Source organism: Lonchura striata, chromosome 17 (genome assembly GCF_046129695.1).
Source record: "Lonchura striata isolate bLonStr1 chromosome 17, bLonStr1.mat, whole genome shotgun sequence".
Taxonomy (NCBI): Eukaryota; Metazoa; Chordata; class Aves; order Passeriformes; family Estrildidae; genus Lonchura; species Lonchura striata.
This window is the reverse complement of record NC_134619.1, coordinates 6127840-6252194: the sequence shown is the minus strand read 5'-3', so window position 1 is coordinate 6252194 and position 124355 is coordinate 6127840. Positions and strand designations below refer to the sequence as shown.

Below are 124355 nucleotides of genomic sequence, written 5' to 3'. Positions count from 1 at the left end.
CAATAGCACAAAAGAAGAACTACTGAAACTACTGACAGAGTTAGAGATACAGCCTGACACTTGCTGGCTGGGAAGGTGGTAGCAGACATGTCCAAGCAGTGCTCCTGCAGACTGATGGAGTTTTCTTCTGGAGGTCCAGTGCAGAGAAGGTCTCACTGTTCCTCTTGGAAGATGGGATCTCCTTGCTGTCTGCACAACCCCGCTCATATCCTTGATGGCATCATTTGGCTCCTCCCTCTGGGCGGAGCATCTCACAATAGAGTGCTGTGATCTTATCAGTCATGTGGCTAAAAGAACATCTCCTCCTGGAGGGATTTATCTCTGAGTCACGAGATAAGGGAAGAAAGGGGTTGCAGCTCGAGGTGGTGATGGAATACACCCCAATATTATAACCTAGGGCAGGCGTTCTTCTGGTCATGGAGAGTGAGAGAAGGCAATGCCAGCCTGGGCTGAGCAGCTGGAGAAAAGCCAAGGGGGTCCTGTTCAGGTTCTTTCAGGTTTTGGTTGAGTTTTACCCTCTCCACATCTCTCATTATATTGATTTCTTTCTGTCCAAAGGAAGAGTGACATTTGTTTTCAAGAGTGCTGTTCCAGCAAAGCCCATGCTGGTTTGTGGCTTCAGGGTGAGAGCCCAAAAATGGAAACCTCAACTGCATTTCCAGCTCAAACAGCACCTTGCTCTCCTTCCCTATTTTGTTTGCCCTTGGTCAAAGTCAAGTCTTTGTTAAGAGCTGGTGTGAGTGTCTGGGAGCCACAACAACTTTTGTTTTTCACGGCGAAAAATGGTAAGTAATTAATATTTGACCAGGGGACAATTTGCTTTGCAATATGAAGGTTTTTTAAGCTGTCAGTCAAAAAGCATATTTGTAATGGGCTTAAACTTCCTTACTCTGCAATTCCAGGAGGGAAACCCTGGATAAATGTGCACTGTTACGTCTAAAAAAGTGACACAAGAGTGGATATGAAAAAAAGGAGCCAGCAATCCGCTGGGTGTGTGAGGAATCCTAATGTTGCTGTGCAGGAAAAGGGTTCCCCTCCCACTGTTCCCTGACACCTGCAAATGCTCAGGGGAACATGGGGGAACATCAGGGATCAACACATTGAGATGAAGAGTGGATTTTGGGTTGCTTCCCCATTCTCCATACACTCCCTCCTCTTCTCCATGCCTCACCCAAGTGACCCCTTAAGCCTGCAGGATCTTGCTATTTCCTGTTATAAAGATTTGGAAATAGATAACCCTTTGCACTCCCTCCTCCCTCCGTCCCCTCTCGTGCATCTTGAAAGACAGCACGGCACAAATTGCCAGCAAAAGTAGCTGCAGAGCAGGGAAGCCACATCTAATGACACCACTCAGCCCCTAAATGGTTGTCACTCCCATTATGGAATTAGTCCTGACAAGGAGTCATTCTCCCTGCAGTGAACACACGCAGGGAGTGCAGCAGGCTGCTCCCTACCCTACTTCGTTCCTTTGCTGGTGCTGCTGAAGCTGATGTTCGGCACCTCCATGAAATTTTCCATACGTGTTAACAACCCCCAGTGCTCACCTCCTGCTGAGCCACAAGAACAGGGGTCCAGACTGCTCTTTCCTGCCACAGAAAGAATGGCATTCACCCATTTCTTTAAAATCCACACCAAAAAATAATTTATTATATTGGTTCACCCATCTTTTTCTCACGCATTCCTTCAAACCTCAGTGCTTTCTTCTGCTTCACCTCTGAGGCTTCATGTTGTACTGACCCACCAAAACAGAGGCACCTGCATCTCTGTGAATCAGCTTCCTCTTCTTTCATTTGTAGCAAACAACAAACATTTGAAAATACAAGTTTTAGGGGGGAAAAAAAGCTTGCAGAAAAGAAAAGTGAGAAGCCTCTGACTAGGCACTATCAATGAGAAACTTGGAATATGGAATCCACAGTGTTAGGGTTTGTCTTTGCAGCTTTTTCGTGTCTTCGCTTCATGACCTTAAAACTGTTGTTCCCCATGAAATTTCCATTTTCAAGTCTTTTCCTTTCTCTCTTTTTATTTTTTTTTGTGGTTTTTTTTTTTGGTTTTGCTTGTTTGTTTGTTTGTTTGTTTTGTTTTGTTTTGTCTGTTAACTGAGAAGTGAAGAGAAAGAGGATAGAGCTAGGTTTATCAGGAAGCTCTTAGCTCAATCTTCTGCCTGACTCCTAACATGCTGAGAGGCGAGGAAAGGGTGGGAGCAGCTCATTGCTATGCTGTTGTTGCATGCCAAGGAATGGCTGATGAATTCATAAAATGGCCCATCCCTGCAGGGCAAGGTTATCTCCCTGCTGCTGACCCTCAGCGAATTCCTCTGCTGAAGCCAACCAACTGCTCCACTGAGCAGGAGGAGGAATTAGGAATCCTCTTCTGCTCAGCCTGAGCAAACAGCTCAAATCCGAGGGTGGTCCTCTCTCTGAAATGCCCCAGGCTTTGCAAACAAATGCAACGTACAGAAATCACATTTCTGTGCTGCATGGCAATCCCAGCCAACAAGGTATGAGGGTTAATAACCCTAGAAAACCCCTCTCCATGCGCATCTCTCTATGCTAACAAAGATTTGTTAACCCTATTAATCACAATTTGCACAGACTCAGTGAATTCCTTCTTGTTAAAGCCTTTCTTGTCTCCTGCTTCCCCTTTTTTGAGGTGGAGAGATACCCTTGACTCTGTTCTGCAGCAGATCCTGTGCAGAGGAAAGTCCCACATTTCTCAAGACTTTAAATCCACTCCAGACTAAGTGTGAATGTGGGTTTGTCCAGGCATTGTTTCCATTACTTCTTAAGAATTTAGTATTTCTTTATTGTTTCCATTATTTCTTAAGAATTTCATATTTCTTTGTGCTGCAAAATTCAGGTGAGTTGGTGACAGGGCTGTGAAGTGAGAAACCACCCATGGCTGGGTCCTTGTGCACATCCCACCATCCCTGCCCTATCTGAGCACTTCTGGCTCCCAGCACATTGTATTTAAAAGTACCAAGATAAAAGATTTTTTTTCCTCTACTATGTGGAGAGAACTGATGATCTCTGTTGAAAGCTGGAAAATGCTCTTTTTGGAGTCTTTTCCTGGTCATTTGCAGCTTTAAATGTCATGAGGAAGCAAGCAGATGAACCAGTTTCCATCCATCATTTGCCAGGAATGTGTAACCAGCACCAAATAGGAATCATTCATCTGATGTACAAGAACCCAATTTAACAGAGCTCTGGAAGACCTCATGGCATTGATTTCTTCTGGTCTGGGATGGTCCAAATCTGCTATTGACAGACTGGCTTTGCAAAGCTGAGCCACACAAACAAAACAAGGGATTGTATTGGCTTCTTGAGCTCCTCTGGGAGAATGAGACATGGCTCTGAAGTTTGGTTACACTTTGTTTGTCCCCAATCATATTTGGTACCTTTTGAAGTTTCTTCTCATTGTTCCTCATTGATCGGCAATTGACTATAAAACAGCAATATGTAAAAATACAAAATTATACATGAGGGGTTTATATTAACTTATTTATTTATCTATATATTTGTATATAAAATATATTTTGCATATAAATATATGGGTACTTTAAGTGAGGCTTTAAAGAGTTCCTACTGCCTGCCTGAAAATCAAAAGATGTTTAGGAAAAATGCAACATTATAATTTCTTGTGACAATAAAGTTATGTTTATTTAACCTATTTCCTGTGCTGGCTTTCAAGTCTTATCCTGAAGAAAATGTTTTGCCAATGCTTTATCATATTTTCACAACTTGGACTTTAAAGAAAATTATCATCCCTGAGCTATTTTTTTCCCAGATCTTCAGAAACTTTAAATAGAATTTTCTGCCTTCATCACAAAACCAGTTAAGCACTATCTGACTAAATGCGTGAGCAGAAATATCATTTTGTTCAAGCTTTTAAACTTTCCTTGTCAACAAATTATTTGAGCATTTCTGCAGAGTGTACTGTCACTTCTCTGCCATCTGTCATCCATCACTTTTTCTCTCTTTTTCCTCAAGGAGAAATGTCAGTCGCTGATTTATATTTCATGTTTTCCTTTACAAAAGTAAAATCCTGTTAGGATACAAATAAATTTTGTAGCTCTTACTCAACTTCTCAGAGGCTATTAATTGTTCTCTTCCAGGCACTGTGTAATTCCTTCCTGCTGACTGAAAACCTATTCTGGTTTTCTCCCTTTTTTATAATTTTATTTTAGGAAGCCAAACCTTCTGTTCACTTGAAAGTAAGGAAAGCATAAACAAGTTTCAGCAAAAATACTAATTGTTTGTTGGTACTGCTGGGAAGATGTGGAATCAAAGGTCTGTGGATTATTCTAAATTAGAGGAGACAAACGTTATTATAATTTCTCATGTCTAGGAGAGCCTCAGACTCACAAGATTTGCATTAGGAAAAAATATTTTAAATCATCCGTGGCAAACCTTTTCCAATCATCTCTCACACACTCTGGGATAAGGGATGGCACATGGGCAGACCAGAGACAGAATTAAGATTCACTTTTGATTTTAAATCTAAGAAAGAAGGGAGGGAAGAGATGGTTTTACTGCTGTATATTTAAATTGATCCATTTACATCCATTTAAATCCACTGTCTGTCCAGTCTCTTAGTATAAGAGTAAGTAGGAAAATGCTGATTTTCTACACATTAAAAACCATTGTTAATTTTGAACCAGAGGACCTGTTCATCAGTTTTTGGCTCAAAAAGTGTGGTGATGGTGTTTGACCTTCCCTTCCCCTTGGATGTTCCTGATGATCTTCCCCTTCTCTGGCTCAGAGCCTTGTGGGACAAGCAGTGACCAAGGAAAAGACACCGTGGTGCCCGAGGGAAGGACCACAGGGGGTTGTACTGGAGAGGCAGAGAGAGGCCAGATTCAGAGGAAGGGTTGGAAACCTCTCGGAAGCTCTCCGTGATTTTACTGCCCTGGAATTGTGTGGGAACTGGAGGAATCTCAGATGTAGGCTGTGGGAGTCCAGGGCTTCCCTCTGGCTGCCCTGGCAGGTCTGGGACCCTGGCAGGGTCAGGAACCCCCCTGGACAGAGCCCCCAGAGACACTGTCTGTGATCTCTGCCCATGGAAAAGAGTTTTCAACATTACAGGATGAATTACCAGCTCTGAGTGTTTGATATAAGTAATAATTAAGTGTGGCATGGGTGCAAAAGTAAAATTTTAGGTTTCTAGATTAGGGGTCCAAAGGGGACAAGATGGAGGAAATTGGGTGTGCCTTGTCCTTTTTCTCCTTCTTCATGCCCTCCATGTCTCACTGTGGTGTTGGCATTTTTCTGTTGGTTCAGGCTGGGGACACACTGTCCAACGTAGGTGACAGATATTGGCACGTTATTGTAAATCCAGCCCAGGGAGTTTCTGGTATTTAATGTTTGTCACATCCCACTGAGGGCAGAGCCCCACACGCTGCCCTGCAGGACAGAGCTGGGCAGGGCAGCAGAACATGTGAGAGATAAACAGAATAAACAACCTGGAAACCAGCACAGACCAATTATGGCTTCTGCTTTGGCAGCGGGGCAGAGAGACAGAGAATTTCTACAATCTTGGAATCATCAATATCTCAGATTCCAACAGCAGGCAATGCTTTTCCAGCAAGGGCACCCCACTGCAGTGACCATGGAGAAGGAAAGCTGCTGGTGGCCTGTGGTGGATCTTTCCCTTTTTGGGGTGTAGGGCAGAGTTTGGAAGCTGCCAGAAATTTTGGTCCTGTTTTATACTACACTGAAAAGGAGATTTACGCTTCTGAGAAAAGAAAGTTTTGGACACAGCTGGTAAAGAACCCAATTTGAAGATTGTAATAATTGCTATGTGTTTATTTCTTCTCCATCTGCTTTTGATCACTTCTCTCTGGCTCTGGAGAGTTTTCAGCTAATGGGTAGGATTTTCACTTTAGCTTAGAAAAGCTGGTGGTTTCTAGATTTAATTAAAAGTAGCACTTGTAATGATTTAAGAAGTGCCCACTGTTGCACAGGGAAGTACCCACTGTACCCACTGCTGTAGGGGAAATGGTGCTGCTCCAGCTTTGGGAAGAGCCCTGGCTTGGATCAGCAGCTCTGGTTGTGGCTACAGGGTGAAATGGACACTCAGGGGTGATTATTTACAGCCCCTCTCCCCTACCTCACATTTCTACCTTTCTTGAAAAACACTGGTTTATCTTCTATTTAAGCACCATGAAGACAAGCTCAGTCCCTGGGAAGCTCTGGTAAGCTCCAGTTGGATCCCCATGGTGGAATTCACCAGGAAAGGGTCACTCAAGGCCCCGTGCCCCTCTCAGCCCTTCCATGAGCATTTTCCCATTAAACCAGGATTACTGTGGTGAATTGTGCAATTGGATTTTTGAGCCGAGCGTCTTCGGTAGAAACAGGCACAGTGCGAAGCTAAATAACAGATGAATAATTTCCACAGAAAAATGTAACACATTGCCCAGGGGAGCCTGGTGATGTCATTTACCTAATTTCCCCCATGCCTGAGATGATGTGCTGCTTCCAGCAAAAGGTGAAAGTCTGCTCACCCCTCCACATCCCCGTGCACTACAAATTAGATCCAGATGAAGCTGACTTTGATTTAAACACCCTTGCAGGAGGAACATCGGCAAGCTAATTAAACTTGCAGCAGTTCACCTTTGTGAGAGCTTAATTAGCTGAGATACTGCCTTCTCTATATTTATCTTGTGTGTCTTGCAGAGATGGGTGTTGAGGGGGGGGTTGATTTGTGGGTTGTGTAACCACGAGGGTGCATAGGCTCTTCAGTTCATCCCCCTGGAATGCTGGGAGTGGGATGGTATAGGATCAATGGTTAATTCCTTTTTTTTTACATGGAGCCAGAATATTCAAGCTGCCCGAGTGTTTTCAGACACGAGTGCCATCATTTTAAGCTGAGTTGCACCATGAGTTGTGTCAATCACTCCCAGTGCTTCCATTGCAGGTTCATGTCCAGAGCCTTGTGTGTGACCCCTGCTGGTGTTTGGGTCAGGACCACAAACTCCCACTTGGACAAATGGTCTTTGCTTCCAAAGCACGTCCACTTTACTCAAAATAAAGTACAAAAGCCACTGAAATCCCACCTCAGCCCTCTGCACAGCGCGTGCCTTGGAGCAACTTTCCTTCTTGGATTTCTCAGGTTGTTAAACTTCTTCTCTCCTTCTCTCTCTCTCTTTCCTCTGTTCTTTCTCACATGGGGATGTGGTTGCTGATTTTCAGTGCAGATGGGGTAGGTGCTGCCTTTACTGGGGATAACGTGTGATGCTGTGTGGGAGAAGGGAAAATTGTTTCTGCATAGCACCTTTTCCCCAAACCAATGCCTCAGTTCACTGAAAATCTCAAGAAAAAGCTTAAAATCATGATGTTTTAAAGATTGTTTGTTTTAATGTTTGATTTGTTTGTGAATTAATAATTTCCTTTTTTACTTCAGCAACAAATATAAGATTTACAAATACACATATAAATTAATATAAAATATAGGATGTTTAATGGCTACACAGTTTGTAGTTTTAAAGGAAAGGCATTTCACAAGCCAGCTTTGTGAGGGTTGGGTTTAGTGGCTTTTATTCACGTGTAAAATTTTTTCAGGCCTCCAAAATCCCTCCTTGGTAGCTCATGCTAAACCCAGCAACTCAGCCTTCTCTCCTTGTATGGTTTGAGGGTTCACATCCCAAACATCTGAACATCACTAAATCTGCAGCTGCTGTGACTGCAGCACAGATTTAGTGATGTTTTGTAAAAGTCTTTTTTAATCTCTGGACACAGAAACTTTCTCCTCCTCCTGAAAGCCTGGTGTGACCAGCGGCTCCATTGACAATGGCTCACATAGCCCAGGGTGCAAATATAATAATTCATCAGTGTAACTCCAAATAGTGCAGAAATAATAGATTTATATTAATGTCAGGTCACCTTTCATACATATCCTGAGAAAAGTCATTTTGCTTCCCTGTAATATTTCAAAAAGTATGTAAAAGTCATGTAAGTTGCACAGACTACTGCAATTCTGGAAAAGAATTGCTATCAAAGTACTTATAAAAAGTACTTATATCACTGCCTTCCCCTAAAAATTCCAATGCTCTTGGAGAATACCTGGGAGCAGTCCATAATAGTGCAATAAATATTCATCAGGGCTTTGGTGGATGGCTTTGGAGGACTTCTAATTACCTCTAATTAGGCTTACAAAGCCTCCCTTGTGCACACTTAACTAGTTCAGACTTTTCTGGTTGTCAGTTCTTTCTTGCCCTGAAGGGCAGCTCTGGGCTCTGCTCACACCTGGCATTGTCACACACAGCCAGGAGGAGAGACCCAGGCAAAGGAGATGGGAAATTAAAATGGGAGACTTCGAGAAAGGGACTGGGCTGCAGGGCCACTGCCAAACCTGGGAAATGCAGGGAAATGCACTTTCTTCAAAATCTACCAAATACTGGAAATGCAGGGAAACCCAGCTTCTTCCAAATCTGTCAAACCTGGGAAATCCAGCTACTTCAAAATCTGCCAAACCTGGGAAATGCAGGTAAATCCAACTTCTTACAAATAAGTCAAAACTGGGAAATTCCAGCTTCTTCCCAGCAGTGGGGAGAGTGTGGCTGGCACCTTCTGGGTGCAGAGCACAGCTGAAAACATGGATCCTTGTGGAAATCACTGCCCTTCTTGGGAGAACATCGTGTTTTCCCAGGAATTAAATGTCCCAGGATGGTGGTGGCCACTATTTGATTGATTGGTGATTTGGTGGCAGCAGCAGCCCAGCTCCCCAGGAGGAGCTGCCAGCCCAACTTTCCCAAGGGTCCTGCTCTCATCCACCCTGCAAGGGATGCCCGTGGCTAGTCAAGGGCCAGTTCTAGTCTTTGCTGCCTTAAACACTCTGCATCTTCATGGGAGATGGGGGGTATACATTTAAATTTAAATTTTTGGTGCTGTGTTTTCCTAAATGTGGCACATGAGGGGCAAGGTGAGCCTGGGCAAGGTGATGTGGATAAAGGAAAGGATGTGCATGACTCTGAGCTCCCACTTTGGGACCAGCACTGCTGACCCCCTTAAATTCCACCTACACAGAAATCCTTGCAGGGACCATTTTGCAGACATCCACTTTCCCATTTATTCGATTTTCATGGCTGACAGCTGGATTATTTGGGTAAAGATGTTTACATCTTGGATAATCACCAAGAAATTGAACTGCTGACTAGAGTGAACCATCTCCTCAAACGTCTGGGGAATTGCTTGTAGTCAGTTGTTGCTATGACTCTGGACACATTTCCCTGCATCCTAGCAATGATTGTGTCTGACTGAAGCTTTGGGATCCTGATGGAAATATTCCAACTCTCAGCTCCCTGCCTTCACTTGTGCCATCTCCTTCATGTCTGACCTCCTGCCCTGCTCCACAAAGCTGGTAACTTGCCTCAGGACACATCATTCCTTGCAACACAGCAATTTACACCTTGCTGAGATGGGGTGTTAGAATAACATCACTTCTCTGTGGGACCTGACTGGATTTTTAATAAAATCATTGTGTTGTGATCGGAGCTTACCGGCCACAACTCGCTGCTTCTAAAACACTGTCAATGAATTCCCCCTCAAAAGCCTCACTGATTTCTGCCTGCTTAATTTATACATTCGTGTTTTGCTTCTGTGAATAGAGGACTAAACAATGGCAAATATCCCTCAGTGAAGCACTTTCATGACTTCCAAAGCACGTTTACTTGCAGGAGGAAAAAATAACAAACCCCAGCAATAAAAAGATTTGTGGGTTGTGTGGGTTGTCAAATCTAGAAAGTTTTCCGCACTTATAAAACCAGCAAATTCCAGAGGAGAACAGGCCATGATGAGATGGGGGTTTGGCTTTCTCAGCTTGTTTCCCCCTGGAATTCTGCAGCAGAGTCACTGGCAGAGGCTGAACGCTGATGCTTGGGGAAGGGCTGAGGTTCAGGGCTGCCAGGTCTTGGGGTTACACTGCAGGGCTTGTGATGTCTCACCAACAGCCTCAGACACTGAAGGGAAATACGTATTTAACCACCTCTGGGTTTTTTTCCCTTCTTATAGCCATAAAAAAATCTCAGTCAGGAAATGAAGTGTATGGTCTCTGTAGTATTGGGGTAGTAAGGATTACAAAGAACCTCATACACACGTTTAATCCTATGATTTTAAAGAAAAACTTCTTCTCTTTGGGCTATGACTCATGTTTGTGGGAGCTTTTTTATGTTAAGTGATCAGCACTTTCTTCCCTGAACAAAGCAAGGCTCTGCTCAATGATTTGAGTGTTCATTAAGGACTGAGATGAGAAATCTCTCTCCATCAGAAAAGAGATGCCTCACAGGAGCCTCTTCTGCTGCAGGTGTTTGAATACATGCAGCAAAATGGCTCTTCAGCCCTGCAGCACAGCCTTTGTATTTGCTATTATAGTTGATTGATTTTTCACTCTGTGCTGTGTGGAGCTGTCTGCCTGATTTCCATTTACAATCTCCAGTGCTCAAGGAATTTATGGGTTACAGGACATATGCTGTATGTTATATGATATATATCCTCAGCCATAGGATCAAACTCAACTGCTGCCACACAGGAACAGCTCTTGATCCACCAAAATTTTCATCCCACAAAATGGAAATAATCAATGATTTTAGTGTTGTCCTGCTCCAAGAACCTGGATTGATTCCTCTGCCAGGCACAGGATCATGACTAAGAATATTTGAGGATTGCAAATATTCTATTATAAGCGCTTTCTGGATAGGCAGAGGGAATAATTTTTCCATGCCCATCCTTTCTTTCTTTACATGAATTTAACTTCTTTCTGCAACCCACAAATTAGTCAGCTCCTCTCTGACTGCAGTAAAATGCTTTCATCGGGTTTGCTAGAAAATAATGTTACCACCAGCCTTGCTCTAATAGGGGGTTTTGTTATTTTCTGCTCATTTATCCACTCCTGTTTTTGTGTAAAATAGTCTGGGGAGACCAGACTGTTTCAAAATTAAAATTAAATTTTAAAATTTTAATTAATTACCAAAGTTAATTTAAAACTAATACGTTTTTAATATCTCTCCTATGCCATAATGGCAAAATTTGAAAGAACAAATAACTTTTACTCCTGATGGTGTGGATAGACCAGAGGACTTCAAAGAAAGTAAGTCAAGACACACTGTGGTTTGGGAGATGGGTTACAAAATTAAATATCCCAGTGTCCATGTCTCCAAACTTCTATCCCCAGGTCATTCTCTAAGGTTTGGTAGCATTTCCTTCCTCACAGGTGAAAGGAGGTGGTTGATCTTGTTCTCTGGGTTTACCTTGGGTGTGGGCAATCCCATGTGAGAGTTTCAAACCTGTGGAGCAGGAGATTGCTCAGGCCAAGAGTTGTGTTCCCCATGGGAAGGAGCCATTCGACTTCTCAACCCAGAGGCCAGAGCTGGGAATGGATTTTTATTCCTCCAAGTTCCATTCAGAACTGAATGTGTGATCTGAAACCCATTTCCAGTTGGAAACATGTTACAGGAGATTAAAATAAGAATAATTCATCCCCTCAGAGAATAAATTTTATATGTATTGCTCAGTGTATTAAATGTCTTCTTCCTGTTGAACAGTGAAGTAAAAATTACATGACTGTTTCCATTTGCCAAGAGCATTTTCAGCCTGAGCCAGCCCAAAGGCACAACTTGGTATTTTCAAGTGTCAATCAAAGATGCTTTTCCTTCAGCTGGTGCAGGGTCCAACAATGGGCCATATGGGACACCAGTCTGTGCCAAAAGGAGAAGAATAGAATCAGGAATAAAATATGTCAAAGGATCTTCATGTTAATTCCAAGCTCTACAGTCATCATGATGGGAGTTGCTGTAGCCATGCCAGCCCAATCATCTTGCTTGGCAAAATTAGAAGCAGTCCAGGTATAAATATCCCTGAACTTTTGGATGTTTAGAGTGGCAGGATGAGGCCTAAAGACATAATGATAAATTGTTTTTGTAGAAAAGTGCAAAAAATAACTGAGTTCCTGAATAGCATGAGACTGCTGTGGTTTTCTGACAATACTTTGGTGGGTATGGTCCAGATTCCAAAGATATCCAGGCACTTGAAATCAAGTGTTTGTGCTCCTCTACCCTGCCTGAGCAGTGAGTAGTGCTGTAAATAACTGCTGAGCAAAAACAAGCCTTGTACATGGATCTGAAGGAAAGGCCAGTGTGTTGTTAGCACGCAGGACAAGAAGCTGTAATTTTAGATGAAGACACTATATTTTTGGGGAAATCAGTGGGAAATGGATGCCTTTTGGAAAAACTTCCTCCTTAATCAACAACACTCTTGTGATCCAGAAAACTGTGGGAGTAACAGATGGCTGGTGTTTCTTTTTGCGTGGGCCAGTCAGCAGGAAAATAATAGAAACCCGTGTGTTAATGAGCAGAGAGAAGGTGGGAGCCTGAAGGTACCAGAAACGTGGGAAGAGGATGCAGACAAATCAGGCTCTGCCTTCCTGGTTATCCAAAAGCTTTCTCTTCTGTTGCAGATGAGAAAGCTTTTGGATAACCAAAAAGGGGAAGCTGAAAAGGATCTTGGGCCCTAATCCAGACTAAGGACATTTTTTCTGGAACTCTTGGATTGTCCCCTCTCCACTTCCCCAGGTTCACACTAAGGAGAGGCAGCACTCCCAGCATGTACCAATATGGGGAGTGTGGCCACAGCTGCTCTGAAGCCATAAAAGATGATGCTCTGAATCCTCTTTATTATATTTTTTAACTTTGAACATAGACTTTATAGTAGGTATGAAAGGTATCTCAACTGGCTTGATCACAGCTAAACTACCAGGCAGGATGGTAGCATCTCAGCAAATTTCAGTTCCAAAAATTCTCTAAGAAACACCACCTTTCCTTTCCTGCTTGTGCAACACTTCTGAAGATTCACATCCTAAGACCATCTGTGAGCTATATATGAATGAATCCAGTAAATAAAGAAACTGGTGGAAAAATGAAAAAGCTGGGAAAGAGCTGCCACTACAACATCTACTGCAGGAAGCTTTTGGACAGTGCTTAAAGAAGTCTAAACACGAGGGTTTTTTCATCCCAGCTCTTTCTAAATTAAGAAAGAAAACAAATGCTGTTGAACTCTGGAAATCAGAAATCAGAGTTTCAGGGTTGCTTCCAAAGCTGTGGGAAAGCTGCCCTTATTTGCCACACAAGCAAGGCAGGACCCTGGTGCCAATGAGTGTGAGCCAGTTACTACTCAACTATAATTGAGATTTAAGAGCTATCATTTCCTATTGGTTAACCAAGGAAATATTTATGGCCAAAGCTTTGTGCCAAGCACAATATTTATGACCAAGTTTTTACCACTGGCTGCATTTTTTAATGCTGAATTTTGCACAGGGGACACAGATCACATTCACACTGATGTGGGCATGAAAATGAAGGCTGAAGTCATCAAGACAGAGCCTGGAGTAGCATCTATCTCTAGCAAAGCTCATCTCTGTCTTCACAGCAGCTTGGTGAGGGCACTTGTATTTCAGGCTCAGATCACTCTCCTCTCCATGCCTGGCTAAAATATCCTCTGGTCAGGGGGCAGAGCCTGGCATGGGAGCTGTTCTAGGTCATGTTGGTGCAGTGGCATCAAGAGCTTCGAGTCAGGGACCTCCTGAGCTCCACTGATGCAAACGGGGGGGCTGGAGAAGCTCCAGCTCCTGCTCCCCAGATGGGTGGGCAGGTCCTGCACCTGCCCTTCACAGCCTGGGCTGTTCTGCAGGTTTATGACACTTCCCATCACCAGGCCAGGAGCTCAGGGGAGGGTGTAACTTGCTCAGTCACTTCATCTAGCTAATTAGCCTGTTCTCATGAGCCTGGCTTTGCCTGTAGCCTGCAGCACCCCCAGACAGGTTTGCCCTGGCTGGGAAGGTGTGATCTGTTGCTGGAGCTGACTGGGGAGAGGAAAGGATTTGTCAGTCACTCAGCTCCAGATTTCTACAGTGAGTAAATTTGGCAGTGTTTGCCCTCTGGTGAGGAAGGACAAGAGCCTAATTTAGATCCACAAAGCTGAGCAGTGAAACCAAAGCTATCCTTGGAGAACAAACTTGTCTGGAGAAACATGCTTCTGTTCTCTAATTTAAAAATCCATTTTTGTGGATCTTAAGAGAAGTGAAAGCTGTCTCCTTGCTCTTTATGGGCTCTTTACAATGGAGTCTGGCATTTACAAATAAGATGTAGAGGTTCATCTGATCTGTAACATGAGCCCTTTAATAGTTGTAGAGCTGAAAGTCTTAATGAGGCCATGACTTTCTGCTTTGCTTCATTTCCTCTTTCAATGCTTGGCTCACTTTGTTTGTTGCTTTGTTTAAGCACAGCCAGAACCACAAATCCTCCTGTTGCTTCATTAATAAGGAGCCTTATTCAGAAATTCCCAGGATATGCCTGAGTGAGCAACAGGAAGAAGAGAAATCCAGAGAGGAAGAAATGTGTGGATTATTGTGTTTTCTTGGCATGATGAGTCATTGGTCAGACAAAAAGAGAATCAATGTGCTGCTGTGGAGGACAGAGGTGGGAACAAGTCTGGAGATAGAAGGATTGAGAGAATTCCCCCTGCTCTCCATCAGCACAGGCTGTTCAAAGGTAAATACAGCTGGATTCTCCCCAGAGCTTCGTTATGGAGTTAATCCTGCAAAGTTCTGAGCTCCCTTAGCTCCCAGCCTGGCTGTGTGTGAGAATTCCAAGGCAACACAAAAGATTAATGCATGAGGGCTCTTGTGCTGGGATTCAAACCCTAAGGAGCACACAGAGAGGAGGGGGAGATGCTGCACTGGCCCCACTGCCCTGCCGGGGGGGTGCAGGTCTGTGCTCCAGCCCCACTGAGCATCTCCTCATGGATGGGCTGCACTGGCTCGGCACTGTGGGGTCTTGGAGTGGCTGTCTAGAACAGAGGCTAGACAAGATTAGAGAGCAAAAGCAGGTTTTTATTGAAGGCCTTCAATAGGTACACCTTGGGCAGCCAAAAGCCTCCCAGAGGGGCTACACCCAATGGACAGTGGTCCACGAGTTTTTCACACAATTATAAGTTTGAGCCATTTCCATATCAGGGGTTAATCCTCCAATTACAGCTTCAGGTAATGAAGTTATATACCCCCAGTTTCCTCCTCTCCCAACTTACATTTTGTTTATACTTTTCAGAACCTGAAACAGTAGGGTGTCCTTGAGTTTCAGGCCCAGACAGGAATTGTTTCACCTGAATAAAATGGGAAGGCAGTAACTATCAGGCTGTGCAGCTTTAGAGTTATTCCCTGAAAAATATAAAAGCTAGAATCCTAAGGCATCACCCTGACTGGACAATGTGTGCCTGTGGTGTCCCAAGTACCCAGGGCTGGCTGCCAGGTGGGTGCTCATTGCTCTGGAGGGGACTCTCGTGGGAAGTGCAGCTTTGGAGCATCTCAGACGTGTTGGCACACCTGGGTTCTCACTGGGGTGAGGTTTAGCAAAGCCCTGGCACTGCCTTTCTCTGCAGGTTAGTGCCACATGGGTGCTCCAGGTAATAATAAGAGAATATGGTAGAATTCTGTGACTGAAACAAATCCACTCCATAGCAAACTTCCAAGAAGATGAGAAGCCTTGGAAAATCCTGGGCTCCAAAATTACATCTACTGCCTTAGAAATAATCATTCCTACATTCACAGCCAGCATCCCTCCCCTCTGTGTGCTCATTAGGATTTGAATCCTTTTACATTCCAACAGTGTTGTTTTACTGCTGTTCTCAATCCCATGCAGGTGTCTCAGCTCCCCTGCATGGCCAGAAGTCTCTTACACAGTAGAAAAACCTTTGATTTAGTTGAAAATGTCTTTCAAAGCAATCTTTGACTTCAGAAACAAACAGAAATGAATATGAATCAATCAGAGTGACTCTTGAGAGGCCAGCAGTACCTCGCAGGTTTCCCCAGAGGCAGGTGGAGCCTGCTCTGCTCAGAAACAACCCTGCAAGTCCCTCTGCTCTGCTCATTGCAGGGCACATGTCACTGAAAGGACAGCTCTCCCCTTTCACTGCTGGTTCTCTTCCTTCTGCTGGTGCTCCACCTGGAGCCTCTGTTGATGACAAAGCAGTAAGGAACAGGAGAGGGAAATCTTTTTCACAGGAATGAAGAGACAAGGAAAAAAAATCCCCTTTGAATGCAAAGCTGGTGTTTCTCAAGCATTCCATTAACCTGCGCTGTCCCTCGTGCCAAGCTCAAATGGGCAACGGGTAAGGAGATATTATCATTATAATGTCTCACTCTGGTAGATGTAAACATCCCAGTGACATTTTACAAAATAAACAGAGGTCAAGGGCTTGCCCTGGAGAGCTGGCTGTGACATCCAAGACAAGATCATGGAGAGAGAGCAAATTCAAGGGAAATGTGCAGTCCTGGATTCTCTGGTGGTGCAGCAGCTTCTGCCTCCTCGAGCTGAGTTTTTCAGTATTGAATGAGGCAGGAGAGGGGGCTTAGGCACAGTTTATGTGCAGGCACCCCCCTCTCAGGGACCTTCAATCCACTTCTGCCAATGACTTCTATAGAATAAAAAAATATTTGAGAAAGGTTTAAAGCAGACAAGAGATTTACGGGAGTGCAGAATGCAAGAAGGCACAATCAAGACTTACCAGATCCTTGCAAAATCACGGAATTCCACTAAATGGCTTAAAACTGATCTTGTTACTGGCTTGCCCTTTTTCCAAGGACAAGTCTGAGATTTCACTGGAAATCTTAGGGAAACACTGCCTTGTTTCTGTTTTGCTCAGTCTAGAATCTTCAATGGCTGGGATGTTTGAATCAGCTTTTGTGAACATCTGGATCACCCAAATTATCCACATCTTTTTTGGACAAAGGAAGAAAATAATAATGAGGAGACTCAGAGCTGGGTCCCTGGAAATCAAGCTGGAGTTGCAGCTTTCTGCCACAATAAAAAAAATAATTAAAACCTTTAAATGGCGTCTTTTGTTCCAGTCAGAGTCCCTTGCACATGTACCAGTGGAAGTCATCGCCTTCCAAATTCACATAGGAGCTGATGGAAATTTTGTTATGGCCCAATGATGCAGAAAGAAACTGGCAGTGAGATTTAACAAGGTCACTTCAAGGCACAGAAACCACTGTAAAATATGCTCATTCCACACATGGCCAGCGAGGTGAGGGATAAACGTTTCACTCATAGGAAATAGTGATTTACGATTAATTTCCAAAAGAAGGAAATCCTTTTCAAATCAAAATAATTTATAGGGTTAATCTAACAGCAGTGCTCACTTGCCAGCATGGAAAGCCAGGCAAGGTGAAGATGGATGGGGTTTGTCCATGGGATTTGAATCAGCTCTGCACAGGAGGGCCTGTAGTCAAGGATACCTGTATTATTTATGGCCAAGGTTTTCAGAAGGGAATAGTTGATCTTGCATCCCTTGGGTTTGGCTGCTCGGGGTGTGACCTGTGCACAGCACCAGCCTCACTGAAAAATGGCCTTTAGAAATCTATTCCCCACTATTTGTTGTGTTTGGTGCTCACGGCTGGCTGTAGATGGACAGAAACCCAGGATTCCCTCATTTAATGCTGCTGGGTCAGAACTGAGCAAGGCTGGACATAACAAGGGGTACAAGAACCTGCAGACTTCAGATTCCACAGAGAAAAGTCGTTTAAAGAAATGCTAGGAGTTTTTTTAGCAGTTGTTTTTGGGAAAGTGCCTGCAGTAGGAGACAGGATGATGCTGTTTTAACCCTGGTGAGGAGTGATTGCCCCTCTGCTCCCCTCTTGCTGGAGGTGCTCAGAGCTGCACAGGACCTGCCTCTCAGGATGTGTCCCACGCTTCAGCTCCCAGTTAATTTGATCTCACATCTGCTGCTCATTAAATTAATGCTGTATGGTTCCCTGGAATGAGCACTACAGATTTTTATACCATGTCACTGGTGCTCAGGTGCTGCAGTGAGGGTCAGGACTCCGAAAGCAAAGCAGGAAATTGTACAGGAATCCATAAGGTGAGAAAATAGGGTGTGATTTGTCACGGGAAATGCTGATAATTGTTGAGGAAGAGATAAGAAAACAAGACAAGTTGAGTTTGGTACTACAGTGATATTATTTATAATCTCACTACAGACCTATTTTCTCTTGTGACTTTAATCCTCCCCATTTGCAGTGAGCAATCTATTATATTGGAAGATATTTGAGATGCTTTGGAAGTAGGAAAAGTATTATACATAAAATATGTGCCTAATATTATTAGAACAGACTCTGATTAATTTTGCAGCTGGCAACATTGCCCTTGCCTGAAAATTAAATCCATTTGCTATCCGTGTGGAAGTAATTGTGTTAATATCAAAGCTAGTTTTGAAATGAAATGGGGAGAGTTCCACTCCATGTCTCCCATGCAAGGAATCAGGGATATGAGATGAAGGGCTGGAGTAATAGTTTCTTGCTAACATAAGGAGTCATCCTTTCCTCCACCAAATTTGAAAGACTTTAGTAGAATTTTTTTTGTGATGTATTTAAGGTACATTCAAATATAGATAAATCCAAGTGACCTTGTCTCAGTCTCCCCCCTGGTTTGCAATATTGCCCGTGGGAAGACAATAATATTTGTATTTGTACTACATATTTGCACAGCAGAGCCCTGTTCTCCTGGGCAGGTTCATCACCCCAGTAATTATTGACAGCAAAGATACGTGCCCACGCCAGAAATATCTCAGTCTAATTACACTGGAGTGATTTTGAAAAGCATTTGGACGAGATTAAAGAGACAGCTTTCGTTAATTAAGAACTGTTTGGGCTTCCGGTGCTGTAAAGATCCCAGCTGGCCCCATATGCACCTCTGGCTGCAGCTGGGCTCTGGATCTCCCCCTTTATTTCTCCTGCAAAAGTTTTCCTCCCTGCAGCCTGTTTGCTGAAGCGCAGGGATTCTCTCCTCCTCCTCCTCCTCCTCCTCCTCCTGGAGGCAGGAGGCGGGCAGGTCTGACTACATTAAATATACAAACACGCTGCGCTCACTCTGCTCCGGAGGCATCATCGGTGCCCATCAGCTGCAAAACCCGAGCAAAGGCTGCCCAAGGGCTGGGGGGAGGCTGAAAGCAGCAGCAGCAGCAGCAAACAAACCAGCAGGGAAGAGAAGGGAAGGGAAGGAGCAGCAGGAGAGCCCAGGAGGGCTGGGCACCCCGGGCTCTCGCAGCAGCTCCCCGCAGCCCTGGCACATCACCTGTGAGTAAACGAGCAGCACGTCCCGGCAAGCAGCATCCTTCAAGGAGGAAGAGCTGGAGATCGCTCGGAAGAGAGAAGGAAAAAAAAAAAAAAAAAAACAACAAAAAACAAACGAAACAGAACCAAAGCACCAGCTTTGCATCCCTTTTGCAAAAGCAAAGCATCCCCTTCCCAGAGGGAGAGAGCGAAAGGAGTTCGGGGGAATGAACCTGGAGGATCCAGAGACTCAGAGCAGAAAAGTTGCCCCGACGGGAGACTCTGCACACTGAAGCTCTGCTCCACGATGGGATTTCCCGTGCCTAAGGGAAACCTCCTCCTCCTGCTGTGTGCCAGCATTTTCCCCGGTAAGTTTGAGAAAGCTCTTCTCCCGTTGCTCTGCCCTTTGGCTCTTTCCTCCCTTATCCCTCTCAAAGACACGCTGCAGAAAGCAGCAGGGAATTTCCCTGACTCCTCCACTCTTCTACCCCAGCATTTCTGGTCCCCCGAGCATCAGCCTCTGCTGAGCAGCGCTTTGCCTTTATCTTCTGCTCCCTGTCTGATTTGATGGAGAAAGGGTTAAAGCCACTGTGGGAAGGGGACAGGAGGGAGAATCCAGACGGGGGCTCAGCATCCTGCTTCTTTTCTTCCCTGGGTAAAGTGTGTTAATGTGTCTCGGGGCTACAGCTCCGGCTGGGGAGAGCGCAGCCAGCGCTCAGCTAATGCTTCCCTTTGTATAATCCAGGGCAGCTAAAGACTAAGTAGAAGCCATATTCCACGAGGGACGTGGGGACAGCCCCCGGCTCCCTCTCCCCTCTGTCTGGTACCGCCGGCACAGGAGCACAGCTCCTCCGACAGCCTCTGGATGAAACGTGGCTTTAATTTTTAACAGCAACCAGGCACCTCTGACAGCTCCCAGAGCCTACGTGCGGGGTCAGGGCTGCTCCTTGCAGCCTCCAACTTTTAAAGTTATGCCCGAGCAAAACTGGGATCTTGTTATCCAGCTTGTGCTCTCCACCTTCTCCATCCTCTTCCTTCTCCCGTTGTTTTTGTGAAATATCCACTAAGCAGGTTAAAGAGTTGAATTTCAATCTGCTTTTTTCTGCTATCAGAAATGCCAGTTTTTTAATATGTAAATCTGATCCACAATCCCTAGCTCTCGCTGGAGGTTGCTTTTTCATTTTTGGCTTGCCCTTCTAGCATCCTTCTTTCCTGCTTGCAGACTCCAACTTGCCACAAAGTGGCCATAAAAATTAGACCAGATTCAGGGAAGAATGGCTCATGAAGTGTTTTCTATAGGTATCACTGGGGCTGCCACTTCCTTCAGACCAACCCTGCTCTGTAATAGTGGGTGAATAGAGCGAGGAATGCCTGGCAATGTTGGGGATAGAGGGGAGATAAATCACCTGAGTAGCATCACCCTCCTGTGCATCCCCAAGCTGTGGTGTGCCAGCCCTTGGATCTACAAGTGTTTCATTCCTTCCCCACAGCCTTTGGCCACGTGGAGACCCGAGCCCACGCTGAGGAGAGGCTCCTGAAGAAACTCTTCTCTGGTTATAACAAGTGGTCCCGTCCCGTGGCCAACATCTCGGACGTGGTCCTCGTGCGCTTCGGCCTGTCCATCGCCCAGCTCATTGATGTGGTACGTGCAGCCTCTTTGTGCAAAAAAAGGCCAAAATTAACCAGGCTGGGCCCTGGGAGAGGCTCCTGGTGTGTGGGTTTCACTGGTTTGGGTTGGGCAGGCTCTGCCCTCAGCAGAGAACAGCAATCATGCACACAGACCTGGTGGAACACGGCGGGGACTCCTGAGAGTAGCTGGCCATCAAAGTGGATCCTTTACTCTTCATTTACTACAGGCAAAATCCCAAATTCCCTGTCAAAACCCATGGGACTGATCACAGCAGGGCAGTGGAGCCCTGGGACCGGAGCTGTGCTTCTCTGGCATTTAGAATTCTGGCAAAATAATAAATCAAATACCTAATTTGGAATTTGAGCCACGATCATTAACGCTAATTTACACAAGCTAATAGGGACAGTGCTTTGCACACCCTGGGAAGAGAGATTGCCTGAAGAGGCTTCTGCAAATGAAAGTTTTGAGGGTTTTTAGCTAATCTGGCAGATATTAACAAGAAAATTCTGAGTGTTTATTCAGACAGAAGTCACACATGCAAACTGCATATGCCCTGTACAAGATTGCACTGAAACAGTATTTATGGGATTATTCTGGCACAGTGTGTTGGGGTCAAGTGTTGGACAAAGGAGGTCCCTGCAGGGCTGCAGATGCCAGACACACTCACAGGCTTTAGAGTTTGTGCAGATCTTGCTCCTGCATTTCTCTCCTTCCTGTCCCAATTTGCATGTGGCACTCCCATGACAGTGTGTGTGCAGCTGCACATACTTTGAGCAGATATTGGGCCAGCTTTCATGAAATGGTTGGGGTTGGAAGGGACCTTTAAAGACCATCTTGTCCAAACCCCTTATTTTTCAGAAGAGGGGACTCCCTGTCATTTTTTTACTGCAGTTATGTGGCAGAATGAAAGGAGTGGTGATGCCCCAGCCCTGAAAGTGTTCAAGGCCAGGCTGGATGAAGCTTTGATCAGCCTGTTTTAGTGGAAGGTATTGGAGAGGGTTGGGACTGGATGAGCTTTGAAGCCTCTTCTAATACAAACCATTCTGTGGTTCCTGTGAAAATGGAAAGAATAATGCAACCTAAAGACATTACTGGTGTGGGACAATCCTAGCAGATGACTCTCCACAGTTTTATATTTTGAAATCAGATTTTTGAGATTAAAAGGAAGCAGCTGAGATGGTTCAGGAGGTGAGGAATCCAAGACACCAGTTGCTGGAGAAGCCATCCACTTCCAGCTTTGCAGCACAGCAATGGTCTCCCCCTCCCCTCCTCACTCTTATGTCAGCCTGAGGGATCCAGGGCTGTTTGCAGTTGCTAATGTTGAAGATGCATGGTTCTCATCTGAATAATTGATAAGACTAAAGATAAGACATTAGTGACTGTGGAGGCATGAGAAAGACTCTCCATTATGAAGCTGCAGAATTGTGGAAGACGGGGAATCGATACACCTGCTCCACAGAGCTTTCCCAGCTTACTTAAGAAAAATTAATCTTAAAACCATGTCAGTGGTTAGGAGTGCAGCTCACAGGCAGAGCTGTGCTGGGACCTGTGGGCACGGCTGGAGGAGAGCTCTCAGCCCTGCTGCCCCAGTCTGTGACTGGTGACACTCCTGCCACCACTGTGGCTCTTCAGCTCTCTCCCCCTTCCCCACAGTGACAGTTTTGGTGCAAACCCTGCTGCAATTGTTAGACACAATGCTCAGCTCCCAACGACAAGGAGTCTGAAAGGGAAATCAGAGCTGTATTCAAACCCCAGCTCCTGCTGACAAAAGCTGGGGGCAGGGGAAGAGAAATCAATGGGGAACTCTACATTCCTGCATGTTCTTACCTTACCCTGGAGGGTTTTCTAAGACCAGGAATAAGGGGGGAGAGGTCAAATACATGTCCAGGAGCAGCCACTGAGAGACGCATTTGGACTCCTGTGCCTGTGTGTCTGCAGGACCTCACTGCTGTGCTCACCTTGAGAGAAGTGGTCAGGCAGTGCAACACCCCCATGGCTGTGGGGTCACTGCTGCACCCAGCTGAGGAGGAGCTTGGCCATTGTCACATTCCAAACTCCTCCCAGATAATTCCGTGGGACTGGAGCTGTGCAGGAGCTTCCACCAAGGGTGGTTCCAGGGAGGAGAATTCCAGGAAAAAGCAGCACCAGCTACACTGGGATGCTGGTGGTGTGGTGGAGGGGCTGTGGTGGAGACCTCAGGTGCTTGAATTGCACAGTGGTAAGAGAAGTAGGTTCTCAAGGAGTGGTCCAGGTCATGGCAGTCTTCATCTTCCATCAGCAAAGAAGCAGCTGGATGTTTTCTCTCCCTTTGTTTATCATTGAATTGTTTTTGTGTTCCTCCTTCCTCCATGTGCTTCTGGTCCCTAACCCCAGAGCAGAGAATCTCTGCTCAGGTTTTACACCTGGTGCCACAACAGCAATGAGGAGGCTCAGGGAGGAGGAGGCAGAGCTCCCCCCAAACATCCTGAGTTTTAATGTTCACAATCAATCCTGAACTGCCACAAGACAAGGTTAATGATGAGCAGTTTGCTGTCAGCTGAGCCCTGCCAACTCAGCTGAGTTTGGTGCCAGCCAAGGCAAGAGATAAAAACCCCACACAAATAAACCCTGAGCTCTGGTGGGACACTTCAGTCAGACCAGCACTGGGTTCTGCCCACATCATTCATCTGAGTTACTTACAGAGGGCACAAAAGGCAAGCAGCAAACAGTAATTAACTCTACTGCAGTGCTGCCAGCATTATAAATGCCTGACATTATTTAAATATGTATATACAGTCTACTATTTCTGCATAGAAAGTCTATCCGTTGATGGAAATGCACCAGGCTACCCAAGAATTCCATGTCAGCAGAGGAATTACTCAGAAAACCCAATCCATAGCACCACAAGCTCATGTATTTGGTAGAAGGAGAAATGCTGCTGAGCTTTTTGTTTCCAGAGCTGTGTCCATGGATAATATTTCACAGGAGAACACCCTTGCAGATGAAGCTGGAATCCACCACACGTGTGTGAGTCAGGATTTCTATATCCATCACTCCCCTCCTTCAGTGCTCAGGTCAAAGGCAGTCTGGGGAGCTTTTTCCTCTACCTGGTATCATCATCCCAGGCTGAATCCATCAGCACTGAGTAAAATCCCAATAAATTCCAGTCCATCTGCTCACAGGATTGCTTAGGTGCAGGCTCAGCTGTTCAGTGGTATCAGACAGCTGTGCCCTGTCCCATGTCAAATGACAGAAACATCTGCTTTTGATTTCCAAGACAAAATTACATTTATTGCAGAGGTGATTTGTAATTACATAAATTAAATACAATTAAGGGAAATTAAGAGGGTTCTTTGGGCCATTTAATCTGCTCCTCTAACCAATATCTGATCTTCCATTTCAGGATGAGAAAAATCAAATGATGACCACAAATGTGTGGGTGAAACAGGTGGGTGCCCCCAAATATGTGGTTTTCCATGTTTATTTTTGTTTTTTCTCCTGAACTCTCCCAGCTTTGTAACCACCTCATTTTTGGCAGGAGTGGCATGACTACAAGCTGCGCTGGGACCCCCAGGAATATGAAAATGTCACCTCCATCCGAATCCCCTCGGAGCTCATCTGGAGGCCAGACATTGTCCTGTACAACAAGTGAGTGTGAGCACTGTGACCAGAGGGCAAACCCATCCTTGCACATTTTCCTCTGTTCATGAGCCTAAAATATTTCCTGCAGTAATTCCACTTTATTTTGTTCTCTGTGGTTGGAGTTCATGTAGATTCTATAACGTGCTTTAAATTATATGACTGACATTCATCACAAGGGCTTTGCTCTCCTAATGATCCTTCCTCTGGGCAGCCAGTTTTTTGGGGGATGCCAGGTATTGTTTTCTCTTCACATATCAGATGCACAATTAAGCTGGATTTGAGCTTTCAGTCCTCTTCAATTTCATTTCACCCAGGAGCTCTCCCCTAATTCATCACCATCAACTGGAAAAGCCAATTACTGATGATGGGCTTAAATAAGGAAAATATGCTGAAACGTGTCAGGCTTGTGCATCTACAAACAGGGGATTCAGGTCAGCTAAATACCATTCTGAATTGATTTCTAAATAGGTATTTGTTCCTCACTGCAGATACTTGGAAGCTGTCCCTTGTATGGACACTTCCCAGGGAGCAGGTTGTGGTTTTCTTTCTTTCCTTTGGAGCCTGTTGATGTTCTTAGAAATGCTGCCCAAGTGCCAAGGCTGTTTTCTCCCTGGAGCCCCACCACAGCTCTCCAGTCTCCCAGGATGTCAGATATCCCAGTCCCCCACCCGAGCACAGGCCCCAGAGAAAACACTTGCTGCAGGCATCAAAGAAAAGCATCCTTGCCTGTGGCTGACACGCAGAGAAACCCTCACAGCAGCAGCCAGGCTTGGTTTTAATAAACAGTCGCCTGGTTCTAGCTTGATATGATTTTGCTTTTGTTTAAAAACCAAAATAAATGGCTAAAGCTGGAATCTGCCGAGGGGATTGTGAGCTTTGGAGACTGCAGGGGCTGTTATCTTTCCCATTAGCTCATTCTGGATCCTCAGTGGTGTGGAGTGATTGCAAACCTCTCGGAAATCACTGCATCCTCACTGAGCACCTTTCAGAGATTAGCCCAATGGAAATGATTCATTCAGAGGCACTTGGACCTTCCTGCCCTCCAGGGACACACTCTGAGCATGAGTATTGCATCAAAAGTGCCTCACTTGGCAGCCAAGAAAGGTGTTCACAGCTTCCACTGGAAAGAAAAAATAATGTCCTTGTCATTCTCATTGTTTAATTAACAACAATGGCAAGGGTTATTATTTTTGGAGCTTCTGGTGGTTGTTGTGGTGGACCATGATGCCAAAAGAAATGATGTGGCACAATCCCTGCATGGCCTTTGTGCGTCAAACCATCCTTTTGCTGGAGCTGCTGGCACAGAAGAACCTGATATGTCACCTCTGCTTCCTCTCCCTTGGCTCAGCACAGTTGATGAGGATGGCCAGGAAAAAAGGAATCACAGAATGACAGAATGGTTTGGGATGGACAAAATCTAAAACATGATCTTATCCCAGTGGCAGGGACACCTTCCACTAGACCAGGATGCTCAAAGCTCTGCTCAGCCTTGCCTTGACCATTTCCAGGGATGAGGAAGACTCCAGGAGACCTTGGTATCCTTTATATCTCTGGACATTTTGGGGATTCATGCTGAAGACATCCTCCAGATGTCCAGGACACCCCGACCTTGAGCTGGCAGCCTTTGGCTCCTGCCTCTCTGCCCCGTTGTTGTAGCTCACTGTTGCTGTCACTTGAGTCTCTACGGGGACTCCAGGGGTCTGATCTCCTGGCCACAGCAGCTACTCCAGAATGTCCTTCCCAACCTCTTCTGGGCAGTGAGAGTTTCAGTCCTGCCCACCTTACTGCTCTGACTTGCAGTAGCAAATCTGGCTGTCCTGGCACCTGCTGACACAGGGAGAGCTCATGCCTCAGCTCCCCACATCCAAGCTGCTTCCCTCCCTTGATCCATACCTAGCATTAATAATCATGCATTCATCTGTTGGTTGTCATGAGCCTATCATGCATTTTTAATTTAATTATCCACGGGTTAAACATGGATGTGAGCTAGGCACCAGACACTAGTGGGTTTCCATGAATCCACGTCTTCACTGCTGTATTTCCCTTTGTTCTTATACAAAATGTTTTCTGCCCTGACATGTACTTCTCTCTCCCACCTAACTTCCTGCCAAACACATCTGGAGCTGCAGCCAATATCTTCATCAGGTTTCACATATTTTAGGGACTGCAGGGCAAATGCAAGGCAAAACCTTCAGAGCGAGGGGACACCAAGGTGAGGCTCTTTGGCACAGGATTTCACCAACTGCATTCCCAGCCAGGCCTTCTCCTGGTGGGCATCTCAGCTGGAAATGATAGTGATTAGCCATGGTGATGCTAACAAGGAGGCCATCTCATATTTTACACATGTATATGTATAGTTTAGAGGGAGTTTAACATGGCTGCACATGATTCTGGGTCTCTGAGAGCAAAAAATGTGCAAAAAAACCTTGGTGGAAGAGAGCGAGAGGCCACACTGACCTTTTGCTGTCTTCAGCCTGTTTAGTGTGAGCTAATTATTGCTTACAACATTATTAAAATATGGTATTTCTATTGGATGCACTCCTTTAGGAAAGATTATACAAATACCTCTTCTGTTTTAATCTTGGGTTATATATTACAAAAATGGTAAAATTTCAATTGATTGCAGAATTGCATCTTTGAGGAAACCGAAACCTTTGTTGTGAGGTTACTCTCATATCTTGGCTCATTATTGTAAAAAACATTCAATTTACCCACTCTCGAGACCCAAATTAAATCAGTAAATTCAGCTGGTTTGGCCTAGAGACTAAATGTAGTTGTCAACATTCATAAGGAATCTGAAAAGAAATTAATATCCTACAGGGAAATTAATATGCTGCTGAATTTTCAGGCATGATGAGATAAGTTCCAAGACTCTGCAAATAGTTTCTACTGGATGTGACATAACATATGTACAGCAGAGGAATATGAGTTCCTCATAGTGAAGTGACAAAGCGTCCTCTTTGCCAAAAAAACAGGCTGTTCCTTATCTGAGGTTGTAAAGGCTCTTCAGGCACCACCAAATCATTTCTAAATGAATTATCTAATCCTCTGCACTGATTTGTTTTTCCATTAATGAATGGCTTTGAAGAACATTTTACTTTTTCTTTGTATATTTGAAGTACAAAAAAGTGAATTGTATTCTTTTCTCTAATGAAGGAATGAGCTCTTGGGGGTTGCATTTTTTGTTTGTAGTGGGGTTTTTTTGGGTTTTTTTTTGTTTGTTTTTTTTTTTCTTGCTTCTCCACCACTGTGTTGAGTCACTTGTTCAACATAGGACCTCCAGAGGAGAAATCCCTGGAAGCACAGGTTTGCATCCAGGTGCTCCAGCTGTTGAAGGCAGTCCAGGGCAATCCAAGCCCACATCCTTAAGCCTGATGCTGGTTTTCAGCTGGATGGTCATGGTATTATCACAGCATTTGTCTTCTCCAGCCTGGTGATTGTAAAACCTGGGAAGAAGCTACTGGGAATATTGAGAATTCAGAAGTTTCTCTTTTCTTGGTTTTTTCTGGGATTAACTGTTCCAGAAAGTAATCCCTGCCTTAGAATCCACAGTTACCAACAAAAAAAACCCGAACAAACCCAAAAAAACCAAAGAAACAAAAAAGACAAGATCAGATGTGAAGGAAAATTAAATACAAATGCCTGTAATTAGGCACAGGAAATATCTTGAGGAATTCATCCAGTGATAAAATGTACACAAAGGGATTATTAGACTGGAAAAGAATATGTCTGTTAGTCAGCTTTTTAAAATCATGGAAAAGCAAAGAGTTTTTTTGAAAAGTACTCAGCACCTTGTTCTCGTGAACTACACTGTTATGTTTGCAACCAGTTAGATTTATGGAGTAACACTGGTTTCGTGACTCATCTCAAAGCTCTTTGGAGGAGAAATACCAAAAGATGCCCCAGCGTAACCTTTAAAATTGGAAACATACTTGACATTTTTCTTTATGTGCATTGGCACAGACCTCCTTATTCTGCACCAGCTTTATTTATAATAGGCCAAGAAAAAAAAAAAAAAATCACTGATTCACCCTTCAGTTCTCCTGATTCTTCTGGCAGGCTCAGTGGTTGTTTTTCTGGAGAGGGACATCTTCAGATGCTTTGAGGTTTGCTGCCAAGCTCTACCCAGCAATGCAGGAGCTGATGGAAGGAAATCTGCAGAGGGATCCCTCTCCTGGGCTGCTGCTCTGTTCACGCCCAAGGGATGCTCTTACCATTCTAAGACAGAGCAGGAGCTCTGCCTTCAAAGTGCTGGCAAGGATCCTTGGCAAAGGGGAGAATTGGAGCAAAATGCACCAATCCAGCAGAGCCAGAGCCTCCTGCAACACCTGTGCTCATTCTAGCACAGCCTTTGCTGAGGATGGTGCCTCTTTTGCTGAGCAACAATCAAAATATCATTAATTACTGCTGGTTTCTAAACACCTAAACCCAGCAAAAGCTGGGATGTGGCTGAGGGAAGTCCCATCAGGGCCCACACATCTCCCCTGGGCACCCAGGAAGTTTTGTTACCAAGCTGCCAAGATCCTGGAGATATTTAGAACCCAGCTAGGTGAGGTCCTGATCCTCTTGTAGCTGACCTGCTTTGAGCAGGGAGTTTTGGGCAGGAGGCAATTCCAGAGGTGCCTTCCAAGCAGTGCATTTGAGTTATTTGGTAGCACAAAACAGTATATATTTTCCAGTAAATATTTTGTGGTTTCCCTTTGAAAAAAATTTTAATCTGAACATTCCAGAAGCAGCTCTATAATATGTACCAAAAAGGTGCAGGCTTCTAATACTACCATTTTTTGCTTTGTTACTGCTCTTTGATGAAAAATGCTTTAAGTGAGGACATTCTACTCTATCCATATATGTGTATAGAAAATTTTCACGCTTTTAAAGGTCTGTTTGGATTTAAATTGAGTCATCAGAAATTAAAATAAATATGTGCCTCATTTACATGCACTCTGAAAACACTTAATTTTGTGAGATGCTGTATCTCCCAACTGCAGGAAAATAGAAAGTAGAAAAAGAAAATAAAAATTCTCCGTCAGCAGAGCTTTTTAGTAGAACATAGCTGGTAGATGTCAGTAAAGCAATGCCATCCTTAAACCCTTATAAACTTAGGAGATTTACTAGAGCAGCCTTTATTCTCAAAATGAGAAATCAAAGGCTGCAGGACACAGCAGTTTTTTTATTTTTTTAAAAAAATAAGTAATTGTCTTCTCTCTTTCTTGGTGTGCACTGCTGTGTTTGACTTAAAAATATAAGAGCTCCAGTTCTTTATTACTGACATATTTTTAAAGCTGTCAGGTCAGAGTAACCAGGAGAGCTTGACTGTCTGAATTCTTCAGCTCTTGTGATGTTTTCCTTGCACTCACGCCTTCTTCCAAATGGATTTTCATGACAACTGTCACAACAGAGTGATCTCCACTGAGTGAGATGACAACGTGCTACTGCTCTGAAGGAATGTCTGCAGATTTGCTCTGTCCCACTTCATCAGGTCTCCCACCTTCCTGTCTCAGTGTTCACCTGGTGCACTCAGGGCTGTGGGAACAGGAATGGGTTTTCCCACGTCAAAGCTGTCCAGAACACAGGGCTTCCCCAGTCTCCCAACTGCAGACTGAGCAGTTGGTTATCTCACCTCCATCACTTGGAGATTGGAAAAAGACTTTGGAAAGCACTCAACAGCCAGGTGACCTTGTTTGCTCCCTCTCTCATGTGGAGAGGAGCAGAATCAAAGTCTCCTGCAGGAGGGGAGGGAGAATCTCTTCAGGCTCTCCTTCATGGGCAGGCTGCCAGCAGGCACAGCTTCCAATCCACTAAACATAAGCTTGAAGGTCCAGTGTGGGTGGAAATCTTGGGGAAGGAGGCAAAAATACATGGATTCAAGAAGGGTGAGACAAGTGGGAATACTGCCTTTGCATGATGTGACTGGCTGGGATGCATTCTATGTACACAGCATGGCTGATTTACCCTGCTTACAAATTCCTCTGCATTGAACTGCAATGAGAAATCCAAACACACTCAGTAAAGTCAGGAGTTCCTTCATAGTCCTGGTAGGTTGGAGAGGCTGGAGCATCCCAGGGTGTTTTATGGCTCCTCAGAGTCAATAACTGACTAAATCCAAGGAGATGTTCTGCAGCTGGTTTCACTCCTGCCATGGCACTGCAGGCAAAATCCAGCCTGGAAGCAGTGCCAGTATTATTTGTAAAAACATGTGGGCCAAAGAGGACCCAGGATGAAGTTGGGTTTGTTAGGCGAGCAATTAAAAAATAGTAAAAAAATATATTCCTCATTAAAAAGCAGATAATTTACAGAAACAAATGATACACAAGATCTGCAGCATCACAATGGTTCCATCTACACTTGTAGAAGAGGAGTGTGGGGATCACACAAAAACTGCAAAATTGCCAGGGAAGGCATTTCTGGGAGTGAAACAGAGTTACATGAATTATTATCATTCCTGGATGCAATTTTAGAAAGAGTTAGGTGTGTTTTTTCCCAAGAGTTTTCAAAAGAAAAATTCACATCTGTGTTGTTTATCAGGCCACTTGCACATTGCTCTACCTAAGAAGGGAAACACTCATAGTGGATGCTCATAATCCCTTTTCTCTAATAAGATCCAATTAAAGATATTACTCCATTAATGAGTGATTTAATGATGCCTCAGAGATATCATTAAATGCAGAATCAGATTCCATATTCCTACTGAGATTTAAAAAGAAAACCAGCAAGGACAGAAAGCACTGGACTGTCACTTGCTGTGCATGTTTCATATCTCAATCTGGCTTTACTATGCTCCTGGCAAAACCCAGATATAAAAAAAAAAGGTGGTTTTCAGCCAAATCACATGTTCTGGAGTGTAAATTAGATTTAAGAAAGAAGAGTTAGGACAGGAGCTGGATGGATTGTACAATGGCCCAGGTTTGTTTGCTTCAGAGTAGATCTCTGTGCTGATTTTGTCTTAATCCCTCAGTGAAAGTCTTGTATGTAGCTTCCACTCTTTTTTTAGTGTTTTAAATATTTTGTGTTCTTTTTATTTGTCCAAAATCTGCCCCAAATAACAAAAAGAGCAAAGAAGAGTTTAGTAAAACCTGGTTCTCCACCACACAAGAATTCTGAGTTTATTTTTCCATTAATTCAAGCAACCTAGAAAATTGTCTCAAGGACATCTGGGTTGTGATCCTGAGGCCTGGGGACGTTTCCATCTCTGCCCAGAAACCACATTAGCCAAGGCAGCTCAGCAAGTGCCAGATCCTGCCACTATTTCCCAATACTACACCAGTCTCATTTTTAGGATGTTTCACAAGTGGAAATGTGTGACGTGAGTTGTGACACAGGCTGCCCAGAGAAGCTGTGGCTGTCTCATCTCTGGAATTGCTCCTGGCCAGATTGGATGGGGATTGGTGCAACCTGGTCTAGTGGAAGGGGGGACAAAATAAACCTCCATGGCAGGGAGTTGAAATCAGATTGTCTTTAAGGTCCTTTCCAACCAAAATAATTCTGTGATTCTATGAAACTATCAAAAAGTCTTTTTTTTTTTTTTTTTAATTTTGCTTATAAATGAATGGTCTCCTAAAGAAATTAATTCAGAAAGTTCCTGTGCCTTCTGCAGCTTGAGGAGCCCTGCTGGATCACCCGTGTGTTGATGATCTTGCTGCTGGTAGGGAGGAGGAGAGGAGTGTCCCCTGTCACTGCATGGCTGCTGTCAGGGCACATCTGGGCACTGAAGCAGCAGAGCAGGGCCCAGGGATTTTGGCAACTGCAGGCTGGGCTGGCTCCAGCCAGAAGCACGGGCAGGAGTAGAGAGCTTTATGTTCGTATCAGCCTGAATAATTCATCTCAAGTTTTTAGCAGAAGCTCTCTTCCCTTGCACAGCCTGTCCTTTGTCTGGCAGTGCTGCTGTTTGTAACTCGGGTTCTTCCTCCAAAAGTCTGGAAAATACAATTTATTCATACAATTCCAATACAAATTCCTGAGCTGTTATATATTTATCTGATAACCCCCAGCTGAGGGTTCCTGTGAGAAGACACCACAAAAGCCAATTCTCTTCCTAACTGGGAAATCAAAAGATTAATGTTCATTATTCCTACTAATAGGATGTTCTTGCTGTTTTTCACATAAAAGACTGGGTGATTACCCAGCTCTCTTTCATTTTTAGCAGCTGTCACAAATAATTCTGCCGAGCCCACAGACACACTATCTGATACTACTTCCTCCCTCTTCTAAAAGAAACCCAACCCATTCCAGAGCACATCTGGGAAACTCTGGGGAAAACCTGTGTACAATCACATCAAGGAACTGACTTATGGCAGGGGAAGGCTGACATGTGCATGAATTCCAGGACTTGTGTAAGCCAAGAGCTTAAAATGCACTGGACAGGGTAGATGGATCCAATGTTTGGACATGATGTGCCTCTTGCATCTCTCAGGTAATTTGGAAGCCAGGCACTAAATATCCTATTTCCTTAACAGAGTTGACATGTCCTAGAGAAGTCTGAGCCTTTTTTTGTCTTCCATCTGTCCCCAGTGCTGATGGTGACTTTGCAGTCACCCACCTGACCAAGGCTCACCTCTTCTACGATGGGAGAATTAAATGGATGCCCCCTGCTATTTATAAAAGCTCCTGCAGCATCGATGTCACCTTCTTCCCCTTTGACCAGCAAAACTGCACAATGAAGTTTGGCTCCTGGACCTATGACAAAGCCAAGATAGACTTGGTGAGCATGCACAGCCACGTGGACCAGCTGGACTACTGGGAGAGTGGGGAGTGGGTCATCATCAACGCTGTGGGCAATTACAACAGCAAGAAATACGAGTGCTGCACAGAGATCTACCCTGATATAACTTATTCCTTCATTATCCGGAGGCTGCCGCTGTTCTACACCATCAACCTGATCATCCCCTGCCTGCTGATCTCCTGCCTGACGGTCCTGGTCTTTTACCTGCCCTCTGAGTGTGGAGAGAAGATAACCCTGTGCATCTCTGTGCTGCTGTCCCTCACTGTGTTCCTGCTGCTCATCACGGAGATCATCCCCTCCACCTCCTTGGTCATCCCTCTGATTGGGGAGTACCTGCTCTTCACCATGATATTCGTTACCTTGTCTATCATCATCACTGTCTTCGTGCTCAACGTGCACCACCGCTCGCCCCGCACCCACACCATGCCGGACTGGGTGAGGAGGGTCTTCCTTGACGTAGTCCCACGGATCCTTTTCATGAAACGTCCCTCCACAGTGAAGGACAATTGCAAGAAGCTCATTGAGTCCATGCACAAAATAACCAACGCACCGAGGCTTTGGTCTGAGATGGACGTGGAACCCAACTTCACTACCTCATCCTCCCCCAGCCCCCAGAGCAACGAGCCGTCACCCACCTCCTCCTTCTGTGCCCACCTCGAGCAGCCGGCCAAGCCTCAGCCCATCTGCAAGTCCCCCTCTGGGCAGTACTCTGTGCTGCACACAGAGCCCATACAGGTGACCTGCTCCTCTCCACAGCCCTCCTGCCACCCCCTGAGCGACACCCAGGCCACCTCTGTTTTGAAAGGCAGGTCACTGAGTGTCCAGCAGATGTACAGCCCCGGCAAGGCAGAGGAGGGGACAATCCGCTGCAGGTCCAGGAGCATCCAGTACTGCTACCTGCAAGAGGACTCTTCCCAGACCAATGGCCACTCCAGTGGCTCTCCAGCCTCCCAGAGGTGCCACCTCAACGGGGAGCAGCCCCAGCACAAGCCCCCTCAGTGCAAGTGTAAGTGCAAAAGGGGCGTGGTGGCTGGCACGGCAGCCCAGGGGAGCAAGAGCCACGGCGCCAAAGAGCAGCACCTCGTGCTGATGTCCCCAGCCCTGAAGCTGGCAGTGGAAGGGGTTCACTACATCGCAGACCACCTGCGGGCGGAGGACGCGGATTTCTCGGTGAGTATTCCAGCAGAGCCTGCTCTCCTTCAGGAAGTCAGAAATGAGCTGTTAAGGGAGCTGCAGCAAGCCTTGAGCTGTGCAGAGGGTGTACGTGTTGAGGCAGACTCAGCCATACCTCTAGTGGGGGTTTTGGCCACTGTAGGCACAGCTGGAGATGTCCTTGGGGTCTTGGAATGATGGCCAAGGGAAAAGCACAACCAGGTCATGGCTCAGGGCTGCTCTAGAACAATGGATTCCCCAGCAGAAAATAGGAGTGAAGTTGCTGTTAGGCAGCAAAGAAGCAGTTTGGTTTGTGAGAGACCCAAAACACAGCCATCTCAAAGAAACAGAGACTTATTCCTTATTTAAACCTCTGACAAATGGGGACTTCACACTCCCTGCTTTTTATTAATCACTGACAGTGACTGTGGAGCCCAGGAAAGCAAATTGCCCAAGCAGGCTGTGGGAAGCTCTGGGGGTACTGGTAAGTCTGTTCAGCTCTGCTCACGTATCGTGATGCGATTCCCCATTTGTGGACGTCCACTGGAGCAGCTGGCTCTGTGCAGGGAGGTGGGGGAACAAATTTCCTGCTTATTCTGTGGGGGTAAATATGGCTACAAATAAAGGGAATAGAGGCTGAAAGGATTTCTTTTCATGGAGACAATGATGCACTGATAACAAATGCCACATCCTTTCACAGCTCTTTCCTGCAGGACAGATATTGTGTGCTAGTAATTATGGTCATAATGAAAGGAGGCACAAGATAACCTGAAGTTAGTCATCTTATTAAAGAAAAGTCTTATCTACCTTTTTCTGGGCAGATCCATATGCAAAAGCTGCTTTTTAGCTTTGTCTACAGTTTAAATTTCTTAAGATTTAGAATCAGTGCAAGTCATAGGGTGTTTATACAAGATTTCCTGCACATATAGAGTGTCTTTTATTCACATTTTTTACAGCACTGAGCACTAGCAAGAAAAGCTTAAATACTACTGTCCATTTCTATATTCTGGTATCATAGTTAAGGGCCTCTGCTCTTCAATGGATTTCACTTCACAGCATCCCTTTGAGGAAGGAACTCCTTATGTTGAGTTACAGCCAAAACACAAACTTTCTATTCAAGGTCACAGAACCAATCTGTGGCAGAGATGGGTTGTGAATCCTCATCTTCATTAGTTGCCAGTCCAAAACTCCTTGCCAGGGAAAAGCACTTCAGAAGCACATTAGGAGTGCAGGAATTAAAGTCTGCTCTCTCCCTCTGGCAACAATCACAAGTAAAGCCTTGGATGTCAGTTGAGTTTAGCTCAATTTTTTCCCCATGGTGCAAATAAAAAAAATATTACACCAATAATACTTCCCATTTCAAATGATTCTGCCTGCTGAGTTGGTTGGTGTTAACAAGAATGGGCTCAATTAATATTTTGGGTTCCTTCCTCTTAATTTTTTTAATGAAGCAGTCTTCAAAAGCCACACATTTTATTCTGACACCTTCTGCTGCTCTTCCCTCTTAAAATTAAGTGATCATCCTGAGGAGAAAGCTATTTACAGCACTAAACATCAAAAGCAGAAGAAAAGGAGAAGCTTTGAGCCTTTGGTCTCTGACCCAAGCTCCTGCAGCCCAGGCTGTGAGGAAAGGCAGCAGGAAAAGATCCAGCAATGAGCTGTGGGCAGCTTTGTGGGCTCCCCTGGGACTCGGGGTGACCTTTCTCCACTGTTCCACAGCAGCTGTGCTTGGCACAGAAGGCAGAGCTTGAGTTTTCGGATAGAGGGGATAATTCTGACTCCATTGTGGGGCTGCACTATTTTCTCTCTCTGGACCCAAGTAACACAAAGTAGGAAAGCACATTTTTTTTCTCCAGTAGAAATGAAAAAGAAGCAGGAAAACTGTCTTCTGGAACTGAAATATACAGTGAGGAGTAGAACTGATCTAATGAAATGAGAATTTATTGGGGGAAAAAATCAGTACTCAGAAATTTGCTTTCATCTTAAAATCAAATTGTGGCATTTCTTCATGGAAGTCTTCAATAAATCTATCAGCAGGCCCCTCTGATGCAGCTACTGAGACACATCTCGCAGTCTTGTGGGCAATATTTCCAGAGACATTCACCTTCCCAGAAGAAGAACAGAGCTTCTTTTAAGTTCCTGTTTCTTTATTTTTTCTCTAAAGCTCCATTGCCACAGGGGCAGTGCTTCTAAATTAAAAGTAAATAGCTCATTTAATTAAGTGCTCCAGCAAAGAGAAAATGGGAAATGCAAGAGGCAGTTGTTTGTTACAGAAGGATATCTGCAAACAATACAGGCACAATGGGGCGCTGGGGAAAACACACGGCAGAATTGTCCCAGCATAAGATGGAAATGCCATTAGAAATTAATTACAGACTGAGAGGCAAAACAAGTTCCATGTCACACATCAGCCAAAACAACCAGACAGCACCAGCACCATCTGGGAGGTTGTTCTGTCCATGGCTGTGTGCATCTCCAGAATGCTCTGATATGAAGCCATTTAAAAATAAAATGGGAAGGAATAAAGCTGAGGGGCAGGAAACAGGATAATCTCACAGGGTTATTTTTAACAAAGTACAATAAAACCGCCTGGGACTGCTCTAATCTGTATTGCAGACTCTGGGTCCTGGGCATCAGATGTCACCAAGGCACCTCAATCCTCCACTCACATCCTGAGGCTCAGACCCACAAGGAGCTGGACCAGGGCAGAGCTGCAGATTCCCACTTTTCAGGAGTTTGGGAGTGGAGGAATCAGCTGGTTCTTCCCCTGATTGTTTCCCGAAAATATTTTTGAGTGAGCTTCTTGGAAACTAATCAAAATAGAGGTCAGGGGTTGTGGTGGCAGATGTTGGCTGCTGCATGGATGTCAGAGAGACGTCTGTAGATCCACATGGGCTGCTGGACCACGAGGAAATGCTGCAATGGTGGCAGAACAAAAAACAAAAAATCCAGATCATTTTCTCTCCCTCATCCTTTTTCTTTTTTTTAATTATCTCCCCATAATTTCCAATTTCACCCTCTGTGGTCTCAGTCTGATGCTGGATATTGATTTTAAAAACATCTGATGCACTCCCAGCCATCATTTTCAGGATGGGCTCGGTATTTCTGCATACACCATTACATTAAAAAGCAAATTCCTGTTCAAGTTGTTCATCCCCCACTCTTCTCTTCTTTGCTCAGAGAGAAACTCATTAAATTTCTTTTCTTTGTGTGATCTAGCACTTATATTTACTAGCATAAATATTCAAAGAAAGTTATTACACCAGAATGAGACATTATTTACTCAATGCAGCTTTCCAGCTGAACATCAGATGGGAAATTTCAGATTTGCTTTACACATTGGTTACATCATAAGACATTAATCCCATAAAAACAATCATCCAGGGCTTGCTTAGATGCCTTTCTCATGAGGAATTTTAAGCATAGAGACTCCAACTCTCAGCAAATGATGAATAGGTCAGAAAATAACAGCAGCAAAAGGGAATTATCCACTGAGCTCTTATCACAGAGCTGTAGAGTCACGGAATGGTTTGGGTTGGAGGGGATCTTGAAGCTCATCTCATTCCACCTGCCATGAGCAGAGCCCCATCCAACCTGCCCTTGAACTTTCCAGGGATGGGGCAGCCACAGCTTCTCTGGGCAGCGGTGCCAGGGTCTCAGCACCCCCACAGGAAAGGATTTCTTCCTAATTTCTAATCTAAAATACTACATTTCAGTTTAAAGTCATTCTCCCTTGTCCTGTCACTACATGCTTTTATAAATTTGAATAAATTATACTTCACAACCCAAGGAAATGATACAATCTTGGGATGAGAGAATTCCTTCTGATTTCAAGGTTCAGTATTTTTTTTTTACTTATCCTAATTACAGATGGTTGTGCAGAGGGCTGAACAATCATAAAATATCATGATTTTTCCCAGGAAGGTGACAAGATGCAGGATGAACATGGTTGTTTTCTCTGCCTATTCTGTAGTAAAGGCTGGCTTAACTCAATGCTGGTTTTAAAAGGAATAAATCTATCCATTTAATGAAAACATTGAACCCATTCTTACACTTTTGACAACATTCAGGTATTCCTGAAATTGAAAATGCTTTGTTCAGAGAAAATATAATATGGTCTCCAGTGTGTGCCTCATTTCCCAGCTCACAAAGCTGCTCACTGAGCCAGGGAGCTCAGCACCACTGTACCTGTGGAAACATCCTCTGCTGCAAATGGCATTTCACTGACAGCTGGATTGCTTTCTTTACCAAAATGCATTTTTGGCAGCTTCACTGTCCCTGTCTCCTTTCACCACTCACAGCCACTGGGGAGGCTTGAGTGGGCTCCTGCTGAGATGTTTTCCCCAAAGAGCAAGGCAGCGTGACAAATTTCAGCCCTCGGGTCTATTAATCACCAAGTGGGAAATTGTAGGAAATCATAATGGGTACAGTCATATCAAATAGAACTTTACCACCTGATCAGGCCTCTTCCTGAGAAAGAAATTACTAAGAGCAATGTAATAAAAGAGGTTTTCATATATATATGGTTTCTTAATGAAGCAGTCATTTACGATTTCTGCCTCATGGTACTAGAACTCCCCAGAGAGGAATTGCTGGAAAATCCTCCCAGAGCAAGGCAAAAAAGGGGATAAAGGAGGGTGAGGGTACTTTTATTTGCTGGCTCACTTTCACTGCTTATTCACCCAAAGCTGTAAATCCCTTCACAGGAAGAGTTTGGCTTTGTTACTCTGTAAGCAAATCTTTTTATGAGCATGGGGAAACAAGTAATTTCTTATCCCCCCCACTGCCCCAGCTTGAATCACAGCCTCATTTACACATCCAGTTACAGCTGCTGATGATGAAAAATGGGAGAGTGAGTGTGCAGATGGCCTTAATCATCCACAGAGGTGTGCTATCCATAAGGATTTGTGACTTCACATGCACACCCCTGCAGTCTGGGGATCCCTCAGGTGATTGATGAATAAACCTTTGCCATTTTATAGGACCACAAAGTGTGAGTGAGACCTCCCCCTCCAATCTCTAGAATTATATTAAAATATCCTACTTTGGAGTAAAGCTCTAAGAGTTTTCATAAATCTTAATCTCCAGTAAATGTCAGTAATTGGCCTCTCCCCTCTGTGTTCCAGGTGAAGGAAGACTGGAAGTACGTTGCAATGGTCATCGACAGGATCTTCCTCTGGATGTTCATCATTGTGTGTTTGCTGGGAACTGTAGGGCTCTTTCTCCCACCGTGGCTGGCAGGAATGATCTAAATATAGCACCAAAGGGAAGAAATTATTGTCCCACTATCCCACTGTATGGATTCTAGTTCACCTGGAAGGAGAGAACAGAGAAATGGAGGCAGCCCTTTGAATAATTCACTGCGTGTCCACACTTGAGCTGCTCCCGAGCTCTTGGGGAATCCTTGCCGAGGTCACATTGTTCTGCCAAGCCATTTTCATCTCCTCCATCTAATTTAGGGGAAAAGTTCTTATCAAAGTCTGTACATAGCATGGTGGCATTCATTGGCATATACTCAGCAGAGTAAGAACACGAGCTTGTCCCTACAGCAGCACAGAAAGGGGTTCTGCATCCACAAATGAGCCCCTGGCAATAGCTCCAATCACCCTCAGCAGTCTCACTGTGCCCTGCCCAGTGATTTTGCCCTGTCAGGCTGAAGTCTTTCAGGACCATGCCCCTGTATGAGTCATTTTATAAATAAAGTTCCAAATTTGGGATACCTGTGCAGGATGTGGTCTGTGTTCAGCTGGTAAAGGCAGAGAATCTGGAAAGGTTTAAACGACTGCTTGGGACCAACAGTGATCATTAGCACAGCAGATTTTATATAGATTTTACTTTGGCCAGTGCCCTCCAGGAACCGTGGAGTGTGGGGCTGAATGAGGATCAGGCAAATGGAGGGAGGATTCGGGGTTAAGACTGGGATCACATTGTCAACACTTTAGGGTACTTTCAGAGGAAATCTCCTGGATCCAAGTTATGGCTTCTGCAGAGGGTCACCCTGAGCTAAAACCATTAATGTAGGTGGGGAAGGTACCGAAGACATGGGGAAGCCAGACAGAAATCCAGGATGATGTCAGGATAATAAAGAAATGTCCCGAGGTCACCTAGAGCAGGTTATTTAGGTCACAGAGAGACTCCATGATCTCCCAGGCAGCCTCAGTGTTCTGCCACCCTCAGTGTAAAGCAGTTTTTCCTCATGTTGAGGTGAAATTTTGTGTCTTTCAGTCTGCCTAGCTCAGTTTGGTCTGGCTCACTGTTCCCATCCTCAATGCTGGGTGCCAGCTGGGAGCAGCCCATAGCCCAGTGTCTCCCTTCTTCCTTCTGAGCTCTGAGGCAGAAGGTCTCCTGAACATTTTACCAGTGTGTGCAGGCAGAGTCAGATGTGGTCTAAAAATCCTTTAAAAGCTGCCTCAGGACCTTCCATGAGAGCACAACTCAAAGACCAGGCTGTGGCTCTGGGATCTGAGCTTTGCCCAGTGCCTCCTCCACACCCAGCTGGGATCAGCACTCAGGAGACTCTCTGGGAAATGGGAAGTTTACCCTGCCCTGAATTTAGGGGAATACACTCCAGGAGAGGCAGGAGCTGCCTGGGGAGCAGCACAGAGGGTGCTGGCAGGAGCCAGAGCCAGGTGAGAGTCCAGGTGGGACATGTGCCACCGCTGCGTGGTGGCCTGGCACTGCTCAGAACCAGAACAATGGGGTTCAGAGACTTCTCTGAAATACAAGTTACTGCACTCAGCCCAACAGCACAGGTTGGAAATCATTGCAGTGATCAGCCTGTGAGGCCTCATCTAAGGAACTACAAGTGACCTCCGTGTTCACAGATTCAGCCGAGTGCTTAAAACCTGTTGGGCTGGCACGGAAAGCAGAGGAGCCTGGCTTGGGCCAGCTCCACAGAGCTGTGCTGGCACGGCGGGAGCGAGGCAGGCAGGGAGCCTGAGGGAGCCGGAGTGAGGAGAGACCCAGCCTCTGGAGATGCTAATTTATCCCTTTTCACAGTCCGTGAGTGGAAAACAAGCAGTCGAACATCTTCAAGGCCTGGTGCTTGGGGCCCTCGGTGCCACAACCCCGCGGGGCACAGGGCGAGCCCTCCCCCATTGGGAACGCAGGCGAACCCAATGGGAAGAAATCACGATGTCTGACTCAATTCAGAAGGCTGAATTATTTCTTTATTATAACTATGCTAAAATACATTAATATACTATATAAAAGGAGGATACTCAAACTACATGTTGGAATCTGTGGTATTGATGATCCCAAGATTGTAAAAAGTCTCTGTCTTTCTGCCCCATTGCCAAAGAAGCCATAATTGGTCTGTGCTGGTTTCAAGGTTGTTTATTCAGTTTATCTCTAACATGTTCTGCTGCCCTACCGCAGCTCTGTCCTGCAGGGCAGCGTGTGGGGCTCTGCCCTCAGTGGGATGTGACAAACATTAAATACCAGAAACTCCCTGGGCTGGATTTACAAGAACGTGCCAATATCTGTCACCTACGTTGGACAGTGTGTCCCCAGCCTGAACCAACAGAAAAATGCCAACACCACAGTGAAACATGGAGGGCATGAAGAAGGAGAAAAAGGACAAGGCACACCCAATTTCCTCCATCTTGTCCCCTTTGGACCCCTAATCTAGAATCCTAAAATTTTACTTTTGCACCCATGCCACACTAATTATTATTTATATCAAACACTCAGAGCTTGCAATTCATGCTGTAAGATTGAAAACTCTTTTCCATGGACAGGGATCAAAGACAGTGTCTCTGGGAGCTCTGTCCAGGGGGGTCCCAGACCTGCCAGGGCAGCCAGAGGGAAGCCCTGGATTCCCACACTACATACTACTTTCTCTGACTCTAACTCTAACACAACTTGTGACCCTCTCGAGAGTCCAGCTCCAGGTGGGTTGGATTGGCCACCAGGCTCAAACAATCCTCACCAGAATCCAACCAAGCACTCACCCCAGCTAAACAATTCTCCAAACACATTCCACATAGGAAAAACAAGGAGCAGAAATAGAATTTGTTTTCTCTTTCATTTCTCTCTGTGCACCTCTATGAAGAATCTTGAGAGAGAAATGTGCTTGCCACACTCCCCAGCACACTCTGAGTGCTCTGGCAAAAGGATGATGAAAGTGGAAGATTTCTGACCCCGGGCACTGCTGGGTCAGGGTGTCTATCACAGCTGTGCCTGCAGCAGCTGCTCAGAGCTCGCTCTGCCTCCCCCTCCTCCTCCTCCTCCTCCTGAGCACATGGGAGCCACCAGCAGCAGAGCAGGTGGGAGGCTTGGCTGTGCATGCACATTTTTAGCAGTAAAACCAGCAGTTTCCAGCTGGGATGGAGTCAGCAGCAGCTCGAGTGTCTGCTCACATCTCCCAGCAAACACGGGAGCCAAAACCAAAGGCAAGCCAGGGTGGCTGGACAGCCAGAGCTGCTGCTGGGCCCCTGAGAGCAGCAGGGACTGCGAGGCACCAGGAGAATTGACAAAGCTTTAAGGACAGAATAAGAGCCAAATGCTCAAAGTGACATATTGGGAAATTCAGTAGGGATGGGCACAGGCTGTCCTTTGTTGACAGCAAAGGGATCATCTCCAATTTTCACTTTTTCTGCTCAGAGTCATGGGCAGTGCACACTGTGTGAAGGGCAGTGTCTCAAGGGGAGCGTGGAACTTCCACTCCAGCAGAGCAGGACATGAAAGCCCAGGCAGAATGGCCCTGCCATGCAGGAGTGGGAGGAGGAAAGAGCTGCATTTGCACATCAGAAGTACCAGGTGTGATTAGGAGTGCTAAGGATGTGGCTGTGTCCTTGAGGAGGCAGTGCCGCTGCGGGATCACAGGGTTTGGAGGGACAAGATGAGGAGTGACAGCTGAAACCATTTACAGAGGTGTTACTGGTGTCTGGGGAGGAGCTGGGATAGGGCAGGTCCCTGGCATCCTCTGCTTTGTCAATGGCACAGCATTTTTTATACACTGGTAACTACATTTCTGCACATGTTGCATAAGTAGTTTTCCAGGTTAAAGTTCAAATAAATTCTTGTTTTTGCTTCTGAAAGGCCTCCTTTTGAAGTCTAAGGGGAGAAATTAGGAAACAACATCTACTGCTCTTTCTCAGGCAGGTTATTCCATCTTAGACGTTGTTTAGGAGGATGCTATCCCTCCATAAGATTTAATGATCAGAAACTGGAATAAAACTGGGACATGAACCAGACTATAACTGTAGAATAATGAATAATTGTGCTATTTCAAACCCATGGAACACAAAGAGAGGTTTTAGCATATGAAAGACTTCAGGAAAATGCATGCAGCCAGACTGCTGGCATTTGTAAAGCTCCCAGCTCAGAATTGATTCTCGGGACTTGAGTGAACAAGCTGACATCAGAAAAAGAGTGAGGAAGCAAGAGTGGGACACAACAAGAGCCCTAAAACGTCTTGGAAGAGATCCAGAGCTAAATAAATGGTTTTCAGCTTCCAGTAGTGCAAAACTAAGCTCAGAGACCCCAAAGGCATCAAAGACAGCAGATATGGATGTTGATCTTTTCTGTTTCACTTGTGCAGGAGAGATTGAATCCTTACCATGGTGTTTGATGCTTTCCCTCCAGTACAGCTCCTTTGGGCATGAATGGAACAAAACTGACTAGAACAACCTCAGTTACCTCCATTGTTCTGGTTTTCCCTACATCTTCTTTCTCCTGCTTCCCTAATGCTCCCTTTGTCCAGATCAGCTTCCCAGCCACAGAGGATGAGGGTATTTTATCTGCAGCTGGCTGGTAGGATGATACATATGATTACATTCATATATAATCCCCATTTCCCCAGCATTTCCAGGGCTGATTTCCATCTCATTCCCCAGTGAGCTAATCCACATAGCTTGTAACACCTCCCTTTTGGAGAACTTTCTCCAGACATTTATCAAGAAAGATGACTCAAGGAAATTCACTGGTGTAGAGGCAGACAGGCAGAGATGCAGATGAGATGCAAGATTCATGTACAGACCTAAGAAAAACACCCCCACAACAGCCCCACCTGGCCCTCCCTCACTGCAGAGATGTCCATTAATGACTCTTTATCCACTCCCAGGATATCTTTCTGTTTCCAGCCCTTTAATTCTGGTCCAGACAAGCTGTTGAGTCATGGAGAAAAGGCATAACAAGCTCTGCTGCTTGTTAACAGCATTGCTGATTACTCCTGTGGTTATAGCTTATTCCTGAGACAGAGATAATACCTCAAAAAGATGCTTTTTGCAAAAAATATCTGTCACTGAAAAGTCCTCTGCCAGAATCCACCTACACCAGGTGGGTCAAACTCTCAGTGCCTAAAATCTCGCAGCAGAAAAGCTCCTTGGCTCGAGGAATTGGGTTACAAATCACTGGCACAGGCTTTGTGACACTACATGGACTAAATATCCTTGACTTCAAGTAAATAAAACCACTCATGGGACAAAGTTTAGGAAGATAAATGGACAAGTTGTTTGTGCAGGTTGTCTGTCTCCTAATCAATAGCCCAGCTGGGACCCAATATTGTTAAAATCTGACCGTTGCTGTTGTATCTGAAATAACCAGACAAAAGCAAATGTCACTAGAAATTCCACCAAAATAGATCAAATCCCAAGACAGGCAGAGAGGGGATGTGAGCAATTTTCAAAAGCAGTTGATAAAGAAACATAAAGGAGCTCTGTCTCAAGTCAACTGTGGTTACTAATTTGAACAGGCAGAACAGCAAGTTCAGAACTGGGAATTTGGCTGCACTGGTTTAAGTCAGAAAGGAAGCAGAATAACCTGCAGGTGCAGATGTTCCTCATTGCACTGCTCACCTTCCCCACTTGGTAGCATTTCATGGCAATAATTCTCTGCTCTGCTGTGCAGGCACCCCTTTTGCCTCCTTGCCTTTGCTGCCCACTGCTTTCAGTGGGCAGCTTTTTATTACAGCTATGGAATTTATACTCAGTGCTAAGTTCAGAACCATTTTGAACCAACTTACTGTAGGTTTGACTTTGTTTTTTGGGGTTTTTTTGGTTTTTTTTTTTTTCCCAAGGAATCTGGAAAGCAGAGTTCCAAATCTCTTTGACCTGTATAAACAGAAACACTGCGACTCCCAACACCTGTGCACAAAGTTCCTGCTGTGCTGCAGCCTTCAGATCCTCTGACCTCTTCTTTTTCTTCTGACTGGAGCTTTGTCTACAACAACACTTCATCTGAGCTGAAAGGTTTCCATTTTATATGTCAAGGCAACTCCGGAGAGCTTCAGTGTGAATTCCCAGTGAACAGAAATGTTACTTCTATCAGAGTGGTATTTCTATGCATTTTCCTACATTTTCCAAAGATAATGTATGTCATACTGAAAATATTAATTCTTGGGAGTTTCTAGAGAATTAACACACCAAGGATGACTTGGATACTTACAGGATGCACTAACCATATTTTATCTGCCTTTTGTTGTAGGTTGTCTCCCACACAAGTCTGACATGTTCCAATATTCCTTTAGCAGGATTTCTTAACTCCATAAGATTTTTCCTTAATGACAAGAAGAAATAATATTTGGACTCCTTGTCTAAAAAAGTTAGCTCTCTTAAGGTAAACCTCTTTCTCCTTGGTATTGATGTGACAATCTACTCTCTAAGTGTGATGTATTTACTGCTAAGATTTCAAAGGTTGGCTGTATGAGCACCCAGGCTGCCAGCCTATATGTAACTGCAGAAATTACACATCCAGAATAAATGCGGAGGAATGTGCATGATGCTCCATTTTTTACCTTTTAACAGCTCTGAAAAATCTGTACTGATACTTTTTGTGCTGCTCTGCTTTAGGCTTAGGGTTTAAGTGAGAGTTCGGGAAGGTTTGTTTCTGAAGCACGGGCAGGTTACAGGCAATGATCCAGCACAGCCCAAAGCAGGGATTGCAAAGAAGGAGGAATATTTTTATCAGTATCTGCATGGTTTGTTGCAGACACATCCCAGCTGATAGCAAGGAAAAGGGCGTAACACAACAATTTCCACTATGTCATATGGGTAAAAGCCAGACTCAGAGCTGTTCAATATTCCACCTGATAAAATGCAAAGTAGCTATTCAGCCTGCAGGAGGGAAACATGGAAAAAGCAGCAGGTTAATCTCCAGCTCCTCTCAGCACAGGGTTGTGACTCATGTAAGGCTTTGCCTGAGTTACCAAGCCCCAGGGGAGCTGGACAGTGTTTGTCACATCACAGTGAGGTGATCTCTGGCTTCGATGTTTGTGTACAAAACAGCCCTGCAAGGAAACCATCAGCATTCTGCCAAAAGCAGAAGCAGCCAAGATGGTGCTAGACTTTATTACCTTGGCAGCCAACAGAAAATGCAGCTTTGCTCCAGAGGATTTGCTTCTTTGGTTATGAGGTGCTGCTTTTCTCTGTGCTGGGATACAGAATGACTGATAAAAAGGAACCACAAGCAGACAAATGGACAGAAATTATCTGTTATTTCTGAGCATTTCAATACAGTAATTCCTTTTTTCTTACAAGTCTGTCAGCCTGAGTGTCCAGCTGTGCCTTTGTCTTGCTGTGGGATGTCAGTTTGAGCGCCACAGTTGTGCAGACAGACGGCTCAGCCAGACACAGGCTGTGGCTGTGGGGTTTGATTGACTTGCCCATACAGAAATGATGGGGCATTAAAAAAACATAACACATCTGCTATTTGGTTTGCTGGGTGTTTTTTGGAGTTGTGGAGTTTTCTTCCAGAGATTTCCAGGGAAAAGCAATGTCTTCAGCTGCCTCTGCCCCAGCCATCACGGGACAAAATCTGTGTGTGGAAAGGATGAGGCCACTGAGCAAATGAATAAATCAGTGTCAGAGTCTGAGAAGGAATGGCACAGAATGAATTCCTTTCCCTTGTAAACCTTTTGTTCCATGCCAGTGAATTTCTTCACCACCCAGATCTTTGTCTCACTAAACCTCCATGAAATGTAAATGTAGGAACTGAGGAATTGTCCCTCCCTCCATCCCCCATGGAAACATTGCTGGGGACATGAAGAACTGATCCCCCAGGATCACTCCCCACCTGCTTGACTAGAGCTGCAGCTATGTGTTAATCCATCAAGGATAGCTGAGGAGCAGCCCATGAAACTGGCTTTTATCCATGTGGGTTGCACAGGAATTACCCTGCAGAGGAGACTTTGCAGGACTGATGGTGCCTGAAGGATGAACAGAGGTCTCTGCCTGGCTCAGGAGAAGTAACCAGAGACCAGCCATAAAATCTTCACTTTTGTACCCACATAGTCAGGACTTACCTCTTCTATCAGCCTCATAACATCCAGAGATATCACAGCCCCCCGGGTGCCCAGGCTGCCCAGGCTGCCCTCTGACACCAGGGAAACCTGGAGGACCAGCATTCCCAGGGAAACCCTTGGGACCTGGTTTCCCCTGCACAACTTCTCCTGGTGGGCCTGCAGAAGGAGAAGCACTGTAAGCTGTAGCACACATGCTTTAGCAGTGTAACACCTCTTCTGTATTTTCCTCCATCCTACATGGCAGGTCATTTTCTGAGCATAGCTTCCTTGTTTTGGTGGACAAACAGGACCTACCTGTTGGAAAACCTGTTCTGAATCCCAGTACCTGAATCCCAGTGTTCTTGACCTTATTTTTTAACCAGCTTGGCTAAAAATGGAGCCTGGTTATGAGAACCCCAAATCCACCTACATGTTAATGCAGAGAATCACCTTAACCCCAGGATCCATCCCAGAACCATTGGGTTTTGTGTCTTTACATCTCAACTATAGACAATTAAATGAAGAACGAGAAATTAAATTAAATGTGTTTTACCACACTCTTTTGACAGTGCAAAACTGGTTTGTTATGCCAGTGGAAAACTTCCCACAGGTCCCAAGTAGCAGGGATCAGGGTAGAAGTGTACACCAAATCCTCACAGATTACTCACAAACCCTTATGCTCCACGAGCTGAATTTTCACAGCTTCTATCCCCCAAGCATCTGGTCTTGCATGCAAAAAGGCAGCGAAACTTAAACTCCCTGCAAGTGTCTCATGCCCTCAAAACACATCATCCCCTGGGAATGGGTACCAGAGGGAAGAAGCTGCCCAGAGTAATCTCTTGCATTTTAGCAGAGAGGAACCATTGAGGAAGAGGAAGGTGAGTCCAGCCCCACCACAGGGGTCCTTCAGCTGGGTGATGCTTTGAATCTGAGAGCTGGTGGCCATCACATGGCCCTGCTGGATCAATAGACAGAAGTTGGGGTCACTTTACCTGTTCTGCCTCTGGGTCCTTGGCTCCCTTCCTCACTGGCTCCAGACATCCCTTTCTCTCCTTTGGGCCCTGGGGCACCTATTCACAGATAAGAGATAAGTGTTGCTTCACTGTATGTTGAATTTCACCCTAAATTGAGGCTCTTCCAGTCTCTCCATTTGTCAAAGTGGAGTCACAGCCCTTGGCAACACTGAGAAACATCCATTTGCTTTCATTCAGTCTGGGCATCTACTCTTGCTGTGACCAGCACCAACTCTTGCTGTGATCACTGATTTCTTTGATCAAAGCAGCATGGATTTGCAGCCCAATAGAGGTGGGAATTAACATTTTTCACAGAGAAATTCATAGCAATAGTTTTACTGCACCAGCCTGAGGGTCAGGTCCACCTCTGTGCTCTTCAAGTGGATCAAACAAATCACAAAGCTGAACTGTGTCTTTGACCAAGTGCTGGTTAGCCAGGATTGATGCTTGTCTTAAATTACTTGTGAAACTAGTACCTTTTAGAGAAAACAGGTACATTTTGACAAAATACGATTTTTCATTGTTTCAAAATGAAAATGTTTTGATCAACCATGTCCTTCAGGTGTTTTTTCACTGAGATCCATCTTCTGCCCTCTCCTGCTTGACAGGCTGGAAAAATTGTTGTTACTCCCTTCTCTCTGAAGTGACATTTTGATAAACTCTGCAGATAGCAGCTAAGACTGACTACTGCAGGAGGAAGGAGTTAAACAGAACATTTCCAGTTCCTCTGAGGTGTTAGGACAGTGCTGAAAATAGTGTTTTTCATTTTATTTTGGCAGACAATTACTTGGGCCACTGACAAACCTTGTCTGCGAATCCAAGCAAAACATCTTCCCACCTTTCACTCATTCACATGCAATAACTGAGGCCACTTCTGAGATTATATTAATCTATTTCTTTGTTTATGTCTGTCTTTCATTGTGAAACTACTGCTCCAGAAACTTACTTCCCCTTTGAAGATTGCTCCAGCTCCCTCATGCCTTCCATCAGTGTTTTCCAATGCTCCTCATTTCTGCCCAAAGCTGATTTGTTCCACCACCCTGTGTTCACCCAAATTACTATTTTTTTTGTAGAAAAAGCCTCCTGCCCTCTTAAATTAAACTCTCCATCCCCCCCAAACCTACAAATGGTGCTAATCTGGCCTTTCCTTCCATTCAGAGCTTGAAAACAGAGTGGGATGCATCTGGCTTCTACCTGTTTATTGAGATTTATAATTTGGCTGTCTCTTTCTAGAATGGAGAAATCCAAAAGGAAAACAGCAATGAAATGAGATAATATCATGGATTATCTATACAGTACTGCTTCAGGCACTAAGATGTTTAGTCAAAGTATCAAAGATGCAGTGGAAAATGCATATAAACACTTCTGTCCATACCTCTCTCTCCTGGATACCCATCTTTGCCTGGCTGCCCAGGGGTGCCATTTTCTCCTCTTTCTCCACTGTTCCCAGGTGGGCCTGGAGGACCTGGTGGTCCTGGTTCTCCTGGTTTTAACCTTTCCTCCCAAATGGGAACTGGCTTCCTTGCATGTTCATGTATGAATGAATCAAATTTCAACACATGAGCTGAGAAGGCAAGAGAGAAAACAAGCGTTTCCTTGGCTGGGAAATTCAGGAGATAAAAATCAAAGGATTTTGTCTAAAAAGGTACTTGGAATAATCAACTAGTGCTAAAAAGCTGTCAGTCCAAGCTGAGAAAAGCAGAAGATGAAGATGGGCAGCTGAGTGATGACTTTGCTGCCTGACCTTGGACAAGACACTGCTTCTCTCTGCACCTCACAGCACAGGAGCTTCACAAAACTGCCTCGGGAGGAATCAGCACATATCACTGAAATAATAATTTCTCTCAAATTAGTTTCAAGCTTTTCCATTTAAGAAATAAAGGAGGCTTTGCAAAACACCAGAGAGTTTTGCAAATAAATATTTTGCAGGTCTTTTCTATGCTAATGCCACCTGATAAAGCTGAGTCGTGCTTAGAGCCTGAGATGGGACATTTGCTGGTCGGTGCTCAGAAGGGCACAGGGTGGTGGAGCTGCTGGGATCACTACAGCTTCAGCTTGTCTCTCCTCTGGTTTTCCACTTCTGGAGAGTCATAGGATCACAGAATAACAGATTGGTTTGGGTTGAAATGGACCTTAAATCTCATCCTGTTCCACCCCCTCCCATGGGCACAGACACCTTCCACTGTCCCAGGTTGCTCCAAGCCTCATCCAACCTGGCTTTGAACACCTCCAGGGCTGGGACAGCCACAGCTTCTCTGGGCACCCTGTGCCAGGGCCTCAGCACCTTCACAGGGAACAATTTCATATCTAATACAGATCCAATCCTTCAGCTTAAAGCCATTCTCCCTTGTCCCATCACCACGTGAACACACTCAGGAGCTGGGTTGGTTTTACTCACTCTGAATCATCCGCTCACAAGCTTGGCTAACGAGCTGGTAAATTGTGGCCAAGGACTGTGGTTCCCCCTAAAATGAAACATTAAAAAAAAATTAAGAAAAAAATGAACTATTAATATCTTTTAGGAAGGATCGATCTCATAATGCATGATCGCTTTTACCCCATTCATTTTCTCAGCTTGAGTTCCAGAGATATTAATTACTGTGAAATGCAGCTCTATTTATTTATCATGAAGCTCTGAAACCAGAAAATTGAAATTGGAAACATCAATAATGGCTTTTCTTCTGCACATCAAAAGGCCCAGACCGAATCTAAATAATTACCAAAACATGGAGAGCAAATTTCACCCTCAAATTTTATCAGAAAAAATGCTAAGTCTATAACTCAGTGTTCTGTGATATGTAAAACATTTACTATGATCAGATATTACAACTTCCTATCTTTGACTCCATCTTCCATGAATACTGATTCTTACTGTATTTTGAATAAATCATATATGATGGGCCCTTGATAAAATTTTAGTAAAGTAGGGGAAAGCAATTAAAATGCAAAAACCTGCTTAAAAATAAACACTGACTGTGAAAATTCATACCTAATGCACCTGCTTCCAGAACTGTTTATAAAACATACATCTCTGGCTGGATCACAGTGCAGATAATCCAGGCTTAAAAAACTGCTGTGATCAGCACCCAAAGGAGGGGGAAACAGAAAGTTCCAGTATTAAAAAAAAAAAAAAAAAAAAAAGTCTAGAAAAAGAAAAACTGGTGGGATTGGAAGGAAAATCATCTTTAAAAATATAATTCTGAGGTATTAATTAGAGACAAAAGCACTTCATCCCTGTCTGAAGAAAAACTTGTATAAGTCAATCTTGTCAATGACTCCTAGAAAGTCATGGCATTTTGATTTAACTAGAAATCAGGATGAGAAAAACTTGAAAAACGTTTTTTCCCAATGAAATAACCTTCCAAGGTAGTGTGGATGTCCTGACTGCCAAGGTCTGTGCTGGGCCAGGGACAATGTGATAACAAATGAGTCTCCTTTTGCAGCACATTAAAGCAGAACAAAGTGGAGCCAAGTGGGTTTGGCTTTTTCCCTTCTCGGCAAAGAATGGATTTGCATTTGACATTTCTGCTTCATTACTACAAGTGATACTAAAGAGCTCCTGACTGCTGTGGGGTTATTTACACCCCAGCAGCCCAGCCTGTGCAGGTGAAAGGAAAGGCAGCAAGCAATAGGTACAACCAGCACTGGAGAGGTTTGGCTCAGAATTTTAAATAAAAATTGCAATTCAGGTTACCACACCCACTCTTCTGAGGGTATGATGCACTGACAGTGTCACCCAGCACCAGAAAAACTCACTTTCTCTCCTCTTTCTCCTTTGGGACCTGGCAGCCCCTATAGGAAAAAATAAATTAAAGAAATCTAAGGAAAGGAAGAACAGAAAACAAACAAATTAATAAATTCACTGGAGGTATGAGTTATATTAATGGAGCACAAATCTTGTTTCTCACACTCTTGTTGCTTCTTTGACTTCATGGCAGTGATTGCAAGAGATTTAAGTCCATTCTTGAAAGTATGAACTCTTACTCAAAAACTTTTTTTTTTAAGAAAAAAGTAATAAATCAGTAACTGGAGCAGTGGGATAAGCACGATCAAGAGGGATGCAGAAATTTCTCAGATGTACTCTTAGAACAGATTTCCCAACAGGACAGGTGTTTTTTAACATCTGAGGAGAAGAAATACCTGTGACATTTTGATGTGGTTTCACCTACAAGCCCAAGGCTGGCTGCACCAGCTCAGGAGTGACTTTCTTGCTTTATTCTGGAATCTTACACCAGAAATCTGTTTAGATTTTGTCTAGCAGGTAAATCTGCAAAGGGCAAAGGGAGGTGGGATTTGTTGAATGCTTTATCAACAGGTCAGTAGCCTGGGCTTTGAATGCCCAGATATCTCCTTAAGAAGGATGAGTGTGAATTTAAACTATTCTTCAGACTCTGAGGCAGAGCTGCTGTGGGAACAGCTCATTCCCATTCACTTCACATGTCTTGGCTTTCTTTGAGACCCAAAAGCAGAAACTTACTGTTGGCCCAACATCACCTGGAGGTCCCTTCTCACCACTGCTGCCTCGGGTGCCTGTGGCTCCTTGAAAACCCTGCAGACATTACAACATTACAGATTAAAAATCCTTTTTTTTTTTTTTTTTTTTTTTTTTATTGTTTAAGGGCTCCAGGGGCACCCATGGTGGGAGTTTAGAGGGAACAATAGTCTTAAATTTACTGTCCAGCCACAATCCCACTGTTCAAAGCACATCATGTGTCAGTCATGCTCACATCATTTCCCATCACCATCTCAATTATGGCCAAGCTAGCAAAGCTGAGTTTTGCCAAAAAGCTGCAGTGTAGTTTATACCCTACAGGTTTTTGATCTTTCATTATATATTCAGATTTAGACATAGCCTAGAGCACAACCCTCTTCTTCAGCCTCCCAGTACCACATGGTTGTTTTCTTTTTCCTTTAAAACCTGTGCTGGCCTCTAATACTAAACATCATCAACAGCAGCTTAGAGAGTGGAAAGTGCCTTCTGTGGTCATCCCCTCTTTGTGAATTATCTGTGCCTTTTGGAGCCAGAAAGAGAAGAAAAAAATAAGCCAAAAACAACTAGCAGAAATACTTTGGTTTAGAATTGTCCAGCTATTACATTTGAATTCAGTAGATATTAGCAAATTTCTGAATAGTGAAAATGAGAAAAGTTTTCAAGGCAGCACCAGAACAGCCTTCAGAGCCTGCTCTGAAGGTGACAGTGCTTTCCTCATATTTAAAAGCTGAGGCTCAATGCTGCCAGCTCCACATATTCCCAGGATGAACAAGCTGAAGTTATGAGCCTAATTCAACCTTGGCTCCTATAAATAACTTAGCACAACCACTGCCAAATTCCTTATAATTCAGCAGTGAGACTCAGCTGTGAGATTCAGCTGTGAGAATCAGTAACTTATCAGGTCCACCAGCCATCAACTAAACCCAAATTTGGTTCCATTTCCTGAGTAAAATGAAGTGTTCCTGTGGTGCCTTCCAATTAGGAGCTGTGAATCAACAGATCTTAAAGTTCTGCTACCCTGGGCATGACTGAGTACAAGTACACCCATCTACATCCAGCCCTGGCAGCAGATACTGGCAGTGATGGGGGGGGAACCTTTCACACTGCCTGCATCCTCTGTCTCCTGCTGATTTCAGTCTAACAAGCCAAATCCCCTCCAACTCAACCAATAGTTGGAAAACAGTAGTGTCAGGAAAGTGAGAACAGCAAAATAGGGATATCCTTGCTGGGATGCAGCTTCCTCAGGAGTTGCCAGAGGAAGCCAAGGATTTTCCTCTTACACTGAGGGTGGCAGGGAAAGGAGGCACCTGCACGATGTGCCAGATGTTCCTCGTGGTACCTCAGGAAGGGGGTTTTCCCTGACACTGCCAGGTGAAAGCATAAAACTCTGCTGAGGAACAGATTTCAGAGAGCAGCACTCACAGGGAGTACTCACCCTCGGTCCAGGAGGTCCTGGAGGCCCAGCTGTGCCTTCTAGTCCCCTCACCCCCTGCAAAGCAAATCCAGTCATTCACTAACAAGAGGATTCTAAGAGACCTCATCAGCAGTGAGATGATTTCCATGTGCTGCTTTTAACAGAAACTTGCTAAAGATGGGTAAAAAAACATCTGCTCAGGAAGGGCGGTATGTGCTCAAATTTGGCCAAACCTGAAATGATCCTTTTCTTCCAATCCCTCTGGCTTTGTGAAAAGACCATTCACTTCTGCACTGGGATGTTTTGGGTCTCTGCTGGGATGCTCCTAGCAGATTTTTAGGCACCCATGCATTAAACCACAGGGGTGAGGTGTTTTACCTTTGCACCTTGAAGTCCATCCCTGCCCGGAGCTCCCTGCACACCAGGCATGCCCTGTAAATCAGAAATTCTGGGTAAAGTCAGCATCTCATTATCATTGCCCTCATTCATCTTGGAACAGAGGACAGAAGAAAAAAGGTCAAAGAAGAGAGAGAGTTATTCATTACATAGAGCAAAGACTGTTACCACAGCTTTACTTCCATCATAGATCTATCTCTCTTACACCAAGTGACTCAGTTTTCCTTGGGAAAGTGATGGCATTCCAAAATGACTGACAGTTCCCAAGAAGACAAGTGCACCACTTTTCAGACTTGCTTAAAGTAGTTATTCAGGAAAAAAAAAAAAAAGGGCAATCTTTGGGAACAGTAGAAGGAGTGGTGTTTACCATTACCTGCATGCCAGGGATTCCAGTGTCTCCTTTCTCTCCTTTAATTCCTGGTGGCCCCTTGGATTAGAACAGAAAGACACAGTTGGCTGTGTGGCAGAACCCTTTAAGGCAAAGAGCATCCTGCTGCTCCACATCCCTGTCCCAGGTTGTTCCTGCTCCCTGAAGTGTTCCAGGGTAATTTACAGCCACAGCATGTGCACAGGGATTCTGCCATCCCAGACATGTGGCAGCCCTTGCCACTACTTCCTGCCAAGCAATGATGATCACTGGAAAGAGAAAAGCCTGAATATTCATAGAAGATCCTGAGTTGGAAGGGACCCCACTGGGCTGCTCGAAATAAAAGCCCATTAGGGAGAGTCTGGACAAAAGCAGGCTTTGGCCAAAATGCTTAAGTGCAGGGCCTCATCAGCATCAACCCCACTGATTGTCACCTCTCCCTCTGCAGCTGTTCAGCTGTTAGTGAGGCTGATATAAATCTGTAAATCACAGCACTGACACCCATTTCTGAGACAGGTTCTGGCTGTGAAGAGCGAGTCCAAAAATGACAATGGAAGAGGTCACATACCACAGGGCCCTGAACTGTGATTCCCTGGGAGCCTGGAGAGCCTTGTTGGCCACTGGGACCTGCTGGTCCTACTTGTCCAGGTGGGCCTGGCTCACCCTGAAAGCAAAGACAAGGAAACAATCAAAAGGGAAGGAAGTGGCTGGTGCCTGTTCTCTTCATGGTTTTCACTGCAAATCCTGGGTCAGCATGAGCCATCTACAGAATTCAGGATTAAACTGGGGCACTGAGGGCATCTCCAGTAACCTCAGCTGCCTTCGAGTTTTAGCTCCAAGATTTTGGTCTATCTTTCACAAGAGCAGAGAGCAAAGCTGCAGAGAGTGCTTTGCAGAGCAAAGTTCACCTTCCCAAGCAGATATTCCTGTTATTCAAGGTGGTCAGAGAGCAAAGGGAAACCTTCCTTAGTTCATTTCTGAGATCTGTGTCCATTCTCATTACCCCCCACAGCCATGCTGCTTTCCCAGATGTCATCCCAAAAAATGGGACCAGTGGTCTGCTCTGGCTCTGCCCTGTGCTGCTCCATGGAGCTGTGAACACTTTCCCCAGGGTTTGCTGCAGTCCCCAGGGCTGGGGGACTCAGACCCAGCCATTCCTCAGGGCTGTGCTTGGCCCTCTGCTCCCTCCTCACGCCGCTCTGCCCAGGGCAGCACCAGAGTGCCTGGTCAGGAGATGTGGCAGCACAAAGCCTGACCCTGTAGCAGCACAGCTGCTCTCAGAGGACGCTGCATGTTCACTGCATTAATTCAGCACAATCAGGCTCATCATCTCAATCTCCAAAGCCCAACTGAGCATTTAATTAACAGTAAGTGATCCCATCCTCCTCTATGTGTTGTTAAGACTCTGTTTAGGCTCAGCTTGGTGCACTGAGATAATCTCCAGCCTAAGGACTCACCTTGGGTCCTGGCTCTCCCTGCTGTCCCTGAGGTCCTCTCCTCCCAGGGCTGCCCTGCCAGTGGGACACACAAAACATCATCACATTTATTGCACTGTAACCACGAGCCTGGGGGACAGAACTCTGTGCACTTCACCGCCCCGCACTGAAAGATGTTTCCTGCCCCACAGAGCTAAAAACAAATAGAGACAAAAAGAAAATTAATTGAGTTGTCCAAGAAATGTGGGAAAGGGAAAACGAAAGGAGCAGCCCAGTCCCTCCATGACCAGCATTGGGAACACAGCACTTATCCCCAGCAGAGAGAGATGAAGTTTCAACCTGTTTGATCTCCCTCCAACTCCCTCCCAGTGGATCCATATTGAAACAAAGTCTAATATGGACATGGGAACACACTTGAGAAGGAAGAAAAGGGGTGCTCACATCTTCACTCCTTTGGAACTCAGTTGGGTTTTACACTTTCCACCCCAGAAAAGTGACATGTGCTGAGATCAGGGGCAGACCTGGCTCTGGGAGACCTGGCTTAGCTCTGCCTCTGCCTAACTCTGGGTGGGGAGAGGAAAACAACCTCCTGGCATGACCTGGTTTTGTGTGAATTTTTGACATCTTAATCTGAGCATTGCTATTCTTGAATCCAAAGAAAATGTGGAATTTGAATTGAGAAGCACAGGCAGGGAACTTTGGGAAAGGTGCTTTCAGAAGTGCCCAGAAACTCATTTCAGAAGCCAGCTGGATCTAGTCAGACAGTCATTAAGGACAGTGATAAATACAAGGTGGGACATGTCTTTCTAACTGGAATTTTAAAAATAGCAGTGAGTGCTGTTGTAACTGCAGCAAATTACCAAGGGTTCAGTGGTGTGAGGAGGAGGTTATGTGTCAAAACCTGATTTCCGCTAATGCCTTAAAAAGTCCTGCTCTTTAAGGAGTTGTCTGTGGAGATGCTTAAACCACAGGGCAATACAAGCTGCTAATTATGCACTTAGGATATTGAAGCAAACTGTGACAGTGGAGTGTGCTGTTAATTAAACTTCCACCAGAACGAGCAAGTAATTACTCTGCAATGAGGCACTCTCCTTGCACGGAACTGAACTCAGAGCTAAACCACAGGTCAGTGCAGGAGATGATCTGAGACCCTTTCACTTGAAAAGGGAGGAAAATATTTCCATTTATGGTTATTTTCCAGGAGCAAAGCACCTGGAATGGTGGAACTGAGGTGCTCTGGACAGGCTGTCTGTCAGGTTTCAGCTGGCTTGTACAAATCAAATATTCTTCCCCAGATTTTCAAAAAGCTTTTTTTTTTTTTTTTAATATATATATATATATATATACATGTATATAAATAACTGCTTCCTAGTATTTAACAGGAATATTTTCTCCTGGGATTTAAGCCCATGACAGCTTTCCTGCATTCATAAGGGATGGGGCAGAATTTATGCCATTTTTCCTGAGCACACTGCATATGTAATGGCTGTTTTCTCTTCCCCCCATTTCTTCAGGGTTTTCTTGCAAGTGACATTCACTGAACAGAAAGAGAGCTTTGGGGACAGAAAGGATAGCAAAGTCTCCCTTTTCTCTTTACACTGTCCACCCACACAGACACTCACAAGGCTCCAATTTAACATAGGATCCAGACAGGAAGATTTTTTTTTTGTGAGTAGTTTTTTCCTTAAATTTACAGAGAATTTCAGAGCCCCCAATCCATGAAATCTCTGCAGACACTGAGGGTGACCTGTCCTCCTCTCCTAAGAGGATTAGTGTGGAACCAGGCACTGCTCAGCCTGTTCCCAGCTGCAGCTGTTGCTCTGCCAACTCTCCATCTCCCAATGTCATCACCATCCAAAATCCAAAGGGAAACTCTCAGCTTTGCCCTGGAAAAGCTCCTTGAGTTAGGATGAGAGAAAATGGCTTCAAGTTGCACCAGGGGAGGTTTAGATTAGACATGAGGATAAAACTTCACCAAAAAAGGGCTGTCAAGACCCAGCACAGGCTGCTCAGGGCACCATTTCTGCAGGGATTTAAAAGGTGTAGATGTGGCTCTTGGGGACAGGGTTTAGAGCTGGCTTTGGCAGCCCTGATTAAGGGGTGGACTCAATGATCTTTAGGACCTTTTCCAACCTGAACTGTGATTCTAAAACCTCACAAAGCCCCAGGAGTGTTACCCATATGCCACAAAAATTGAAGCAGCAGCAGCACCTGCAATACACTGGGTGGGAGGGTGAACTTACAGGGGGCCCTGGGGGTCCTGGCAAGCCTGGGCGCCCAGAAGTGCAAGAACAGGCAGGAGCCAAGGTGGGGCAGGTGTCCTCATCCCTCTGAAATGAAATCAAGCCAAAAGCAGTCATGAACAGCTGCACAGCAAGAGCAGGATGGATCACAAGTACAACACTCAGTTTTTCAAAATTCAGTCTTTTACATTAAGTAAAGCAGATTTTTTTTTCTACTCCACAGAGAGATTTTTGTGAGCAATTGAGTGCTTTATTTTCTTCTGTTGAATAACAAATGTAGATGAAAAAAAAAACCCTATGAACCAGCCCTGTCTGCAATGTGCAAAACACATATTGGAAGATAATTTTCTCCTTTCTATATATTTATACACCCCACATAGCAGCTCTCTGTGTGGAGAAGAGAAGTGAAAGGAAGAGTGGGGGATGTTGTGCCTCAGGGCTGAGATGGCAGCAAAGCTGTGGGACTCCCAGGGCTCCTGGATGAGGTTGTGACAGGAAAAATATGCAATGCACCAGGATTGGAAGTTTTCACTCTTTTTGAAGCAAATATAATTTTGTTTGCTTCACCAAGAAGCACACTGATGTTATTCCCAAGAGGAAAAAAAAATGCTTTTCCTCTTAAGTCTATCAAAATCATTTGCAGTGTCACTTCAGTGCCACAGACTTGTCCCATCCTCCCCAGCTTCCTGTCAATGAGCAGAGCAGTGCCCCTTGTCTTACCAGTGCAGGGAGGTCACAGCATCTGTCCTGCTCTGCCCCCACACTGCTGCACAAGATCTGCAGAGACTGCAGCTGCAACTGGGGGGAAAAAAAAAGAGAGTTTGATAAGGAACTAGCATTGGCACCCACCACCCATCATCAAATCTTATGAAGTTCAAGTGATAAAAATAATCTTCATGGATGATTTGACAGGGCTCTTCTGTGTGGTCCCAATTATAACTGCACCCCAAAAAAGTCACAACATGAGAACTACTCCCAGACTGAGTGTTCCACAAGTCCTCAGGTCTCTATCTTGCTGGGCAAGTCAAAAAAGCAGCTTCACATCACATCTCCAATTTACTCACAGCCCTGCAGCAGGTTCTCAACTAATTTGGCTTCAGCACCACCAGAATGTGAAAGCAAACTTTGATTTTCTTCCCTTGAGGGCACGGGGAGAAGGGTAAATGTGGCAGCAGCATTTCCCAGGGCAGGGATGTCATCCCCTCCCCAGAAACCCCAACCAGTCTCTCACTGCCTCCCTCGCAACAGCCACATCTTCCCATTCTGATTAACAAAAAAGCACACATTGCACAAAGCCAAACAAAATAATGAGGCAGAGACTAATTTTTCTTTCCTTGACACTATTTCTCATCTTTTTTTTTTTCTTTTTTTTCTTTCACTCCATGCATTTAACAAGGAGAGAGCTGTACAGCCCAGGGAGGGTTACAGATACAGATAAGCCCTGCAGATCAAGTGGCATTTAAAGATTTCTTAAATTAAATAAGGTTCCCTGATAACCAATAATGAGGCACTCCATCTTCTCAAGGACAGCAGAGCTGTGGAAGATGTGAAATGTTGCTGTGCTTGAAAGGCAACAGCAGTAGGGATGGCTCAAGGCTGTTTATTATGTGGCCAGACCTGTCTAGCTGAGCTGCTAGAAGAGAGAATTTGGGAGGGACAAGGAAAGCACAGATTCCTGCCTTGATGGCCACAGGTTTTGATCAAATTGTCAGAGAATTTATTTAGGAAACAAGTAAATACTGATTGAAGATACTGTCCCCTGGTTTGTTACACAGCAGACCCCATATCTTACAAGCTTTTTTCCAGGTGTGTCTCAGACCTCTGCCTCTAAAATTGGCACTGGGGATGCACATGGGACAAAGGGGTTTTATGGTGCTGCTTTGAGGCAAGGGGAGTTATAAATCACCTGATGAGCTGTTTTCCCCTGGACTTCTAGCTCTGAAAGCAGGGCCAAGGAGCAAGATCTTGACGTCAGTGGTGAATAATTTCCCACAGCCCCACGAGAACCTTGTGAGTGATGAACTTGCCACTGATTCTGCACATAATTAACACTCCTGCTTTGGGGAGTAAGAATGGAAGAGGCAGACAGAAGAAGGGTGGTTTTGCCTCAAGGACTGTGCACAGGCTAGGACACCAAGCCCAGACATCCCCTTTTCCTGTCCCCTGGCAGGGAGCAGCTTCCTGCAGAGCTGTGTGGAGCAGTGAGGACACAACCACAGGCCAGCACTCACTGGTGGCTCAGGGTATTTTTTTCCAAGTAGCAGCTGATAAAGAGCCTCTCTACTAGAGATTATTTTCCTGTCATTTGTATTCAGATAGACAAATCCAAACACACTGGAGACTGAGGCACACCCAGCTCTGCTGCCTTCAGCCACCAGCATTTCCCAACATCGCTCTGTGTGGGATGATGTGCCCAAGTTTCCTTGCAGAAGCAATTCCCAAACGCTCCTGTCTGCTTCAGCATCCCAGTGCAGGGATGCTGTGCTGCAGGCAGCAGAAGTCTCCTGTGGGACACACTCCTGTCGCCCTAATTCTTAAGATTTTCTAAAGCCTTCTGAGTTTACATTCTGTTAGAAAACTTTCCCACACAATTTCTATAAAAAACATATTGTTTTGCATTCCTTCATGGGGGGTGGAGAAACTTGATGTACCAGTGGTTTGCCCAATGTCTTTGGAGAGGTGGCACATTCCCTCTCCAATCCACTGTCACCTTTGGAAAAGTATAAAAGTTGGAGTCAGAGAATAAACTTTCTTCTTTACCTTGCAAATAGCAGGTGGCTCGTGTTGTGCTTTCACGTGTCCTGTAGTGACACACTCCTCCTGCTACCCCCCATCACAGTCCCCACACCAAGGCAGGAGGGACAAAAACACTCTCCCAGTGCTGGGAAAGCTCATTAAACCCACGGGGACCATCAGGATCATCAGGGCAGTGTGGGGAGGTGCTCAGATGGGGCTGATGTGGCACTCGTGCCCGTGTGCCACCCCAGCAGCTCCAGCAGCACGCCCCAGGACTCACGGGCACGGAGCCGCTCCGGGGCCCGCGGGTGCGCGTCACTTTTCCCAGCATGACGAAGCCGGCACTGGAGACGCTGCCCAGGGTGTTGATGGGCTTCTCTGCTGTTTTCTTACAGTCCACATAGAGCTTGACCTTGAAGTGGCTCACGGCCACGTGCACCTGGCAGCAGGAGGAGAAAACTGTGTTGGAGCTCTGTGGTGGGATGAGGGCATCTCCCACCGACAGTAATTCCTGCTGCTGGCACGGGTGGGGTGTTTTTAATGAGTGAATGGATGGAGGGGGCTCAGGAGTAAGTTTTAGTATGTGCTTTCCTCTGTTGATCCCCTCAGCTCTCCCTGGGAGAAGTCTTGCTGGAGCTGAGTAATGAACCTGCCCACAGATACCCACGGAAAGAGCTCGTTGCTCATTTGGATGCAATCCCTTTGCTATGAGGACATAGATAGCCAAAAAACCCCACCCTATTTTGAGTGATAAAGTGGCTTTCTCACAAGGCTGGATTATCTTTTCCTTTCATCCAGAACTAAATGTTTACCAAAATTCTAAATTGAGAAAATAAAAACAATTATTTTTCAATTTTTCCTGATTATAAAGAGATAAAAAACACCTCAGTTTTTGGAGTCTGGGGGAAAACGGAAAAATCAATATGTGGAAATCATATTTTGATCATGAGAGCCACCTGAATTCTTTACAATTATGAATTTCAGCATATCTAAGAGGTTGGCCACGTCTTTGGCAATCAGGATGCAAAGCATTTGGATGATCACCCCTCAGTTTGAGCAACACTCCCTGACCAGAGTGAGATTATGAGCCACATTTCTCCCTCACTTGATAAGGACCTTATGAAAACTCCCATAGAATATCTTCTTCACTTCCTGCTCATCAAAGGAGACTTCCTGTAAATCAGCCTTGTAGTCATGATTGAAATAGGTCAGGGATTTCTTACTGGCTGCAAGGAAGATAGGACAAATAACAGCTTAGAAATTGATTTCACACATAGATTCAGTAGTAAATAATTAGCCTTAAACATGGTGGAAGATTTCCTATGTTATCAAGAAGTACTTCTAAACAACAGAAAAAATATGTAAAAATAAAGAATATGCTACAAGCAGATAAAAATAAAAACAAGTCTTTCAATTGCACTGGGCAGTGTTTTAAATGTGAGGTTGGCAGCCACAACAAAGCTTCCCAAGGAGCTGCTGCTGAATAAGGAAAACATTTAAACATCCAAGTGCGTCCTGCTGCTTGCAGGATGCACAGAAGCAGCCAGATTTAATTGAGCAAGGAATCTTACGGTCCAGGTTGACACCCAGGAGAGGCTGGAAGTCCTCATCCGTGACCTGCCACACGGCAAAGGGCTCCTTGGGGGTGTCGGGCAGCAGGCGCAGCAGGATGACGATGGTGTGCTCGGGTGGGATGGCAAACTGGTGGACATCACTGCAATGACACAGAGCAAGGGAACAGCATCACCAGAAACATCCCCCAGCCTCATCCCCCTCTTTGCTGGGCAGGAGGGGCTGGAAAAGCTTTGCTCCCAGGAGATGATGGCGATGTGAACAGAAAGAGGCTGGGCCTGCTGTGCCTGGACCACCCTGTGGTGAGTGATGAGAACTCGGAGGCCTTCTCCTCACGCCTGGGGGATGCTCAGCTGGAGCAGCTGGTGTCAATCCATCACTGCCAGAGCTGCCTCAGGGAATGCCAAGCCACAGCGAGTGCAGCCTCAATGGTTTTGAGATGAGAGCTCAGTGGAGGCTTACAAAACATCCATGCCAGGTTCCAAAGTGCTCCCCCAGGTCTCCTCTTCAAGGAGGAGGAATGGTTGCCAGATATCATGGGGTAAATCTTTAAACCCTGGCACAAAACCCTTGGCTTAGGGACATGGTTTAGTGGCAGACCTGGCAGCATTAGGGTAATGGTTGGACTCTGTGATTCTCCCAACCTAAATGATTCTATTATCCTAAACACGTACAAATGCCCTTCAGGGATAAGCACTGAGCCCACAGAAAAGCCCCCTCTGGGTCCCCACATCCCAGCTGCAGGATTTAGGCTCAGCAGCAGTGAGAGGATACAAGGTGATAAGGGAAGGTCAAATTGGTTTTGCCTGAAACACGCCTGTAATCTGCAACAGGCCACATTGGCACGGCATAAACACAGCCCATCAGGCATCTTTTCAGGACTGATTCATAAACAATACAAGATATTTTCTTTCTCACTCAGTTTCTGAAGTGATAGTGTCCTTGGAAAGGCATCTGTAAGGGCTGAACAAAAGGATTTGCCCATCATTTCCTGAGTATTTAGACCAAAGAGTTCTCTGAATCTCCCCCACTCTGTTTACTCTAAGAAGCTTTGCCTCTTTAACTAAGATTAAGCAGAGTCAGTGGCTCAGTAATTAGGCTTTAAACAAGGTAGCAATGAATGTTAGGAGTCAGATCACTCCTGATTCATAATCATAAAAAAGGAATGAGGTCACAGGGGTGCCTGGCTTTCCTGGGACCCTGTGGAGAAGCTTCATATGCAGCAGAATGAGGTCAAACCACAAGCCAGAGCTGATGGTTATTCCCTCTCATCAGTGCAGCCCAGGCTGCAGAGAGCAGCTACGAGAGTGATATTTTCTAAAGCAAAGATCTCTCTCCAAACCAGAGATATTTGGGAGAAGGAATTGAAGATGAAAATGTGACCTCAAACTGCCATCCCTGAAATGTAGGTGGCTGTGGACAGAATGCCTAAAGAGCAGTGCAGTGTCCATACGTGACATGATCCTCACATCCATCACAGCAACAAAAAAGCTGGAAAAAAGTGATTTTGTAGAAACCAAAAACAGCACTGTGAAAATGTTTGTCTGTACAAATGCATAATAAATACTATTGTGTCCCCTTTAATTTCTACATGACAACTCATCTTGAGGAAAGTCAGAGGTTTATTTATTAATACATTAAGTAAAAAACCCTCTGGCTCTTTTTCCAATCTACCAATTATTTGATTTAGCTCATCATATTTATCATTTCATTTGGAAGTTGCCTGCAGGGCTGCACCATTCCTCCCCAAAATGACCTTCCTTTGCCGTGCACATGGCATGAGGCTGAGGATGAGGATGGGTACAGCCAGAGCTCTGCTCCCACCTGGTCCTCTGGGTGAGCTGGATGTCCCTGAACAGGGTGAAGGTGCGGGAGCCGCTGAACACAAAGGGCTCCATGGCCACGCCTTTAATGGAGGAATATTCCTTCTCTACCAAGCCAAAAACTTCCATCATATCAAATCCTGGAACAAAGGAAAACAGAGAAATCAGTGGTTATGCAGCAGTGCAAAAGCAGTGTCTTTGAAGAGCAGGTTGAATTAGCACAGAGAGAAAATGCCTTGCATGGCACAACATCAGCTTGAGTGTGCTCCTCAAATGGCAGCCAAGGAAAAGAAGATTGTGTGCACATTTCTTGTAATCTCTTCCTCTTGAAGGAGAGTGGGCAAAAGATGGAGGCTTTCACAACTGTGTTTTCAAATCAATATTCAGGATGAAAAAAAACCCCAATGAGAAAGATGTTACTCCAACGATTTCTTCCTTTCAACTACACACAAAGTATTATCTTCAAAAGGCATGGAATCAGTCCAGTAATTGCTAGCAGGGAGAGAAAATGATTTCTACTCTGAAATGCCTTATGTGTAAGAGACAGAAAAAAAATAGGAAAAAAAACCTTTAAAATACAAACTTTTCCATTTCTCTCTATTTTCAGAAGACATCCAGGGCTGACCTGTATTGTGTGGGCTACAGAGATTCTCCTCTGACACCTTGTCTGGCTCATGCAGCTTCATCTCTCTCCCCCAGCTCATTATTAAAGCTCCAAGACATTTTCATTTCAGTTTTCTGTTCAGTAAGGCAAGATCTCTCTGTTTGGATTCTGTTTGAGTTTATCTGAGTTTGCAGCAGATTGGGATGAAGGAGATGTTTTTTTTCTTGACCAAATGGAAGGGCTTTATTTCAGTGTGGTGGTTTCAGTCTTGATTCCCTCACCCCTTCACCATTCACAACCTTCTGCAATTTCTTGCCTTGAGTTTTTATTTCACCTGGGGGCTGGCCCAGGGTGCTTTTATTTCATTATTTTTTCATATCCCAGCAGTACAAGGGAGTTTGCCAAAATAAATGACCTACTTGAGGGCCATTTATCTCTGGTATGGAGCTTCTGATACTGAGGCTTCCTTTAAAATGCACAGGAAGAGAAGGCTTGAGTCACAATTAAAAACATATTGAAATATAATCCCATTATTCTCACAGAGTCATGGAATCATAGAACAGCTTGAGTTGGAAGGGACCTTAAAGATCATCTAGTTCCATGGGCAGGGATGTTACCTGCAAGATCAGTTTGCTCAGGGCCACATCCAACCTGGCCTTGGGCAAGGTGAAGTGGCTCAGCCATGGAGTAACCAGACCTGAGAACTGCAGCCAGTCCCTCAGCTCACCTGTAACTCAGAACCCTCTGGGAAGGAGGTGATACCCCTTTCTAAGCAGAATTTACTGCTTTCACAGAAAGAAACACTTGCAACAGACCCAACAGCAGAATCAGCTCTCATGGCACAGACAGGTGGAAGGAGAAATTCCTGCCCCAGCAAAATCCATGCAGCCTGAGCGCAGAGAGCTCCTCGGGCAGCAAGACCTCCTCTGGAGGATGCACAGGAGATCCCAGGGACAGACTGAGAGGTTTGGAGTTTGATAATCTGAGGAGCCTTTGGGAGTTAGGAATTCAAATCCTCTTGGAATTCAAGGACTGTTTGCAGCTTCACCTCCTTAAGGCTGGTGAAAATCCTGGTGTTAGGCACAAACAGCCAAGAGCAGGAGCTGGTGGAGCAGCAGAGCACAACTCAGGTACTGCAAAATATTCTTCTACCTGATAAAAGAGAAGTTCCACTTTTGGTTCTCACACTTCTCCCCTTTTCCTTGGGACACTTTCCCCACACTCAGCTCTTGCATATGTCTCCAAAACAAGACCAGGCAGTGTTTTCAGTCACAGCCCAGCAGCACCAGGGCTTGGATCTGCTACTGTACCTCTTATGGAACCTTCCGTGGAGGTGATGGTGGGGCAGGCTGTGAAAGAATAAAAGGAGAAAAATATTAGAGGGAAAAAAAAGACAGTAGGGGATTATGGAAGCAAAATGAACACAGTTCCTTTAAACAGAGCAAAGCAAAAACATAGCAAAACTTATAATATCCTGCAGCTTAATTCAGAGCTTGGACTTTAACCTTGTTTATATATATATATATAGAGAGAGCAGGAGAGAATTGATTTTTATGCAAACATAAAAGTTGTTTCCTGCCTTGCCTATCACCAAAATAAAAATAGTGTCTTTCATCATCAAACATCTCCACGATCACTTTCTTTTGACTAACTCAGCAGGTACCTGATGATATGCAATACAAGAGAGCATCATTTTGGCAAGTTGGTTTTTTTTTAATAGACATCAAACATTTCTTTTTCTTTTAACAGTGCATTAGTAGTGTGGTAAAATAAAAATACATGCAGTTTCAAATTTTGTACCTGCAATTAAAAATACACACAGCAAAAAAATGTATCTCAATTTGAGAGTCTGGCTTTTGATTTCTTTCTGAAAACACTGAGAGTTTTAAAAATTTTTGCAGTTTGTCTTTCAGAAATCCTCTTGATGAATCCTCTGAGATGCCACAGGATAAAAAGCAAGACCAGAGAAGAGGTGGGGATGTGAAGCTGAAACACGAGGCACCAGGGCTGTGAGCACTCTGTTTAAAGGCTCAGGTGAAGGGATGTTTTAGCAAACAGCTCATGAATGCTATTTTCAATCATCTGCTGCCACGTAAATCCCAGGCCATGGATGCCAGATGGAGCTGGACAAAGGGAATGCTTGACACAAAATGAGAAATGTCCCTGAAAATCAAGGACACTCAGCAGGATGGGCTGTTTCACAAGGAGATTTCTCGGTCATCAGGATAATGGAATCTAAGAGGTCATTGTACTGAGGTTTCAGCATGGCCTTGCCTTTCTTCCATCAATGCCATTTCTTACCTCAGCAGCAGCCAAGCTTTTGTAAAATGCATAAAACATTTAAAGGAGGTGACTTACTTGCCCAAAAGATATGAGATTTCCAGGCCTGTAAGAGTTTCAATGCCATTTCTCAGGTGAAGAAAGGGCACCCAAACCTATGACTGATAGCCAGGGGACCACTAAAGCCAGGATTTAAACCACAAAGATTTACAAGGTGCTGTGACCTCTGTTGTTCCAACAGATGCTTATTTTTTTATGTACCATAATTCCTGTAGAATTGGGTGTAAACTATTGAAGGGATCTATGGAAATCCATTAAAAACTCAGTTTCTGAAACTTGAGCCTTGCTATGCTGAACCTGACCAGCCCTTGCATGCAGGATCTTCAGCCTATACATTGCTTTCCCTTCTCCTTCCAGAAACCAACTTTTCTAAATCTTAGAGAATGGTTTGGGTTGGAAGGCACCTTAAATTCAACTTGTTCCACCCCCTGCCATGGTCAGGGACACCTTATACTATCCCAAGTTGCTTCAAGCTCCATCCAACCTGGTCTTGGACACTTCCAGGGATCCAGGGGCAGCCACAGATTCTCTGGGCTCCCTGTGCCAGTGCTGTCACCATCCTCACAGGGAAGAATTTCTTCCTAACATCTAATCCAAACCTGCTCTTTTTCAGTGTAAAGCCATCCCCCCTTTTTCTATCACTCCACACCCTTGTACAAGTCCCTCTCCAGCTCTGTCAGAACTGAAGCATGGTGAATGCAAAGCAAAAAAGAAATGATCCCAAGAAAGCTGTAAACTTGCCCATTTTCCAGGTATCTGACTTTGTTTGGGAGTCAGTGAGCTCATTCTGACCCTGGCCCAGGCCCCAGAGTCCCTCTTGCTTACATCCCTGGCAATTCTCCCCTGGTTCCCAGCTGGCAGCACTGGGATTGCCCACTGCTCTTTGATCAGGCAATGCTCAGCTTGTGAGAAGCCTCTCAGAGTCAGGGCAAGGATCCTGGCACTGGCAGTTTCACTTCTGCTTTGAAGATTTTCCCCTAGACTTTCCAGTCTAAGATTCCTGCTGTCTTGTTATTTCCTTTGGTTTTTGTTTTTCTCTCCAAATCCCAGTCCAATGCAGTTATTCACTGTTCAATGAACACTCACTCCTTCAACATCAGATCATTTCTCTCAATAATTTGGTTATATATCAATATTGGGGTTATTATTGCACATCCAACTGTTTTCCCAGCATTGTTACATATTTTATCTCCTTCTTCAAAAAAAAAAGTACTTTATAAAACATAAAGAATTCAGTATTTCTTCCATTGTCTTTTCAGTTATCATAGCCAAACAGCTATATTAAATTCTACAAGGTGACTCATCTGCCTTTTGAGAGGTTGTTTTCTGCTTGAAAGTTCAAAAGACTTTTCCAGTGTGATCTGAACACCTCAATAACACTTGAAAACTGAATCTGCTTTGTCCTTTGTTGGCTATAAACTAATTTTTTTTACATCTAAGCTGCCTCATTCTTCAATCTTGACTTCACTCAATAAAATTTAAAACTGATATTTTGCTTGGAACAGTTTCAAATAGTCAGGAAAAGCGAACAGTGCCACAATATCTGCATTGTGATATTTACTTATTAAAAACTTTTTATAACCCCATTAATTCAACATTTCTCACTAATCCATTTCATAGCTTGCTTTCTATCAGCTATGTGAGCATATGCTCATTAAATTTAATAAGGGACTTTACAGGGAATTTTAATTTAAAACATGTCACACTTCCCTGCACTACATTTTGGTCAAGTTGTGCAGAAATCCTCTAAAATACAATTGGTCTCTTTACTGAGCCTGGTGTTGAGAAGTTCTGTGGTTTCTGCTTGTCCCTGGGCTGTCCCCAAGGGCACCTGTCAAGAGCTGATGGAGCCTCCTGCTGCTCTGCAGAGCCCACACTGTGCTGTTTGCTCCTGAATTACAAACCAAGAGCAAAGCAGGGCTGTGGAGATGATTTACCCTCTGCTTTAGGTGGGATGAATCCTCGGATGGAAGGGAATTTAGACAGCACTGGAGCTGAAAGAGAAACCAATCATAGAATCAGAAAGTTGGAAAAGACCTGAAAGACCATCAAGTCCAGCCTTTGACCAAAACCCACCACACCCACTCAGCCACATCAGAAAGGGCCACATCTGCTCGGTTTCTAACACTTCCAGGGAGGGTGACTCCACCACTTCCCTGGGGAGCATTTTCCAACAACTAACCACTCTTTAAGTGAAGAAATATTTCCTAATATCTGACCTGAACCTCCCCTGGCCCAACTTGAGTCCATGCCTGAGCTCTGTTATTCAAGACTGTGATGCCAGGCTGGAAACCCAAAGGGCCACCAGCCTTCCCCACTCATCCCAGAATTGTCAATAACTCGCAGGAGTACAGAAATTGGGGCAGGATTTTCAGTTTTTAAGGCTCATATTCTATTGCTGAGCAAAACCCTGGATCCAGGCAGAGCCCAGTGCAAGTGAGGCTGTTACTGTCCCATCAGAGGTGGCCTGGAGGTGACAGAAGGAGGAGCCCTGTACCTGTCCGGCCCGTCGTGGAGCTGCTCTGGCTCTCTCCCGTGTAGTGGATGGCAGAAATGGTCACCCTGTAGGCTCGGTCAGGCAGCAGGGACTGCAGGGTCACACTGCTGCTTTTGCCAGGAGCCATGATCTGCAATGGGGGAAGAAAAGTTCCCAGTGTTTGGGGTTCTCATTCCAGCTCTCACCCACAGCCCAGAGCAGCATTCCTGCTCGGCTCAGCCCACGAGGTCAGGCTGTGTGTTGCTGTTGCACTAGCAATGGCCAGAGGAAAAGCATTTTCCCATATAAAGACCCCGCTATTCCCCACGGAAATGCAGCAGAAGTGCTTTGTAACAGGATTATCAGGCTGTTTAAGTAGGGATTCTTTTAAAAGAATTATATTTAACCTCCATAAGCCAGAGGGGCTTATCCCCCACCCCACTGCCTTCCAAGAATTCCCTCCCCAGATCAGGGAGTAGAGAAAGCCATGTTATTAGTGGCTTTGATGGAGAAAAATATCTTAATTACAAAAGAGCCTTGGAGGTCTGTTTACAAAGCAACACATCAGCAAGGAGAGATTTGGTTTTGAGCCCTGATATCCTAATCCTGACTGGAATGAGCAGAGCTCCTCTGGTCATAGTGTCCCCATGGGCCTCTGGCCCAGTGTCTGTCCCCACAAAGGAGCTGGCCACTCACAGTTTGCTGGGCAGCAGCATCAGCAACAGGGCTGTAGGTGATTTTGTAGTGCTGAACTCGGCCGTCAGGAGGGGTCCAGTGCACCTGGAGGCTGCTGGGGCTCTCAGAGTCGATGAAGAGGTTGGTGGGTGGGCTCCGGGAATCTGTGACAGGGATGGCAGGTGAGCACACAAAAAGCAGGGAGAAATCTCTGCTTTTGCTTCCAGGCCCATTTCTGAACACCTCAGCTCTCTGCTGTGCAGGTAACCAGCACTCAGGGAAGCCACAAGCACCCAGGCAAGAGAGGAAAAAATTATGGAGGATTGGGGATTGCCCAGCTACAACACACCACAACTCAAACATTCAGCAATTCCAAGCCTAGGACATGGGAAAAATTCTTGCAGAGGTGAAAAAGTCCTGGAAGCACAAGGCAAAGAGACCCATTGTATACATCATGAACAAACACCACGGCTGCTTGAACTGGAACTGAATTTCATCAAGCTGGACAAACAGCTTTACTGGCAATGAAACCTGGATCACACATCAGAGATAATCCATCATCTTTTCTAATATTTTTCAGCTTTTTCTGTTCTAAAATTACTCTAAAAAAAAAAAAAAAAAACCAAAAACAACCAAAATGCCCAGAGCATCCAGCACACCAGAGTTCTGTCTAGAGCTTCTGACATCAACACCCACAGCCCTGGAATGGGTCACACACGGTGCCTGAGCTACCCCTTCTTCTCTGGCCCTGTCCTAGGATGGCTGGATGGATTCCAGACAGGTGATGGGCTGAGCCAGACAACCAGAAAAGGCTTTGCCAGAGACCATAGCTGAGCAATTTTTAATTACATAAATGCATTTCTTTCCCTGGGGTCCTGCTGTGCAGCAAACTGGATCTGATGACAGAGGCTCTTATGCTGGAGGGATTTCTCTGAGCAGAGGTTGAGAGGGAGGAAGGAAAAGGCAGAGGAGGCAAAATCAGGTCAAAAAGAGGCTCAAGAACATGGGGTCATCTGCTCCTGGGGCTTGTTTCCAAGCATAAAGTCATGTGTCTGTCCTTGAACTCATGCTGGTGTGAAGACACAGAAGTTCTGGGCAGAGAAAAAGATGAATTTATTCAGAAGACACTAAAAATGATGGGTGAGCCCTAAAGACAGTCAAAGAAACTCACTAAAGTTTGTATTCTGCACTTTTCCTGTAAGGATGTTCTGCCCACCCAGCAAAGCCTGGGGTGACCTCAAAGCACAGGTTGAGTGAAGATCATTTGCATCTTCATTGATCCTCCTTCCCTTTTGTTTATAAAATGAGCTTACTTTTACTTAGGCGGAGCTGAGATTGCAGCAGCTGAATCAGGCTGGAGGTGTTGCTGTGCACCACCACGAGGTAAAGCAGAGAAGAAAACAAGAATAAAGTCACTTCAGCAGCATTTTTATTAGTCAGTGATGTATCTTTGCTGCCTGCACTGGCTATTTCCTTCACCTGAGGTAAGGGGAGAATGCTTATATCACTTTAAAGGGAGATTTAGGGGAAGTCTTTAGAGTCAGGTTTATTCTGGAAAGCCCTCAGGCCTGGCAGAGTTTGATGGCATGGATCTGACAGGGGACAGGCCACCTTCTGAAGCTGCCCTGGAGGATAGAAGCATCTCTGCCAGCATCTGTGTCTTTGTTTGCCTCTTCAGCCTCTGCTCCTCCAGGAGCAATCCCTGCATGCTCTCAGGTCTAACCAGAATCACAGGCACACAAATACTCAAATAAGAATAAAACCCCAGGCCCCACTCCATCCAAATGCTCACCTGCAATGATTATTATATATTAACTAAAGCCATGAGTTTTCCTGCCATGGGTTGAAGCTTCATGCCCACATTTCAATCTCTTTTATTTGCCATGCACACTCTGCTAGGAAGAGCTCACTGAGGAGCTGGAAAAAGAGATTTCCCCACAGCTTAGCTGGAGGAGCAGGGCACACAAGCACTTTGTAAAACATTTCGGTGCAAAGCCAACCAGGGTGGCTCAGCCCTGTTTCAGCATCATTTCCCATCCAAACTGCTCTCTCCTTGTCCTTCAGGATTATCAAGGGACTCTTTTCTTTTGCTCAGGTTCTTTTTCCCCAGCCTGGATGAAAGAACTCTCCCTCAGTACAAAAGAAGGTCCTTGTCTGATTCTCAGCAGGACCAAAGCCACCCCTTCCAGCATTTTCCAATAATCACCATTCAGCAACACCTCCACGTCCCAGCAGATTCCTTCAGGAAAGCATCATCTGCACTCCCTGGGCTTGCTGGGAAGGTTTGTGTTTGAAGTACCACCAAGGTTGTTTATTAGTATGACAAGTGATCCCTGTGAAAGCCTTTGGTCAAGGATAAGGACTTTGCTACACTTGACAATTTATAAAACAGACTGAAAGGAGAGCTCAACTCAAATGAGAATTCAGTCTAAACAGAACAGGGAATAAAAGAAACATCAGAACTGTGGGTAAGCAGCACATTTTGACAATTTTGTTGTCTGTGGGAAATACATCAGCATGCTTTTGTTTCTGCTCTGCCTCTTGGAAAGTCTGCAGGGAGAAGTTTGCTAACTGGGTTACTGAAAATAATCCCAAACTTTTTTCTTTCCTCTAGTCAAAACAAAGAATTTTAAAAAATCCAATATCTCCAAGACAAGAAGGGACCTGTACCATATTGATGTCTCCAAATTTTCTTTTACAGCTGAAGTTACTCACTGTTTTTGAGTTCATAAAATAACAAATCTCAAACCATAACTTTGAAACAACTTTTTCTCCTACCAGAAAGATGAGTGGCCTCATCCCAGTCCTTCCAAATGATACATCACAGTGATGAATGTTGCTGGTTTTTATAGGAGGATAATGTTTCTGGTGACCTGTATTTTTGTGAGGGATTGGTGTCTGCTGGGTCCCATGAATGTAACACATTTGGTCTCAAAATGGGTGTTTCAGGTGAGACAAGAGGCATTACTGGCCCTGAATAAAATGAACTTGGTGTTTTTCCCTCACCCCAGGGGCAGTACTCAGCTCCATTTCACAGAACCATAGGCAAAGAGACCTGGCAATTTTTTCCCTTGACCTTCAAACAAGAAAGTATTCCAGGGAGGCTGAAGGACAGGGAGAGGATCTTGTGTTACCTGTTCCTGCTGAGTTTCACTTCAGTCCTTGCCCTTAAACTTCAGCATTTCTTGGAAATTCTACCAAGACATTTTTAAGAGAAACTTCATGACTTGACCCATCCTTACAAAAAGGGATGTTGCCAAGAGAGGAAAAAAAGAAAAGCAATGATGAAAGCAAAAGAAAGCACTTGCTCCCTCCCACAACCTCCTCTAGCACACACTTTTGGTGTTGTTCAGCACAGCCTGATCAATGCTCTTCACACCTGGCAACCCAAAATCTGCCATCCTGAGACCCAGGGAGCTTTTCTCACTGTGTCAGCCCTCAGAAATCCATTTCATTATGAAAATTAAGGGGAAAAGGGCTCAAAAATCAGACCAAGAGGTGGGGGTTTTCAGATAACATCAGAGATTTCCATGCTGCGTCTGAATGAGTTGTTCTCCACCAGCTCTGATGGCAGACTAACACCACTGGACATCCTGACCAGGCACAGTACAGGGTGGCAGCTTCTGCCTGAAACACTGCAGATTTGAAATAGAACCATATCCCAGGAGTTCCCAGAGTCCTGCCTAGTGCCTCATCATCCCATCCACTTGTTGCTCAAGCCTTCAGCAATTTTCTGGCATTCCCAGGTTTCCCCTGACCTGCCCCAGAGCAGCTCTGGAAATCCCCAGCCTCCCCTTCTGTGCCGCTTCTCCTCTGTGGGCACTTCTTACTTTAAACACTAGAAAAGAATTAGCATCAAAACCATTGATTTCATGTGTAAATACTGGCTGGGAGGAGTGTGGCAGTGTCCTGAGTGCCCCTGCAAAGGGACCAGCAGCACCCAGGCACTGAGCCCTGTGCTGGCTGCCCAGCTGCACACCTGGCTTTCTGGAGAATTCTATTTTCTTCATGCAGAAGGCAGAGGCTGACAATTCCCAAGGCTCCTGCACAAGGACAGCAGTTGACAAGCAGAAATCAAATTGCTTTCCCTGCCCTGCTGGGGTGCCAGCAGCAGCAAGGACTGGATTGTGCAAATGTGCCTAGAAGGGCACCACCACGTGTCATTTTGTTGGGCTGAGAGAGCTCCTCTGACACTTCATAATTCATAGCTTAAAACATAGTAATTAATTTTCCTACAGCCTCCAAACAGCTCTAATTGTCCTCTTGTCATCATATATCAGTAGGATGCTTGCTTTTCTTTTTTCTTTTGTCAGTATGGAGTGCCAAGGTACTTGTCTGAGGTAGCGTCCTATAAAAAAATGGTTTTATTATTTATTATTAATAAAATCTGAGCTTCTTATTCCAAGATTACCATTTACTTCAAGCTTCATCAGCTCAACATCAGCCTAAATGAGTTTATTCTGCATAGCAGGATGAGATCTGAGAGGGGAGGGAGGACTGCTGGTGTTGAAGTGCTCCATTCACTCCCAGCAAAGCCATTTTACAGGCAATATTAATTACCAGGACCTGTGGAGTGCCACTTCTTAACCTCATATCCTGCCTGTACAAAGCCAGATTTAGACAATGCTTCCAAGGCAGAGTGTGCCTGCAGGATTGCCTCCCAAATGTGTAAATACCCTCAGCAATGACAGAGCTCAAGAAATCCTCACCCTCCCTTCAGGCAATGTTTTATTAACAAGAACCATTCCTTAGGCAGCACAGGGACATGTTCAGCTGGACACCCTCAGAATTCATTTCCATCCATGCACTACACTGAGGCAGGGGAGGGATGAAACAAGAGGACACAGTCTCAAGCTACATCAGGAAATTAGGAATTTTTTTTTCACGGAAAGAATAATAAAATACTGGAATTTTCTTCCTAGGGAGGTGGTGGAATCACCATCTCTGGATATGTTTAAAAAAAGACTGGACTTGGCACTTGGTGCTATGGTCTAGTTGTGGTGTTAGGGCATAGGTTGGACTTGATGATCTTAGAGGTCTCTTCCAACCTCATTATTCTGTGATTCTGTGTGATTCTGTGAAATGTATTTTACACGGAACCCAGGGGTTATCATCTGTGCACCAGCCTGCTGTGATTGTCCAGCCCCTCATTCTCAGGACAGATTGAAAACATTTTCAGACAGAAAGCCTAAATATCTCTAGCTTTTTTCAGACATTTGGGGTTGTGTTTTCAGAGCTGGAGGTGGCCAGCCTGAGCTGCAGGTGTGAGGGATCCCATGCCCTGTTTGCCATCCCTGGGCACTTACTGGTCCTGTGGTGAACAGAAACGGTGTCACTCCGAGCCCCATCTTTGTAGTAGGCCCAGATGGAGATTTTGTAGTCAGTGTTCTTCTGCAGGCCGGGCAGGATGGCTGTGGCCACATTTCCAGCCAGGGAGAGCTGCAGGAGGAGAGGAGAGAGTCAGCCCCACTGCCAGGCACCCCCAGGCGGGTTCATGCCACCCAGGTGCCCGGCCCACAGATTGTCCCTAGGCATGAGTTAGCACCAGTCGGTGTTTGTTTGGGGTTTCCTAACAAAAACCAGCTGTTTTGTTTGGGGTTGCACACGTGCAGGCAAAGGCAAAATCCCAGCTGTGAATAATGCAGAGCAGATGCCTGTGCATGGCAGCCCGGTGATGATGAGCAGCTCCTGCAGCACCACAGCACAGAGCTCTGGCACAAGGCAGTGCCTGCCTGCAGCAGAGTCCCTTCTAGGGGAGCTGGGGACAGAAGCCCCAGTATCCCTCTGTTCTAGCCCAAATAGAACGTGTTTGGTCTCACTCATTGCAGGAAAGACTTGGGTATTAAGCCTAGATTTAAACTGCTGTTTGATCTCATACTGAAAATAGGGGCTTCAGATGGAAGAGGGCACCTTCTCCATCCCTGCCACACCTGCACCAGCTCTGTCTCTTGTCATTCTCCTCTGTTTGCTCCTTACTTGGACCTCATCCTTCCCAAAGAGCAGTATCCCGAAAGTATCAGTGCTTCCTAGCACTGAGGAGAAAAGAAAATGCTTCACCTTCGTAGAGGCAATACCTGCAGCTATAAACACTTGAGTATTTTCTTTTTCTTATCCACAATATCTTGACATTGGGGACTGGTGATCCTCTGCAACCCCAGATCTTTTTCTACTGAATTGCTTCTTAGCTATTTGTTCTACATCCTGTATACCTATGGTTAATTATTCCTGCCTAAGCTTAATACTTTCTGCTTGTCCCTATTACATTTCATCCTTGAGGTTTCCCAGAACACTTCTGCAATCTTCCCAGAGCCTGTAGGACTCTGCCCTGCTGTCCCTCCTGCTTCCAGCCCCCAAGGTGACCGCTGCACTGAAAGCCAGACCCAGGAGGGATCCTGCTGAACTGTTCAATTGCTGGAGTGCACTTCCCTGAATATTTTTGCACAGCTCTCTGCTACTCCAGCAGGTGAGCTCAGAGCCAGCCCAGCCTGCCCAGAGCTGTGTGCAGGCTCATACCTCCTGAGGCTTCTCTCCACTGGCTGTGCTCCACTTGATCTGATAGACAACCACATCCGAGGCAGCGACAGCTTCCCACTGCAGGCGGAGGCTGTTCCCAGAGAGCTCAGTGACCTTCAGAGCACGAGGAGGGGGGACCTTCACTGAGGGGTGCACAAGGAACAGGAGCTGAAGGCTCTGACAGCAGCACCCTGTCACAGCCAAGGTGGGGAGCAGATGGCTGGGGAGCAAAACATCAACCAAGCAGATGTCTGAGACCAGCCTGTCTGTCGCTTCTTCAGACCCATATGACAACAGTCATCAGGACAGCCAGGGGTAAATTATTTTTAAAGCCCTAATTAAGACAGGTTATCTGGTTTATGGAGTGCACACATATCACATCGGTTTTGTAAAGGGAAGAAGGCTAGGAGGGTCTCAAGGATGCAGGGGTTAGTGATACATCATGCTTCCCTTCATTTGCTTCTTTTCTTTATCCCTTCCACCTCATTTTGAGCATAACACAGTTGGACATATTCCACACACACAGAACAGCAGCCATCTGTGCTCTGTGCAAGAGCTTTGGCCACGAGCTGCTGGGGCCAGTCTGCAAAACATCCGGGTTCAGAGACACACAAACCAACTTTGTCACCTCTTACCGAGGCCAGAAGTATTTCTGTTCCTTACTTACAGGTGGTGACATTGCCAGTAATTGGAAAGGAGTCCCCTTCATCATAAGTAGACCTAACACTGATGAAGTATTGCGTGAGGGACGACAGAGGTCTCAGGACAGTGGATGTTGCAGTGCCAGGAACTTCCACCTGCAGTGGGGGAGTTGTGTGAGTACTGTAAGAGACAGGCTGAGACACCTGGCTTGTTCAGCCTGAAGAAAAAGACACATTTTATTGCTGCCTTTCAGTATTTAAAGAGAGTTTACAGGAAAGATGGGAACAGACATTTTAGCAAGGCCTGATGCTATAAGACAAGAGGTCCTGACTTTAAACTAAAAGAGGTAGATTTAGATGAGGTATAGGAAGGCTTTTAGAACAAAGCTGGTAAAACATTGGCACAGGTTACCCAGAGAGGTGGTGGATGCCCCATCCCTGGAAACATTCAAGGCCAGATTGGATGGGGATCTGAGCAACCTGATGCAGATGAAGATGTCCCTTCTCAGTGCAGGGGAGTTGGACTAGATGGCTATGGATATCCCTTCCAACCCAAACCATTCTAGAGGGTACAGCTGCACAGAGGGCGCCATATGGTGATAACTGAAGCAAAAGCACCCATTTCAGAGTTAAAACTCTGCCAGCACAAGGCCCTCCCTGAGCCACGCAGCTGAAGGAGAACAGGGTGTTATCCAGCTCCCCAGGTTTGTTTTCTTTCCCCCAGCCCTTGAGGACTCACCTGCCCAGCGTTGCCCCCTCTGCCAGAGGCATAGGTGACGTGGTGGGCACGCACGGCCGGGGCTGCGGGCTCCCAGCTGACCCTCACGGATGCATGGCTCAGCTCCGAGAAGCTCAGGTACCTGGGGGGACTCAAGGCCACTGCAACAACAGTTAGTGACAGCACTGCCAGCCTACCCAGGCTGGCACAGAGGAAATGCCACCCGCTGCCTCCTGCTGCTCTTAGATGATCCCGCCTTGAACTAAGAGGCTCGTTCATTATGCAGGAAAATATTCCCTTTATTCACTATGGTGCCTTGGGAAGGCAGACCTAGAACAGAGACTAGATGGAGTTAAAGAATAAAGTAGGGATTTATTAAAAGGATCTCCTCCGTGGATCCACCTTGGGCAGAACAAGAACCCAGCCAGGGCTGCACCCAAGATGAACAAAAATGGTCCCAGAATGCATGACCAGTCATGGGGTCTCTCACTTTTATAAGTTCTGCTCCATTTACATATTGGAGATAATTGTCCAATTATAGGTTTAGCTTATGAAGTCCCATCCTTGTTTTTCTCTCTTCAGTCCATCGTTTATGCTCTTGGGCCTGAGATTTGAATCATTTTTCTTTGGTCCTCAGCTAGAGAGGGAATTGCTTTGTCTAGCTACTCTGAAGAGAGCTTACTGTCTCCTAATATGCAGCTGAGACCTACACACTAAAGCAGAACAGAATCTGGAAAATATAAAAGCTAAAAACCTGAGGCATCAACTACTACATGCACATCTGGGACGTTATAAAGGGCTGCTGCGGATTTTGGTGAGGAAACAGCCAGATGATCACCTTTTCCCCCCTAGACAACAAAGACTTCAAGGAACCCCTCTTTCACAGGTCCTTTATTACCAGGAGAACACCACTCCTTTTTCACAGCTTACCCTGCAGCTAGAGATCCCCTTGGGGAGCAATATTCTGTTCAGATCCAGTAGAAAAGAGGCAGTGTGCAAGCCACATGCACAATATGGGAAACACCTCACTGAACACCTCTCTCCTGCCCTGAGTGTTTAATAACAGCTCAGGAAGCAGCAGCAGCACTTACAGGTGGTTTCCTGGATGCTGGCTGGGTCACTGGCATCTTCCCCATACATGGCATACACTGCCACGGAGTACCCAGTGCTGGGGGACAGCCCCTCCAGCAGCACCTCGGGCTGGGTCACCTTCACCTGCCAACAGAGAGGGGGTTTAGGGTACCCTTCAGCTCTAGGGATCCTCTCAATGTGTTTAAGACAGCAGGACCTGACAGAGACACAGACCAAGGACCTTTTGGTTACACCGAGGGGACACCTCCAATCTAGAATGGTCTTAGAATCAGAATATCACAGAATCTCCCAAGCTGGAAGTGACTCAGATCAGCAGAGTCCAAATCCTGTTCCTGAACAGGAAAACCCCAAGAACCCCACCATGTGCCTGAGAGTGTTGTACAAATGACCTCTGTCACCCTGCTGCTGTGACCATCCCGTGGGCACGGAACCCTTCCCTAATATCCCCCCTAAAGCTGCCCTGGCACAGCTCCAGTGTCCCTGGTCACAGAGATGGGAGCTGCCCTTCCCTTCCCCTCATGAGGACACTGCAGAGCTCGATGATGGCTCCCCTCGTCCTCCCCCACCTGGGCAGGTGCTCTGCCTGCCTGGCACCAAACCTCTTGCGGATGCCTCCTCCTAACCCTGCTCTGCAGAGCTCTCGCACCAAAGCGCTGCTGCTGCTGCTCTGCCTGGGATCGGGGGCATTCAGGAGCTGCGATCTCGCTTTCCTCCCAGCCTGGGAAGGATCTCGCTTTCCTCCCAGCCTGGGAAGGATCTCGCTTTCCTCCCAGCCTGGGAAGGATCCCGCTTTCCTCCCAGCCTGGGAAGGATCCCGCTTTCCTCCCAGCCTGGGAAGGATCCCGCTTTCCTCCCAGCCTGGGAAGGATCCCGCTTTCCTCGCAGCCTGGGAAGGATCCCGCTTTCCTCGCAGCCCGGGATGCTCCGGCAGCAGCGCTGTGCCGGAGCCGCGGAGAGCCCGGCTGCTGCCATCTGCTGCCGGCGCAGCTCCGCTCCCTGCCAGCCGCACAGCACATCCAGGAGCCTGCACCCATCGCAGCACAGCTTATAAGAAGATGGGAACATTTTAATGCTGGTTTTGCAGGCATCCCATAGGTCTGGAGCATTGCGCTCTTGCAGGGAGTAGGTCAGGTAGCTGTGGAAATGTTTTCCTATGCTGAAATGCCAATTTGAATGTTGCTGTTGCTTCAGGTGTTCTGGATCTTATAAAAAATCCCATGACTATGCCCTGAAAGCATGTCGGGATCTGAGGTATTGATGATTCCAGATTGTAGAAAGTCTCTGTCAGCCCTGCTGCCAAAGCAGAAGCATAATTGGTCTGTGCTGGTTTCCAGGTTGTTTATTCTGTTTATCTCTCACATGTTCTGCTGCCCTGCCCAGCTCTGTCCTGCAGGGCAGTGTGTGGGGCTCTGCCCTCAGTGGGATGTGACAAACATTCAATACCAGAAACTCCCTGGGCTGCATTTACAATAACGTGCCAATATCTGTCACCTACGTTGGACAGTGTGTCCCCAGCCTGAACCAACAGAAAAATGCCAACACCACAGTGAAAATGGAGGGCATGAAGAAGGAGAAAAAGGACAAGACACACCCAATTTCCTCCATCTTGTCCCCTTTGAACCCCTAATCTAGAACCCTAAAATTTTAATTTTGCACCCATGCCACACCTAATTATTACTTATATCAAACACTCAGAGCTTGTAATCCATCCTGTAATGTTGAAAACTCTTTTCCATGGACAGAGATGACAGCCAGTGTCTCTGGGGGCTCTGTCCATGAGGGTTCCTGACCACTGCCAGGGTCCCAGACCTGCCAAGGCAGCCAGAGAGAAGCCCTGGACTCCCACAAAAGCAGAGTATTAATTGTTCTGGTTTGAAAACCATCCTGTCGCTATTGCTGTGCATTCAAAGGGGGAATCTTAGTCAAAGAGGCAATAAATGTTCCTCCCCACTCACTTTGTTTTTTTTTAAATTCATATCCTCAGCCTACAGGTACTCCAGATAAGTCATTAAAATGCACAACAAAGGGTTCTTAGATGTTTCTAAGGTTTTTCCATTCATCAAGCATTGTTTTATTCATCTGCAGTATTGTAAGTCTACTTTCAGATGTCAGCAAAATCCACCCTAACACATTTTCAATTAACATTTAAAGATGCACACAGTCAAGATGTTTATGTATAGCCTCAAGGATACACTGATTACACTTGGGGCTGCACAGATGTGAGTTCAGTGCCTTGGTTTCCAGGGCCCCCAGATTTCTCCCTTGACTTAATTTCCCACATGAAACCCTTGCACTTGCAGTTAGAAATCATTTTGAGACAAACCATGAAAAAAAACATTTTATGAAAGCTGTTTCTGGCAATAATTCTGATACGTTTTTGTTTGTTTTTTTTTTTTTGACCATATGATATCAATTGCCAAAGCTTAGAGCTAGCACTGAACTCAGCCCAGACAGAGAAAAAACAATGTTATCACTATTGTCACAAACTCTACCTCTGTTGTGTAGTCCTCTGCTCCATCGGGGGCTGCAGAGCAGAGCACCAGGTAGTGTGTGGCTCCCTGGGCTGCTTTCCAGCTCAGCCTCAGACTGTTGTGGCTCAGCTCCGAGACACGCAGGGAGCGAGGGGGAGACAAAGGCACTAAAGAGAAAAATAAGGCACAAAGGTACCTTCAGTGTATGAGGTCTGAAACAACCCAAAACCCAGGGGACACCAGGCTTTACAACAGCTACTGCAAGCTGGTGGGCACTTACCCCGTGTTTACCACAGTCTCTATGCTACAGAGAAGTAGAGCTGCAATATATTGCTAGCAGGGTGTGTTACTATCACATTTATTTCAGAGCAGTCTGGAACAGTTTCTATACTCTATAGGGAAGGATAATTCCTATTATAGTGATAGTAAAAGAGTTTTAAAATCATGGGGATTTAGGGTTAAAAGGAAAAATAAGCTTAGTAGGCCCTGGAAAAATAAACACCCTAAGAACATGAAGAACTTGTACTGGCTAGAACTGCACCTGTGTAGCTAGTACATGATAAATTATATAATTGTTAGATGTGATGATTGTTTAGTAATTAAATATAATTACTGTTTAATCATAAGAATAATAATGAGAAACTGTGGTCAGGGACCTAAGAAAGATCATGAGAAACTCATGCCAATGTATACAATAGAACAATAAAAATTTAATAGTTAATATGTAAGTTATATAATGATAGAATATAAAATATGTTCAGCTCAAAAGCCATGTCAGAGTCAGATTTGGGTCTGGACCCCTGACTCCCAGAGCTCTTAATAAAAGCACCTACATATTATCATATCCTGTGATTATGTGTGTTCCGGAACGCTAACAGTAGGAGTATAGAATATATTCTATATATTCTATATATTCTGTAGGAGTATAGAAACTATTCTACATAAGTGGAAAGGGCCCCTGGAGGTCTCTGGCCCAGCCAGCTGCTCAAAGAACAGGTTGCTCAAGGTCTTTTCTGGTTGAGTTCTGAGCATCTCCAAGATAAAGAGAGCTGTAGGCAGGCTGATCTTGAGCTGGGAAATGCACAAGGCTGAGATGTGTTGGGAAGGATGGATAAATATAATTATTCATAATAATACATCCAGGATGAAAACAATCCTCCATACTGGCTGGACAATACCCTTGCCTACAGATAAGTCCAAAAGTCAAATGGACTGTTCCATTTCAACCCCCAAAATGTATGGTTCACCCTGCACCTGTAACCCTCCCCTAAAACATCAAGTGTCTGTAACCCCATTGGCCCAAGTCTTGTTCCAGCCCATCTTGAAGCCCCCTGATAAGGGGGCTCCGAGGGGCCAAACGCTCTCTTGGAACTTCCCCTCCTCTTGGAACGTCCCCTCTCTTGGATCTTCCCCCTCATAGGACCTCCACCCTCTCCTAGAGCATCCTCTTGTCTCTCCACTCCCCCATCCCCTCAAGCCTTGCCACGTGCTGCATCTGGCAGCTCAAAGCAGGACCTTTCTCCATCCCTAATAGACCTTATACCCCAAGAGCAGCCTTCTGAGATCTCTCGTCTCCATTCACCCAAACCGTCCTGGAGCCCAGCGCTCCCTACAGAGGTGGTCAGAGCAGCCACCACCAGCCACGAGCACAGATGTCTCTACTCACGACCTACGTGTGGAGGTGACGCCTCTCAGCGCGTCGCCCGCGGCGCTGTCGTACACGGGGATCACCGACACCAGGTACTCCGTGTGCGAGGTGAGGTTGGACAGCTGCAGGGAGGACACTGCTCCCTCTAGAACCACCTGCAAGGACAAGGCAGGGCTGTCAGGGCAGCGAGGTGCTGCTGCTCTTCAGCAATGGAATGGCTGAAGTGGCCAGGCGTGGCTCCTCCGTGCCACATCTGTGCCCAGAAACATGAAGTCCAGTTGCCTTCTGTGCTTTGTGCTTAGCTAAAATCTCTCCAAAACAGAGAGGTGAGAGGCAGAAAGGATTCGTCTCCTCTAAGCCTGGGATTTGTGTTTGCACACTTGAGCACAAAATTCTAGTCATGGTCTCAGTGAAATCAATGGAAATTCATCCACAACTTGGATTTGCTTTTTAAAATTGTATCCATCACAGATGAGTATCCTTGGACAGATCTCTGTACCCGAGTGTCTTCTTTGAGTCAAAACACATGATTTAGGGAGGGGATAACACTGGCTAAGAGAAAAATCAACATCTTCTATCTTGTCAACTTATTACCTCATCACATTTACACTCATTGTAAATTTAATTTCATCTCTGGCTTAACTGATGTCCCGCTCCCACCCTCTTTTTGTCCACCCAAGCCTACTTAAATTCCCAGCCACCATCTGGAAGCTGTGGCAGTCCCAGGTGTCCAGGGAAAGGTCTCTCACCTCTTTGGGGGTCCCACCCTTGGATGGATAATACACAACCCGGTATTTCTTTGGTGGTCTCAGAGGAGGGCTCCAGGCCAAGTGCATGCTCTTGGAGGTCACAGCAGATATTTTCAGGTCACTTGGGCTGAGCTGGGGACCTGTGTTCACAGGAGTGTCTTTCACAGCGCTGCCTAGGAAATTAAAAACAGAGTTATTTTCTTACATTCACACTTCTCGTGCCAAACATACTTTCCAGCTCATAAATATGAGTGACATTTTTCAAATCAAATTGCAGTCTCCTTCCCTATAGAGTATAGAAACTCTTCCAGACTGCTCTGAAATAAATATTTTAAAACTGGGTGTACAGAGAACATAAATACTCCATAAAGAGCAGGCTGTGTATTTTTCTGGGTGCTGCAAATAATTCTTCAGCACAAGTCTGCATTCCTCAATCACAAAAAATTGCCAAAATTACCAAGCAAAAATTACTTTGGTTTCTTTTTGAAGGAGCTAATTTTTCTTCAGCCTAACCTTTACCTTTGTAAAATATCTATTTATGACAAATACAAATCAGTAAGAATAAATGAATTTATTTACATGAATGTCCAGAGCATTAAAATAAAATTATGTTTGAAATTCAGATGTTCCTATTCTGCTTAGGTCAATCTTAGAGCAAAAAGAGATAGAAATATGTACATTATATTTCTCCTGAGGATCTAAGCTAACATCTTAGTGGCTCTTCACACTCTTCATCATGCAAACTGTTCCTCAGCAAAGGAAAGAAATGGCTGCTTGATTTCAACTTGAAAATACCTTGGAAATCCATAATTTAAAGTTTAGTGGAGAAAAAAAAAAGTGCATAGATGTTTTGTCATCTCCTCATCCTACCTCCACATTTACCCCATACTCTTTCCCTAGTATATTTTCATATTAGTTCTGCTTTTGCTGCCTCATTTTGGTTGGAAGAAACTCAGAAAAGGAGATGGATACAACACATTTATCACACCCTCTGATGAAGGAAGAGCGAAGGGAAGCCCCTTTTCCCTATAATGGTAATTGCTGTCATTAGGTGATTTTGTCCTCCAAGAGGAAGGATGATGAGCAGCAGGAAGGAAGGCCCCACTTCACCTGTGGTTTCCTTGTGGCTCCTCTCCTTGATCCTGGTGCACAGGACCCGTGTGAGTTTGCCCACCAGGGAGCTGAGCAGGGGGAAGTCCAGCACGTTGTAGACGCTGAGCTCCAGCGGCTCCGAGGCCACCTGCCGCAGCTCCGCCTCGTCCGCGTTCTTCACCCCTGCCGCCAGAGAACCGGCCTGAGAAACCCCCAGAGCGGCTCACCACCGCCCTGCTCTCCAAACACAGCCTCCCCACCACCCCATGGGCACAGTGGTGTATTTCCTGCAGCAACATTCCTGCAACAACCACCTCAGCCCAGCCTGGAAGAGCTTTCAGCCTTCAGTGGCCTGGAGACAACCTGGGGAATCTTCCTTCTGCTTTCCTGCCTCCTCACCACTTGCAGGCTTTGCTGTCAGAAAGGTAGATAGTTTTCAACCCAAGAGGCAGCTGGCATAAACAGATGAGGGACTGAATGAACAAACAACCATTTTATATTTATGAGGTGCCAGCGCTCCCCACTGAGAGCCTGTTGTTCGTCAGAACATCACATTGCATTTCAACAAAGTCAGGGATCAGCAAAAAGCAGCCCTTTTATATAACAGACCTTCTCCATCACACAGCATCCTCCATCCCCATCCTCATTAACTCTCTGCTGACCAAACTCCACAATACAACTCATTTTTCTTCCCAGAACTAAGTTCAAGGTTCCCTAACAATGTTCAAGGAGGCTCAGCAACTCTCTTCCCTCCATAAAAGCCACTTATCTGCATAACCCTGTGCAATAAACCCCCACTTACATATTCCCAACATAAATTAGCACTTAAACTTTTGGAGATTGTAATTTTAGGGGATTTTTTATGTAACATTATTGCTCGTGTATCAGTCTCCAGCAGACCTCGTGTGCTCCTCAAGGCCATTCTGTGTCTGGTGTTTCTGGCAGACAGTGAAAAGCAGATAATGTTGTTATTTAGAGAAATGGGAAGTTGTGAGAGGCAGTAATTATACAGGAGGTCTCCTGCCATCCCCAATACAGCGTTCTCTTGCCTTATCCCACAGCTAAGAATATTGTTTTCATGGCAGTGGTCCCTGAGGCTCCCAAAGTTCATTAGATGGAAGGTGTGAAATCTCTCATGTGAATACTTTCTCCAAAAAGAAAATACCCTTTGAAGACACTGCCTGGGCTGAATAAATGAGTTAATTTTCATCTGAGCCAAATTGTAATGAGGTCTCACCCACTACCTCAGTTCGACAGCCTCAGGATGCTTCTGTCAAAGTTGAGGGAACATAACCTTCAATTTGAAGATGACCAAAAATAGGTTGGCTTTTTCCTACAACTCATCAATGGCTGTGATCTTACCAATGGCAAATATCTCTATGCCCAGGTTTTTCAAGGTCTGAGCAGCCAGGTTAGCATCATCCTGGGATTTCCCATCAGTCAGGAGGATTACCAACTTCTCAGCCTCCAGCCGGGCACCAGCATCTGGTTTCAGATTCTGCTCCAGGACGTGGGTCAGTGCTAGACCTGGGGAGGAGGCAGAGATGGAGGTTGTGCCACAGCCTTACAAAAAAACCCCCTGCCTTTACTGTTCTCTCTGCTCCCCAGTGGCCACAGTGCCCACAGAGCACATTACCCATGGGAAAGCTTCCCCCACGGTGGCTGCTTAGAGCCCTGCCAGGTGGAGTTACCTGTAAAGGTGTTGCCACCCTTGTAGCGCAGATTCCTCACGGCCTCCAGCAGCTGTTCCCTGGTGGAGTAAGCGCTGAGCTCCCACTCCGTGCGGGGGTCACTGCTGTACTGGGACAGCCCTGAGGAACACAGGAGCTGTGGGCATCGAGCCAGCCCAGGTGAGCTCAGGAGGCCCACTCTGGTGGCAGGAGTGGCAGGGAAGATGACCCAAAATAATGATAGGGACTGGGGGTGAGCAGATGGGGCTTCTACCTCCACTTCTCTGCATGGTTCTCTAGCGTGGAGTTGAGTCAGGGGAGGTTTAGGCTGGATATCTGGCAAAGGTTCTTCCCCCAGAGGGTGGTGGGGCGCTGAACACGTTCTCCAGGGCAGTGGTCACAGTTCCAGGCCTCAAAGAGCTCAAGGAATGTTTGGATAATGCTCTCAGGCACAGGGTGGGATCTTTGGGGTGTTCTGTGCAGGGCCAGAATTTAATGATCCTTGTGGGTCCCTCCCAAGTCAGAATATTCCACAATTCTGTGATTCTACAGTCCTGCCATGCTGGCAGCAAAGCAATGCCTCAGACCCCACGTGGTACAGGGGTACACACCCCTGTCATGATGATCACAGGTATTTGATAAGGTGTCAGGGTTAATCCAGGTCAAACAATCAGCTGCAAGGGCTGAGAAGGATTTACCCCATCCTATTTCATGTACAGCCTGGCTGTCAGCATCACTCAGAGCTGGAAGCAGCCACATTCCCTGCTGAACTCACAATTGCCGCTGCACTCAGTGCATTGGTGGCTGAGCACCTCCTCAGAGATGGCAGCAAATCCCAAAAGTACCTCAGCATCACCACCCGACCCAGGGCTGCCCAAAGCCAGCGCTGCTGTTCACTGTGCAGGTATTTCTCACAGCCACTAGGGGCCAGAGCTTGCTGCCAGATGGGAAAAGCTCCCAGGAGCAGCTCAGAGACCCCATCCTAAAGAAATAACACATCCCAGGAGGAGCACACAACCACGGGGACAGGAGACCAAGATCCCTTCAAACATCAACATCCCAAGGTCAGGAAACAGGAGCATGTCCTACCTACTCTTATCTTGTCTTCTGCAATACTGAACGGGGAAATCAAATTGCTCAGGAACTCCTTAATGAGCTTGAAATTGTTGCGGCCAATGCTCCAGGAGCCATCCACGAGCAGGACGATATCAACCATGGCAGGTGTGTCACACTGAAACTGGGAGCCTGCAGGGGAGACGTTTGATACCGAGAGAAGCAATTGTAAGGAGGAAAACCTGCTTCAGTTTTAAGATAAAGATCAAATCTGCTGTGCAGGGCCTTGTCTGGATGGTGGAATGGACCATCTGCCAGTCTGGCACATGTCAGCTTCCTGTGAAAACCATGGGGCCAAGGATAACGCCTCTCAGCACCTCGAAATGGAGTGGTGTGTAGCTGCACCTCTGCAAAGAAGGGGTTAAAGCTGTCAGGAAGCATGTGCTAACCCAAGCACTGCTCTCTGCAGGCTGTCAGCTCCATTCCATCTCTGCCCCAGCCCAGTGCTTCCTTTTATCTAGCTTAAGTCTCCAAGAATTGCAGGTGATTGCTTAATTCCATTCCATCACGAGATCCCCTGTGGGCTACAATTATTTCATGGCTTTATGTGAAATCCAATCTCTGAGTAAAAACCTGCTGGCACCATGGATACTCCAGCTCTGTCTTTCTCCCCACCCCAGCCTTCAGTTCAGCAGAGCATAAGATAAGGCATTTTGCTAATTGTTTGCATCTTCCTGGAGTATTTCTCAGATGGGGAATTTTCCATCTTTGGATGAGGGGAAACAGATGATCCCACTAAGATTTATCAGGCTCCAAGGAGGTGTGTCTCCTCTCACAGCCATGGATTTCTGCTGGGCCCAAGGGGATGCTCTGGCCCATCCCATTCCCAACATTTCAGCCGAGCTGGGAGCCATCACAATCTCAACTGAATCTGAAGGCTCCTCATGAATCAGTTATCTGTGAAACACGAAGAACAAGCCCAGAAGGAGGAGCAGGCCAGGTAAAAAACACCCCTGCTGCTTGGAAAGGAAACACCTTGGAAAGGTCCATGGCTGGGGGTGCTCTGCTGAAGAACACAAATGCTCACATGAATCTGCCAGAAGCAGGGGGAGATGACAACATGAAGAGAGAATGGTGCCAAATCAATTAAAATCAATAAATTAAATCATCTGGAAGGAATTTTTGGCCTAACTCCAGCTTTCTGGAAAATTCATGTTGTTCTGCAGAACTCCAGATTTCTCCAGTGAGCTCTGACAGCTCCCAAAGTGTGACCTAGGGATGGGAAGCACAACCAGCAGCATTGTACTCTGTGGGGGCAGAGGGTGGGCTGGAAGGCTTGAATTCAATGAGTATTAGGAAAAACAGCAGAGAAGAAGGAACAAGACATGTTTGAACCCTCTCTCACCTCGCCTCAGTGGATCCTTTGGGGGTTTTTCTTTTCCTGGAGACTCTTGCTCCGCGTTTGCAGGAGTGTGTAGGGATGATTTTGGGGTTGTTGATGCTGTTTCTGTCATGCTGGCCTCCACACTGGGCTGGTTTCTTGTTGTTTCTCCTGGGCTCTTTGGCTGAATCCCCTTCTGCCTTTTATTTTCAGCTCTGTCCTTTGCTGTGCTCCAAAGAGAAAAATCCCCTTGTCACTGACTGTGTTATCTCCATGCAACCCCACTCCTCAGCTGATTTAAGCCACATTTGGCACAGGTGTAGAGGGCTCAGAAAGGGTAAAATTCCTACAAGTTTATGGAAATAGGTGGATAGACTGTCACCACCTTCATTCATACCTCTCTGAGAGGGCTGCATGTGTGCTCAGGAGCTAATGCTAAAGATGGATCACATCAACAACTGTGTCCTTCCCATTATCTCCAGTGATGAAACACAATGAATGTTTATAAAATATAAATCAGGGAAAATATTCCATGGCACCTCATACCCAGTTGTTCTCTAGAGCTCAGCAATCTGTGACTTGAAAACACCCTGAGCTAGTGAAAGACTTTCTGGATAATGGCCCTGATGGATCTTTCTTCCATCAAAAGGTGTAATTCCCTTTTGAGCCCATGGAAACACAAAACTCTGCAGTTACATACAGTCCTCAGCCAGAGGGGTTGAGGAAATCCTTCTTGCAGAGCACCTGCAGCCAGCCCTGGGACGCAGAACTTAGGAAAAAAACACCATCAGCCCTAGTGCTCCAGGAGCAGCTTGTTCTCAAAGGATCCACATTCAGTTAAAGGATGAGTTTGCATCTGCTGAATTTGGGTACCTGGACATGCATTTTCAGCTTGGCTGGAATGAGGGGCAAATATTTTTATGTGGTTTACTGTGTTTTAGAGCTAAGAATTTTATGCAAAAGGTGAGACCAGGCTAGCAGGGCTTACTGAAAGAATATCTCTTGATGAAGGGAGATTGTGGTGACGAAATGCGAATGGTTTTAGGGACAGCTAAATGCTCCAGCCGTGGCAGCATGGCACAGGCCTTGGCGCAAAATCAACCCCGTGTGACTCCAGGATGGTGAGAACACCCACCTGAGTGTGACAGGGCAGTGTTCAGGGCTGGTGGGGTGGCCTCTGCCATTGCACTGTGCTCAGCTGCCGAGGAGGTGAGATTCTTTCCTGACGCAGCTCCTGCGTTCCTTCGGCTGTTTCTAGTCTGGGATGCATTTCTGAGCTCCTCTACTGTAGGAAGACCAAAAACAGAGAAATTGCCCATCTAGAGAGGCCTGTGAGCCACAGTGCCTCCCTCATCCCCTGGCTCTTCCTCACATCCCTTTCTAACCTTCCAACCAAGATCTGGGATTGCCAAGCAGTCTGCAGGGCGTGTGCCAGAGGATGGGCCCTCAACAGACACATCCCCAAGAGCCTCGGGAGCTCTTTAAAATTTAGCCCTCTCCACTTACTCACAAATTTCCTCTTGGCAAACAGGGCTTCCTGGGAGCCATTGAGCACGTAGACCTGCAGGGTGTATTCCTTGGTGGGGCTCAGCCCTCCCACTGTGGCTTTGGGAGTCTTGGTTTTCAGCATGACTTCTTGCTCCGAGTCCCCTGAGGTGGGATGAAGCCACAGTTCAGAACCTGTCAGAGCTTAAATTTAAGCTGACAGTAGCAAAAGCAGCACTGAAATGCAGGGAATGTCTGCCTAGGGACTGCAGTCAGCTCTTATTCATGCTTTAAATTTTGAGGAGCTCTGATTTTTTACTCTTTTTCTTCAGTGTAGAGTTGGGAAGATTGAGGTGGGTTTTTTAAATCCCTGGTACGTGCCCAAAATAGAAAATTACTTCCCACCCAGTATTAGTGCAACTTTCACCAGTTTGCCAAGGAGCTGTTGAGTGAAAAGCTGTTGAGTGTAGAGATGGCAAGTCCTTATGAAAACAGCCAGCTGACTGAGGTCAGATGTGACAAAATGAGGAAGTGTCTTGGAGCCTCTGGAGGTCACTGCTGACACTTGGACTCATCCTACCCCAGCTGTGCTGTCTGTGCCCCATCTGTCTCCAAGGGCAGCTGCTGCCTGCAGGGCACAGCTCATTTCTGGGGCTGGCACTGCCTCCAGAGCCCTCCACAGCAGTGTCCCAAGCTGTTGGACCCTGTCCTGGGACTGGGATGCCTTGACCAGCCAAGAACTAGGGTGTTTGTGTGCTGGCAGGGCAGTGAGCAGAGGGAGCAAGGCAGTGGCTGCTGCCCAGAACAGAGGCTCCCAAAACCCCTCTGCCTAGGAAAGGTCTGCAGGCTTTAAATGATGGAGATGGATGTGCTCCTGACCCTGTGCTCCTCCCTGGGGCTGGAAACTCCCCAGCCTGAGAGGGAAAGCCTCAGGCATGTGCTGGGAGCCCGCTGGGGATTCCCTGCATTCCCGGGATGCTCCTCAGTCCCTGCCGAGCTGAGGCTCTGGGGGCAGGCGAGGAATGAGAAACCTGCTGCTCCAGCCTGGAAACAGGTGTGGGCTGAGCTAAAAAGGGCCGGGTGATCACAGGAGCTGCCGCCCGCACTCCTGCCCCGCAGCTCGCTTTTCCGGCTCAGTGGGAAAGCGACCGGGAACCGAGTGCCAGCCACGGCTAAGGATGGCTCAGCCCCTCCTGCCCGCTGGGGACACCGTGTCCTTCCAGCACCGCCAGGTTCAGCATCTGAGACCCGCGAGTAGGGGTGGGGAGCCGGAGGGATGAGCCCACCCCCCAGAAATAGGGACCAAGACTTCCCATTCCTCGTGCCTGCAGCGCTGGGAGAGCTCCAACAATGACCCTGTTTCATTCTTGTCTCACAGAGTCCCAAAGAACGGCGTTTCTGGCTGAACCTTTCCCCTGGGATGAAGAGAGGAATTTCCCCTCTTTCCCGTGAATAAGTGAAAAAGGGACTGTGCCTGCAGTGGCACTACAGGCTGCTCCCACGGTGGCCAGAAAGGCTCCTTGGCCATGCTGCACGTACAGCCCAGTGAAACCAACGCTTGGAACCCGAGCAGGCTGTGGGTAATTCCCTCTGCTTGTCTCTATTCCCTTAAGGTGTAAATAATGCTCGTACTTGGCTCCTAAAGGTGGAGCTCAGTCCCCCTCTCGCACAGGAATCATGCCCAGGGTGTCAGCACGCACCTGCCATGGGCTTTACCCGAACTTTGTAGCCGCTGATGTTCCCTTCAGTCTCTTTCCACTTCATCTGGAGCCTGTCTTCTGAAAGGACAGTGAGCTTCAGCCGGCCCGACCCTGGGGAGGAGGAGAAGGAGACGTGTCCCTGCTGTTATGGGTGCAGTTCCTGCCACAAAACCTCCTCTAAGGACTTTGTAGTACCAAGGGGACCTTCCCCACCCCAGACAAGTCCTCAGCATCCCCAGGGGCTGCCTGGCAGCTCCTGCAGTCCCCTGTACCTCCTCCCGTGCAACGAGGAGTTTATATGTATATATGTATACATATATAGATAGCTATATGTATAAATATATATATATATATGTATATATATATATATATATATATGTGCTGATTATATATATATGTATATATATATATGTTTATATGTATATATGGAGGAGTTTATATGTATATATGTATACATATATAGATAGCTATATGTATAAATATATATATATGTATGTATATATATATGCTGATTATATATATATGTATATATATATATGTTTATATGTATATATGGAGGAGTTTATATGTATATATGTATACATATATAGATAGCTATATGTATAAATATATATATGTGTATATATATATATGCTGATTTTATACCCCTGCAGAAAGGGAAAGCAGCCTCCCCACAGCTGGAGGCTTTCTCTGAACCCTCCATGTCTTGAAGGGCTCTCCCAGCAGCTTTCAGGCTGAATGCTTTTTTACAGCAAGTGTGTCCAGTGCAAACACGTGAAAATGGGAGGGCAGCAAACAGATAAATGGGCTCAAGCAAGGCTCTTCTATAGGCTTGGGCTGCTGAGAAATAAAGAAATTCCCCAGGTGATGGATCCCACACTTCTGCAGAATGATCATTTCAGAGGCAGCTCCAAGGACCAGCTGGGTTTAGAAAGAAGGACAAAAAAAAAAAAAAAAAAAAAACAAAAAAAACCGAAAGAAAACCTGATAAAGTGTAAATAACAGCTCCTGGCAGGACCATAACTCATGGGCACCAGCTTGTATCAGTTTTCTGCAGGGAGCTGCAAGCTAAATGACAAATCCTGAGGGAAAAAATAGTATCAGACAAGGAAGTAAAGAGAAGAAAGAGCACATTCCTTTATCATCTCCAGATTTCACAGCTATCTGTTAACCCCAGTGAGATGTCTGAGCTCACGTATCACTCCTTGAATCCATGATTCCTGTCACACAAATGGCACCATATGAAAATTTTTCACTCGGCTGGGTGCAGGATGGCAACTCAGCAGATTTCTCTCCCCTCCTTCTGACACTGTGCCCAGAGCTGCCCTTCCAGCAGGATGCCCTCATTTGCAGTGAGTGAGCACATGATAAACATCTGCACCCAAGTGCTCCCCCTCATTTGCAGCTTTTACCAGTTTTTTCCCTTTACAATTATTCACAAAATATCTCAGAGTGACCTGGAGTTTCTGCTCAGTGCTGCCTAAGTGTCACCCAGGGCTCCTCAGCTCCCTGATCTGGTCTTGCAGGATGCCCTGACACCTCCTGACATCCCTGCCACCATGTCAGCACCCAGGAAAGCAGTGAGAGCTGGCAGGGGGGTTCCTGCTTGTCTCAGCCCAACATCTGTGCCTTAACCTTTCCCTGCAGAGACTTCCTGCAGGCTGCCCAACAAGCAGAGAACTATATTCGGGAAACAAAGCTCAGATTCACATCTCACCCCAGGCAAATCTGAAGAGGAAGAAAGAAAACAGGAGAAAGAGGGGTGAAGGGCAAAAAGCAAATCCCAAAATCATGCCTAAGAGAAATGGTAAAAGATCATGGAACAATGAGGGGAATTCATAGTTAGATTAAACATGGAGCTGTCTTCTTTTGGCCAAGTGTGGTGCAGCTCCTTGGGCATCACTCTAGGAGCCCAGAAGCTAAAAAGACAAGAATGTCCCCAGACAGACCAGAAAGGACATCATCCTCTAAAGCACCATTATGTGCTGGATGCAAATGATCCCCAGTGCTGTGAAAGCACCACTGTTTCCTTGCCCTGTGTTGGATGTGCACTGCTTGATGCTGTAACCTTGCTCTCCAGCTCAGAGGGAGTTAAGCCCAGGCTTAACTGCAGAAGTCTGGAAGATACACAGCAGGGAGACACATCTGTCCCAGTCCTGCAGCACCACCAGCCCTTTAGAAACCTTTATGCTCTTCCACAGAGCATTCAGACATAACCTAAAGGTGGCTCTTCACATCAGAGAGGCCGTGCTGAGGTGCTGCAGGCATTTTCTGGTCACTCTAGAGAGCAGGATGATACAGGAGGAATCACCTCAGGTTTTCTCACCCAGATGTTGCACCACATCTCATCACAAACATCCAAAGCAGGAAGGTGCAGTGGCTAAAGAAGCAACAGTCTTTTTCTTCCCATTTCTCAGCCTCTCAGAGATCACACAAGCCCCTCATTGCTTGCACTGGCTGAAATGCATCCCTGATGCAAGGGAGTGGCTGAAGTGCTGCCAGGGACAGGCCAGGTGGGGTGGGGAGGGATCGAGGGGCTCTCCCCAGATGGGCCCCCTGACGCCTCATTGCTCTTCATGCTTGGGAAAAGCTCTTTGGAGCTTCCCCAGCAGACACCAGAGCACAGCAGCCCCCTGGAATGCTGCCTGGCTTTGGGAATGCCCCTCACAGTGGTGTCCCTGCCAGCAGCAAGGGCTGGGCTGTCCCAGGGGCAGACAAAGCACAGGGGACAGCCCCAGGAGGGCAGGCAGGCTCCTTACCTTGGCCCACTCGTCCCCAGACATGGCTCAGCACAGGCAGGCAGGCAAGAAAGAACCAAGTGTGAATCAGCATTGTGAGCAGGACCTACAAAAGGGAAAATGTCAGCAAGGAGAAGTAAAATTTGTATTTCACCACATCAAAATCCAAGATTTGTCCATCCTCATGTAAGGCAACACAAGCACTGGTCATCATTGATGGCACTGAAAGGGTGGGTGGAGAAGAACACACAGATTTTCCTGTGATCCCTACACATTATTTTATCTTTCTGGTCCCTCCGATATAGCTGTTCAGTGCCTTGGACTAAACTGTGCTTATAAACCTGGTGGGGAACACTCCCCTCCTCCTGCTGGTGCCTGGGCCAGGACAATCTCAGCACTGGAGCTCCCAGTGACAGGCTCTGCTCTGGTCATGGAAACCAACAACACTGGCAAGTGGCTGGACAGAGAGATCCCAGGATAACTTCTGGTTTAAACTGTACAGAAGTAATTCATCCTGATCATCATGACCCCAATCATTCCAGGTATACAGACAGCAGGTTTCTCATGGCCCTGGGGTGCACACACCAATCACAAGGGGAAAAGCACAAAGAGGAGCACTCTGTAGCAGCCAGGCTCCTCAAACCACAGATTTAATGACATCAGTTGCTGTGATAAAGCAATTTTACAGCAGGAGGGATCCACAGACCCAGTGGAGTTTGTATGTGAACAGCTTACACAGAACAAGTTTATTTCTTATTTAATTCCCAAGAAGTTATATCCAGGATTTGTTGGGATAGTTTTCATTTAATTTCTTCACCTGAACAGACTGAAAGCAGACAGGACAGACTTACCCATGGCAGAGGATCAGTTTGATTCACAAATAACTCTGCAGCATGGCCAAAGCTCACTGCCAGCCTCAGCCCATGGAGCACCCACAGTTGATTTGCCAGCCTGGATTTCAGTGCTCTTCAGTCTGGGTCAGGAATTTTGGGCTGGCAGAACACACCCTGATGGAAGCAGTGCCACCCCCTCACCTGGCTCTCAGCAAACCAGGTTTTAAGCACACATTGTTGGCCTTTTGTCATCTCTGTGCTCCAGGTTTCAGCCTCACTGCTTCTGGCAGAACCAGCCCCTGCACCCACTCCTGCAGTGGCATTTCCCTTGTGTGCACCTTGATGGACAGGTATGCAGAGGCTCCTGGCAAATGCCTGCTTCCCCTCAAACACAGCAGCTTTGTAGCAATTTCAAGGAAAGATAAATATGCACGTGAGTGACCCAGGCATGATCTGTTTAAATCAGATCTAAATTGCTAAGGAATGAATGGAAAAACATGCAAGTTGTAACAGGGAGTTGTTATCCACCCTTCTCTGTCTGTGATTTTTTTTTTTTTTTTTCTTGAAGATGAATGGAACAACTGCAGTGTAACCAAAGCCTTTAGCCATGAGAAACACTTGCTTTATTTTTCCAGCTAATAAAATGAGGTCATTGTTTATAAAAAACAGCAAACATCTTATAGATGGGTTTCAGGACTCTGACTATCATCTCCAGGAAAGCAGAGCCTGCCCTGGCTGCAGAGGTGTGTGTGCCAAACAGCAGCAAAAATTCACCATTTTTCAAATTCCTTAAACTAAAATTTCATTTTTGCCATTTTGCAAGGCCACCAAACTCCTTTTAATTTCCTTGAAACTTCTATGCAGCTGCTGACAAACAGGGTGCCAAACTCTGGCAAAACCACTGGACTGTGTGTGATCTTTGCATGTTAACCAGGGTTATGTGGGATCCAAAGTCCCAGAAAAATGAACTCCTCCTCTGATCCAGGCTGACTGCAGGCTCTGATTCAGGCAGGAGCTTCCACCCTGTTGTGTCAATAAGGATGAATTCAATATTATCACAGAACCACAGAGAGCTTTGGGCTGGAAGGGACCTTAAAGTTCATCTCATTCCACCCCTGCCATGGTCAGGGACACTTCCCACTGTCCCAGGTTGCTCCAAGACTCATCCAGCCTGGCCTTGGACACTTCCAGGGATCCAGGGGCATCCTTTGCCAGGGCCTCAGCACCCTCACAATAATCCTGGTTTTAAGCCTGTCTGGGCACAGTTAGACCCCAGGCTGTGGATCTTTTCTGTAGCTTTAAAACAAGGAACAGGGATTTCATCTCTTCTGCCATCTCAGAGGCAAACCCATCACAGTTCTGCCTCTTCTCCAACATTCATTATTCCACCTTTAAATCAGGAATAAGAAATGCACCTGTCTGAAGTGATGGAAGTCATACCTCTGGAGGAGCTCCCTCTCCACAGCTCACCTGCCACATCCCAAACCCCAACTCCTGGACTCTGTGGTCCCTCCCCATCCATTTCTGCCATCAGTGGTGCCACCAGCCAGCCAGGCTGGCCCTGGGACTGAGGGGAGCACAGTGACAGCAGCCTGCTGGCAGGCAGGGAGCCCACAGCACGCTGATGCCTCTCTCCTGTTACACAGCCCCAGGGAAGGAATGTGGAGACAGCAGCACATAGAGCAAGTGGTGAGTATTTCCAGAGCCTGGAAAATAGGGGTGTGTGGGGAGCACATCACTTTCCACTTGCTCCAGCCATGTGCTCAGAGGAGATTTGGAGATTAAGGCAGTCAGAGAAGCCTTTTTTTGTACACGAAATTTTAGAAGTAGTAGCTTTAGTTAAAGAAAAAAAGTGCCAGCCACATATTTAAATCAGCAGGACTAAAGGTGAGGATTTGCAGGCACTGCGAATTATTTCCATCCTCCACAGCCACAGTTTGGGGACGTTTCCTCATGTCAGAGGTCATCCCTGTCTCTGCACAGACGTGCTGGCAGAAGCAATGTCACCTCATGTCCCACTCACTGCTGGACACAGGAGCAGCACCAGGTTCAGCCCTGCAGGAGAGACAGGGACCTGCCCGAGGCAGGCAACTGCAGGGAATAAATCTGTCCCACACTCCCCAAGTGCTTTGCTGGTTAAAGGACCTAAAACAGACTCAAAAACACGAATTCATCAATTCTAGTGTCTCTTGGAAAGTTCCTCTATTTCAGTTCCACTATTGAACAAAAGGTCTCTTGCAGCACCAGACTAAAAAAAGTCAGGAAAAAGTTCCCCCTGTAGGATGAGCTTTTGCAGCTCCCCCAGCCCATCAGGCTGAACCCACCCACACCTCCAGGTGGGAAAAACCCACACAGGTAACAAACCCTTCCAAGAGCTCTCTGGCAGCAACATCCTGCAGTTTTGTACTTTCAACCACATAACAGAAAGAAAAACAATATCAAACCAACAAACAAAGTGCGATTCTCACAGCCACAGCCCCTGAGGAGGTGCCAAGGCAGTCCTGGCAGTGTTTAGACTGATGTGCCTTGAAGTCACTTCACCCTAAAGGATGGGACCTGTCCCCCCCTGCCCGGCACCGCTGCCCCAAGCACTGCACCAGCTCCAAGCTGCAGAAATGCCCTTGCTGGGATCCCCACACACGGTCCGGAGGAGCAAACCCCTCTGGGCATCCCTGCAGGGGCAGGGAAGGGGCACAGACCTCTCGGAGCGGCGCGGCTCCGCTGCAGTCAGCCGGGACGGGCGGCGGCTCCGGCTACATCCCGCGGCACGGGGAGAACCATCGGCTCCTCGGCGCGACTGAAGACCGCAATTCCCGGCCGGCGGCAGGGATAAGGAAGGGGAGGGAGAACAGGGGCAGAGGGATGGGATTCCCCCACCTCCCTCTCCGCAATGCGCGGCTTGGCCCCTCGGCGCGGCCAAATAAAGCGTGAAAAGCAGGAGGTTGCTCCTATGGGCAGCAGCGAGCGGCTTTTAGGGGCTGTGCTGATGAAATAAAATAAAATCCCTGTCTGGGAGGCGGCAGGAGGATTTCCTAGAGCGCAGCAACAAGTGCTGGCTCCCGCCCACCGTGATGAAGCCCGCCCGGGATGAAGTCAGGGCTCACATCCCATCAATAGCTGTGCGTGTGCGGCGAGGGGAGCCGCGCTCCGTTTGCTCGAGGAAATGAAGCACAGCTGGAAGTTTTGCAGGGCCAGAGGCTGAATCATGAACTGGAGCTCCTCGGCTGTGCCAGCAGCCCTGAGCTCCTGCGGGAGGGATCCTCAGCACCGGGAGCTGCTGGGAGAGACCCCCAGCTCCCTGCCAAAAGTTCCTCCGGACAGATTTTGTCCTCGTTGCCAGGAGGGAATGACTGACAGTGACATTTCTTGACATTTCAGACTTTCAGATGCAGGAACTGTCAGCATCAGTCTCCCATCACAGCTGAGCTTTAAGATATTTGCATTGCCATTCAGCAGGAAACACGGATACCTTTAGAAGTGTCAAGTTAAATAGGGGAAAAGAAATCATAGTTTTCAAAATATTTTGCACATTAAACAAACATTTGTTAGCTCTTTGCAGTTTTGTTTTATAATCTTATAAGTACTTAAATTATCACAATATACACACCAAAGGATAACACCAAAAGGAAGCACTTAAATGATAGAATTACAGAAGGATTTGGGTTGGAAGGGATATAACAGAGCCTGCTATTCCAATCTGCATGGACAGGAACTCCTTCCACTATCCCACGTTGCTCCAAGCCCCATCCAACCCAGCCCTGAACACTTCCAGGGATGGGGCAGCCACAGCGTCCCTGGGCAAAAAGTGGGCAACAAATCTTAAAAAAAAGCACAGGGTGTTTTGTATCCCATGGAGAGAGGGTTGTCACTGCCCAAATTACCTCTTCTGTAATTCCTGCTGGGTTTCTGATGTTGCTCAGAACTGCTAGAGTTTTCTTTAAAAGTAGAAGGAGAGAAAGAAATGAGCACTTATCTCCTGTGCTTTCAAGGAATTGAGATCCAGAATTAAAAATTCCTGCTCTGACATAGAAAAATCTGAAGCTGTTTTCAGGGTGTCATTTCCTGACCTGCCTTTCCCAAGGTGCCCACACCATACCTAAATATTCTGGATTTGACCTTAATGCAAGCCAAGCACTGTGGATTAAACCTCTGGGACATCACAGACACCCAAACTCTCCCTAAAGAGAATTTTAAAAGCAAAAAGGCAGATGGAGGTTGCTAAACTCGTGCACTGAATGCTACAGATAACAACTGTGAGTTTGTTGAGGAGATGGTCTGGTTCCACTTAGGGGCTGGAAGGACCCCAATTATCAATGCAAACATCTTGCCTGGACTCTGTTCCAGGAATTCTGTGCTCCAAGTTGTCCCATTACCTCAGCAGCAGCACTGGGGGAGCAGATATCCCTTTATACCAAGGGGAAAAAAGGCAACCAGCAGTACCTGGCAATACCTGACACACAGCTGACACCAGGTTCTCCAAGAAAGTCAACCCCATTTCTACACAAATCAAAATTACTATCTTTGGCCTTTTTGGGATGTTTTTAAGGCTTGGTTTGTGGCCAAAGGAGCTGCTGAGGACCCTGCCCTAAGCAGGAGTGCTGGCAATGATCCTGTCTATGCACAGCACAGCAGGCTAATCACAAACAGGATGCTCTGTGAACTGGAATGAAGGAAACCTCCCTAATTTCTTGTTATTACCTGTTTTTCTATATTTAGTTCACTTTCAGGGTAGTTTGCAAGGAATATTTTGCACTGGCTGTAAATACAGCCATCATGCAAGCAGCAAGGGACATGGGGATGGATTTTGGTGGCTTTTACTCATTTTTATTCCTTCCCAGAGCCAGATTCAGACCAGGACACATTTCCTTTTGGCCACACTCTGGTTTGGTCCCTCCTTTACCCACTGCTCCCCACTAGGTTGGTAGCAGCCTATGATGTTGGAGATCTCTGCCTGCCTCCTTGCTGAGGTGAAGCTGATTAATGAAATTAAGCATTATTAAGGGGTGGGGACACAAAAAGCACAATCATGGAAGTGTCACCTTTTCAAGAAACAGCTGGGAACAGCAACCAGTCCTGGCTGTGAGCGTGGCTAAGCCGGGAGAGTAGCAGGAGCCTTAGACTTTACAAGGAACACACATTCCTGTATCCATTTCCTTATTTTCTTGACAGAGCTGGTGGCACAGCTTATGGGGCCATCTGGAGAGCACATTGTGTTCTTGGAGGAGTGCACAGACAGCTCAGGGCAGCTCAGACAGACTCACTTGGTATAAACTCCTTGCTGTTACCAGCTTTGCCACCTGCCTCACAGCTTGGCTGCTGAAGGGCTTGCACTAAGGTGGGCTTCACTGAGTGCTGAATTCTCACACTGGCACTGAAAAGGAGCTGCAAGAGCTCAGACACTCAAAAAGCAGGTAGAGACCAATATTTCAAGAGCGTAAAAATCCAAGATTTGTCCATTTGAATGTATTTATTTGAAAATACATCAAAATGCCTGGGTAACACGTCACAGTGAGTGGTCGAGCTTGGTCCCTCCCCACAGTCCATCCCTGCCAAGTGGAGAGTCCTTCCTTTCAAAGAGCAGTGGCAGGAGACTCTTGGCTCATTCGATGGCTTCCATGACTTCCATCACCAGAGTCCGTGGTCCTGTCATGATGAGGCTGGTGATGGTCTGATAGTCCAGGTGCAGAACATACACCCCATTCACTGAGAAAACAAACTGGCACACCTGCAAGAGAGGAGGGACAGCTCACCTCCAGCCCCACAGCACCTCCTGCCCGGGATCAACTGGAACCAGGGGCTGTGATGCAAATAATTCATGTCAAAATCCTGGAAACCCTGTAGCTACACCAATAATCACAGTGCTGCAATCACCGTGTCATAAAAATGGCACCAAGGGGATTTAGGCTGTGAGCTAACAGAGGAAAAAAAGGCTCATTTGTGAGCAGGGGCTCATTTCACAGATGGAAATGAAACACAATATTAACATCCAGCAATTTGGTGGCAAATTAGATTAGGTAAGTAGAAATTAACTGGGCTCTTGAGTAAATGAAACAAATTCATCCATCCCCTTTCAATCCTGCCTGAAGCAAACAAGGAGTCACACTCTGCCTCTGAAGAATCCCATTGTTTCAAGTACTTAGGTGACTTTAGACTTATATCAAATTTTAGAAATTACTCCCTTGCTGCTGGAGTTTCTGTAGGGAACTGGGAAACTCAATACTTCCTTCATTCATGCCTAAGTCTGCACACCAAACTCACATGCCTGGGCCTAAAGTGAGTTTCAAGCTTTAAGTCCATTTCTCCTGAGCTGTAAATTACTTGATAAATCAAATCAAGGCATCAATTTAATGTTATTAAAGTTTTGTGTGTATGGAAAACAGCTCAATGCAGAAGTCCATTGCTAATAGCAGGGAAACAAAATGCTCAGGAGCTGAGTATTTCAGGAACTGTGATTCAGGACAAAACTCTGCTCCTTGCCTGCCTCCCTGGGGTTATGTAAAGTCGCTAAACTGAACTGGGAATTCTCTGCTTTGTTTTTAGTAGCTCAAACCATTTTGACAGTTCCAAGGTCTGGCACAGGGAGGGTTTACTTTTGACAGTTTTTTGAGTTTTAGCTGCCCACAGCCCCTGTGCTGCCTTGGAAAAGGCAAACCCTCACCTCTGCCACCACACACAGGGCACTCAGCCTGCAGACAACATCCCTCCCTCCATCTCTGCCAGAGCTCCCTGTGCCCATTCCATCAGTCTGATCCCCAGGGCAGGAGGTGGGAATGTCATGGAGGATGTGTTCAGCCCAAAAGGCTCAAACAGGACACAAACCCTGTCTCCTGTTTATTGTCCATCAGAATGAAGTACCTTCATCCCTGCAGCAGCAGCAGGTCCTCCTGGGTCCACTGCCTGGATGTGGCAAGGTCTTCCTCCCCGAACCACAAACCCCCAGCCCACTGCATCCCCCACAATCTGCAAGGAAACCAAAGGGGTTTAAAAATCAATGAATGGGCCGGAGAGAGGAGGGACAACAGCTCCTAGAGAGACAGAGAGCTCATGATCTTAACCTGTTACAGGCAGGCGAGAAAGGGCCGTGCACCAAGTGAGATGCAGAACTGATTAATTGCTCCTTGCAAAGCTGCTTTCTGATTAATTCCCTGCCAGCCTGTGCAGGAAAGAGAATCACAGGCAGCATCAGGCTGAAGTGCAAGGCACGCCCCAGGAGCATGCTTGAGAGCATTCCCAGGGCACGCTCACTTGCCTTGGCACAGCGTTTCCTGGGTGGAAGGGCTGCTCTTGCCTTGCCCCACGCTGGGGTCAGCCTGCAGAGCAGTTTGCTGTGGTTCTGCGGCCCTCTGAAGTGCCCAAAAGAGAAAAGGAATTCCCACGGGACTTTGCACATCGCCCATATAAATAAATAACAGCAACTGCAGAGCTAAGCAGGAGGAAATGAGCCATGAAAGGCTCAGGCTGGCAGGGTTGAAGGGCAGGGCAAGAGCGTTCAGGAGGAGAATGAACAGCCCGTCCTCAGACGTGCCATGCTAATCACCAGCTTGATTTTTCTTCCTCCTTCCCACCACTTTGTACAGCACACTTAATTTGGGAACCTGATCCACATTTCCTGGTGCCAAACCAGCGTGGCAAGGCAGCCCTCACACTTCCTACACTGCTCTCTGTGGGATTGCCCCTTTCAGAGGTGGGCAGTGAAGGGGTGAGACACAAAAATAGCCAAGTGCAATAGGATCCACAGGGCAGGAGCTGCCTTGCAATATTTCCACCCACCAGCCCCGACTTGACCAGTCCTACAGCTTTAGAAATAATTTAAAAAGCAAAAGCCCCAAACTCGAGTTGTCTGCAGCATTCTGGAGATTTGTCCATGTGAAAAGCCCAGCGTAAAGAAGGCAAGAGTGGCCCTTGGATGTTCCCCCCACCCAGTGCAGCTCCATCAGAAGCTGATGGATCAAATCAGCACCCCTGATCTCCACAGGGACCTGAAAGATGCACAAAGCCATGTGGCAGAGGGTGAGTGTCACAGTCCCAAGTGTCACAGTCCCAGGCATCACAAGACTTACTGATTCTATAGCTTACATGGAGGTGGATGGAACAGAAATCACAGAATATTAGAATGGGTTGGATTGGAAAGGACCTTAAAGATCACCTCATCCTACCCCCCTGCCATGGGCAGGGACACCTTCCACTATCCCAAGGTGCTCTAAACCCCATCCAGCCTGGCCTTGGACACTTCCAGGGATGGGGCAGCCACAGCTTCTCTGGGAACTCTGTGCTAGGGTCTGACCAATGGCAAAAAAATTCCAAAATGGGAGATTATTTCTGTCCAGAAAACATTTTTTCCTCTGATTTACCTCATGGATATACATTAGGCTCTCAGAGGAGCTGAGCATATTTCCACCCACAAGAATGTGTGAAGACATTGATCCCTAGAGAGTCACCAACAAAAAGGCACAATGATGTGACAAGCAGTCAAAGCTTTAGCATAGAGAGGTCAGAGCAGCCAACAGAAATCCACCAAGGAGCAGGCAGGGAGCTGGATACTGCTGGATTAGCAATGCCATTCCCAATGGTCACTCACAGTCAGTGTTTTCTTGACATAGGGGGCCCCAGGGGACAGCAGCTCCTCAGTGGTGACCGTTCTCTTTAACACTAGAGCAGAAGGTGACAGATTCCATCAGAATCAAGGGGTTTGTACAGTAAAGTGAATAACAAGGCAGCCTGGGGATCACCCTGGGCTGGAAAACAGATGTTAGAGCCACAGTTCCTGCACAGAGAAACCTTTGTGCTCATCTCAGTGGTTTTCCAAACACAAGCACAACTTTGCAAATCAAGATGCAGAGGTGAGGCTGAGGGGTTTGATGGGTTTGGACCTGGGCTGGACCCCCTGCCCTGACGGAATGGATGTCTCCCAGATAACAATAGGCAATGCAGAAGCCCAGACCTGATTTGGGGTTGCACTCAGCCACAGGAGGGAATACCAAGGTAGGAGGAGTACTGAAGTAGGTGTTGGAGTTTCCAGAGAGGGAAGTGATGCTGCTCCTTCTAACTGCTGAGACAACTTTGATCTCCTTGTTGGTCTGGACTGAAAGAGGCACATAAAAAAATTTCTATATAAGAAAAGAGTAGTTTAAAATAAACTTCCCCCCAGACCTGGCCTACCCTTGAAAGGTATATGTACACAGAAGAAGGTATTTGAGCATAGAAAGAGTAAAACCAGCTTCAAAGAAAGATCAAGAGCTGATCTGATGCTGAGCTATTTTCCTGGGACAGGGGACTGTGTTAGAGATTGTCAGTGCATTGTGACATCCACCACAAACCAGTGGGATGAGTGTTCACTTCCTGGGATGCCCAGAGGAACCTCTCAAACCCTGCTGGGAGCCACATCCTCATCCCTGGCGTACTCTGCTAATGTAATCCTTGCTTTCCCAACCACGGTTACCAGAGAGGAAGCTGGTGTTGCCTGGCTCTGGGTTGAGCTTGCGGAGGCAGAAGGGGCTGTCGGGGCTCTCGGAGAGGCCACGGGAAGAGTTCTCATTGAGCAACTCCGTCAGACGCCGCCGCCGCCGAAAGTTGAGCCAGAAGTGGTAGAGGACGTCACTGTCAAAGAAGTGATGCCGATTGGAGACTAGGAGAGAACAGGGGAGGAGGGAGAGGCTGAGGGGGTGGAAAAAGAGATAAGAAATATCCTGAGGGACCCTCATGAATTGCTGTTAATGCCCCCATGCTCTACTGCAGCTTTTCTGCCTGCAGGGAGGTGCCATCTCCCAGGGGTGCACTCAGTGTCACAGCCCTCCACCTGCCCCTGTCCCAGGACACTCAGAGGACTCCCTGCCTTCCGAACTGGAAGTTTAATAATAGCAGATGGATACGATCTCCAGCCAAGAGGAGCTAACCATGACATCCTCACGCCCCAGCCCTCCAAACCCAGGGGTGCAGCCCAGCCCTGTGGCTTTGAAGCCCTGAAGAGCAAGAGCTCAGATTTCATCTCAAAGCCTTTGCGGATGGTAAAGATTGCTCCAGTTTCAAAGGTCACCAGCTCCAAACATAGAACTAAAAGGCTCCATTGCCATCTCCAAGTGGGCACTTGACCAGCACTTGTTGCATGGCATGAATGGGGGATTTGTGCTTCCACAGCCACACTCATCCCTCGCTGCCCACCCCGGCTCCAGCCGGGCCCTGGCTCACCGTGCTGAATGATGCCGTGCTCCAGCAGTGCCCGGCCCAGCTCCACTGCCTCCTGCCTGTTCTCCACCTCTCCCTCCTGGATGAGCCAGTCGATCATCTCAGAGCCCAGGAAAGTCCTCTGGTACTTCACCGAGTTCTCCTCCCTCACCTTCAGGATTGACTCTTGCACGCTCACCAGCCTGGCACAGAGGTGGGACAAGGCTCCCGTGGTGCCAAACATCCCTGCCAGCCCCCTCGGGAGCTGCAGCCGGGGGAAGGGAGGCCGAGGGAAGCGGGCAAAGCACTGCAGCCACAACATTCCTGCCGGGGAGCAGCGGGGAGGGAGGGAGGAACAGGAGCCGCAGTCGGACATCTCTGTAAATCTCCAGCGCAGCGAGGCAGCAGCTCCGGCAAAACCCGGCGGGCTGGGAGCTCAGCTAAAGAGCACAGGGAAAGCCAAGCAAGCTTGGCTTGACTGAGTGTGGGAAACACACGGCAGACAGTCCAAGCGCAAGGACAAGGTGGGTTTCAGCCAGCAGGTGCTCCACTGGCAGCGGGTGAGAGCTAAATCCAGCGTCTCCACGAGAGGGGGCAGCCAGCTCAGCCAAGATGCTCTCCCCATCCCACGGGCGCTGCTGCGGATCCAGGGCGAAGCACAAGGGATGCAAAGGGCAGGGACACACCCGGAATCACCACCCGGCCTGATGGAGGATTCTCCTTCAGGGCCACTTTGTGACCCGCACTGCCAGAGGGGGAGGATGTGAAGCTGTGAAGAGGCTGTTAAAGGCAACAGGAGCAGAGAGTGGGCTGGGGTTAAACTCTGGAAAGATGGCTTGGATTTAGAACCAGAAACAACTGACACAACGAAAATTAAACACTTGGAAGTGAAAGGAGTTTCCTCTGCACTCTGGGAATAACCTTTTCCATTAAAAATTTTACAAATTAGGCTAAGAAATAGCCTAATTTAGGCTATGAATAGCCTAAACAGGCTAATAGGCTAAGAAAGGGGCATGGACCCAAGCCCACGAGGGTCCTGAAAGTCCCATACCTTGCTGATTTTGGTGGGACATAAGTCCAAATACAGCTGGTGGAAGCTGCTCGCATGAGGAGGCTGGAGGAGTGCTGGGAGTGGCCCCTGGATGTGCTCATGGCAGGAGCACCCCGACTGCACTTCCCTGTTCCAGATCCCAGATCCCAGATCCTGCACGTGGGCTGGAGCCCTCGGAAGCATCCATGAGTTCATAATAACACTCCAGTCCCATGCCCTGGCTGTCCTGCAGCTGTGACAGGCCTCAGGAAGCAGCAATCCCCAGCAGGACAGAAGGGAGGGCAGAGAAGGAAAAGCAGAAGCAGCGGAGCTGGGGCTCCCAGCTGCAGGGCTCCAGCACAGGCAGCAGGGCACAGTCCCAGTGTCCCGGTGCCAGGGCAGGACTCACGTACTTCTCATAAAGGCTCTGCCCTCGCAGGAACACCTTCACGTCCTTGCTGAGCGGGAAGGTCCCGTCGTCCTTGCGGAAGCGGTAGAGCAGCTTGGCATCCTTGTAATCCGAGTGCTCGTCACACACTGCAGGGACACAGGGCAGGGATGAGGGCACAGGGCTGTCTCCGGGCTAAAAGCTGTGAGGGCTTCGTGCCACGTCCCTCCCCGTGCCCCTCGTCCCATGGAACAATCGGCAGCCCAGCCCTCAGTCCCCAAAAATTAACCTGCTCGTGAACACCTGAAGCTCGTGCTGGTGGGAGAGGTCAATCCCAATGTACACACCTTGGCAAAGCTGGAGCTGGGGTCTGCCTTTTGTTCCAGACACTAAAATATTCACTAGAAAAAGCAGGACCTTGTTTGTCATTTAAGCGTTAATGTTTAGATTTAGACTAAAAGAGGATGAACAGAATTACCTCAATCAACTTTTTTAAAAAAGCTACTGCCACATGTAAGCAGACCTAGAGGACAGAGGAAATAAACCATACTGTGCTCAAACCCCTATAAAATTACCTCTGTCTATCAAAAATACTCATAAGCTAAAAAAAAAATGGCACACACTTTTCCACATCATTTTTTGTCCACCACGCCAAATTAATTTGCATGGCAAAATGACCTCAAGAGAAAATTTCCCTCAAAGCCAGGTGTAATGCAACTGGAATAATTAAACCTGTATGAAAAGCCTCAGATTCATCCTGGGGATGGGCACACAGTCTGTAAATGCGTGGCTTTATAGTTCATGTAACCTTTAGCAGGTAAATATTTGGGATACCAAATATTTAAATATGTGAGATAAACCTGTCTGAAACAGATTCCTAGAATACAGGTAAAAAACCAAAAAAAAAAAAAAAAAAAAACAACAAAACTAAAACAAAGACAACAAAAACCAGCCCAAAAATTATAGCTCTTAAAAGTTAGCCTGCCTTCAGCTGCACCTGTCTGAAGCAAGAAGAAGAAATTTAAGTAGTAAAAAAAAAAAAAAAAACCCACAAACAACACACACAACAAAAACCAGAATAAAGAATATGCCTGTAAATCAAATAAATTTAGTCAAAAGGAAAAAGAAAAACCACAAATGCTTCTTTACTAAAGTAACATCATCCACTAGAGTGAAATTCAAAAGATTCAAAATACTTCTTGTGAAAATTTTAACTCTTTTTCATCCTTCCAAGCAGACTGGCAAAACCACATTCCCCTTCAGGTGAGCAGCAAAATGCCAAAACTTGTCAGATTATCTCGGGTTCATCATTCCTGCAGAGCAGCTGTCTCAGATGCAATCAGGACTCTAAAGCCTGTGACTCACCAAGCATGAGGGCAGGATGAGAAAGTTGTTTTAACAACCCTTTTTTTTATAAGTGAAAGTTTGCAGTCTCACAATTCCAAGGAGCAACTACTCCAAAGCCATTGCAACCAGGAATAGAACAAAAAATCCTACAGGACTGTGTCCTTAGAAAACCAAAGCAGTTTTCCTATTTAAAGCCCAATTTCAATGTGCTTCCAGCATGTAAAAGAACCAAAGCTCAAAGCACACCAGACAATTAAGAGGCAGCAGGATGATCTTCATGAGATAATTATCTGGATGCCAGGGGGGAAGAGGGCAAACAGTTCAGCCAGACAATTGCCAAGCACCCAGCACTGTGCTGCATTAGCTGGCAGCCCTCTTTCCACAGGACTAACAAAATTAATGGACACAAGGCAAGTTGGAAAGTCCAACTTCTGTGTCCTGCCAGGAATTGTCACAGGAGCAGGAGGGACATGTCTTAATATGCAATCAAAACAGTGCTGGTCCCCAGCACGGCACAGGTTTAATTAACTAATGGATTTATTGAAACTATCAGCTGGAGAGATGGAAAAATAATCAGGTGTAGGTGTTAATGGTTAACTGAGAACTCCCTGCTTCAGCTTTTGGTGATAAAGCCCAGCAGCAGTTTATTTTTATTCAAGACAGCTTAATGTAAAGGGCATTACACTCAGCAAGTAGCAGATGGCAACAGGGAGTGTTTGCATTGCAGTGGTCAAAGGCAGCTATTTTTGGAGAGAAGAAGGGTGAGGAGAGGGTTTGGTTTGGTGTGGTCTTCATCTGCTTCTGTCTCCTCAGCTACATCCTCATGTGACAAACCAGCACCAGCTCCTGTCCCAAAGCCCTGGGAGCAGGAGAGCTCAGCCACAACCCTTCCCACCCACGGCAGAGGTGTTCCAGGCCTGTTTGACAGTCTGGGGGTTTTGTTCCTGGCTGGGCCTGAAAATCACATGGACAGGAATTGCTTTTTGCCCATCTGAAGCACAACTTGTTTTCTGTTGTTATGTCGGGACCAAGACCTGGACCTTGCTCTGCAGCACAGTGCTCAGTATGTGACCTGAGTTAATTCAAAACTCCTGAAAGTTCCAAAGAAATTTTAAAAATAAAAAAAGTCCTGAGTACTTCTAAGAGCTGGGCTTCAGCATCAAGCTTCTTTTTCTCCACACTTCCTTTTTTTATTTTTCCTTCTTTTTTAAATTCATTTTTGATTAGGTTCCACAGATACGCCTTTGTAATGGCAGCACACACTTAAATCCCAAGACAGGCTTTCCTACAGGATTGCTTCAGCTTCTGGTTCACAGGTGTCAGATTAAATTTTCCTTGGGATGATGTGGACTCTGCAGCCCTCTTTGTCCCAGCATGAGGAAACTAAGGAGTACTGGGGTCCTGTGGTGCAGATGTGAAATGTGCTGCAATTCAGCTTCCACTTCTGCATGGCACAGACATGAGGCAGAGCAGCTGCTGTACAAACACCCACCTGCCTGGCTGCAGGAGTACAGGTCAGGTGTTACCGAGCTTGCTTTCAAAGAGGAGACACTTCAGACGTCATTTTGCCAGTGCACAGCCCAAGTCTCTTCTCTGGTGGGCAGGGAACTGACAGAATTCCCAGAATGACCAGTTTGGAAGAGACCTTCAAGATCATCAAGTCCAACCCAGCCCCAACACCTCAACTCAACCCTGGCACCCAGTGCCACATCCAGGCTTTGTTAAACACACCCAGGGATGGTGACTCCACCACCTCCCTGGGAAGGCCATTCCAGAACTTTATCACTCTTTCTCTAAAAAACTTTTTCTTAATATCCAATCTCTATTTCCCTTGGTGCAACTTGAGACTGTGTCCTCTGGTTCTGTCAGTTCCTGAAGAAAGAGCCCAACCCCACCTGGCCACAGCCACCTTTCAGGAGCTGTACAGAGTGATGAGGTCACTTCTGAGTCTCCTTTTCTCTAGGCTGAGCCCCCCCAGCTCCCTCAGTGGTTCCTCACAGGGTTTGTGTTCCAAGACCATCACCAGCCTCGTTGCCTCCTCTGTACACATTCAAGCATCTCAACGTCCTTCCCAAACTGAGGGCCCAGAACTGGACACAGCACTCGAGGTGTGGCCTCACCACATCCCCCAGAGCAGCACAGCTCCACAGCGACCCAGCCCCACCCAGCCTCTCCAGGAGCCCTCACCCGTGTCAGGGTGGCACACGGGGACTCCTGCGTGCTGGGCTGGGTGACACAGGGGCCGAGCAGACACACAGCCCCGCCCTGGGGGTGGCAGGAGCCCCACACACCCCACGCACCGTGGTGGATGATGTAGTGATCCATCAGCTTCTGCATCAGGCGGATGCCGGTCTCGCGGTCGGGCGCTTCCTTGTGCTCGATGAGCCAGTCCGTCAGCTCCTTGGCCACGAAGCAGTTCGGGTACGTCCGCAGGTGGAACCGCCTGTCCTTGACCAGCTTCCCATCGTGGAGACGAAGCCTGGGGGGAAAGGCAGCCACTGAGCACAGCTGGGCTCCCAGGGGATTTGGGTCTGACGCCCAAATCTGTCCAGCCTGGAGAGACCACCCTGGACGTGCCAGAGACTGATAATTCAACCAAACCCCCTGGCACTGCCAGACTGCAGCAGCCAAACCCAGGGAGCCTCTCCACTGTCCCCTTCTCCCCTCCTGCCATCACTCAGGTTGCCTGAGCAGATGTAGTGTGACCCATATGTGTCTTTTCATTCTAAACAAGACTCTAAAATCCACAGCAGCCAACCAAAGACTGGAGAGGGGACAAAACTCGGGGAAAAAAACAGCACTACATGTATTTGTTATCTTGGCATGATTCTGCATCTAGTTCTCCTTCCCCATGGCCACGAAAGCAGGAATAAAGCTGCCCCCAGGCCAGGCCTTGATCAACTCCAGGTGGGAGCAGTAACAGGAGCCCTCCTTTCTTCTGTCCAAGCCAAGAGTGCCACTAGATCCCAGCACTGCCTAATCCCTGTACCCACTATAACCCACAGCAGCAGCACACGACAGCCCTGGCATTTTCTGGCTCCAGCTGGGATTGACTGGGACAGAGTTTACCCAAAAACAACCCTCCTCTCCCAATAACCCCGATGTCATGGCTGTTCTGCAGCTCTGATGGAAAGACAGATGGGGGAAGGTTACTCAGGTGAGCACAGCTTTGACTTTCAAAGGGACCTTAACCACTGAGTGAGCCACAAGGCACAGAGTTCCTCTGTGCTCCAGCCAAAGCCAGCCCTCCTTGGCAGGAGATCTGTCCAGGGGCCAAACTTTTGCCCTGTAGCCATGACTGTTCCCAAAACACCAGTGCTGGAAAAAGCCCAGTGTGTGCAGGCTCCGAGGGGAGATGTTAATTAAACATTTCTGTAACTCCAGGATGGTGTTTGTTTCAAATTATTCATCGCAATTCCCAGGTTTGCCCCGGGCCAGTGAGTTTTACTAGGGCATTAAACACTGCAGCCTTTTGTTATTTCATACTTCAAGTTCTTTTGTTCTTTTTTGAAAAGTTATGCCTGTTGGACAACATTTCTAGGTACCTCACAAGCAGATTGAATATCCTAAAAATCTCTCAGCTAGTAATGGATTATCCTGTATTGTAGGATTTATAAATACTAAGTTCCTAAAAGTTTTAACATCAAATGTTTTGTTAGAAGAATAATTAGTAATTGATTGTTGCAATTAATACTGATTCCTGCTAATTAAAATACTAAACTAAAGATTCATGCAGATCTAGCTCCTGGCCTTGCCTTGCACAGACCTCACTCAGATCCTGAGGTTCATATCCAGCATTTCACTCTTTACCTGGAAGGTTGATTCCCAAATGTGACCAGCACTCGTTCTGCAGATGGATTTTACCCAGAAAGAACAGTCCACAGACAGCTGCCTGGCTATTTTTAGAGATTTTTTTTTTTATTCCTTTATTTCATGGTCCACTGTCAAATGCAACCAGACACAGTCAGCAGTGACTGCAAACAGAGGATCCCCACCCATCGAGGAAGACACAGCCAATTTTATGTTTTCTCTCCTTCACAATCCAAAAGTGGGACAGCACTTTAGAGGAATATTTGGTAAAGATAAGAAATGTTCCCAGAGTGCTCTATTGCCACCAAGAGTCTCCAGGAGTCTATATAAAGAATATATATATTCTATATATATAGGAGTCTATATATAAGAGTATATATATATATGTGTATATATATATATATATATATATATGTATGTATGTATGTATTTACACTCACACACCCCCGATACATATAATAATACATAGACCATAATCACACAAGGCTTAATAGAAACTTGTTAGGAGAACACTATTTCCCCTATTTTATTGCCCTTATTTCATCATGTTTCAGAATACAGAAAAAATTGCATAGATTTTGAAGAAGATAGATAAAATTTTTAAGATTATATTTTTAGGAAGCAATGCTGCTAAGGCCTAAGATTTAAAAATTTAAAAATACACTTCTTCTGAAAATATTCAACCGGGAGCAATTGCTAGGACAGGAAGAAAGTGGTATTTCAGGACCTCTAGAACAGCATCTTGGAAATTTAAGATTTGTTTTAAGCCTGTGACGAGTTTTCCCTCTGTCCTGCAGACTCAGGGCAGCGGAATAGGCTCGACTGGAATGTCCTTGCAGACTTTTCACTTTCCTCTTGTTTACTGTTTCCTGTCAACCCTGAAGAGACAAACTTTGTCCTTCAGCCACAGGATGTAGCAGCTCTCGTGTGATGTTACAAAAACAAAGCTGGTGAAACCATGAGCGGGTTCTAATCATGCTTCCAGACAAAAAGGATTAAGGAAATATATAATAATATGCAATATTATGAGTTTTATAGATGGCAAAATAGATGGCAAAATCCACCCTGTGGACATATTACCTCTTCAAAAGGGAAAAAAAAAAAAAAAAAAGGCAGAATAAGATCGGGATAAAACACTTGCTGGAACATGAGAATGGGCTCTTATGAAACACTCCTGGCTTGGCAGGCAGAGCCTCCACGCGTTTGCTTTGGGTAGGTTGTGTTGGGTAAGCAAATTGTTTCTTTGTCAAGGTCCCTACAAAGCCATCATTATTCATCCTGGGTAACCTTGTTGAAGGGACATCCAAAGAGAAGAGGAATAAACTCTCCCTCACCTCCCATGTAAACAAACCTTGAGCATCTCAAATGACAAGGTGGCTCTTTCAAGGATATTAATTCCAGTTCACGTTGCCACAGCAGCTAAGCACAAATCACAAATGAGTGGCCTTGGAAAGATGCATCATCCAAAAGATCTTTTCTGTTCCTACCTTCACAGGAACAAACAAACAAAAAAAAAAAAAAAACCAAACCAAAACAAAACAAAACAAACCCACACAAAACAAAAAAAAAAACCAAAACCGACCAGGGCAACAAACAACTAAGTGCTCACTAAAAGGCAGCAACAGACACAGGAGCATTTCTGCAAAGCAGCTGCTGCTGGAGAGGCACATTCAGGCAAAAGAGCTGCTACAAACACTCTCAGCAAAGCCCAGTTTGCATCACCCCCAGTCCAAAAAAGCACCAGGACATCTGGGGACAAGGGATGGCTTTGCACGCCTGTGGCAGCCCAAAGTGATACTGAGATGTTTAATTTTCCTTGTATTTAAATATAAGTATAGGAAGACTTAAATCTCAGAAAGAAATCCCAGGAAGCACAAGTCTTCTTCCCAGTCTTCTCTTTCACCAGTGCTAGAAATGTAATAATTTGCTTTTTATGGTCATTCTGACCATGAAGTCTCATCTTTGAATAATGCTCACTGTTCCATCAAGCAGTGCCCCATGATTCCTCGAGGAATTCATGCTCTCCACAAGAGATCCAAGTCCAACAGAGAACCACCAAACCTCCTGCAGACAAATGACTTTTGGGCAAGAGTACAAATTTTGGCACGTTCAGCTACACACCTTTAGTGAGCCAAATTTCCAGAGCATCAAAGAATAAGCACTTTATTTAACAGCATTTCAGTTTGAGTATTCAAATAAAACACCTCCCAGCTCTGAAAGTTTTGGACAGTGGCAGAAATTGCAATTTCATTCTTTGTAGGAAAAAAGCTTCCTTCTCCTCTCGCTTTTCCTGTGCAAGATATAAATTTTCTGAGTATATTTTATGTTTAGGAGTGATTAATGCAGCTTAACAGAGCTATTAGAGCACAGCTGCTTCTCTTGACCATGGGAATACCCAGATGAGAGTGCACCAGGGCTTGTCCATACTTGAGGAATTCTGATTACAGCAGGGTGTGAATGCAAAGCGAGGAAGCTGCTCCAGAAGCTCTCTGTGTAGATAAGCCATTTGTTGCAATTAGAAGTGACTAATTGGGCCTCTCTTACAGAATGCCACCCAGGAATACACAACGCCCAGTAAAACCAATGTGATTTTCATGCAAGTTTATATGTCTGACACAAGAGGAATGACAGCAGACGTGAGGAACGAGCCTGAGCCAGCAGCTCTGTCAGACTCGAGGCCAAAAATATCAGTGAAAATTTTAATTTTGTCTTTCTAGTGAAGAGAGACTCAAAATACATCATTTTTTTTCCCCTCCCTGGACCAGGCAGCCATTGAAGCAGAGGGACCCTGGCAGATTGGCAAACCCAAAGCACAGTGATTCCTCCAGGATCCACTTCATCCCCAGCCATGCACACGGAGCATTCCTGCAGCCCTCGCGTGTGCAGCTATTCCTGGCTGGGAAACACATCCTGACACTGAACAGACTCACCCCTCTGGCCAAACCAAACTCTGAGGCATTTGCAAACTTGCTGGGAAGCCAAAGAACTGTAAAGATGGAGCAAAGGTTTGTTTGATTTAATGTTATGGTGGGGAGGCAGGGCAGGAAGTGGGGAGCAGGGAAAAACAAATGTTTGATGTTTCATGTGGATACAGCAGCATTATTTGCTGATGGAGGTTTACTGAGTCAGGGCAGCTGCAAGGCTCCTTTCCATGCCTCTGTATTCCCCATCTAGGGAAAAGCAGGGAAGGACAGTGTGGACATTTATCCCTGTCCATCTGCTGCTGTCTGACACATCACCCAGCCTCTCTGCCTCAGTTTCCCCATTGCTCTCCACTGGTTATCCAGGAAGATCCACACCACTAACTCCTGACCTGCCAGGCTGTGAGATCCCCAAAACACAAGGGAAAAATTCAAACTCTGTGTGTTCTGCCTCACTCAACTCTCCCTCCAGCCAGAGGTTCAGTGGAAGGAGCAGCCCAGCTCCAGGCTGGTGTCCATCTCCTCATCCTCCTCCCCAGGTTTTACACCAACAGATCCCTCCCATCCTTCTGCACTGGGAACAGGCTCCTGCCCAAAGCAGAAGGATGCAACTCCTGTGTGCCCAGCCACAGCAAAAGGACCCTCCTCCCCCTCACTGTGAACTCTCAGATTTTGGGAGTTCCCTAAAACAGAAAACTTCAAGGAACTGCAGATATGGGGAAAAAATAATAAAGAAGAAAAAGGAGAAGAAAATATGGATATCCCCAAAACTGCATAAACTTTCGGGTTTCTATTCAACTTTAGCCCAGTGTGCAGTGTACTGGAAGAATTCTGTTCACAAATGTCCCTTTCTTGTGCTTAGAGTCACAATCACCAAATGATCCAGGGCCTGATCTGCTCCTGTCCTGCAACAGGCATGGGGAAGTCACATCACCCCCCACATATGAAACACAGTTTTAACACACAACTTGAATATTTTATTTTCTCTCTCAATATCTGACCTCTTCCTCTAGCCCAGGCTATGCAGCTCAATTTAAACTTCAGTCACTCCAGATAAGTTACGGGAAATATAAATATGAATAAACCTGTTCTATCCCTTGGCTGTGTGTTCAAGATGGGGCCACATTCCTTAGGTGGAAGTTATCAATCCTTGATAGAGTACAAATAATAAAGCTAAAGCTAACAGTGCTCATTGAGAATGGACAACAAACCTACACCAACTATTTACATTATCAAGGATATATTTCCTATTTTCCACTCACATTTCATAACAAACAAGAATAGCTCCAGATACAAACAAGCAAACTGTTCTAGAGCTAGGAAAGCCCACAGTCAGATGCTTGGAAGCAAGGAGGGGGTTCTGACCACATGTACACAAGGACCACATTTTCTCAGCCACACATTGCATAGGAGAATGGACTTCTGTCTTCATAAGAAGAAAACCCTCAGAAGCTGCTGAAGAACTGGGACTACAAACCAGAAGAAGTTCCTAAAAGAGACTTTCAGGAAATGGAAGGTCCAGTTCAGGCACGTGGCACCCATGGAAGGCCCTTCCAAGTTACCCCCAAAGTCTGAGCATCCCCAGAAGTGCTGCTGTCCTGGTCCAGCCAGGGTCAGGGACCTTGTGGGGGCTGCTCAGCGCCACCACAGCGCTCTCCGTGCTTCGGGGAAGGTGGAATGGGACAAAAAAAAATCTGTTGCCATCTAAACTCACCCCTCAGGCCCCTGGTACCTGGGGGTGAAGGGTGGGAGAAGCCAGAGAGGAGCAGCAGGACAAAGCACAACAGAAGACGAGCTGGCAGGATCACAAGGTACTGGAGAAGGGAACGCCCGCAGCTGGGGGAAGGAGCTCGCTCAAAGGTAAAGCTCTGAGCCTGCTGCTAACGGGGTGCAGAACAGAGCCCCGGCCACAGGAGGACCCCCAGGACCTCCTACCTGAGCTGCTCTCCAGCAATCATCACCTCAGCCCTGTAGCGGTGCTCCGCGGCTTTCTTCTTCAGGCTGCTGCCCAGGCTCTCCATGCCGGGCTGGCGATGCTCCCCGCGGGGGAAGATGCCGCTGCCGCCGGCACGGGGCAGGTGAAGGCAGCCCGGAGCTGCTGCCCGGTCCCTCGGCTGTCCCTCCCTCCCGGCCGCTCCGGAGGAGGAGCCTGCCGCAGCCCGAGCCGGCTCTGCCCCGCTGCTCCCGGGATGCTCCGGCAGGCTGGGACAGCGTCCCCTCTGTTCTAAAGAAGGACTTGTTTTAAATAAGGGGGATGGCTCCGGCAGCTCCGGGCGCTCACGGGCTGGAGGATGAGCCAAAGATGGACTGTGGGAATTCAGAGCTTCCCTCTGGCTGCCCTGGCAGGTCTGGGAGCCTGGCAGGGGTCAGGAACCCCCCTGGACAGAGCCCCCAGAGACACTGTCTGTGATCTCTGTCCATGGAAAAGAGTTTTCAATCCTACAGGATGAATTACCAGCTCTGAGTGTTTGATATAAGTAATAATTAGGTGTGGCACAGGTGCAAAATTAAAATTTTAGGATTCTAGATGAGGGGTCCAAAGGAGACAAGATGGAGGAAATTGGGTGTGCCTTGTCCTTTTTCTCCTTCTTCATGCCCTCCATGTCTCACTGTGGTGTTGGCATTTTTCTGTTGGTTCAGGCTGGGGACACACTGTCCAACGTAGGTAACAGATATTGGCACGTTATTGTAAATCCAGCCCAGGGAGTTTCTGGTATTTAATGTTTGTCACATCCCACTGAGGGCAGAGCCCCACACGCTGCCCTGCAGGACAGAGCTGGGCAGGGCAGCAGAACATGTGAGAGATAAACAGAATAAACAACTTTGAAACCAGCACAGACCAATTATGGCTTCTTCTTTGGAAATGGGGCTGACAGAGACTTTCTACAATCTCAGGATCATCAATAGCACAGATTCTGACAATGGACAAAGAGGTTCCTTCCCTACTCTGTAACCTTCCTGCGGGGTTCAAGATGTGGTGTTCCCCAAGGCAAGACAAGAGCCCTGTTCCCATCTTCCTCCCCAAGGGCTCTCTGCCTTTGCACAGGTTGAGATGCATGCAGCACCGTGGCCAACACTTGCTAAAAGCAGATTAGAGCAGCTTGAGGCCTCCCTCTGTGCAGGAGCCACCAGAGAGGTTGGATGGAGAAGCACAGGCTGTGAATAGCAAGATCTGGCACTGGTGAGTCTGGAGCTCTGCTGGTGCCAAGCTGACACTGATACCCCCTCTAAAATCTGCCTCCAGGCACTGGCACCTGCCTCAGCTACCACTCATCATTCCCATTATTAGAGGAACTTTCTGCAAGGCCACAGCTGACCTGAAAGTGATGGTAACCAGCAAAGGAAAGGCAGAGGAACTGGGATGTGGAGAGGGTTAATTACATCCATCACTACTGTCAGGTTCCTGTAAAATCATGTTTCTATCAGTTCAGTCAGGAGCAAAAAATACTGCTTGGCTTGGGGGACCAAACCTCAGGAACACAAAAGAAACCTGCCAAAAGAACTTGTGGAGAAGATGGGTGTGAGGGCAGGGAAGGAAATTGCATCAGCTAAGGAGGTTCTGCTTCAATTTAAGTCTAATAAAGCATCAATAAACTAAATGCTGTCTTTAATTAGCTCCTCTGTAGCAGCAATTCATCAGCAGGCAGTGAGTTTGCCGTTATCTCCATCAGCACAGACTTCCAGGCTTACATTCCCCCATCCCATAAATGCTGCTAAATCCATCCACCTGGGCTGGGGACTGGGGAAGAGCAGCGTAAGGAGCAGGAGACACGGGGTAAAGGCAGCTGGAGACAGGTTGTTTTTCTCCTGGCTGGAGGAGGAGCAGCAGAGGTGACAAACGGGGCTGGTCCAACCTCGCTGCCGGCGCTGCCGTCCAAGGCAAACAGCGGGATGGGCAGTGCCAACAAGGCTCCTCTGTCCTGAGCAGCTCTGCCCTTGTGCTGCTGGCCAGGAAAGGCAGAACAGGCTCCCCTTGTGTGCCCAGCCGGGCTCAGGACGGCTCCCAGAGCCCCTCCGGGGTGGCCAGGCTCAGCTAAAGAGCCTTTGAGGGGCTCCCAGGGCAGGCTGGGCTGGTCCCTGCCCTGCTGCAGCATCCTTCGTTCCTAACGTGAGCACGGCGGGGAGAGCTCCCCACATCTGCCCATCCCATTGCTCACTGTGCTGCTTCAACTGTGGAGAAACTGCTGCTGTTTTAATCATTGGATAATAATTATCATCCTTAAAAAAAAAAAAATAAAAATACTCAGCTCCAATCCTGAGAGTGTTTTACAGTGACAAGGTAAAGGATTTGAGCTCTTGCCAGCTTCTTCCATGAAAAACCAAGAAAAAGGAGGAAAAAGCTTATTTCTCCCACAAATAACCTTGTAAAATGTGTCATTTAAATTAGACATTAATGTTTCTACTTCAGACACACAAAAAAGGAAGAGAAGCTACTAGAAATATATTATCTCCCCATCTCAAGCTTGGGGAACAGGCAAGGGAGCAGAGTGAGGGCACAGCAGCCAGGGCTGCTGAGGATGGAGGGAGCTGTGCTTGTTAAGCTGCCTGTGAGGATGACGGGCAGGGGGATGGACTAAAACTTCTCCTGGGAGGACAGAGCACCACTGTGAACCTGCAGCTGCCAGAGGAGGTGACTTGCTGTTTCCCCAGCAAGGACCAGGGCCAAGCTCATGAAATGAGTCAGCAGCCTTGAGACAAACTCCTTGACAGGAGGGTTTTTCCCCTTCAGCTGCATAAAATTAAACAGTGCAAATTATCAATACTGGATGTTAAGCCTCAAAATTTAAATTAATTTTAAAAAGGAATTAGGTAAATTCCTGAAGGACAGGTCTTGGTATTGAACATGGAAATCTGGGTGATTGCTTCTGTTTTCAGTGATGGAAGCTGTAATACCTTAGTGGAAAGTTCACTCACAATTCCTTCTCCTCTTTCCCTGATCTCTGCTAGTGGTCCACATCAGAGCAAGGATCCAGGCCTGGAAGAACTTCTGCTCTCCATCAGCTCAACACTCTGAATGTCACAACCTCAGGGCTTTTTACACTGACATTTAATGGGAAGAGTACCTCACCAGTTCAGGAGAAAAGGGATGTTAAACCAGAGCTCACAGCACCGAGCTCTTCTTTAACCTCAGCAATGTCCTTTGCAGATCTGAGCTTTCCCCCAAAGCCTTTTGTTCCCTTTTTTTGAAGGAATATAGGGAATACACCCAGCGAGCTGCTGTTAACTCCATCCTGGAGATGACAGAATTTCAGGGTTGGGAAAAAGAGTCCCTAAATATGTCTCCCTCAATCCCCATCCATGGAGGGATTAATTAGATTGAATTAGTTATCAGCTCGATTTACAGATGAAAAGTGCTTTCCACTGTATGGCTTTGGATCCAGCCTACAATGAATGTGCAGAGTCCCTTCACCTAGGTCTCCCCTCTAGAGGAATTGCAGTGTCTGAATTTTCTGTTTCAACAGATTAGGAAGTACTTGGACTCATTAAGTGTTCAGAAAAGATAGAGGCACCTCTGGGTACAGCTAAATATCTTTATTTTCAGCTCCCAACTTTGTTACATCAAATAGAAAGTTCAGCACCCTTTGATTTTTTTTTTTCTTTTCCTTCATTTTTCTCTAGCAGGGCTGAGGAAAAGACAGGAAGAAATCAGATGAGTTTGTTTTGAAAAGCTGTAAAATGATAAAAAAACTGTTTTTAAATCTTGCCAGGAGTGAGCACAGAGGACACCAGGAGCTGTCACAGCCGTCCTTGTCACTGACTGCAAAGCTTGCCTTAGTTTTTTGCCTAAATTTTGTCCAATTCAGGCCTGCATTTCAAGCAGAGAGCTGGAGAAATCTGCCGTGCAGGGGAGCAGAGTCTGTCAGGATCAGATGCAGATTTTTCCTGCTCTGAGCTGGCACAGCCAGCCAGCGCTGCTCACCCCACAAAGCAAATCTGATTTTGTTTAAAGAAAAAGCAAAAAAAAAAAAAAACAAAACTAAAAAAACTTTAAAAGGATTTCACTGCCAACATCAACACAATAAAATCCCTGATTTGATTTGATAAAATCCCTTCCCCAGGCCAGCTGCCAGAGAGCATTTCCCTGGGGGTAGGTCCTTGTCCCAGCAAGGTGTGCTGACCTGGGCTGGAGCCCGGAGCTGGGCTGGCAGCAGTGCCCAGCTTTGTTTGGGAGCCAGGAGCTCCCTGCTGCTTTGGGAAAAGTTGTTTCCATCTGTCAGCAAAGGTCACAGGCCACCCCCGGGGCTATTTGTGCTTAACTCTTTGGTGTCTGTGCCACAGCAAACACCAGAGGTCACCTGGCAGCAACCTGGCATCAACCCCTTCTGCTTGGAACAGCACATCAGCAATTCTGGGGGCATCTTCCATGCAGGTCCTTCATCCACAGCAGCCAGGGAATGTTCTGCAGGCAGGAAAGCCAGCCTGGAGGTTGCTGTGCACCAGGGCAGCATCCTGCACCCTGGGGGATGCTGCACTCCGGGGCTGGAGGCTGTGAGAGGACAGCAGCCCTCTCAGAGAAAAGGGGAAGATTTATTTCCATCTAGTGGCAGAAAATGAACACGGTATGCAGCAATTTCTCGTTACCCAGTTATCTGAGCTGGAGCTCTCCTGTCATTGAGTGTCCTTCATTTTGTTCCAGAAAAAAAAAAAAAAATCAGATATTTGAGCAATATGTTGCATATTTTGACAGAAAAGTGAGGCTGCTAACCCGAAGCAATTGAATGCAAGACAAAATAATTTGGTTGGCTTCAAAGTAACAAATGGGGGTATCTTTGTTGCCCTTAAAATTGTAAACAAATACAGCTCAGTCCTGGTTCTCCAGAACTACAAGGAATGGAACTTCAGCTTGGAAAACAAACAAACAATACTGAAAAATTAAATTCTCTCATGATTGCATTGCTTCGGGACCTGCAGCTTCAATGAAAACACCACCAAGTACTCACCTTCTTTATGAACTAATAAAAGTTTTCATTGGGAAAAAAGAAAACCAACAAAGAAAAAATGACCAAAAAAAATGCTCTTACACAACAGAACTTTGTCACCTCCACTTCCCCATTCCTCAACATCAGAAGAAACATTTCAAACAGTTAATAGTCCTTAACTTTTAGCTTCCATACCAGAGTGTGGGTGTGAGACTTCAAAGCAGGGCAGAGGAGTTTAATTCCCCCTGTTCACCCTCAGGGTGAGGCTCTCAATGTGGTTTTTAGAGATCAGGTGTTGCAGACCATGGGGACAGGGACACAGACACTTCCTTGTCCCTGCTCTGGGACATCTCTGGGAGGCACCTCTGCTGTCCCAGCTGCACAGAAACCTCCCAGGACTCAAGGATCGTGGAGGTCTTTTCCAGTCCAAATGATTCCGTGATTTGGGGAGCTGCAGCACTCAGAGCTCCCCAGCATGGTCTGGCCACCCTGACGTGGGTCAGGGCCATGCCATGGCCAAATCTAGACCCACATTTGTCTCAGAGAAGCAGTGCTCAGGCTTCAGAGGTGGGAAAGTCTCCAGTCTCCTGCTATGATGGGAATGTGCTAATTACGTTACAATTAGCCTGGACTGAACACAGCCAAAGGAACCAAGCCTGGCAGGGGAACTGTAATCCTATCATGATCCATTAAAAAGAGCTGTTGGCTATTGCCAGCCTGTGTGGGGAGCAGTGAGAGACAGCCCTGTCCCAGCTCTGCACCACCAGTCTGCTCTTCTTCCTCACAAAGGGCTTACAGTGGTTTAACAGCAAGGACCAGGATACCAGGGATCACACAAAGCCTAGATATTTGGCATTTGTTACAGCCTGAGCCTTAAACTGCCTCCATCCAGCCTGGTGCACTCTGGCTGAGAGATGGGAGAGCTGGAATCCCAAGGCAGTAAATAAAAAAAAAGGAGTACCTGTGTGTGGTTG

The 124355-nt window shown here is 46.3% G+C and overlaps 3 protein-coding genes across 3 annotated transcripts; 1 reads left to right on the top strand and 2 right to left on the bottom strand.

The window, feature by feature from the left end:
- Window positions 1-19198: 19198 nt before the first annotated feature.
- On the top strand, window positions 19199-39928 carry CHRNA4 (cholinergic receptor nicotinic alpha 4 subunit). Its single transcript, XM_021527264.2, has 6 exons — window positions 19199-19457; window positions 20580-20731; window positions 24102-24146; window positions 24237-24346; window positions 32849-34229; window positions 39338-39928. Exons 1-6 carry the CDS (start codon window positions 19397-19399, stop codon window positions 39461-39463), a joined length of 1875 nt encoding a protein of 624 aa, XP_021382939.1. The 5' UTR covers window positions 19199-19396; the 3' UTR covers window positions 39464-39928.
- Window positions 39929-46889: 6961 nt separating this feature from the next.
- COL20A1 (collagen type XX alpha 1 chain) lies at window positions 46890-99804 on the bottom strand. Its single transcript, XM_077787073.1, has 40 exons — window positions 99504-99804; window positions 95993-96077; window positions 93234-93344; window positions 91555-91698; window positions 91184-91333; window positions 90073-90273; window positions 88704-88859; window positions 87636-87755; window positions 87307-87471; window positions 85981-86127; window positions 84853-85025; window positions 84129-84258; window positions 82477-82622; window positions 79984-80107; window positions 78914-79053; window positions 78201-78330; window positions 77534-77676; window positions 76327-76459; window positions 71042-71184; window positions 70367-70496; window positions 69807-69863; window positions 66840-66878; window positions 64927-65065; window positions 63102-63244; window positions 62647-62756; window positions 61811-61969; window positions 59515-59592; window positions 58795-58881; window positions 56573-56626; window positions 55684-55779; window positions 55122-55175; window positions 54731-54784; window positions 54374-54427; window positions 52924-52995; window positions 52203-52238; window positions 50845-50911; window positions 49822-50010; window positions 48426-48503; window positions 47455-47610; window positions 46890-46967 (listed from the first exon to the last, which is right to left on the bottom strand). Exons 2-40 carry the CDS (start codon window positions 96063-96065, stop codon window positions 46954-46956), a joined length of 4395 nt encoding a protein of 1464 aa, XP_077643199.1. The 5' UTR covers window positions 96066-96077; window positions 99504-99804; the 3' UTR covers window positions 46890-46953.
- A 2448-nt stretch (window positions 99805-102252) lies between these two features.
- LOC110469021 (DEP domain-containing mTOR-interacting protein) lies at window positions 102253-118576 on the bottom strand. Its single transcript, XM_021527412.2, has 9 exons — window positions 118397-118576; window positions 112031-112209; window positions 108409-108532; window positions 106990-107168; window positions 106244-106429; window positions 105746-105886; window positions 105383-105453; window positions 103660-103764; window positions 102253-102529 (listed from the first exon to the last, which is right to left on the bottom strand). Exons 1-9 carry the CDS (start codon window positions 118480-118482, stop codon window positions 102404-102406), a joined length of 1197 nt encoding a protein of 398 aa, XP_021383087.1. The 5' UTR covers window positions 118483-118576; the 3' UTR covers window positions 102253-102403.
- Window positions 118577-124355: the final 5779 nt, after the last annotated feature.

Coding starts and splice junctions, on each gene's coding strand:
- CHRNA4 (XM_021527264.2), top strand. CDS start 19,397: ATGGGATTTCCCGTGCCTAAGGGAAACCTCCTCCTCCTGCTGTGTGCC. Junction 24,147..24,236: donor CAAATGTGTGGGTGAAACAG/GTGGGTGCCCCC, acceptor CATTTTTGGCAG/GAGTGGCATGACTACAAGCT. Junction 34,230..39,337: donor CGGAGGACGCGGATTTCTCG/GTGAGTATTCCA, acceptor TCTGTGTTCCAG/GTGAAGGAAGACTGGAAGTA.
- COL20A1 (XM_077787073.1), bottom strand. CDS start 96,065: ATGCTGATTCACACTTGGTTCTTTCTTGCCTGCCTGCCTGTGCTGAGC. Junction 87,756..88,703: donor AGAAGACAAGATAAGAGTAG/GTAGGACATGCT, acceptor TGTGTTCCTCAG/GGCTGTCCCAGTACAGCAGT. Junction 82,623..84,128: donor GAGAGGCGTCACCTCCACAC/GTAGGTCGTGAG, acceptor TTTTCTCTTTAG/TGCCTTTGTCTCCCCCTCGC.
- LOC110469021 (XM_021527412.2), bottom strand. CDS start 118,482: ATGGAGAGCCTGGGCAGCAGCCTGAAGAAGAAAGCCGCGGAGCACCGC. Junction 106,430..106,989: donor GCACGGCATCATTCAGCACG/GTGAGCCAGGGC, acceptor GTTCTCTCCTAG/TCTCCAATCGGCATCACTTC. Junction 105,454..105,745: donor TGAGTGCAACCCCAAATCAG/GTCTGGGCTTCT, acceptor CTTCTGCTCTAG/TGTTAAAGAGAACGGTCACC.